Source organism: Siniperca chuatsi, linkage group LG23 (genome assembly GCF_020085105.1).
Source record: "Siniperca chuatsi isolate FFG_IHB_CAS linkage group LG23, ASM2008510v1, whole genome shotgun sequence".
Classification (NCBI taxonomy): Eukaryota; Metazoa; Chordata; class Actinopteri; order Centrarchiformes; family Sinipercidae; genus Siniperca; species Siniperca chuatsi.
Genome location: NC_058064.1, coordinates 15453106 through 15597284, shown reverse-complemented (window position 1 = coordinate 15597284; position 144179 = coordinate 15453106). Strand labels below are relative to the sequence as shown.

Below are 144179 nucleotides of genomic sequence, written 5' to 3'. Positions count from 1 at the left end.
AGTTTAAGGTCCTGAGAAATTACCTCATCTACGTCTGAGAGTGACAGGGCATCTGTGGCCGAACCTCACCATGACACTTTCACCCCTAAACCCCAACACACACACACTTGGAAACACACATATGACACACTCATGTGCTCAGGGTGGTGCAGCAAAGCTGTGCAATCCGACCCATCTCCCTGCTCCGCTTCAACAGTATTATCCCCCCTGCGAATTTCATCTGGCCTCACCACCTGTTGTCAGCTGTATTTCACCCAGCCCGTGCCCTCTGCAGCCTATAGCCTTCTGTTTCACTCCATAGGCACCAGAGCTTACAGTTGTGCCAGAAGTAGGTATGAGACCAGACCCAACCCTCCCCAGGGGCAGAAATCCTAGACTGATCCAATTACTCCCAGCCGGGGCTTGAATCAAACCGAATCTACTCCGACTGGCAACCGCTTAATTCAATCTAGCGGCAAAAGTGTAACAAAGTAAACAAGTCAAGCTGTTAAGCTGCAGCGTCGAGAGGGCAGAATAGATTGCATTGGGCCCAACCAATATGGGTTGAAGCTGTACATAGCAAATATTTACAGCACACATTCAGTGTTCACCCTCTGTAAAAATCCACTGCGTCATAACAGCGGTCCCAGATGCTACTAACTGCTATATTAGAGTCTAGGGTGAGGTTTCTTTCCTGCTCTGATGGATTTTGGGAAGTTTTCCTGAGCCAGAGTTTCAACTAATTAATGAAACTAGCTAGCTAGTTACAGCTAATAAAATCTGTAGCTAGCTAAAAAATGAAAGTCCTACCTTTGCATTCTTGTTGTTTAAAAATGTACCGCAAATTTCGAGTGGTAAATCTGCCATTGTATTATCTTGGTGCTTAATTTTATATATAATAAAATTTAATTTTAAATAAAATAATTCTTTGATTTTTAAAAACATTTAATATTAATATTTTCATACAATGCGGTCATAAAATATGGTATAAATATGTAATTCTGGAACAATATTTAGGCCAATGTGAGACACTTACACTGTCCACTGACGAATAGACAAGCTAATAATAGATATTTCATTTAAACCAAATACTTTCTCTACATTTGATAGATACAGAGAGAGAATGGCAGAGACAAGACAAACATGAATGGAGGAGACAGAGGCAGTTGTCCAGAGACATAAAGAGGGAGCAGTTTGGCATTTAATCAAGGGGCAGTCACATCTCTTCAAATCTAAGTGTAACATGATATTAGTCAGGAAATATGTGGGAGAAATATATGCACGCTATTACCGAAAGTATATCATTACTTCTATATTGTAGCGCAGGTCTGCAATTAGTTGTTTTCTACAGGAGGAGTTGCCTTTTATTTTGAAATGACACCAGATTTTGAAAGACATATCTGAACTCTGACACTTACCTGCCTCCTTGTAAACTTTGGAAACACCTTTGGCTTGCAAGTGTATTTTGTTGTTGTCTTAATGTGACCTTCCACTGCCTTGTTGATATGGACTGTTTCACAGAAAGCACTTACCTTGCTGAAACCTGGCCTCATGTCTAAGGATAAGCAGCCTGGTTTGGGTCCTTTGATCTTTGTCGGCAGTTTTACCTGTCTCTGCACTTTTATATTAGACGGGTTATCAGACGGGTTAGCTAAACCTTAGTGTGCTGTGTGCAGCTTACTGTGGTCAAGTTTAAATCTCCTTTTTAAGCCTGTTGCTTTGTTACCCTTAACATCCATTTGGAACTGCCGATGTGTAAAAGTGTATAAACAGTCAAATACCTGCTCTCTCTTTCTTCCAGATGGTATCCATCGCGTTGTGGCCCTCTGCACGCTGCGTGTCACCATCATCACTGATGACATGTTGACCAATAGCATCACTGTGCGTCTGGAGAACATGTCCCAGGAGCGCTTCCTCTCTCCGCTGCTCAGCCTCTTCCTTGAGGGCGTGGCAGCGGTGCTGTCCACCACACGGGAAGCAGTATTCGTGTTCAACATCCAAAACGACACTGACGTGCAAGGCTCCATCCTCAACGTAACCTTTTCGGCGATGCAGCCTGGAGGCGTCCCGGGTAAAGGGACATTCTTCCCTTCTGAGGAGCTGCAGGAGCAGATCTACCTCAACAGGACTCTGCTCAGGCTCATATCCTCTCAGGAGGTAACATACACAGTATGCAATTTGTTAATTTTTAGCAGAAGGGACGGAGGGTTTCCCGGTTCGTTTCGTTCACCCACGACTAGCGAACCGACTCATGAACCCCCACCCCCCAGTAGTTTAGAAAATATTTTATATCGAAGATGAAACTGACAGAAGGGCGGGACTCAGAGAAAAAGTTGCAATTACAAATCTGTCTGCTACTTCAGCACCACAGACAGCGCCATGGATTTATCAATACACAGCACAGTTAGGCTACTGATATTTCTGAGCCATGGTCGGTTCCATAGATTCTAACTTGCACAAACCTCAGTCAGATAAAGGATCATTGAGTCAAGCAGACTAGACTAACATATTCAACTAAACAACCCTTCTGCCCCTGCACTCTCTGCTACTAGGGGATAGAGAGGGGGGATGGCAGGTTAACAAGGGGGATGCGTTTTGGTCATTTTGCTAACAAGGGGGATGGCATCCCCCCTCATATATCCCCTACTAAACATACATATGTAAATGGACACACAAATGCACATAAACACATTCACACAAGTGCAAAATAATAAAATTCTCCAAAAACTGAACCAGGCTCAGGATTTTAATAAAAAAAACCCAGAAGGGTTACTAGAATACATTCTGTTAACAAATCTATTAATGTGAGTGAGATGTCTTCTTCTCTGCAGGTACTGCCGTTTGACGACAACATCTGCTTGCGGGAGCCCTGTGAGAACTACATGAAGTGTGTGTCGGTGCTGAAGTTTGACAGCTCCCCTCCCTTCATTGCCTCCGACACGGTTCTTTTTCGGCCCATCCACCCAATCAACGGGCTGCGCTGCCGCTGTCCCCTTGGTTTCACCGGGGACTACTGCGAGACCGAGATCGATCTCTGCTACTCAGGACCCTGCAAGAACAACGGGAGATGCCGCAGCCGAGAGGGAGGGTACACCTGCGAGTGCCTGGAAGACTTCACGGGTGAGTTTTCTACATGGAAAAAAAAAATGTATTCAATAAATCATTGTAATTCAACTTGTTGAACAAATATTAATACTTATTTTTCTTTGAAAACAAGTCTGTCAAAATAAATTATCTTAGTATTCAGTTTTCCTATGCAGACCCAATTACAGACTAACTGACTTGTTATGATGGACATTTTTTTGCATTTTATGGCATGCAGATCCTGGTTGTAGCCCTCCATTGCACCAACACTGGCAGGATTTGCCATGCAATTGCAAAAATATTTTTTATTAAAGGCCTGCATTTTCAAAATAATCTTCCTCAAAACCTACACGGTGTTGGTGCCAACTTTTAGGACCTTTTGGCACAGTTAACTTATTGGACTTGTAGCTTGCATCTCATTGGAGAGATGTGGGAAGACTATCAAAGTACTAGACAGGATTACTTTTGATACCTCTTTATTTTTATTATTTTGAAAGTATTATTAGAAAAAATATCTTACAGTGTCTTTTGCCTAAACTAAGCTATATTGTGCTTAATACCAATTACGCATATGTGGTAATTAGTCTGTGTATTAAAGCAACCACAGACGATTTTATTCCAAAGAAAACTCCAAAAGTCTTTTATAAGCATTTGCAAAGGCTCATATTCTTTCTGACAAAGGCTTTAATGACTTGTACAAAACTGCCAAACCGCACTGACAGGTTGTAAAAGCTCTCACCACCTATTGTTGTAGCTTGAGGTCGACCCCAGTTCAGTAAGGGAAAACATGCTTTGTAATACTGTAGGTATAGCCACCTGCCACACACACATACATATATAGATTTATTGCTGTATAGAGGTGTACGGAATGCAGACTAGACTGGTCAAACCAGGTCCGTCTCAAATATCACTTAACCCATTCACCAAAACCACATTAGCTTCTTTAACATTATTGCTTTAAAAATTTTGAATAATCGTAATGTTGTGAAATATGAGCACAATGTGAAAGCAATACGGGAAAAAGAGGTAGATCTTACTCTCTAGTATAACCTGTCCTAAAACACTGTCCCCCTATAATCCACATTCTGTGCTACTTGAAAGTAATAGTACCCATGCCTATTGCTTCAAAGTGTTGTCCCTCTGTCATTGTTTTTAGATGGGAAATATGTTCTTGAGATCAGTAAAGATTATTGAAAAGTAAACAAATTCTCTCATACACGAGTGAGCCAAAGTGCAGACACATTGTCAAGACTCAACAGATCAGTGACTACTATAACTTAAAGCTGCTCTTATCAATATTTTTATATTAACAATGGACAAAATGTGTAATGTGAAAGGGATCGCTTGTGGTGACAAATTCAGATCATTATAGTCTGACTCTGTAGTCCTCCTCAGCTCTATGGAGCGTATTAGCATCTTTTAGCTCATCTTTATTTTAGTTTTAAGGCCCACAGCTTTACTGTTTTGGTTCACTCTCACCGCTATAATCAGCGTTGTTTCAGGAGTTAGTGGAGACCAAAACGAACCTAAAAGGAGAGTGAATATAAATTAGTGGGGTGGCCAGAAACACAACTCAGAATAAATGCTAATGTTGCAACATGTATGCTTGATGTGTAAATAGGCTACTTTATAAGGTGATGATATGTCACGGTTGTGTTTACAGCTTGTGCTGCCCCTAATTAGCCAAAACATCTGTTATTTTTTCAAATTTCAAAAGGACACATGTACATGCATGAGCATACACAAAAACACACACCCTTGTGGTAATGTGCCAAGAAATTTAGCAAAGCGCTAGCAAAAGGGAGGGAAGAAGAAGCCTGCTAACTAGCAAACATGGATGTAAACAATGCAAGTTTGAAAATATTCCAAAAATTGGCATTACAAATGTTTTATGTGGAATGAAATGCATTCAACACTTGGTTAGACCTCAAAGATCCCCACAGTGTGATTTGGCGAGAAACACTAAATGTGAACATAACTGTGTTTGTTTACATAAAAACTCGATAGGGTACCTCACTGATTTCGAGAAAAGGACAAAGAACCCTAAACTCTGCCTGGAAGCTGGCAGTTACAGTCATCCTGCACAACATTCACATGGTTGATGAGTTATGGGAAGCCTCGGAAGCTTTCATCATTCTCATTGAAATCACTTTCCGAAATATTTCCCGATGTCAGTGATCTTCCTCCCATACTTCCCCCTCGTACATCTGATACCTGACTGACTGGCTCTGCTACTCTGTCTCTCCCTAATAGAGCCTGGAGGGCCTCTGACAGCCTTCATACCTCCTCTCCCTCTGTTTCTCCCAACACTCTACCTCTCTTCTCCTTCTCTTCCTCTATCTTATCTGATGTAATTACCTGATCATACCTGCCTTTGTCACTCACTGGCCCTGTCTCGCCTTCTTCTCCTGCTCCCCATGTCCATTCTCTCCACTCACCCATCATATTTCCCTTACCTATATCTCAGTGTCCCCCCTTTGAAGGTCACAGTTCAACTCCAGATAGTCAGGGCCCATCAGGGGCCATTATGGGGCTGATGACAGGGGGCCCGCTCTGTCCTCCTTGAGTTTCCTATATTAGAGGGAAACAGATCCTTATAATTCGCCCTCGGAAAAAAGGATTATGCTGAAGAGAGAAGGGCCATTAGCTGGTTCCAGGCTGTGGTGTTAGGGGTCTGTTTGTGTCCTGGGTGGAGAGATCTTGTCTGGACAGCAAGTTGACACACAACACTGCATGGGACACAGAAGCACCTATCACAAATAATATTACTGTCAGAAAGCAGTCTGCTGGTGTATTAGTGGAGGAATTTATATGAGCCGAGCCAGAAAACCAGGCCCAACTCGCTGATTGGCCCAACTGGCCCTCCAAAGCTAGAGCCACATGGTAATTTAGGAGGAATTTCTTCAATGGCGAGAGATAACTAAATTAGATAATATAATATACTAAATCTGATATCAACATGCAGCCTTCAAGTTATGCAGTGAAGGACAGACTCCAAACAGGAGTCACAAGACCTCAATGAGCCAATCGAAAGTCTCCTTGTTAGCCTGGTTAGTTTGGTTGGTCTCCTGGAGGATTTGACCATGCCTAGACCAACTCCCAATAGGAAACCAGGCAAAACGCCATATAGATTTGTTTAGAGCCAAGCTGGTAGGTCCAGGTTAATCACTAGAAAACAGGCTTCTGGCTGCATGCGTTACTCACCTCAATTGAGGCTGCTGGTCAGTTACTGGATCAACCTGTTTGGTATATTTTTTATATTCCTGTGGATACTTGGCACAGTTGATGTGATGTTTCCTTCCATCCTCTGCACATCTCCATTCCAATATCAGTTCAAATACAACAGTTGCACATCAGTAAATGTCATATAGACCTACGTAGTAGATGCCTATATCCAATTTTGATTGTAAACAGAAAGTTCCTTTAATTAATTCTGGTAAATGTTGGACATGTCTAGTTAAAGTAGATGTAGAAATGGTTGTGGGAAAGTGGGTACACAAAAAGGCAATTCCTACATGCAGTCTGAAATAATTGTAGGAATGTCGTGTGATCATTCAAGAGTGAATGTTTTCTGTAACTTCAGAAAAGCCAAGCTAGAGTGACGTTAAGATGGATTTAGCTGGTCAGCTATTATCTGACCTTAAAATGGTTTAAAAGTATCAACATGAGTTCAGCCACAGATTTAACTTAATGGAAGAATGTCTCATCCCTGGCTTCAACTTCTTCCCTCTTTCTTTCTTTCACCCACTCAAGTTTTTTCCCTTGTCACTCCCTCTCCTTGCTCTTTACTCCTTTTTATCTCCCATCCTCTCTCTTCTCTCCAAATATGGCCAAATTGTTGGCTAAGATTGTGGCTAAGACCTGCGCTTCTCAGAAAAGGCCTATAAACAGGACTTTGTCATTGTTGCTAATGTTTAGATGGAGATAGGGTTTTCTTAAACTGGTGTTTTATAGGGGGCCTTAACAACATAATGTTACCGCTGTTGTAGAAGTGTGCTTGACTTATAATCAAAGGCATCTTGTTAAAACAACTGGATTCCAAACAGATGATACATCTGATAAGTCTGTATATCAGTCAAGGGTGGATAACATGCTTCACAGAAAAGATGATAATAAATTGATGATGTGATGATGTGATGAGGTAATTTATCATTCACATTGCATTGCACTGCAATTGCAATACATACCTCATAGCTACTGACAACTCAATGTCTTACAGTATACAGACAGGGTTTGAAAATGTCACCTGTTGAAAATAAGGCAGGTAAAGGTGTCAACCCCAGTAAAAAAATTATTAAAGAATGAACTAACAACCAACAAAACAACCAACATGGGACATACAACAGATGCAACACAGCTCAGAAACTGTAAGCTTAAACTGAAGCACCTTCTTTTTTCCACATAGGCGAGCACTGTGAGCTGAATGCATCGTCAGGACGGTGTATACCCGGTGTGTGTAAGAACGGTGGCAAGTGTGTCAACCGGCTTGCAGGTGGTTTCATGTGCCAGTGTCCACTGGGGGAGTACGAGAAGCCCTACTGTGAGATGACCACCCGCAGCTTCCCTGGGCAGTCCTTCATCACCTTTAGAGGCCTGAGGCAGAGGTTCCACTTCACTGTCTCCTTCACGTGAGTTTCACCTTTGTTCCTTCTTTCCCTGTTGTTTTCTTTACCAATGAACACAAAGTGCCATCCATTCTTTTCAAATCACTATGTGAGGATGCCAGTTCAAGATATAGGTAACTGACCGTTTATTAGGCCTCATCCCCCTTAGTCATTGTTGTCTGTCAAGCATTCAATTCTCGTATGGCACATGTTTACAATGAGGGTGGCAGATTTAACACTTGACATTCTTAGTTTTAATTTTTGAAAACAATTGGTCCTTCATTTCAGTAAGAGGTAGACTCATTTCTAGCCGGTGAATTAGCTGGCGGATTTTAATCTTGCTTTATGTCCACAACATCTGTTATGCACATATATGCCTTTATGCTTGTATGTGCATATATGCATGTCTGTCTTTGTGAAGCACTTTGGTGCAAAACCTGTTTGCTTTTTAAAGTGCTTTATTAAAAAAAACTGGAAACCGGATGTGGTCGACGCAAAATGCTCCATTCCTTGTTCTCTAAAGCAAGAAGTCATTTGCCAATCCGTGCGCATGGTTTACAAATCCGTGGGTTCTGTGCCCATGGTTTTATAATAATGTGTTCATTGGCCTTGGAATTAACGCTAATAACATTTAATCCGTTACTTACACTTTTGCTGTTGTGTATATAGAAAGGTTAACAAAAAAGACATCACTCTTCAAACTCTTAAAATGAGTATTGCTCTTAAAAATTGGAATAGCCTGTGAGAATGCATTGCTTATACAAAGTATGTGGTATTTGCCACCAAATTCAAGTAGCACATTTCCTTTTAAAGAGTATTCTAAAGATGTACGAAAATTTGGATTTACAAAATCTTGACCATTAAACTCACCATATAATATATATATTTTTTTCTTACTCATGCATCACCTTTTCACAGCAAAGCAACAGCGGTACATGTCTGTGATACTTGTAGCAGTGTGGGTAGTAAATGGTAATTTAGGGAGTACTGAGGAGCTGCACAAATAAACACAGTTGAGTTCAGTGAGCTAGTGTGTGTCAGCTGGGGCGTGCCGAGACTTGTACACACTTTTCCATTGTGTCTCCGTTCGTTCCCTCCTCTCAATATACACATGCACACACACACATATAGCAGTAAAGACGACACACACTCCACCTGAATGTGCAACTTTATGAGCTGTGCTTGTGAAACTGCTGGAGGAAACTAACTCTGGTTCAGCTTGTTTGCGACACACAGTAAATATTACGCAGAGAAAAGCTTTTTTCGCATGTTTCCTTACCAGTAATAGGTAAGATGTGTTTGAAAATGCGAGTTCGTAGACACCATGACGGTGAGAAAGGTTCGCAGTACGGTGAAAACAGGAAAGGCTGTGTGATGAGTTCCCTTATCAGTGTTTGGCTACAGCCATCCTGACTTCCTGCCCTGCTGGCCTCACTGGCATCTGTCGGCTGACTCCTCTGCCCTCACCTTACACTCCTAACACACACAAACAGCTACACACCACAGTACTACTAATCACGAATAGGTACTGCACTCATTTAGCCCTCTCTCACACGTGGATACACTCATGCATCATCTAAGGCAGGGGAACTGTTTCCTCTCTGCGGCCCACCGGCTTTACACATCCTGCCTTTCCTTTCCAAGTGACTTTTCCTCAAGAGCTCCTCGGCCCTTTCATCATAAAGCTATCTGCAAGGCCTTCAACTGTTCAGTCCCGGTCTGTTTTATGGGTGCTTAGAAATGTGACAGGAAACATGAGCCGAAAGAAACAGTTGGAATCCACACAAACCTTACTGTGTGACAAATCTGAACATCCATCGTTTTATTTTAAGTCACTTTGGAATTTAAATTAGATAAATGAATCCTTTATACAGCAAAAAGCAAAGCTATTTTGTAGGGTTTCTGCCAAACTGAGACACACATAAACTGTTTAAGAAGATACCACATACTGTATCTCCAGTTTTGGGTTGATTTCACCACCATAGAATCTAAAAGACGCCCTGAAACCCCTTCTGTTTCTGCAGGTTTGCTACCAGAGAGAGAAACGCTCTGCTTCTCTACAACGGCAGATTCAATGAAAAACACGACTTCATCGCTCTGGAGATCATCGACGAGCAGATTCAGCTCACCTTCTCTGGAGGTTAGGCCCCATAATGTGTGTGTGTGTGTGTGTGTGTATGTGTGTGTGTGTGTGTGTGTGTGTGTGCGCCAGTGTATGTGTAACCACTTGTAAGTAGATTAACACAGGTGTAAGTACACTTTATCTATAGTGACTTTTACAAAGAGCCCGCTAAATAACTCTTATCAACATGCGCTTTCTTTTGGCAAGGGTGTATGTTTTTGTGTATGTGTGTGTTAGTACATGCATGTATCCAAATGTAGGAGAGTTTGAACATGTTCATTTGTGTGTGTGTGTGTGTGTGTGTGTGCGTGCGCGCGTATGTTTCTGTGTGTGTAGGTAAGAGAGATGGGTGTGTTTTACTGTTTTGAGAGCAGCTGCTTCCTCAGAAAGGGAGCTGCTAGACTGATTAATGATAGCACAGACACTTAACTGGCCAAAAAACACCTACTTAATACACACAAACACACACACACACACACACACACACACACACAGACGCTAAGACCCACAAGTAGAAGATCACTCAAAATTCTTTTGCAAACAATGCAAGGTTTTAAAGCATGCATACACACACAAATATGCAAATACACACGCATACTCACAAACACACATACAGTTCATGTGCAATCAACACACACACACCCACAATCATTGTTAAAACTGGTAGCTGTTGGATTGCAGATCAAACACATGTTCTTTGGAGTGGTGACTGTTGTTTTCAGAGTCTGTCTACTTTCCCATGGTACCATACAGAGAGGAATCCAGTTCAATATGATTATGTTGGGTGAAGCCCGTTTGGCAGCCAAGCCAAGTCCTTGTGCCCCACTTCAAATCTGAAATATGACTAAATGTTGAATGCATGACTCGTCAAATTAAATACTATAATACAGAATTATGACTCATGGTTAATGAGAGGAGTGGGAGGAAAGTCTTTGATTTGTTTGCAGTGTTTCTCTTTCAATGCTTTTCTATCTTTATGTAGTGTAGTAAATACATGGGCGAAGTAGAACATACAATCACTTGCTTACACATACTTCGCCCTCTCTCTGTTTCTCATGTGCACAGCCAGAAAACTGAGACATCACTTATTAACTCTCTCATGCGCTCACACACAAAGACACGCACACATTACTTGTCAGTGCTGCTGTACTGTTTACTGATTTCCAGAGTAGTGGATTCCTGCCCAGGCTGCTCCTGCCCTTGACAAACAAGAGTAAACCCCCAGTAAATCTGGTGCCATTGTGCTCTACAGTCTTCTCACTGAGAGCCATTGATGCTACGGACTAATAGTAGCTTTCAGCTAACAGTTGATTTATGATCATAGTGTGTGTGTGTGTGTGTGTGTGTGTGTATCTGTGTGTATGGGTCTGTGTATGTCATGTAAGGCTACAAAGTTTTCCTTTAATGGTAACTTATCAATAATTTGCGGAATATGTTGAATGAAGTAGAAATTTCTGTGAGCATTCCTTCTCTCCTTCAGTTACTTTAAAGCAAGACTATTTAACTTTTGAATCATCTTCTTATAAATGAAAAGTTGAACTCATAAGAAATATAATTCAATACACTCAGGGGTTTAGCTGCTACTGCTTTACTTTGTCTGGTATGACCGGTTAACATTAACTAATGTTAGCAAGCTTTTGATAGATATTGAGTCTTTTGACGCTTCTCTTCTTGTGCTAATTTTACAACATATTAAAGCATGTCACAGCAAAAGCTTAAAGTAGAATTAATTAATGATTAATTAAACACATTGTACCTCACGAGAAAACATGTTTGTTGTTTCCTGCTTGTGGTCCCATTCCACTCACAGAAAAAGTTACTTGTTCTCGTTTTAAATGAATAATGTCAAGATGTTAAACTGAAACTATGCAGTAGAGGAAAACAGCAGCTGTGCTTAACCATTTAAAGTACATATTCATCATTCACTTATGCTATGTTTTCTCCCTTTTCCCCCACTCAATTCTTCTCCTCTACCCTGCATCCTTCCTTCCCTCATCACTGTCACTGTTGTTACTGCCCCGTGTCCAACCTCCGTCCATTCACTCTCTTTCTCTTTCTCCCCTCCTTCTCTTGTCATCCAGGGGAGACGAAGACCACAGTGTCTCCCTACATCCCAGGCGGGGTCAGTGACGGTCAGTGGCACTCTGTCCAGCTGCATTACTACAACAAGGTAAGGAACTTAATCAACCAGCCAGCTGTTGCTGCTCCTCCTGCAGGATACTGATTAAGCCTGAAGACTTTGTATTATAGAAACACTAGAGGTGAATATTGCATTATTTCCCATATTTTTGTAGCCCATATTGAAGGTCGAGATCATAATTAACTAGTTTTCAGGGTGAGCAAGCTCAGCAGTGATAAAGCGGGAGTTAAGTGTATGAAATGTGGATTTCTTTGAGGCTACCAAGGCAGTTGACCTTGACTGCTGAGTCGGGAGATTATCCTAACAGTGCAAGTTTGTTTAGTGACGTTAACTCTGACACGGTGCTCACCCCTGTGCCTTAGCCTTTGACACTGAATTATGGTATAGCTTTCTTGCAAGAAACGCAGGGGCCTAGCTTCAGCATCAAGGGTCAAAAGTTCAACAACTGTATTTTCCCACTAGACAGCTTAAGCATATATGTGGTTTTCATTTAAGCATGGATTGTCTTTATATGTAGCCTAGAGATACTTTCATAATGGTACGATCTCAATCGAATCTTAATCTTTTTTTCGTAGGATTTCTTTTTTTACTGCATGACATCTTAGTTTGTTTCATTCACAGTGTCTAAAATTATTCAAGATGTTCCCACGATGGTATTCTTGCTTCTTTAGTAAGTCCAATCTCAGAAAATAGACAGCGATTATTTCACAACGTAGCTCATGTATCCACTTCAGTTGTAATATTATATTAGAAGAGCTTATATTGCAGTCAATTGCTAGTGTTAATTTCCAACAAACTTCCAGAGCCTGCGGGTATTGTTCTTATAACATTAAACCAGACAGGAAATAAGATAACACTGGCCTACCTGAACATGTAGATCCTATAGTTTGTGTCTGGTTATTAAGTGTATAATTTATCAGAGCTTAAAATCATAGAGATTTTCTTTCAAATTGTGCTCATGTGCTAGCTTATTTCATATCCTTTCAAAGCTAATATGGTGACTGGTATGCATGTGCTATGCTATGTTCCGACAAAAGACATCAATCCCTCTTTTCATACACTTTTTTCCCTATCTTGTTCCTTTTCTTTCTGGCTCTTCCTTCATGTATCCGACACTGAAAGCTGTAGCATCACTGGCCTGACCTAAGACTTCCAGGATCGTATTTCAGCAGCAACTTGTTAAAGAGAGTAACCTGCTTCTTGGCCTAACGCTAGCCTACAATGCATACCTTCTCACATTTCACAGGTTGTTGGCCTCTTTCTTACCAGCTATAGAGCCCATAGCATACTTGGTAGCCTTGACAAAAAAAGGTGATAAATCAGGCTAGCATACTGTCCCGTGTTAGCTGCAGGGTCACATCTGTATCTATTGTTTGAGGTGTATTTAGGCTGTATGTCTGCCTGTTCAACAGCACTGCCTTTATGATGCTAGAGACAATAGCTCAAACCTTGTAGTGCTTTGTTAACGTTGCTGCAAGGCTCCTAACTGCCACAGGTATTATTTGCAGGGCACCGTCTTTTGGCACTGAAGACATCTTTGTTTTGTTTGTCTGTTGGGTTGTCTAGTGTTTGTAGGGATGTCTCCATGGAAACAAGAGATTCATTTCCACGTCCGAACAGATTTCCTGCTTTGTGCAGTTTACTTTTCTTTTTTATTCAGCTTTACTGATCATATAGGCTTCCTCTTTGCTACTGTGACATGCAGATATAAGTAGTATGCACACAAACTAGTGTTGTTAGCGTGTAAAAGCAGGGGATGTGTGGGACCAACGTCAGTCTTAATACAGACCAGTGATTTGCAAAGCAGGTTACACATTCCGTTGAATTAGCCTGAGGTCGACTGTAGCGCTGATACAGGGTCAGCTTTTCTTGTGTTGAATGATCAGAAGTCGGATTGACTGATGGTAATTTAATCCTGCATCGGTTGCTGGAGGGATTAGTGGAAATGTATATGGGAGAAAGCAGTAATGTTCTCACGATAGATTAGACGTGTTGACATGTGAATGTATAGACGTGAATGAAGGCGCACACATATGTCTGCTGCACATGAAAAAGCGCTCACTTTTAGACTCACACACACATTTGTCTGTAGATGGGATTGCTTGCATAGCCCAGAGAGACTAGAGAGAAGATCAGAGTCCAATTCTGAAACTTTGATGTAATCCAGATTCATGTCAGGCAAATACGCACACACACATGAATAATGTTCTCCCTCTGTCCATATGTTATCTTTCTTGGAGCTTTCGAGGGATTTTTGCTATCATAAATGGAGAGAATGAAGATGGCTTTTTGTGATTCATATATTGTTTAGAGATCAGTAGCCAGTTGTACCAGCTAACTTCAAACGTTGCCTAGTAATAATATAAGTGTATACTAAGTGGACATTTACACATCTCTAAAACAAGATCTTACATAGAGGTTAGATACTTAATATTTCCACCCAGTAACTGCTATAACTGTATAACTGTTGCGTTGCTAACTGAGCTAACTGACAAAACTTATTTTATCTTGCTAATTTAAGTGATGACCCGTTTAGTTTGAAAAGCAAAAGAGGTGATATTAAATATAGTCAACATATCTGACCTGACACGTGATCAAAAAGCAAGATGAAAAAACTATGATGAATAAACTAAGATTTTAAATTGCATTTCACAGAAATACCACAATATACCTTAAATTACAAAATATTATGCCCATAACATTAGCCGAAATGACCAAATTCTGTCGGTTAGGTTAGCATAATCTGAAATTACCCTCTCATTCTAAACTGCATGAATACTACTAACTCTAAAACTTATATTTCTCCATGTATGCATATCTAAATATAACAAAATATTGTATATTGTTTAGCCCCCTAAAACTGTTGTTTTTGGCAGTTATGTTACAACTTGTGATGCTTGTGACTTTCTGTTCACAGTTATTCTTTATTGAACAGTGCTACAGATGTTTACAAGCCAACCAATTTAGACATTACTTAAGTTTTTACTACCTAAGATGTTTTTTAATGGTGTAACCTGATTTAGTAAATCACTAGTTTGGAAGTAGCTAGTAGTTAGAAAGAACTTATGAATCACTTTACACACAAACCTAGTAGCAATATTGGTTCACCAATAGCTGGTGCAACCCAATCCAGGTTTGTTCTTCTCACATGAGCCCCAGTTGGTTTTTAACGGTCCTAACGGCACACTCACACAATACACACATGCACGCACAGACGGTGATTTATTGGGTCAGATGATGAGGCGGTTGAAGTTGTGCAGGGTTTTACGGGTGCCCCCTTATAAAGCCGCTGCTACTCTCTTCAGAAGAACCAGGGTGCCTCTGCTCAAAAACAGAGGTCAAAGGTCAGGGGAGGGTTGGCATGACAACAGACATGGACTTGCCATTGTTGCAATGATCTGGGTCTATTGGAAAGCTGTGTGTGCGTGCGTTTGCATCTATGGGGGGCAAAGACAAATAGAAAGCTACTCTGAATGACTGTGTGTGTGTGTGCGTGTGTGTGTGTGTGTGTGTGTGTGTGTGTGTGTGTGTGTGTTTGAATGTGTGCATATGTCCGTACTGTTATTAGAGATGCTACACAATAGAAGTGGAAGGATAAAGACATATTTTAAATTCCATAGTGCGAAGTCTCAAGGACAGTTGATTGTGTCAGCAAGACAAATCTAAACAGGAACCACATTCAACCACACACACACACACACAATCACAGATAAAGTGCTTAGATGGGTATTCTTGGAGCAGCAGGAGGTTTTGTCTTGGGTTTTGATGTGTACTACTAACTACAGGAAATGATGTCTCTTGTTGCAGGAAATTATGTTATTTAGCTGGACACTGGGCAGGATGTCAGTTGTATCATAATTATATCTGCCAGGCCACCTGCATGGATTGTATCAGGATAAAACAGATGCCGAATAGACAAGGAATGCTTGATTTATTTGATTTCCATTGAATTTTACCATAAACACAACCGTAATCTCACCATTGTTCTATTTCAAAAAATGGTTTTGGCTTGAAAGAAACATTCTAAATGAAGATGAAAGTTTATTCTTGACCTTAAAAATAGTAGTTTGACAGAAAAATCTTAACTCAAGGGCCATGTACTACCTTTTTAAGTAGCTTTCAAAGGAACAACCAACTCACAAACTAAAGTAAATGAACCTTGAGTTAGTATGATTTCACTTTGGAAGCCTGAAAGCAATAAACAAGAAGGAATTTGCAAGAATTTTAATTATATTTGCGATCATGTTTCACCAGCTATCTTAAAACAAGAATAAAGTATGAAAAAATGCTTATGAGTGAAACACCAATTAACAGTAAACCACAGCTAGGAATAAACTATAATTAAGTTCCATGTGATCCATCCACATGGTGCCAAATTCAGTGAAGCAGATCATGACTGCAGATGTGACATGCCTGTGTGTTTGCAGTATTCTTATAATGCTGCTTTATGCTGCTCGCAGACTTGATGTTAGACATGTTAATACACTGTTACACTGGCTAATATGGGCTATGATATTTACAGCAAGAGTGTATAGACAGCATTCCCAGACAGGCTTAGCTGGCTCTTATCACCAGCGAGTACCAAAAGTTCACTCTTTCTGCTTCTGCTGTTCCTCCCTCGCTCTCTCACTCTGGTGTTGTTTGCATGGCAGGACTTTAATCATCAGAACATAAGTGCAAATTACTTCACAGCATAGCATGAAATACTTTTTAAATATACTGCGTGTGTATTTTTGCATTCCACCACTGCTGGGCTGAAACACTTGATGTGACTCAACCATTCAGCTGTGTTTAGAAACTCCTATTTTTATATTTTTATCTATTTTATCATTAAACTCTTGCGATTAATTTAGACTTAAAGTTTTCAAGGATTTACAAGACTTTATATAGACTGCAAGAGTGATTTGAAGATAGGGAGACGTCATATTTTTACAGCTGCTATATTCAATATTTTAACAATGGGTCACATGACAAGGTGTATGTGAAAAGGGTCAGTCGTAGTGACGAACCCACAGAGAATTATCACGCGAATCTGCAGTTCCCCTCAGCTCTACAGAGCGTTTTAGCGTCTTTCAGCTCATTGTTTTGGTTTTACGGCCCACAATTTTACTGTTTTAGTTCACTCTCACCGCTCTCATTAGTATCATTTAAGTGAAAAAGCTCTGATAAATCCACTTCACACTACTTTCCCAGCATCAAACGACAGACAGACAAAGTTAGTGGCTAGCTGGTGAACATAGTGGAGCATTTAATAGCTGAAGAGCCAGATATTTCCAGTCAGATCAGAAACAGAGCTAAAAGAACAGGATATTTGTCTTGCATCCATCAGCTGGACATAAACATGACTCCAAATGAATGATGATGTTGCTCTGTGTGCTCTATGTGTAAATATGCAACTGTTGGCTAACGCATTCGCCATATTGACTTAAATGTCAAAATGTAAAGCTGTAAAGCTTGTTTCCGCTGCCCCCAAGAGTCCAAAAAAGCAGTTAATGCAGGTTTAAGGTTTTAGTTGCAGTTTCTGTTTTCTGTATTGTCACCTTTACTATTTTTACGATAGGGCGTTCTTTTTGAAAAGGACTAATAGTCTAATATATCGATACATAATAGATAATAATATTACATGTTTATATTCATGTAACTTTTCATAGTACTAGAAGTCAACAAAAGTCACATGGGTGGAACAGTGGTTGGTAAAAGGAGTAATTATATAATATCAAAATAATATTTCTATTTGTTGTAGATTGAGCAGCAGGTAACAGATAAAGGACCGAAGTGGACCAGTAAGATGGAATCAGAACCCAAATTATCCAAGACATTGTCACTCATCACAACTGTCAGATGCTTTTATTTCGCATTAATATCAGTATGTTACAAATGTTGTTTTTCTCACTGGTCTTCATCAGGGGACTTGCTCTGAACAGTTATCTCGATCTGTACTATAAAATAAATAGCTGCTACCCTCCTCTCTGTATTTTCTCTCTGTCTCTTTGTTGATGCTTCAAGATTTATTGGATTTCCAGGACAAGCTGATATGCAGTCAAACACACACACATGCACGCTCTGGATAATTGCTCTTAAAATAAATACACCGCCTGTAAGTGGTTTTGGAGTTATCATCCATCTCCTTGTGTTGTAGTTTTATTGCTAATAGTCGAGGCCACATGTGGCTGTCCTGGGTGGCTGCAATGATTTAGAGGGACATGCCTTGTTTGACAACGTAATGGTGACGCACACACACACACACACACACACACACACACACACACACACACACACACACACACTTCATCAGCTGTGCATAGGGATGAACAATGTGCCTACATGTGTGTTATGATGACTTTCTGCTCAGACACGGGTGCAGGTTTGTGTATTTTCTCTGCTAAGTGCTTTTTAGAAAGGTTAAGTAGTTATTTTTTGAGGTGAAGCCCCAGACTGCATTCCCCGGCAGGGTGTGCTTTTTAGAGGAAGAAGCCATGTTATTCTTTGTTCTTCTTGACGCAGGTTTCCCCAGACCTCAAAGAGTTAAGGTTATCATCACATATAAACACACACACTGCATTTAAATACCAGGAACTGCTATTTTACTAATTATAATGCATCATACAGTATTTGTGACTATTTAAACAAAGCAGATACACACTCCCTATCAGAGGAGACATGTTGTTTAGTGCTTTTGATCACTCATTATCATTATTATAACACATAGTAATCTAGTACTGCAGCATGTAAATATGCCTCCAAACCCATGTTTTGTGTCAGTGTGGTGTAACTACGTTTGTTGACATGTGGAAGCAGGTTTTGGGCTTTCATATGCTTGTGCCAAAAGGAATATTCCCTGTGCTTTTCCTGCTGTAAATTTCACCTGCTCTTCACATAGCATAGTATTTCACCGTCTGATATAAATCTGCCAGAGACATCTTTGTCCGAAGGCGGCAGTGCATGAGTTGTAGCCTTTTGTGTGAGGTGGTGGGAGAGGTGTTTTTGAAGTGGGCATGAAGGAAGTAGTTTGGATGTTGTTATTGTTGGCAAATTGGCTTGTAGCAACACTTCAGCATATATGCCTCTGTACTCACACATACAGTACATTATAAATGTATACATGTTTTTTTTTTAAGTGCATTGAATACATTTTTTGCTGCACATGCAAATAAAGCAAATTAAGTAAAATGCAAAAATCCCCCAAAGTGGAGTGATGAGACTTTCACATGACAGCATAAATATACACAAACATCCAACACACACTTGGTTGTGGGCTGCAGGTCTAACGCGGTGTCTCTCTCTCACGGTGTCTCTCTCCCAGGAAGGGGGGAGTCTGATGGACTCCAGCGGGGCTCTGCGGCTCCCGCTCTATACTGCCTGGCTGGAGCTCAATCAGAAGGAGGTAACCTCTGACCTCTAGCCTAGTCCCCACTGGTGCTTTTTCCCCCCCGGGGTCTCGTCCCTGCTCTGCTTCTAGTACAGTCTACTGGACTAACTCTACTGAACATGCTAACCTCAGATATACAGAGGTAACATGGACTCTAACGCTAAGGTGTTAGCTCTAGTTTAGTCTGGCTGTGCTCTTGTCTGGACTATAGAAGAGGCTGGTTGTAGATTTTGGTGTGGTTTTCTGATTTTGGTTTGGCCGTAGAAGGTGTGTGGACTTCGCAGTCCAATGTGACCTGGCTTTCTTCACTTTCTCCTGTTTTCGACTTCTCGTCATAAATAAAACAGGGACCCCATTCGTCAAAACCTTGCTCTAAAGCGCTACTACTGGTCAAACACTCCACAGGGTACCTTTAATAAATGTACAAAACATTCTTTTTCTGCCTGGTGTTGCATGTTCAGGTGCTCGTACATTCTTCTTTTGAAACAACATTTAGCACAGAGGGTGGCATGAAATTTACAGAATAAGTCATTTTAAGTTCATGGAGCTTGATTAGGAGTTTTTAACATGTGCAGATCTGTGTATGTGGAGTGCGGATAAAGAGTTTCAAATGCTGGTGCTTTGTAGTTTGGGATTATTTCCCCCGGTCACCATGTTAATGTTAGTGTGATTAGTACTTTTTACTTACATCAACATACCCCAGTGTGAGTTGTGCAAAAATGTCTTGCTGTTACTCTAAAGGAGTCAGAGGTTAGGGTCTGTATTCGTGAGGTAGGGACGGTTTTGGACAGTAAATGCGATATATATCCAGCCTTGTGCTCTCCCAGTTGCAGAACATCTCTTGCTTCTTGCTTGTGTCATTGCATCACTGCTGCATCTTTCTGACTCCTATTTGTTTTGCATGTGCACATACATTCTCATTATCTGACTATGTATCACTGTCCTGCCTTACAGTATTGTCTCTGTTTCTCCATCTACCTGGAGAAGCTACTCATATCCAAAAATGGACTAGTGGTGTATAAACAGACATGACACAGTAACAGCCGTCTTGCTCATCTGTCAACTCTCACTGACTTCCTCCATTGAGGTTTATTCAGGTGAAATAAACATGTCTGAGCGTTGGCAGGCAGGTAGGTAGACTCCCAGGGAGCAGTGATTGTGTTTTCCTTGGCAGCAGAGTGGCAGGCCAAAGCACCGATTCTGTCAGGGAGGATTAACAATGCTCAGAAATCATTGAAGATGACTCTTGTAATGAGCATGGACAGCAAATGTCTCTGGGCTCACACACTTCTGTTTAGACTGTAATTTAGTTTGAGGGATTATATTTTAGATCAAATCCTTAATCTTCTCTTGTGTTACACTAAGATCCCTACAATTCCTTAGTGGTTGGTATTAATTGGAGAATTAACTATATAATAGTCTGATATCATTTGAATAGAGCAAACGTCTGCACTGGCTGTTGTAGCCACTTTCTTCTACAATTTATTGCGGTGTGTGTATGACGACACATGTGACAGGGTTAAAATTATCTTTAAAATGGTTTAGTCTGATAAAGTAAATACAAACAGTAGAAATAATAAAACATATTATATTACTAATAAGAATTTAATTATTTTGCTAGCAATGAAGCCGCTCTGTAAAATTTAATTAAAACATTTTTTTTTAGACATGTTATTTATTTACACCACACATTGTGTATGTAATGTGTGTGTGTAATGAATCATCACATAATTTGGGCTTTCATAATTGATAATTGGATATAGCATGTTAAAAATATATATTTTTTTGTCAGAATGAGTCAATTTATTGTATGAAAAATGCAACAGAATTTTTGGGGGTGCCTGGCAATGGTCAGCGTGGAAGATAATGGACATTGATGAGTAAAATCTTTAGGTTATTTGTGTAACCCTGGTTCTCTGAATAGCATTAGTGATGTGTCTTACTATGGGATATGCCCCTCGCATATTCACAGACTCACTTATTTCGTTATGCCAGCCCTGCGCAGAGACCATCTGCTTTCAAATATGGCTGACACAGCATCGTTTGTCATTCGGTTACCTCTTCTTGCTTCAAAAGCCAAGCTATTCTCTACCTACAGTATATCTTAAGACTAACTAGCTAACTGTCCTCAAATTGCCAGCCGCTAATTGCCTAGGATACTGGTCCAACTGCCTTTATCATAGCTGGTTTTTGACCTGTTTCCAAACAGTATTGTGGCTTCTCTACTTGCTAGCGTACGTTGGTTTAGCTACACCTAGCAAGCTAACAGCACCTAGTGCCCATGGAGATGTCTGTTCCAGTCTAATGAAAGTTTAGTGCAGAGGTGATTGAAACCAAATACTGTATAAAGACGGAGGGTCCCGACGCAGATGTTATGACTGCTAGCCACTCAGTCTTAAAACACCCACATCGGTTGAATCTTTGTATGCAGACATATATGAGTGAGTTACCAGTCAGTAGGAACAGCAGATGTGTTCAGTATTGTGTCATTCAGGAATGAAGATAAATCTGATAAATCTGTCACTACAGACCGCCCTCATACATGACTGCCTAACTCACTACATCTCTTTCTCTCTCTCTCTTTCATGTCTATTTCTATTTCTTCTCTCATTTTTACATTCCTACCTTGCGCTCCTGTGATGTGAGGGAGTGTGTGTGTCACTGAAAGGAGGAAATTTCACACACCTCACCTAGCATGACCTAAACCTCTTATTAACGTTGAGAGAGGCAGACAGACAGTGGAATTTGGCAGGGAAGAGAAAATGAGAGATAAAAGTGCTGTAGATGTGAAGTTGAGAGAGAGAAAACATCCATATAGTTTATAAGAGTCCTGGCACTAATGCATCTTCCTCCTCCTACTCTTGCAGCTCTCTGTCTCCTCATCTTTCTCTCTTATCTCTTTCCACTTATGTACATCTCTTATCTCTTATATGATCCCAATCAAGGTCAGTTTCATTGTGCCTCTGCTTTTACTGCTAAACATTAGCATCACTCCGGGTGATCCTTAATTGCTTTATGTTGTTCTCTCTAAAAGGCTGTTAAGATAATGGTTAGATGGTCACTGTACAGCAGCTGCTGTCTCAGAGGACAGATTTAGATACATGTTATACATGTTAGTAGAAATGAAGTTAAGAAAAAGTTAAGAAATTAAACTTTTTTTCTCCCAGGAATATTTTGCAGCCACAGAAGGGTTCTTTGACTGTCAGATTCATACCATTATTGCTTGCTAGATTTAAGATAGTTTGTACAGTATTATGAGTATTTTCAAAAATGTTAAACTATTTCTTTAAGGAGAAACTATCACTATTCTAGAATTTTGAAAGACTACAAGAAAAACATGTGTCCATCATCTTTGCATTTTCTTTGATAATGACACATGCAGCACATTTGTACAATTGTATTGCATGATATGAGCTTTGGCAATTAAATGTTAGTGCAACATAGCAGTGTTAAAAGATGAAAACACAAAAATTCACACATTGCCCACATTATGTTAGTGAGCTAAAAAGTGGTAGCAAAATGGCATTCCTGTTTGATTATCAAGAAAATTTGAGTTCTCCTCAAATCATTAAGACTGAACTTATCCAAGGTACCTGATCTAAAAGAAGGAAGAACAAAGCTAAAGATTAATCATGCAGAATAAGTAAAAGAGACAAAACCTGCCTGTAAAATATGCTTTAACAAGTGTTTGAAAAAACATCCATTAGAAGGTAATCCCGTTGATGTCAGTATACAGGCAGGTGGCCGTGTTTGTCGAGTTGTAAAAGGAATTTTTCTCAAGCTGTTTCAAATAGGATACAGTTACCTTTACCTCAGTTTTTGTGTCGTCCACACATTTGTTGCTGCTTGAAAGCTACAAGCCAACAATGGCCGCTGTCCATCTGTTACACTGATAGATAGAAGTGTGATGAGACGATGAAGACAGAAGTAACATATAGGCTTGAACACGGGACATCATAGCCCTGTGTAAAGCCTCTGGGAAGTGTGTGTGTGTTTGAATAATTCATACTTCTTGGTTTACATAGCCAGAGGGCAGGTGAGGTAATGTGGACATGACCAAGTCTGTTGCTGCCAGAGGGAAGGTGGGACACGCTAGCCTGTGCATGACAGGGCCAAAAACAGGGCCAACTTTACACACACACACACACACACACACACACACACACACACACACACACACACACACACACACACACACACACACACACACACACACACACACACAGATATTGGTTTTGGTTCAATGCCCATCTTTATTTTGGCTCCAGTTTATGTTGCAGCGCTAAAAAAGTTCTTTTATGGCTACTTTATGATAATAAAAACATCTCTTTTCTTGTGGTTACCTCAATTAAACTCAGGCAAACACAGCATGTACACACACACACACACACACACCTTAAAGCATCAGGAGATCACATTTTCAAATATCCATCCAGTGTAATTTTCAACGAAGAGTCAGAGAAACAATAACATTTCCTCTGGCGAGCCCATATAAATTACTGTGCGCCCCTTTTTCCTTTATTATCAAAATGAACCATGTGGCCGTCTGCAACTCCGCTAGCCACTTCCTGCCTCACACACACACACACACACACACAAGCTTGCTGCTTGTTCACTCAACACACACGCTTAAACACATTTTGCAGACATCCTTCCCATAGTCCCCAAACACACGCACAAACACATAATCACTGCCGGGTATTACCTCTATCCCACCCTCTACACACACACACACACACACACACACACACACACACAAACATATTTCCTGGTCATTAGTTGCTCATTTTGACAGTGTTTAAGGTGTTTTCCGACTAAGCTGTCAAAATGTGTTTTGCATGTAACTCAATCTCTTTCAGCAAGGCTCTTTATCCCGACCGCGGGGCTGGTTGAGTTGTCATGTCAGCTTTGACAGGCAGCCCAATGGTAGTAGAGTTGTCAGTGTGTGTGTTGGTGGGAGGGAGAGGGTGTGTGTGCGCTTGGATGGGTCTTTGTCCTGTGTCTGTGTGTAGACGGGTTGTTGCTGCGGAGAGAAAAGTGTGTGTGTGTTTCGATTGCATGTGGCTGCATTTGGTGTGTTTTGGTGTACGTTGGAGTTTTTGTGCATGCATCTGTGTGTGTGTGTTTGTGTGTGTGTGTGTGTGTGTGTGCTCCTCCATTCGCTCGTGTCCCCTGCCCTCCTCGTCTTTGTGGCTAGGTGTGTGGATCAAGTGCGTTCCCATGGCTGCAGCAAGCCTATTGCCCCTGGAGACGACACCTTACAGAGAGGGAATCTTTAACAGCCCCGAGTCGGGCGGAGGGTAAATAAGAGTCTCTCATGGGGCCCGCTCAAAGTGAGGGCCAAGTGCACTTTAAAACCAGGGGTCAGAAAGAAGCGTGAAACCATATACAGTTCTACCGGCTGTGGTTACACAGCTAACAGACACACTCAGCTAACTGAACACCAATGTTCAATTTAGGACAAGATTTAAGAGTCGTTTATAAGGAAATTCATAAACACCCTCTGTCCCCCAAGAAATTCTATTTTGGGGGGGTTGAAGTAACCCATAGCTTGAGTATATTTGTATTAAACAACACCTCTTTTATCTATGTGAATTCTGAAACCAGTCCTTATTTGTTAAAGCTCTATTAAAGGGGTACGCCAGTGTTTTACTATTTCCATGGTCAAAATCGAAGCAACAGAGGCAGAGATATCCTGACTTTTAGTTCAAATGGATTAAACTCCAAAAACACTGGATCTTATGTTTCCTATAATGCAACCATCAATTTAGTTTGACGCCCTCTGCCTGTTATATGCCCACGTCTTTCAAACTCCATGCCCCAGATTTGTCCTTCTAGCACTCCTAATGACTTGTAAACTGGTGTGTAAAATCTGTGGAGTGCCCCTTTAAGAGAGGCTTTGTAAAGTAGTTTTGTTGCCATTGGTTACATTATCACGCTTCAGAAATGTGGTTTTGATATTGTTTTGAATCAAAGCGTGTGTGATTGACATGGTGTGATTGACAGTGTGCACTGGTGTGATTCATCCGTGCAGTAACGTGTGTGTAAAAGTAAAAGTGTGGGAAGTGTACGTATGAGCCCGGAACAGTTATGTACTAACAGCTGCGTTAATGCCCCTATATCCTCTACATATTACATACACATTACACAGATATCATAAATACATGTTGTTTAGCACTTACACAGTGTGTACATACACGTGTATGTGTCAGTCTATGAATTATCAGCACATGTAACAGCTGTACCCCCTGAGAGTTTTGGGCTGCGGGTCCATTTTGTACGACATCTGGGTCTCTTTCCCTCCCTTCCTCCCATGTTTGGCTTCCTGTCATTATCTCATCCCTTCCTCGCTTGACTGAACTCAAAAGAGATAAGATTGTAATCCACCTAACTACAGATTCCTCTGTTAGAAGAGTCACTGAGTGAGTGATTTTCTCTATCAGACAAATTACCTTTTGTTGCTTTGAAAAGCTTGTATACAGTTATCACACTTTCCCTCTCGTTTTCATTTACACACTAGTTTGAAAAGTAATTTCAGTCATTGTTTGACTTAAACCATCCATCCATTTTCTACCGCTTAAAGGGGTCCACATCTGGGCCTTAGGCAGGGTACACCCTGAAAAAACTAAAACCATTTTATTCTATCAACCTCATGTCTCACACACAGACATGAGGTTGGTATCCATCTTGTCGTCTCACTCTCAGGGAAAAAAGCAAAGTGTATTTCCCAAATTGTTGCACTATTCCTTTAAATGTATGCTTCATTATAGTGTTTACTGGCTCCTTGAAAGTAGTTGTTATGGGAGGCATGAAGCATTTCTTCTTCACATTTGCAACTTCATTTCAGTTTTTTTCCCCCCATAATCATATTTTTAGAGGAATTTGTTCCGTTTAAGGAGCCGTTTTAACAAACTACAGTACATAGTTACATAGCATAATGTCCAGTCACTAGTAGTTTTTAAACTTCTGTTCTCTGCTGTGAATTTGGGCACATAGAAGAGGACGATAGCTGTTATTTCCTACTCTTTTGCCCCTTTATTCTTCTTTCCTTTTCCACAGTTGAGCTTCTTTGAACATTGTGGTTGTTTGTGTTCGGGTCTTCATTGATCTCCTGCTGCTGGCTGCATGGTGCCAACCTTCAGGTTGCAGGCTTTGCTGCTTTCTGAGCAGAACCAGATCTTTTATGTGCACTGGAGCAAGTCCCTTAATCACAGGCTGCCCAAAGGGGACATCCATGCATATTTCACATCAGGGTAATGCATTAAAGGTACTCCTAATTATCAGGGACATTTGGCCACAAGTCTGAATTATTTTCTCACACACTGCTATGGCATACTTCCTCACCTCTGCGCAGCGTTTCACCACAGGCTGCTGTCGTGTCAGTTCAAGTAGTAGAATCAAGGTAGAACTAGGGCCCGTCCTACTTTTCTGATTTAAATAATGCTACTTCAGCCAACAGTGGGAGGCCCCAACAAGAGTTTACTGGTTCACGCAATGGCTGCCTGGAAAGACGGATGTCTGTGGTGATGTTAGGAGGTGAGGGTGGGAGGGTGGAACACAAGTAGGCACCTGTAGATACAGTGCAGAGGGGACGATTGGCTGGTTGCCAGTGACAGGGGTGTGGTTTCCTACCAGCATGATTGCTATACATGCTTCACATACAAGGTGATTATAGGTTACTGACACACACAGACACATGCAAAACAGCCTGTGAGAGGTTAGTGGGGCTAAATGTTACACTAAGACATTAGCAATTGTAAAGTTCCTTTTTTTTTTTCAAGCAAAACACTCCAAACATTTTCTGGTATATTCTAGTAAATTAAATATTTTGGGGTTTCTGACTTTTGGTTGGAGAAAACACCTTGGACCAGGGGAGATTGTTTTGTGGTGTTTCAAAGACTCAACAATTAAGAATTAATTAAAAATAATTGTCAGATTTATCTATGAAGATAATCATTAGTTGCAGCCCCAATTAACATAAAGTAATTTATTATTTTACTTTTGCTCATTTGTTGTTATTATACCTCTTATTAGTATGAAGTTGTGAATAACAAAATCCAATAAATTATGTAAAACGGTAAATATAATTTTTTGTGTTGATGTTTGCATTTTGGATTGCATCTAAGTTAATGTATATTAATTGTATGCATCCTAGAGATACATTTTTATGCTACAGATGCTATGTTCTAAGTTTATAGGAGAAATGATATGAGCACACCCATGATGCCTTGCTCCTCGACCACGCCTGATATGGTTCCTGCGGGCCGCGCTATCTATTGTCACACTTCTTCCCACAGCTTGTTCACACACTCTCTTTTTCTGTGCTCACCTGTGTGTGTGTGTGTGTGTGCATTAATATGTTTGTGACATGATTTTGCGCGTGAGACGGCCTATGGGTGAGTGAAAAATAAAAGGCAGTCCAAATGAGATTAGAAATGAAAGAGAAAGAAAACAGCAGTGGCGTCAGAGGTGTACTGCTGTTCAGTTGGCGTTCCTGTTCGTCTTTATGGAAAGTGTTTTTGGTGTTTTTGGTGGAATCAGTGGAAACAGGGCATGTTGAAGGGAGTGGCAACGACAAACTCCCTGTGGGTTGGAAAATATGCCCGGACCGGAGCCCACCTGAGCCAAAATAGAAGACACTGCACCCCTCTGTTGCTCATTCTCTACCCGTCTGCCAGTTTCTCTATTGTCTGCCTCTTTCAGTCTCTTATTTCTGGTCAGTCCACCTCCCTATTTTTGTCCGTTGCGCTTTCTTTTCTATTTGTCGCCCTCTTTTTTCCCCTCTTCCTTTGTTTGCAGTGTCTCTGCCCCACCAGTATCTCATTACTCTAATCCTATTTATGAAGGAGACAAGCACATGCACACACATTGTTTTTCTATCCATGCCTCTCCTTTTCTTTCTCCATCTCTTCCCTGTCTTTTGTCAACGTTTCTCTCAAAGTCATACGAAAAAAGACAAAATGTCTGAAATGAACTATTGTAAACAATTTATTCAAGAACAATCTGAATTTTTTTTTTAAAGATTCATTTTGTCACATTGAGCTGTATAAATGCACCACCATAGCGGTTTGAAAGTCTCTCATGCTATCGCTCAAACTGTCAACCTCTAAACAGCCGGAGTGCCTTATGTAAACACTACACTGTGATCAGATCTGGGATTTGTAGTCCCATTGTTGTGTGTTGTTGTAGTCATGATTTACCATTCTCCCAGGAGAGATAGCAGAGAGAGGTAACTCATCATTTTGATCTATTGTAAGCCACTCACAGAAAGAAAATGAAATGTAAACACACTCATTTCACTGTAAATATGTTGGAAAAAAGTTTCTATGTCAACTTTTTGTGTCTAAAGAATGTTGATGCCTCAAAATGGCTCACATCTTTAGCAACATCCTGTCTTGTACTTCACTTTTAAGAAAGCAATAAAAAGAGGTGTTATTTAATTGGTGGAAACATTTCTTTTTATTGAACTCCTCAAATTCCTTCTGCTTCCTGTTCCAAGGCCACTATTGTTTAGGAAATGCGCCATTGAACTTCGGTCTCAGGTTAGATATTACAAAAACTAAAGCGATTTGGTGGCCTGATTTTCTAAGCTTTCTAAGCATTTTCTCAGATCAACAATTGTCGGCCACAGGCCTTGATGGAGGAATTAGCCTACTTTGTAATGATTAGGTGTGAGCTAATGCACAATGGGCTTTTTGTCATTTTAAGCCAAGAGAGGCCTGTGTACTTCTACTCCAAGTTGGCTAAAGTCAGCTAGACATTGTTTGTGCAGCGCTGATTTGCACTGATCGAGAACCAAAGCTTTTGTCCCAGCCAAGTTTCTCACATTGAATAAAAAGAAATAAAGAAATAAATCAAGCATTAAATATTTTAACTAAATTCACTCAGTTGAGGTAATTTACCATGACAATACACTGTAAAAAGTGTCCTTGGTATTCAGGTAGGCAAAGGTAGGACACATAAATATGATTCCTTGTAGTGTAGAGCAGTGTTCTTTTTTTGTCAAACGAACCCCCACAGCCCTGTCACATTAGGTCAAGTCAATGTTACTCAAGTCTATCAATTCCAACCATTTATCCATGACTTTTAGCTAACTATTTCAACTATTCCTTCAGCTCCTTCGTCTAGCTCCATTCCTTTTAGCTATAGCAACCATTTATCCATTAGCTAACTATCTCAACAGTGTATCCATCACTTTTAGCTATATATTTTAATCATTTATCTATTGCCTTTAGCGTTTTGCTATCTATTTTAACCATTCATCCATTACTTTTAGCTAACTGTTTCTCTTTGCTTCTCTGCTTGCTTGCTTACTATTTTTCACGCAGCTGATTCAATATTTACAATTTATTGATATTGTTGTTTCCATATATACAATACAATCCAATCATTCCAAGTACCCCCCCCCCCCGGCAACTGCAGAATTACCCCCTGGGCTAAAAGTGGAATCGCTGGTGTAGAGAGTCCTTAAAATGTTTGATCCTTAGAGATTTATCAATTTTTACACTATCATTTGTACATGTTGATGAATAACTGGATGCAATCTTTATTTTATTTTGCAGCCTAACATTGGGCGCCTAGGCATCCCTCATGGACCCTCTGGAGAAAAGGTGGCTGTGGTTGCCATAGATGAATGTGACATCTCCATGGCGATTCGCTTTGGGAAGCAGATCGGCAACTACTCTTGCGCTGCCCAAGGCACCCAGACTGGACAGAAGAAGTAAGCTGGAGTCTGTCTTTCTCTTTCACTCATCTTTTTCTTTCTCTCTTTATGTCTTTACACTCATTATCTCCAATCCATCCCACGCACACTCCGCACACAAACTAGTCAGACTAATAAGTAAATATGTTGTACCTTGGGGGCTATGTCAAATTGCCTTCATTACAACAGATTACACAACTCTCATTCTACCATCCTCTCCTTCTTTTGTCTCTTAATCTCCGTGTTCATCCTCAAGGCCTTTCTGCTGTCAGACATGGCCTTAGACAACCAAAAGCTCATCTCAACGCAGGCTTAATCTGACTTACCGAGTGTTTACCATACACTGATTTATTTTTATTCTTATAGCGTCAGAGTTGTTTTGGGGGGAGTTAGCATGCTGAGACACATTTAGTATGTAGAGGGTGCGGACAGAGAGAGAGAGAGAGGGAGAGAGAGAGAGAAAGCTTCAAAGAGGAGTTAATGAGGGTACATTCCTTCAGGAACTCGTTGCACAGGTCACAGAAGCTGAGAGGCGTTTAGAGGATACTTTAATTGCATCAAGCTGGAATATTCAGATATTCAGTACACCGGTGTGTGCAAACACCTGAAGTTTTGTTGTGGAAAATGTCTTGACGCGATCCAGAGTGTGACTGAGAGACAGAGCAGGAACCAGTTGGCTTTAAGTTTCACTTTATTTTAAGCTTTCTTTAACCATAACTAGCAACACGTCAATGCGGATGGTCAAATTAGACTAAGCCAAAGGTACAAGATTAGATAGCATAGACCAACAAGATGTTTAATTGTAAGTTTGAGGAGTACTTCAATATATGGACTACAAGTTCAGTTTTCGACCAGTGCAGTTTAGAGGGAGGGTGAACCTGTAAAATGTCACTGAAACAGAAACAATCAGTTAGTTTTTAAGACCAGAACATCTTTCTTAATTGCGTTCAGTCCCCTGCAAAGCTGTATTTGAAGAGCTTTTGTTAGAATCCATTCAGGTTGACCTATCACATGTTTCTCTTACACTGTACTCTGACACTGTTTGCAAGGCTCTGCTGTTCTTGTTACAAGTCTGTACATCTTCACTCTGGAGACTCCTGACTGTCTCTGCACAAATGTCCGTAAGACATTTTTCTCATACTTGGAAATAGAGTACATTTTGGATTCACTTCTCATACACACACTTTGTCATTTGAATTCTTTTGATACATTTTCATGTTGCTAAACTATTGTTAAACTAGATATTTTATGCTTGTCTCGACAAAAACAATGAAAAGCTTTTCCTGTCGCAAAATATCTTAAGTTCATAAAGTGGTGTATATGGAATTGAAATGCTTCACCTTAAACTCAGAAACAAATATCAGATATAGTAGTCATCCATCCATCAGGTTGCGTTATTCATAATCACACAAACAAAATCCTTGATTTTGAAGCAATACAGAAGTGTTTCTGTACAACTACTGTTGCAGTTTATGGCTCTAAAACTGGGTCTAAGATGCAACAGATTCCCATTTGATTTATGCAGGGATTTCCCTCAAGACTCTTTGAATAAGCTCTACATGCTCCTGGCCAGACAGTGTTTATGCTGAATGCACACAACTTATACATTCAGTGGTTTAGTTGGGGGGTTTGTTGTGCAGCATTGCATTACATGAAATCTCTTAAAGCTCTGTGGTGTTTGATGTTGAGTGTTTCAGAGGCTAGGGATGTAAGCTGCTTCCTACGTGACCTAGCATGTGGAACCTGACTCGGTCATGGTAGCAGCTAGCCTTGTGACAGATTAAAGCTTTGGACACAATAACCTTATTTCAGAAATGTCAATCATGCTAAGGGCTGATGCCTTCACCCTCTCTGGTGTCACTGATTTGATGGTCACAGATTCAGATACAGTAGAGTCCAGAAGGTTTTATTTATTCACAGACTATGGATTTATTCATTGTAGAGCTGAATCAGTGTGTGTTTGTGTCTAAACCTGACTCTAATTTTGTGGTTTACATTAACACACAGTTATATGAAAGTAGAGTTTTTTACATTTTGGATTTTGCTCTGATCCATTCTCTGTCTGTGTCGTTTGCAGGTCACTGGACTTGACAGGACCGCTGTTGCTGGGCGGAGTTCCCAACCTACCTGAGGACTTCCCGGTCAGGAATAGAGACTTTGTGGGCTGCATGAGAAACCTCAGCATCGACAGCAAACCCATCGACATGGCCAGCTACATCGCTAACAACGGCACCGCAGCAGGTTAGACATGCTACATGGTAAACCAAAGCCGTTAAACGGAGGTAGAGACGTTGCTCATTTCTAGGACCAAAACTCTTGCTGATTGAAATAGACAGGAAAAACTATTATTATATAGTTATTTACTAACTTTGCAGGATTTTCAAGGGCCCAAAGGTCATGATGGTCCTAATTTAATGCTCAAAAAGAAAAGTATTCAAGATGAATAGTGCGACGCTTCAGTTTTGGTCCTTTTAAATAAAATGTTTTATTTAAATCTGTACCATGAGCAGTGAGCAATTCTGCATGCGGCTAAAGTTAGCACATTTAAAGCTGACGCATTTTGAATTTTTCTGTGCTTTAGCAGCCCATAAACAGATACATACATCGTAACAGTACTTACATATTAATTCTTTTTTTATGTGTTTGATGTCAAGGTTGCCCAGCAAAGAAAAACTTTTGCACGACTGACGTGTGTCAGAATGGAGGAGTGTGTGTCAGCAGGTGGAACACCTACAGCTGCGACTGCCCAACCGGTTACGGTGGCAAGAACTGTGAACAAGGTAAGAAGCGTGTGCGTGAGAGACAGATAGATTCAAAAATGTCTGTATTTAGGTATGTGTGTTTGCATTTACATGTGCTTTCATATGCAGGTGTGTGTCTGGCCGAATGTGCCTGTATCTACATGCTCCTCTGTGAGCTTCTTAGCGTACACATGCATGTGTTTACCTACTGTGTGTGTGTGTGTGTGTGTGTGTGTGTCTTGAGGACTTCCAGGAAGTAGTGTTTGTTTGGGAGATCAAATGGGATAAGGAGCACCTCCCCTGACTCAGTCTGACTCACGCAGCAGTCACAATGGAAAGTCACAGTGAAGCCTCTGCTCACTACTGTACAGACACTAAACATGGCCTCGGGTTTGGCGTTTAAGGACAAGAACAAACTGTGACTCACTTATCAAAACCCAGGCTCAAAGGATGAAACAAAAGACGCGCACACACTCACACACTGACCCCATAGCTGTCCTCTTTGTGTCACCTCAGCAGACATGTGAGGCACAGCTCATGTTAGTGCAGAGTGCAGACCTATATACAGTACTTGTAGATAGATAGGTAGGTAGATAGACAGATGGTGAGGTTATACATTTGTCAGTGTTTCCTTATTAACCAAGCAAACATAAAAGCATCACCACTTGCCAACAGTGTTGTTACACTCAATAACCCATCTCATGTTCTTGTATGGTAAGGAGAGAACTTTGATTTCCTCCTTCGGGGCGAGCTTCCAAACAACGTGTGAAAGTGTGAATACCTCTCCTTGCCCTCTCGTCTATGAGGTAGCCGCCCAGCCATGCCAGGCCCCAGTATCCAGTATCTGAACTGGGCCGGGATCACAGAATGCTGGGAAGAGGTTTTGGCTGCTCTGTTGCTTGTTGGCACATTTGGTTTGAGGCTTCACACACCTAGCTGCCACATGAGAAACAAGAGATTTGTCATTGTGTATTTTTACGCTGCTAAAATCAAATAGACCATTTTTTAAAGGCAAGGAATGAGTTCTGTCACGCTAACTTAAAGCAGATTACAGTCAGGCCTAATATAAGCATGCAGTATACTGGAAAACACTTCTACATGCTCATGGGTGGCGTTAGCTTGTTATGACAAGTAGATGTCAAGTTTTAATCTCTGGTGTCCAACAAGCGGTTGCAGTAATTAAGTATGTGCTTCGAGCCAACATACCTGGTTAATAAGTTGATATATTTGAGGAGTGTTCACAAAAGAAAGTGAGAAAGTTGTTCAGGTGAGACAAAGTGAGACTCAGTTTGGATTCCAGTTGGACTTGGCTGCAGACTTGTTAATGTCTGGTTAGGCTAAAGTCCTCAGACCTGGTCAAAGCTCTACTGTAGGCCTACCTGCTCTCCCATCCGCAAATTGTAGCTTTTACAGAGCTGTGTGAACCTCACTCTGATCCAGCTGAATTTAAGGACTGAGATTAGCACCAGATTTGTGCTCAAATCTCTTAAAATGAATGTTAACAAAGGATGTGAGGTTTAGAGTGGCTAAATAAGGAATTGGCAAACTCAAAAAAAAAAAAGAAGTTGAATGGAGATGGCCTACTGTGATTTAGTGGCCGTTGCATCGCCCGTGTTTTGTGTGCTTGGTGTTTTAGCTCTGCTGCTAGCAACATGGCTCTAAGGGTGACATTGGTGGTTCACAGTAAAATATCTTGACAACTCTTGGACGTATTGCTGTGAAATTTGCTACATATTCAATGTCGCTAAGGGATACATTCTGTTGACTTGGTGATGCCCTGACTTTTCGTCTATCACCATCATCAGTTCAAAATTTCAATTAGCCCTGCAAAAATAGTTATATTTGTCTCACAGAGCTACTAGCAAGGCTGTAGACGCTTTCTGTCTTGTTCTTTAGAGCTGAGTCTCGATAAAGTTAATGAGAACTGAGGAGGGTGTTTTTAACTTTATGGAGGACTAAGCCATGGCAAAGTAGTCAGACTAAAACCACTGTAGCTACCTGTTACCATGAACAAATATGTGCTTTGTCTCATAATTACAGCTTGTGTATGTGTATGAATGCTTCAGTTGAAATATATGCCCTGGGGACCTGAGTATATACAGAGTTTATGTGTGTATTAACACTTCCTGTATGTTGTGCTGAAAGATGGACCCTTGCTGTGTGTTTACGTTGAGGAGTGGGTGTGTGTCGGTGTGTGTGTTTCTTGATCTCTCTCTCAACATGTACAGGACCTTACACGGTATGTCTCTAGGATTTTCAGTGGATTTTCAGAATGTCTCTAGACATTGAATGTTTGTCTAAGAATTACTGTGCAGTAATCCTAAAACATAAAGTAGCAATTATATCACATGAAATGAAAAAAACAAAACTGATCATAACCATAAACCCCACTATCAAACTGGGACTGCAGAATATCACATTTCAGCACAGTGACCAAACAGTTAATTCTGAAGCCACTCAATACAAATTTCTATTGCTTTTATTTGAAAGCGATATACATTCAAATGTAATGCTTTAGTATAATTCCAGTAAATAAATGTAAAAAAATGGTAGAGGCAACTGGTAGCCTCTATCTCATAAGTGTGGTATTGTTACTGCTTGTGTTCCTCAAAAGAAAGACCACTTTTCCTATAAATCCCCTTGCTTCATGTCACAAAGACACGGATGCTACTTGTTGTCTCTCCTCATTATTTTACTTTCACTTTTCACTTAAGAGGGTAATTATGCTTGACACAATTGCTCAATTGGCTGTTCACTCTGAAACCTTTAGCTTCATATGCCGCAGAAGAACAGCTCATTTTCCTGTTTTTGTGCCGTAAAGCAATCCAGCAGATCTCTGTGAAGTCTGACCTGTTACTTTTCAGCAGTGGTCTGATATGTTTATTGAAATGACACTAATGTTTCGATATATATATATGGCTCAGATTTACCCTTCAAAAGCTACACATAGCACCTCTAAACATATTAATTAATTATTATTATTATTATTATTATTAATTATTAATTTAATACCCAACACTTGTCATGTTTTGCCCACAACCTGTTTCGTACTCTGCCCTGCTGTCTTGTCCCTGTCTAGTGATGCCGTCTCCTCAGTTCTTTGACGGCCAGGCTCTGGTCTCCTGGAGCGAGCCAGACATTACCGTCGCTGTTCCCTGGTACGTGGGCCTCATGTTCCGCACCAGGCAGCCTGCTGGCACCCTGATGCAGGCCAATGCCGGACCCTCCTCCACCATCAACCTCATGGTGAGATATAGTATAAAGTACATTGTCAACAAATTGTTGTCGACAAAAATGTCATCAGCAGCAGCATATAGTGCAAACTGTTTTACTGAGTACAGTAGTCAGCAGATTCAGATAATTGCCAGGCATTTTGAATTTTGACTTTGAATTTTACTTTTTTGCAGCTGACATAAAAAAAAAAATTTTGTCCATCTTTCCCACCATCCAGGTGAGTGAGCAACAGGTACGTATGGAGGTGCTGCTGAGACAGCAGCTGGTGGCGTCTCTGGGCTTCCCCCAAGTTCGGGTCAATGACGGGGAGTGGCACCACCTGCTGGTAGAGCTGAGGAGCGTTAAAGACGACAAGGACATCAAATACATGGCGGCTGTGTCCCTGGACTACGGCATGTATCAGGTACAGGCAAATTGCATCACAAACAGACAAGGAGGTACGCACAAGTTTTCAAGAATTTTTTTTCTCATTTTCAAGTGTGTGTTTTTAAGCAGAAGTCAGTGGAGATCGGTACTGACCTCCCAGGACTGAAGCTGCAGACTCTTCATGTAGGAGGTTTACCTGGAGTTGGCAACCATGTCAGCAAGGGATTTGTTGGCTGCATACAGGTAAGTGTATGTGTTCAAATTTTTTCACATTTTGGAAAGGAACTTAACAGAAGTTTCCTCTTTATTCTTCGACGACTTTTTCTCCTTCTTTCTTGTTCTTCTCCGTTTCTTCTTCATCATCAATGTTTGCTCTCCATCAGGGTGTGCGCATGGGTGAGACGTCCACCAACGTGGCCAATGTGAACATGGCTCAGGGCCTAAAGATCCGCGTGGAAGACGGCTGCGACCTGGCTGACCCCTGCGACTCCAACATCTGCCCTGAGAACAGCCACTGCAGTGATGACTGGAGCACACACACCTGTGTCTGTGACCCAGGTAATAATACGCTTGCACAAACACATGCACGCAAATGACCCGTTTAAACTCTCTCTATATATATCGCTCAGTAAGGTCTGAGTGTCACTCCTTGCTCTTTTCTCTGTGTCCTGCAGGTTATTTTGGGAAGGAGTGTGTGGATGCCTGCCAGCTCAACCCTTGTGAGCACGTTTCCACCTGCGTTCGCAAACCAAGTTCCTCCCACGGCTACACCTGTGAATGTGGACAGAACAACTACGGCCAGTACTGTGAAAACAAGTAAGGTCCCTCCCTCTTTGTGTGTGCGTGTGTGTGTGTGTGTTTGAGTGTTTAGAGGAAGAGCAGGGAGAGGTTTTTTGTAGTACTCACTATCGATATTAAAAAACTTTATCCCCCGAGGTAAGTTCACTTGTGCATGTTCTTTTATCTTAGATGTTTGATTTTCTTAAAAATAAAATAACCATAAGTTTTTTTCAGTTAATATCTCAAAAACATTCAGCACTGTTCAGTCTGTAGAACTATCTGTAAAATCTGTTTTTTGAGAAAGCACTTTTACTGTACAGTTCTTAGGAAAAGCACCCATTTTTGTTTGATGCTGTCAATCATCTTGTAAGTAAAGGAGTGTCTTAAAGTGTCAGAGACTTCATATTGAAAATGCCTGTTTGTTCCACTCTCCGCCAGTTGCAGAAACTCTGATTACACTTCAGCGTGCCATAAAGCAGCAGAGATTCTGCAAACGCTGACCCAGTCGCACGCAGTGTAATACTCAGTTTAGAAGCGCAGTCTTCTCGCCATGATGTTCTTTGTAGTAAAGATAAAGAGTTAGTGAAGTTAAACGTTGCACGTTTGGATCTTTACTTTTAGAGACGCTTTGCATGCCTACAGTAATGCTCCCTCCGAGACATGCAGAAAGTCCTTTGTATCCAGATGTTAAAAATGAAGCGGACTAAAAATGGACTTTGCTTCCCACAGAGACAAAGCACACTAATCTTCTTTAGTTATGTTAGGCTCTTGCTCTTTTTGTAATGTTGCCAGCGTCCTGAGTCTTTCAGAGCAGCTTTATTAGTCAGTAATCTGATCTGGATAGTGTGTGTGTGCCTGTGTGTGTGAGGGAGAGACAGAGGAAAGATCACACATCAAAAAGAAATAATCAAACTATTAGGTGAAAGTCCATATATACACGCAGAAAGTGGTGTGTTGGTTTGCACTGTCAGCATTGTCTAAGCTCTCACGTGAATTAGCCAGCCCTGATTGAGAACCAGTCATTTCCCCCTGAACCCTGACCCTTATGACAGGCATCACTTCCTGTCTTAAGCGGGATGTGGGATTCCCCCTCCACGCCTGACTGATCCTCCATAGGTGCTTAGACCCTACTGCCCTCATACTGCTGCTCGTCCCCTATCAGATCACATCACTCAGTCAGAGATCGCATCTCTTGAGAGAGAAAGAGAGTCTGTATTTGTTTGTATGAATGAATCACACCTGAGTCACTGACTCAAAAGTGTAAAGGAAGTTTATTCTAGATTCAGGGCGACACAGAGCGTTTAGTTGGAGATAAACTTAACAGATAGTCGACTATCAGATTTTGAGTATTTTGTTCAAGCTGATGCCAAGTCAGTAACATGTCGAAACCTGATCAACCATCACTTTGCTTGTCTGACACTATAATAGGTGCACTGGTTCTTTTTTTCCCCCAAACAGTTTTGTCCACTTATTCGCCTTACAGTAAAATTTATTCATAGAAATTAAACACCACCATTATGTTATTATAATGTAATTTCACTACGAGTTTCAAGATAGCAGAGTCATTGCTAGTTGTTAAATCATTTCTGTGATTTAGTCATTTGAAGAAAAATTAATTTTTGAGGTCGCATGCAAGGGTTTTTTAGGGTGGATTTTGTGTCTAAAATCGGTTGCTTACTTATTTTTGGTCATTTGGAAATTGCAGGTTAGATTGTTTTTCACTTGTATGGTGAAAAAGTACATTGTACGTTTTTTCGCTGACTGTGTCTGTCTGCCATTTGGTGCAGAGCAGGTAGTGTACGGTGGGTTTTTAAAGTTTTTTCAGTGAAAACAGCTGCCTGCTGTGGCTGAAAATACACTATGAGAGCGGTGAGAGGGAACCAAAACAGTAAAGCTGTGGGCCGGACAGCTAAACAACGAGCTGAAACTCACTATAAAGCTCCTTTAAGCTGAGCGGAGCTTTCAGGTGATAATTCTCTGTAGGTTCATCACAAGGAGCGACCCCTTTCACATTGTCATATTGTCATTTGATACATTGTTATTATAAAAAGATCAATTATAGCCGCTTTAATTAATACGTCATTGTCTTTGATGACAGAGTGGAGAAGCCGTGTCCTCAAGGTTGGTGGGGCAATCCCATGTGTGGACCCTGTAACTGTGATACTAACAGGGGATTTCATAAAGATTGCAACAAGACCACTGGAGAGTGTCGCTGCAAGGTAAAAACATACATAACTTGACATTTCCCAGATAGAAAGGGCATACAAGAGTGTTTCCTTTTATGATTAACCAGATCCTTTTTGTTTACAGCAAAGGTTGCTCAGGACAGGAGAAAAATTAGGCTAAAGTTAAAGCACTCCTGTTTTCTGTGCAATATTTAAAGCGAGACAATGTAACTTTTGAAAGAAGAAATAACACAATAATAAATGAAAAGTTGAATTCATAATATATAAAACAAACCATGACTCAATACACTCAGGGGTGATACAACCTTACCTGGTCTGGTATGATTAGTAGCTTATGGTGGCTAATGTTAGCAAACTTTAGATACATACTGCTCTCTACTTCTGTTACACTATGTTTTAGCATTTAGTGTCATCCTGTAGTTGTTGCTCGTGGCCACTGTTCAGTAAAAACTACTTAGACTTGATTTAAAGATGGCCTTAAAGATGCACTAATAGCACCCCTAAATATCTAAATTTCCTCCTTGCTCACTTTTGATGATCTAAATATAATATCAGTCATCTATGTCTTCTCCTCTTCCTGCAGGAAAACCACTATCAGCCAGAAGGTGACGACACTTGCTACCCCTGCGAGTGTTTCTCTATTGGCTCTGAGTCTCGAACCTGCGACCCCATCACCGGGCAGTGCCCCTGTAAAGGAGGAGTCATTGGTCGTCAGTGTAACCGCTGTGATAACCCCTTCGCTGAAGTCACTCCCACTGGATGCGAGGGTATGTGAATTCATTTATTTTGTAATTACATGTACTTAAATTATGATCTTTTCTCATTTCCTTTTTTTCCTTCTAGTGACAAACTGTAATTTCAAGGTAAAAATATAGTAAGATGAATGTTAAACCTGAACAGGAAATAAAGTGACTAAAATCTTAAACCACAGCTCTGAAGGTTGCAAAAAATTTAGTAAAAAATGAACATACATTTTATGCAAACGTACCAATATCAGTAACAAATTAGCCATGCAAAAGAGCTAATTAAATAGACTAACTCGTATAATAATAGGGATTAACTTCATCAAATACTAACATGAAAGTAAAACATAACAAGTCCGATAGCTATTGCAAAATACTGTCAAAGCACATGGATAATATGCTGCTTGTGAAACCATGAATTCAGATAAATTTGTCTAAATGAAAAAATTGTGTGTTCATGACAAGGACAGTAATGAAAAAATGATTCCAGAAACCGGGTGTTTTGTTCCTTTAAATGTTTGGGTTCACAAAGTGAGACCGGATGAATCGATGAAGTGTCAAAAGGAGACAAATAGTGTCGCTCACATCTGCTGGTGCTGCAGTTGAGCTAACTTCACGTCTTTGTTGCCAACCAGTCAAGCAGAAGAGGCAAGTCTGGCTAGTGGGCTAACTTGGCAGTGGGACTGCACACACACAATACAGTAAAGATGAATAGAAGACAAAGTCCCCTAACAGAAAATGAATGTCAATGTGCTGACTGTTTGAATCAATATGACGCTCTTGAAAGTCTCAGAACGTGTTTGGACTTTTAATGGACAAAAATCCCTAAGGTCTTTGTGACAATATGGTTCTTTTTGTAAAAAAAAATAAAAAAAGATGCCTCAAATCTTGCTTTCATTTCATTTTTGATCAAGTGGATTTAAGACATTTTTCAGATCTAAAGGGTTGAATAAATTCTGATGCAGGGAAGGACTGAGGGAGGGAGTGAAGATAGAAGCATGAAACAAGCGAGAGGTTTCTTTGGTCATGTCCCATGGGTCACTGAGATGTGACCATCCATGGCAGGCCTCATACCGATCTGTCAGCTCTGCACCAAACACAGCCGAGCCGACAGCGAGACATACAACAAAGCTGCGGTTAATGTCACCACGGCCTTTAATAATGACAATGTTTTGTGTTTAGCTAAAGTATGATCAAAAAAGTGAAAATAGTAGGTACATGAAGACTAGAACGTGTAGATAATGAGCTTATTTTATCAAAAGTAATTTATTTAGTTTATTCAGGTTATGAAGTTATATGTCATAGCAGCGAAGTAGCACTTAAGAGTTAATGAAACACTGAAGGATTACAGGCCTGCAGGTCCCAGCTTGGTTTGTCCTGGAGATTTATTAACCCAGATATGCTGAAATAATTTATGTATCACAGTTTTTGTAATGGCTCTGCAGGTTGAATTTGGTTGAATGTCACTGTGTTGGTCTATCTGGCTGGTTCATAAGGTGGAGTGGATTGGCTAGGCGGCATCCTGAGGTGGAACCAAAGCAGGATTTTACCTTTTAAGGGGACATTTTGTGATAAAAGTTCAGGTGGTCCAGCTTCAGTTTATGATGCACTTCTTGTAGGGCCAGTTTAAGTATCACGTGATGCTCTCAAACCAATTTTTAGCTTCCAACACCTGCCTGATGTATCAGTGTGATGGTAGCTGAATGTGTCGAGAATGGTGTGTCTTTACTATTGGCCCAGAATTAATGTCAGCCTCATGTTTAAACCTTCTATTTTTTGTTTGTCCTTTCCTCCACAGTGGTGTACGAGGGCTGTCCCAAGGCGTTTGATGCAGGCATCTGGTGGCCCAAGACCAAATTTGGACGCCCAGCCGCCATGAACTGTCCCAAAGGATCCATCGGTGAGTACTTTATGATCCCTCTGATGACAAGAGCAACATATGGAGTAATTATTTAGCTCTGGATGTAGTCAAAACAGTGTTGTCCACTTCAAATGAATGGAGATCAGAAGATTTGGTAAAGTTTATATCCAGGTCAATTGAGGTAAAGTTATCATTCCATTTCAGGGAAATGTATGTGTTACAGGAACAGTTTGGTATTTTGTTACCTTTAGACTGAGCCAAGCTAGCTCTTTCCACTTTTTCCAGTCTTTATGCTAAGCAAAACTAACCGGCAGTGTAATGGTCATATATTACAATGTTATCGATCTTCTCTTCTAACCTCCGCCGTTTTTTCCAAAATGTTAAACTATTGGTTTAAAGCAAGCCTACAGTACAACTTTTTCTGAACAGCAGCCCGGTAGCCACCAGTGACAATTACAGGATAATGCAATATGCTAAATCATTGTATATACCAACACAAGTAGAAAACAGCCATAAAGTAAGCTAACTGACTCAATAATGTTAATAACAAAACAATATCTACCTTAAGTTAGCTAACATTAGCTACCAAAAGCTATTGGCCATACCAGACCACGCAACGCTTGGTTAAATGCTGAAACATAGTGTAACAGAAGCAAAAGAGGAGAAGAGTCATAAATGACTTTCAAAATGGCTCAGAACAATATCTAGCCAAAGTTAGCTAACATTAGCTACCAAAAGCTATTGGTCACACCAAACTAAGTAATGCTGTAGCGGTATTTCATTAAACAGGGATGCATTTTATTGCTTAAAATTCAACTTTAAATTTCCAAACCTAAGACTGTGTTATTATTATTATTTCATTTCTCAAAAGTAACATAGTCTTGCTTTAAAAAAGAAAAAGTGGAGGTCTCTGTACCAAAATATTCAGTTATTGAGTAACAGCAGTTGGATTAAGCTGCATGGGTGGTTGTGTATTTATGAGTTAATGTATTTTAAGGCATATAAGCGTGTTCTCTCTCTGTGAAGCTTAACAACACAGTAATAAGGCTCTCTGATTGGTCCGTTAATCCGACAGAGCTTTCTCATCGGCCAATCATGTACAAGTCTGTCTGTAGAGACTCTTGGAAAAACACTGGGTACATTAAGAGCTGACAGTAATACCCCTCCTCCTCCAGCTGTGTGTGAGTCTTTGTGTGTGTGTGTGTGTGTGAGGGAGAAAGACAGTCGAGGTGAACTCAAGATTCAAGTTCACTGACCTGTTCCCAGTAAGGCACTGTCACTTTCCTGGTTACCCCCTTAGTTACTGCCGTCACCATGGTGACCCCTTTGTTGTCTCCCCAGACTCATTGGGGGAATTTATTTGCTAACATTGCCCGTCGCCTTCTCTTAGCTCCAACTGGCAAGTCCTTCAGCCATTTCTTCCTTTGCAACAATAGCATTTGAAGAGGCTTTGCATTTGGATGAAGTCTGTTCTCAAACTGAATCACACTGGAACAAGTCAGTATGGTTTCAGATATTTAAACCACTAAAACAGGAAGTGTCTCAGGTATTTATTTAATAGCTTTACTGTCTTATTTTTGACTAATGTTCAATTCTGGCACCTTTATAGGACAATATTATCTGTAAATAAAAATATACATTGAATTACTTTTTTAAACATGAAAAATGTAGTTGGCAGTACCTTTTTTTAGCCCTGAGTAGTGTCTGAAGATATTGCCTTCTGGCTGCATACAGCCCCAACAACCTGTACCAATAAGGGAGAGCAGCTTTGTATGTAGCCTTAGAGGAAAAAGAAAAAAAAAAATCTGTTCTAAACAGTTCACAAAGGTGTATTCTTATGTTGTTTTAATGTGTCTTAATATCATTTTGTGAACATATTGTGCTCACATGACTACATGTTTAACTTGGCTGCCCCCTGTTTGTCTGCGAAACACTTGCCACAAACTTAATTAAAATGTCCTTTCTGTTTTTGTATTTCTCAAGGTACTGCCATCCGCCACTGTAGCGATGAGAAGGGCTGGCTGTCGCCAGAGCTCTTCAACTGCACCACTGTCACCTTCTCCCATCTGATGAAACTGGTGAGTACTAGACAAAATAAAACATTAATACTGTCACTTTCACCAAAAATCACTTAATCAGTTATGACAATTTTCAAGGTTTAACTTTTAAAGGAGTAAATGTGTGAGTTGAGATATTCCTACAACACTTTGGTGTATGAAACCCTTTCCAAACCAAATTGAATAAACTGAAAAATGTTTTATCCCTAAACTAAAAAAGTTGACATTTAGAAAGGCAGACATTTATTTTTTAAATTCCTAACAGTAACATTTTTAATATGAAGTTTTCATCAGACTGTTGTTGCCTCTGTAATGGGAGTACACTACATTAGTCTTCTTAATAATGATCATAATGATTACTGGTAGTTATTTAAAAAACTATGCATTGTAAGGGAGCTGATGTGTTATTTCACAGGATGAAGTCTTGAGATTTACACAAAGTATTGCACCTATTGTGTTTAAACTTGAACCTAGTACTCGAGGCGTGAGCTTCTCAAAGTCTCACTAATCCTGGGATTGACCAATTTCTATTACGTTTCATCGCACCCACTCAGCTTCCCTTTGCCTTGACCTGCTCATTCTTGTTCTCTTTCCATCCCTCAACCCTCCATTCTTCCAGAATGAGGACCTGCGTCGCAACAGTTCAAGGATGGACAGTGAACGCTCCAAGACCATTGTGCGTTTGCTTCACAGCGCCACCAATAACACCCAGCATTACTACGGCAACGATGTGAAGACGGCCGCCCAGCTGCTGAATCACGTGCTGCAGTACGAGAGCCAGCAGGCAGGATTCGACCTCACTGCCATGAGGGATGCAGAGTTCAATGAGGTAGAAAAGAAAACAGGATGTACAGATGATTTTTTACTCTCCAGGATGGATTTCAACTTGTCCTAAAGCTTTAATTTTGTGAAACCCAGTCTGTAGCACTGGGAGCACTGGTGGCACACTGCCCTCCACTGGCTGAGTCTCACTGGGACAGCAACTCGATCCATTACTATAGTAATCTTATACCTCCGCCATTGCTTTATTACTAGTCGCTTTGATATTTATGTGGTAAATTTACTTTCAGTACTCTACAGTTATATGCCATAAAATGCTTCATTCGTGTCATTTAAAATAAAAATTTGGATGTTTTCCAGAACTTGGTGCGGGCAGGTAGCGCCTTACTGGATCCTGACACCAAGGAACACTGGGAGCAGATCCAGAGGACTGAAGGGGGCACCGCCCATCTGCTCCGCAACTTCGAGGACTACGCCAACACCCTAGCACAGAACGTCAGGAAAACCTACCTGAAACCCTTCACCATCGTCACTGACAACATGAGTGAGTGGAAGAGCTGTAATCGCACTGTGTGTAACTGGGACACATAATCACACCTGGCATGTCCTCATCCTTTGCCTCTGTCTCCTCTTCCTCCCGCCACTTCTGTTGGGCTGTTATCTAGTTCTAACCGTGGACTACCTGGATGTGTCGGACCCGGAGAGGGCGACGTTGCCTCGGTTCCAGGACATCCAGGAGGTCTACCCCAAAGAGCTCGGGTCCTCTGTCCACTTTCCACAGTTCAACCACCGCACCCAGGGCCACAGAGGTAGGAATGCTGGCGGAATCAGACCATAATGGCTCTGTTTCTTTAATGATGAGTTTAAAATGTGTAAAAATGCACAACTCCAGTCTTAGTCTGTCACTTTTATCTATCGTTTTTATCACAGCAGAGCCCACTCCTGCCCCTCCAACTCAGACTGATCCCCCACAGGAGGAGGAGCACACAGTGTCCGATAGAAGACGGCGCCATCTTGAGCCAGCTACCCCTCTGCCGGTTGCCGTGGTGATAGTGTACAAATCACTGGGGAAGCTCCTCCCGGAAAGATACGACCCTGACCGCAGGAGTCTGAGGTAGATAGTTAAAGTTTAGGCCTACTAATGACTTCATCGTCATTACCTTCAAATGCCACTGCTATTTGTGACATATCAAATTTTTTGGCGTGTTTTTGTCAGACACAGAACACAAGGGAGTGCAGACCAACTATCTCACGCACTTTGCTGGGATTAAATTATGAGGTGTAATCCCGTCAAACAGTTGCAAACAAGGCCTAAAAGAATGGAGAATTATATTTAACAGAGGGAAAAGAGAGAGCCCACACCCTATCTGAACTCTAAAAACTCTCTACTGTACTTAGTGGTGTGTATAAAATTCATCATATTCTGTAAACTTTTGAAGTAACCCTACGTCACATGAAAATATTTCATCTTTAATGTTAATACATGCCATAATATTTACTGTAGGTGTGTTTGAAGGAACCACCTTATCAGTGCCTGCATAAGTTAAGTTATTCCGAAAAACTGAACATGGAGTCAGGGAGTGTTATGTATTCTTGATGTGTGTGGAAAGAGAGAAAGTTACTAAAAATATGTTTCCAAGAAAAGAATAAGAAGTTAACAAAAGGATAAGAGAGAATATGACCAAATGTAAACAAGCTTTGGTTCTGTTATGGTATGGTCTACTGGACGTGATGATAAAAACAAGTGTGGCTATGTGTGAATGCGTGTGCGTGTTTGATTTCAATATGATCCACTTCAATTTGATTCATAAAAAGCAAATGAAAACTTGCTGTAGGTCAGTGGTTTAAAAACTTGAAATTAATCTTTCCAGGCTCCCCAACCGTCCAGTGATCAACACAGCCATAGTGAGCACCACAGTGCACAGTGAGGGCGCGCCTCTTCCTCCCATCCTGGAGCCCCCCATCACCGTGGAGTACACCTTGCTGGAGACGGAGGAGAGAACCAAACCTGTTTGTGTCTTCTGGAACCACTCCATCGCGTGAGTTGGACTTGTGTACACACACACACACACACACACACACATACATGTCCTAGGACCTCAGAGATTTTTGCAAATAAAGCAGCATTCATAATATTTTTTTTTGTTTGCATTTTGTTGTAAATTTGTCACTTTCATCTGTTGTGTGTGTGTGTGTATGTGTGTGTGTGTGTGTGTTGGTGTGTTTAGGATCGGAGGTACAGGCGGCTGGTCCTCTAAAGGCTGTGAGGTGCTCAACAGGAACAACAGCCACATTAGCTGTCAGTGTAACCACATGACCAGCTTCGCTGTACTCATGGACATTTCCAAGAGAGAGGTATTTCCGAAAAGATTTGTCTGAGAAAGATTTCAGCTTTCTATTAAACATTCAGCAAAGCTATTTTCTGCTTTTTGCCTTGTTATTGACTTCTGATTTGATGTCTTGGCGCTGCTCTCCACAGCACGGTGATGTTCTCCCCCTGAAGATTGTCACCTACACCACGGTGTCGGCCTCCCTGTTCCTCCTCCTCCTCACCTTCATCTTGTTGTGCCTCTTGCGCCGGCTCCACTCAAACCTCCACGTCATCCACAGGAATCTGGTAGCAGCACTCTTCTTCTCTGAGCTCGTCTTCCTGCTCGGCATCAATCAGACTGACAACCCGGTGAGTGTACTTTTAGCCCACAGCAAATAGAGTGCATGTACACAGAGACACTTTGCTGTATATCTGCAACATATTCTTATTGTTTAAGGCAGTGGTTCCCAACATTTTTTGTCAGACGTACTCCACAGCCCTGTCACATGAACTCAAGTACCCCATGATTGACAACACCCATCATGTTACAAATGTGTTCATTTGAATTGATTTTGAACTAGATATTATTCAACACTATTAATTATATCAAAGTGGAAGTTGTTACGATAATGTTTTCTTACAGTTGAAGTGAAACTTTTTTCATTACTTTTAGCTAACTATTTCAGCTGTTTATATATTACTTTGAGCTAACGATTTTAACCATTTACTTAGCTATATATTTGAAATATTTTTCATTACTTTTAGTTAACTATTTCAACTCTTTATCTATAACTTTTAAGTGACCATTACTTTAAAGGAGCTGTATGCAGCATTCACTGCCACTAAATGTCGCACTAGAGCACCAGCATCTCAGACCAAAACAAGTGAGCTATACGGCCCACCAGACTCCATTGAGAAAAACAGTAATAGTTCACGTTAGATGAGAAAAGAAATGTTATATCGCTCTCCTCACAGACGTCGGTTTCACAGGGAGGGATCACATGCACTAACATGCACACATGGCCTGACCGGCCACCAAAACAAAGAACAGACAAGCTCGGGTGACAACACATAAAGAGTGGAGTGTGACGTCATTCTCTGCCCATTACTCCACTATATCTTTTCATAGCAAATAGTTGTTTGCTGCTATATTAATGTTCTAAATGTCGAATACAGAACCTTTAAGTTAACTGTTTAACCTCTCTGCTCGCTTGTTAACATGTAGCATTCAGGTGTTACAGCTGACTTAATATATTTATAAACAAATCACAATTTCTTTTTTTTTTCAAATTAGTTGAGCTACTACTACACAATTGATTGGGTATCACTGGTTTAAGGGATTTTACAGCAGTTAGAGGTGTTGTTTGGTGATGCGTAAGAAGAATGATATCCTGGGCATGTAGATGGAAAACAACACAGACTGGAAATGCATATGACACAGGAACACAGTGACACAGTTATTACTTTTCCCATGGTTGTTGCATGGTGGAACTTGAGACAGGATAAAGATGTCTTTCTCTGGTGTTTACTGTATAAAAAATTGCCAGGCATCCTACGATATTTGTTTGGCCTACGGGCAGCCATCTAACACATTGTTGACAGGAGCTTTACCAGGCTTAATGGGCCTTAAAAGGCCTACCTGAGAGTCTGTCTTTATTTGAGAGATCATGTGTTTTGATGCTTGGCTAATGACTAATAGGTAGGAACATGCTGGTTGCCAAAGCCCTCTCCAAATATAACTTCCTATAAATTGATTTTATTGAACTGACAGTCCCGGCTGGATGTAATTTGTTAATGTAAACCTCTCTAATTAAAAACGTGTAGGATATGGGCTCAGATAGTATAGAGTCAGAAATCAAATGAGCTAATTATGTTAAATTCATAATATAGTTTGGATTTCGGTAGATCACAGTAATGGCCAGAAACACATATAGACATACAGGAAAGGATCAAAAGGTGTATGAATTCTTTGAAGTCTTCTGACACAGACATTTGGACTCACACCTCCGCTACTGGCACACCTCCGTGTGCCAGTAGCGGAGACACGCTGTGACTGGTACCTGTATCCAGAAGCAGGCCTCAGGCCAATAGGCCCTGACAAAGTTTTCCCAAAACAGCCTCTTAGTTTTCACTTGATAAATCTTGTGCATGTCTACATGGTACAGAAAACATAATTAAGCTGTTAACTGACGTGTGATCCTAAGAAGTGAGATTTGGAAAGCTGAGACAGTACTACGTAGGTCTTGGGGAGACACAAGGACAGATTTAAACAGTGGACAAAAAACAAGATGAGTTTAGTTCTAAACTTAAAAATTTTGAACATGTGACAAGCAGCTTTGTAAATCTGATAGTGACGTGAATGCCACATTAGCTAGTAGAACATCATTGTTGTCATTCAACATTGTCTTTTTAATTCAGCACATTTTCTGTTTTGCAAGCACTTCACTTGATGCATTCTCAGGTCCTTAGTTATCTGTCCAGGTTCATGTCTTCAAAATAAAACATGTTTAAAGCAGCCACTGTGGCCACAAGTGACAATTACTGGATAAGCGTACTGTAAATGCTAAAACATATTGCAACAGTTTCAAAAGTGGACAAGAGTCATAAAGTCAGCAAACTGGCTCAGTAATAGAACAATATCTAGCTAAGGTTTGCTAACATTAGCTAACATTTAGCAACCAAAATCTACTGGTCATACCAGACCAAGTAAGGCTGTAGCAGCAAAACTCCTGTGTGTACTGAATTGAGCGGGTGGGTGTTTTATTGCTTATGAGTTCAACTTTTCATTTGTAAAAGGAAGAACGTGTTTTTTCATCCTTCAAAAGGTATATAGCGTCGCTTTAAAATGAATCTGTCAGCTCTGACTAGTCTGGCTAAACCAGATGTCTAGATGTCTACAGTCTTACACAAGACATCACAAGATCATCAGGTCTGATCAACTGTCACTCCTGTGAGTGGGTGGGTAGTAACTGCCAACCCCCAGCTGTCAACCAGATGCACGTTTTGGCTCTGACCATGGAAAATAATCAGAGATTAAAGTCAAGTCAATTCAGGTTGCATAGCCCCATATCACATACAATCTTTCAGTGAGTCTTACATGCTACTATAGCAGTGCCCAAATGCCCCCTAAAAAAAAACTGAATTGAGAGAACCTGAACCGACTCATGTACCCTAGAACAAAATCTGCCTTACAATTCAGCAACCCCTCCACGTTTGGATAAATCAGAAGTCCTCCTCACTGAAAATGTTCCAAATATGAAAGCAAAGGGGCCCAAAAATCTTCGGAAATGTACCCACAGTTGCCTCTGTAGACTTAATTTCAACGGTTTCTGACCAATCAGATGTCCTCCACTGATCTAACAGTCAGATTTGACTGACAGAACTGGCTTTTGGAATTCATCACTAACTGTGACCGTTGGGTGAACTTGTTTTAGTGGTACCAACCATAACGATTCGCGACCAACTCAGATCAACAAACCAGGATAAAAGATTAGGAGCATGTAAGTTTACAGGTCCCAGATAAGATGTGGGAGTCTTGTCTTTTTTCTTTTAGAAATGTTCTGACTGGGATGAGATGGAGTCGAGCAGTAACTTACAACATACTGTGATAGCTGCACCTGTAGAGAGATTTAAAAAAAGAGAAAGAGTTCAATCAGTTCTTCCATCTCTCTGAATTCATAAGTGCATGTTTGTGTGCGTGCGTGCCCTCCATCTAGTGTTTAGGTGTGTGTGTGTGTCAGAACTGTGGAATGCTGTCAGTGTGTGCCCAGGGCCATCTGCAGGATGATTTATAACCCTGTCAAAGTAGTCTCTCTTTCTCTCTCTCTGATCTCCACAGCAATACACAGCATTGCTAAAGTACAGTATCTCAACTGCTGGGACATTGCCTGCCACACTGCATTCCTCCAATACAGCAACAGAGATAAAAGAATGTGGGGATACATTGAAGCATTACTGTCTTATATAAATTGGTAAAGCTTGCCATTAAAAAATGCTGAGGTATACAACCGTTAGAGCTGCAAATCATTATTATTTTCATTGTCAATGAATCTGTCAATTACTTTTTTGACAGCTTGACTAATTGTTTTGTCTATAAAATGACCATTGAGACATTTTCAAATTGCTTGTTTTGTCCAACCAACAGTTCAATATCCAAACATATTTCATTTACAATGATATAAAACAGAAAAACAGCAAACACTTACATTTCAGAGGCTGGAACCTGGCTTTTTGGGGGCATTCTTTTGTAATAAATGACCTAAATGATTAAATGGTTATCGAAATATTGTCCATTCATTTTCTGTCGATCGACTAATCGTGCATCAACAGCACTAGGCTGTAAAATGTTGTTAAATGACAGATGGATGATGGACTGGGTGTTTTCATTTGATCGACTGATAGAAAGGGAGAAGCACAGCAGAGTGATAGCAGGGAGGACAAAAGTCAAAACAAAGCTGCTTTTTGTGGATCGCTTATCTGGATTCCCTGAAAATGTAGACTCATACTTTTTCTTTTTTTTCCTCTCTCTCCCTTTTCTCTTCCTCCTCCCTTTCTCTCTTTCTTATCTCGCTCCAGTTTGTGTGTACGGTGATAGCCATCCTCCTCCATTACTTCTACATGTGCACCTTTGCCTGGATGTTCGTGGAGGGGCTGCACATCTACCGCATGCTGACAGAGCTGCGGAACATCAACCACGGTCACATGAGGTTCTACTACGCCATGGGCTGGGGCATACCGGCTATTATCACCGGTGAGACACACACACACGCACACACACACACACACACAAAACCAAAAAATACACACACATACAAGCTCTGAGCAACGGAAGATGGCAGATTGTCAGGGTGCATTCATGCTGTGACTCGTCTCTTCTGAAGAGGCCGTCATCCTCATGGGAAAATTATTGAACAAGAGGCGGACACACACACACACACACACATACACAATGAGAGAATGTCCACAATTTGTCAAATTAAAACAAAAAACAGTTGCGTTAATCTCATGTATAAAAAAACATCCAGTTAAAACCATCCAGTTTTAACTGTTTAACTAGTTTTCCAATTAGTACCACTTTTTCAAGCATGCCATTTACAGCACATTTTACTTTACAACCCTTTGATGTACAATAAGATGTCTGTAATATATTAAATGCTTTGCGATGTATTGACATGCATTGGCAGTACTTACTTGATTGCAATTTGGATTTAGCCATAGTGTGAGAGAGATATAGAGTTACAGAGTAAAACATACAGAGATCCAAAAAGGACAAACAGATAAGGAACGAGAATGACAAATGACAGTAATGAGTGACTAAGATGACAGTGTGAAAACTGAAATACAGGAGGAGGGAAATTTTGGGTGTCTGCTTGCTCTGTGGCACTCGGAGGGAGGAAGTAGTGAGGAGGGAAAGAAAGAAACAAGGCTTAGAAACTGGTTGTGCCAATAGTCATGGCAACCATGAATTCTTTAATTAAAACAATTGTAACCCTCTTTACTCATAAGTTGTTTCTTCTCTGTGTGTGTGTGTGTGTGTGTGTGTGTGTGTGTGTGTGTGTGTGTGTATAGGTTTGGCAGTAGGTCTTGACCCTCAGGGTTATGGGAACCCAGATTTCTGCTGGCTTTCTGTCCATGACACACTCATCTGGAGCTTCGCAGGACCCATCTTTGTAGTCGTCCTGGTATGTACATGAATTAAATGAGTCCACGGACACCCGCGTCTTGTTGTCTGTCGAGACCCTGAATGTATTCAGACCATTAATGTGTGAACATGCTACAGTATCAGTATAAATAATGTAAATTATGTGGAATATCAAAATAAAACACCCAAAATAGTCCTGTTAAATATCAAATATACAAAAGTGAATTAAGTATTCTGTTCACAAACCCTCTTCCTCCCTCTTGCTCTCTCTAAAGGTGAACATAGTGATCTTTATTCTGGCTGCGAAGGCTTCATGTGGGCGCAGGCAGAAGGCTGTGGAGAAGTCAGGAGCAATGTAAGTTTTATGTGACACATTAATAGTTGAATATATAGCACAACATCCAAAAGTTAATATACAGTTTAACATTTTGGCACTGGGGGAAACTGATCTGTGTGCGTTTCCCCTCCTCAGTCCTGCACTTCGGATGGCCTTCCTCCTACTGCTGCTCATCAGTGCTACCTGGCTGCTCGGTCTAATGGCGGTCAACAGCGACGTAATGACCTTCCACTACCTGTTCGCTATCTTCAGCTGCCTGCAGGTAACACAGCGTTTATGTTTATGTTTGCATGTTTAATCTCTGTCTTTCTTGCTCCCCTGTTTATAATACATCTCTTTTGCTTTCTTCACAGGGAGTTATCATCTTCTTCTTCCATGTGATCCTAAATAAAGAGGTGAGGAAGAACCTCAAGAACGTCCTCACAGGAAAGAAGAGCGCACCAGATGAATCCAGCACCACAAGGGCCTCTTTGCTCACAGTGAGTGAACAGACATACACTAATATGGCATGCCGTTTCTACATTATTTTATCACATTTCTCTACGGTGTATCTTATTTGTTTGGGTTTTTTGCCTCGCACTGGAGTTCTTTTTCATTTGTCATTTTATGTGTAATCTTTCATTGTCATTGCATTTTTGTCGTCACTGTTTCCTTAAAAAGCCTGGAAACACAAAGTCATGTTTTTTTTGTTTTCTGTCCTGCTTTCCATTGTTCCCTCTTCCTCCCGTTCCTCCATCCTGTCATCCCTCTATCCTCAGCGCTCTCTCAACTGCAACAACACGTACACAGAAGATGGCCAGCTGTACCGCTCGGGGATCGGCGAGTCCACCGTCTCCCTGAACAGCACGCTCAGGTCAGCCAAGAGCCGCAGCAGCTACCTGGCTTACACACTCAGGTACAACACACTTACTGACTGCATGGCTGCTTCTAGTACACTGCTGCACGCTAAGTGTGTGTATGTCTACACGTGTGTCTCTTTGTCCACTGCAGGTTCTTTGGACTTTTCCTTACGTTGTCTTTCTTTGTTCTCCTCCCCGCATGTCTGCTGATGCATCAAATGTCTAACACATACTAACACACCCGTGCTTTTATATATATATATATATATATATATATATATATAGACACACACACACACACACACACATACTTTACAGTTACACACACACCGTCACCCTGTCCTTATTCTCTGCCTTATCCAAAGCGGGGATAAGTGAAGTTGCTTAATTTCTCTACATTTTTTGGCTATTTCTTGCTTTTCTTTCACGCATGCATGCTGCCAGAATGGGACATTGTACAGTAATTGTGCTTGCATGCAAGACCATGCTGAGATTTGCCAGTGCATGGCGCATGGCTTTGTTGCAAAACCAAACACACACATACAGGAAAAAAATATCAACTCTCATTGATACCCACCAAGGCAAAAGAACACAGTACTTACTGTAGATCCATCCGCACTAGCTACCCATACTGTTATGTTGTTCTGTGTTGTATATACTGACAGATTAAACTGCTAACTTTGTTCATGTGAAATCTGATACGTTGTTTTGTAGAACTGTACATTTCATGATCAAAGAAATGTGTGCAAGAATGGTAAAATGAGATCAAACTTTCAGAGTAATGTTACAGTAAAACACTGTGAATACATTTTTAGAATTGAATATTAATGTGATATAGCTGGAACAGACAGATAACAAGAACACTCTTCAAACAGTTTCAACAAAAATTTTACATTAGAACCTTCATGGCGGTACTGTAAGATCTATTGCAGGGCTGTTGTATTAAACTGCATTACTTTAAGCTAGGTACACCAACTCAAAACAAATCTTAGCTAATGCACGTTTAGCTGTGTTCCTTTTTTATAACTTGTTTTTTACTTACACGGAAATGATCAAAGTTTGAGAGCGTAGGTGAACATACTACAGACACTAAAATCTTGTATGTATACCTGGTATATGTATAAGTCTGGCAGTGTTATATAGGATATTGGAAATGATTTGTAACAGTTTTTAGGGAAATATGTGTTATAAGTGATGTTAGACAGCCTTTCTTGCATCTTTACTAACATTGTGCGTGTTGCAGAATTAGCAACCTTGAGGACAATTCCTGATTAATCTCTGAAAAGTTGACATTTTGAGATATACTGTATCTCTTCCAGGATTTAGATGTTTTTCATCTCAGGCTAATCTCACCCACGTATCTTGTACAGCTGTGTGTTTGCGTGTATCACAGACATGTTTTCATCGCAGAGGAGTAGTGTTACCTATACCTGGTATTTTAAAAGAGTTTTACAGAATCAAGGTTATGTCTGACTGTACGCCTCGGCTTGTAAAGCTGTCATCAGGGTAACGCGAGCTGACACTGGGGTCAATGAGAGCAAAAACGCCAGCGGGGGGAAGCAGGATGGCGTGCTGCCTGTGCGAGAAGCAAAGGGAAAAAGTAGGGGGAGAACTAGAATGAGAGGAGACAGAGAGAAGATGGGGAAAGAGAAGGACAGGAGACTTGGAAAATAAGGGAGCTGGGACTCTACCTGTTTAAGTGGGAATGTAATACAGACACACACTTCCCTGCAGCTGTTGGCACGTCTTCAGACAGGTCAGAGTCTCCAGTAGCGTTTGTACCCTCCAGCCAATGTATCAATCCAACCTGGAGTAAACAGCTACAGGTGGAGCGGAGAGGGGAGAGAAGATCAAGCAACTGGGCTTTCATATACTTATCATTTTGTAATTTATGATACATTAGGCCATCCATTAGGGAACTGAATATAAATGGCAAAAGCTGCTTTAATATTCTTACTTTCAGCTTTTTGAATGTTGGAATGAAGTGAAAATAATATTCATAACATAAATAGAAAAGATAATGATGCACGTTTAACAATAAGTCTTGAATTACCCATCCATCAATGGTAGATGTTTTTTTCTGTTGATAATCAAGCAGCCAGTTTATTGAACCTGATGCAAGCGCACCTACATAAATCACATTTTAATATTTGTTTTAGTCTTTGTTGAAGCCATCAACAGAGGCAAATGTTTTGTAATGAGAGATGAGTGGTGTTTCAGCTGTTGAACATTAGTTATCTCAAACCACGAGTTTGGGCTTGAAGTAGCTTCCAGCGACGCTGTACTTCCCCTCTCTGTCTCCTCTTAATCTCCTCCTCTACTTTTCCACTCCCATTTCTCTCTCCCTTCCCCGTCCTCCTCTCCCTTCCTCCTTTCTGTGTCCGTCTTATCTACCTAGGGAGGAGTCTGGTCAGAAGCCCAGTGTGTCTTCAGGAACAGCTAAAGGACACACAGATCTGGATGGACCTCTGTTCCACAGGAACGGCACCAAAGGAGACGGTGAGTTTTTTATATATCATTATGTATTTACAGAATGAAGTAGAAACCTCTCAAACATTTTAGTAATAGAGGTTCATCTTTCTGCCTTCCTCCTTGTCCTCCTTGTTCTTGTCAGACTCTGACTCAGACAGCGAGCTGTCAGTGGATGAACACAGCTCCTCCTACGCCTCCTCCCACTCCTCCGACAGCGAGGACGATGACATCGATGTCAAGCCGAAGTGGAACAATGAGAGGCAGCCCGTTCACAGCACGCCTAAAGGTATATGGGTGGGCCTATTGAGTACATTTACTCAAGCACTTTATTTAAGTATAAATAGAGACACTTGTACTTAAGTTTTTCAAAGGAAAATACTGTACGTTTTACTCCACTACATGTTTATGACAGCTATATGTACTTTTCAGATTAATATTTCATGTACAAAATATATGATGAATTTATAAAATATGATGTATTGTTATAGATCAAACTACCCAACAGTATATACAGTAGTTAAAATTAGCTCCACTTTGACTAACTACAACAGTAAAAAAAAAAATCATATAATATATTTATACATAAATATGTTCCTATTGTATTTATGTATGTTTACTTATGTAAGATTTTCAATGCAGAACTTTGCTTGTAATGAGCCATTTTTGCACTGTGGTATTCCTACTTTTACTTAAGTAACGTATCTGAATACCACCACTGGGCATAATGCACCAGCACTGCCAGGATTAGATGTAAAGGTGCCAGTAAAATGTCCACCCAATGGAACTTGTGCATTAATTTCAAATATAGAAGTTTTATGAAATGAGAAAATTTAAAACTACAATGTTGAGGCAGTTTGAGTGAAACAATACAAAATTGGACTACAAGATATACTATACACCACAGTATCTGACTGGAATTTTGTTGTAACATTGCTGCTTCCAATATGTCTCCTCTTTCCCTACTAGTGGATTCAGTATCCAATCACGTAAAGCCTTACTGGCCAACAGAGGCCACTACAGCCAGTGACAGCGAGGATCCCGGCGGGGCAGAGAGGCTGAGGGTGGAGACCAAGGTGAATGTGGAGCTCCATCCGGAAAATAAGCTCAACCACATTGGCGAAAGAGAGAGGGAGAGTCTCCAAGAGAGAGACAAACAAATGCCTGGTAATGCTAAAGACACAGCGCCCCCTAGCCAATCAAACAGCAACCACCAACCAGAGCAGAGAAAAGGTAAGAGAAGAGAATTATTTTGGATAAAAATGGATGAATGAATTGATTTTTATCTAAATTACATTGGAATGAACTCTTTGTCCGTCTCAGGTATCTTAAAGAACAAGATCAGCTACCCTCCTCCACTGAGCGACAAGAACATGAAGAACCGTCTGAGAGAGAAGCTGAGCGACTACAACCCCACCATCACCTCCCCTCCCCCCAACAACAACAACACCTCCTCCCCGCCTCTCCCCTCCGTCAACATCATGACCCCTTCGTCCCGGCCGCCCTCGCTGGCCTCCAATGACGGAGGTCGCCCTGGCAACCACGACAACAGCTCCCTTGTCAAGCCCCCTGTCGCCCCGCGGCCACAGATTCCTGTCGGGGCCCCGCCAGCGGGCATCTACCGGGAGACCAACGGGGGAGTGGCAATGCACTTGAAGTCAGGGACGGTCAACGGAGGCAACGAGTCTGACTCAGAGTGAGTAGTTCTCTAGGGAGTGTTGGCATGTAACGATGATGATGTTTTTTTTTTTAATTTTGCATCATTCTTTGTGCTAATAAAGTTAAACTGTTAGAGCAAACAAATGAATGCTGCTTCAAAAGTGAGTCCTTGTCATTTAATCATGAATCACTTTAAAAAGGATTCAAAATCAATTTGATACTGATTTTAAGAGTTTGAAAAAACTTTTAAGCAACCATATGGCTAAATAACATGTATTGGTTGACCATTATGTCAACTGATGCAATAATGCATGTATCATAATGGAATCCATAGTTAAAGGAATAGTTTGACATTTTGGGAAATACGCTTATTCACTTTCTTGGCGAGAGTTAGATGAGAAGATTGATACCACTTTCATATCTGTTTGGTAAATATTTAACTACAGCCAGCAGTTGGTTAGCTTAGCTTAGCTCAGAAACTGGGAACAAGGGGAAACGGCTAGCAGTTTTTACAGTTCGGTCTTGTATGGATCAAACAAACAATACATTTCACTAAACAAAAGAGATATAACGTGTTAATTAGTGAGCTTTAGAGGTGCTGGTAGGCGGATTTTGTTACCTTTGGACAGAGCCAGGCTAGCTGTCTTTGTGCTTACCTAAGCTAGCCTATTCATATTTAGCGTACAGAAAACATGAAAGTGGTTTTGATCTTCTCATCTAACTCCCAACAATAATTGTATTCCCCAGAATGTCGGAACTATTCTTCTATAACTATAGCATGAATAATTTGACCATCCTGCTTAAATGCTGCATGATGACTTCCTGCATCCCTGCATTCATTTTGACAACGCATGTTCTCGTCTTCCTTTCTTTCTCCTTGCACCCTTCGTCCCTGCATCACCCCTCCCATATCCCTCTTCTTCCCCCCCTCCATTTCTACTGTTAACAGTGGCAGTAACGAGACTTCGATCTGACCTGTTAGGAAAACCCAGACCAGCCTGCCCTTGTGAGAGGAGGAGCGAAGAACCTGCTGGGAGAGGGCAGGAAAGGAGGAGAGTCAAGAGGATGGGAATAAATGAAAGAAAATTGAAGACAGACGGATGCTGCAGATTGGGTGAGGGGGGGGGGGTGGTGTTCTCCATGCCTGATCTGTCCATCCATCCCTCCTCTCATGTTCCCTCTCTCTGGAGAGCAGTATTAATTGCAGACTTTAAGACTGCCTGTGACAAGAAAATAAGCAGAGATTATGAAAAGATGTGAGAAATAAAAAGGGAATGCTGTATTGGACTGTACCAATAGAGGATGCAATGGAGCCACGTGTGCCAAAACCACTATAGGAAATGGGGTCGGAGAGTCAGAAGATGAAGAATTCCCCCAAGATGCATTGCAAGCCCCAAAATGATGTTCCTCTATGGTGGTTATGAAGTGTCTGTGAGGGCTCATTACGTCGTGTGTAAAGTTTGGAAAGCTGGACAATACTTTTGGACAGCTTCTTTCTCATGAAGAAAGGCAGATGTATAATCACTGTGCATGAACCCAGACTCGACTGTACATGCTGGTACATTTGTAGTCCAAAAGGATTTCAAGGACTTCAAGTTCCATAAAACGTGAGACATAAACCTGACACAACCTGTTCTCACTGACTTTTGGACACATCCGACGGCGCTATCACACACCAAGTGCTCTCTTTTTTTTTTTTTTTTTTTTTTTTTACTCAAAGAAAGGCTTCCCCAGCCTCTCAATGCAGTGCATTTACAGTGTAATTAATGTGTAGATATTGTTAAAGGTGAAGAAGAAATGATCTATTTTGTATTTCAGCTGTAGCAAGGACGAAGACAAGATTAAACAAAAAATAATTTGCCTGTGTTAAGTTGGAAAAGCTTAAAATCACATGATATGCTGGTTTAATCGGCTGAGAACAATAGTCTGTGTGCCTTCATCCTGAATTGACGCACACACAAACAAACACATACTGTATTAGCCTGTAGTGGGCTTGCAGGTGATGTACCACACTCTCTTGCAGCATATTCTCCTATACAGACACATACACACACGTAATGGATGCAAGACTGTTGTGTTTGTGTGTGTGAGTGACCTAGAATGTCCCAAGTACATGCACATACAGAACAGTAGGCCCTAAATGAACATTAATTGTGTGGAATGGAGAGGAATTCCCCCTCTGTTGAAAACTCAGTTTTTCAGTTCAAGCACTATGAACCTGAAGCCTTCTTTTCCAGTATCTATCCTGCCTGTGTGTCCAATGCAACACACTCCTGGTTACCAAAGTGTTGAAATGAAATACAGTAAATGTGCACATTAGGGTTGGAGTCAAATCACTTTTAACTCTTTAACACTTTATTCCAAAATAGTTGAGAAAAAAACAAATATTTGTTGGTCTTTGGTGGTATAAAGGTGCGGCACAGGATTAGTTATCTTAAAGGGAAAGTTCACCCCAAAATCAAAAATACATATTTTCTCTCTTACCTGTAGTGCTATTTATTGATCTAGATTGTTTTGGTGTGAGTTGCTGAGTTTTGGAGATATAGCACTACAGGTAAGAGGAAAAATATGTATTTTTGATTTGGGGTGAACTGTCCCTTTAAGTCAAGCACTCACTGATGGATTTCATGTTTTTAGTATTTTTTAAATCCAAAATTGACATCCCTTCAGTATAAATAAAAACGTCTGTCTTCATTGCTAAATTTCTGAATCAGAGTTCAAAGTGAAAATTATGCCAACTCCAATGCATTTTGCAGCTAGTAAAAGGCAACTTAAAGTCTCATTTACCACTCACTGAATGCCTTTGTACCATACGTCCAACCCCAGTGTTTTGCCCTCCTGTAATCAATGCTGTTGATAAATGTCCTTGTTTTTTTATTGATCCGAGACACTGGAAATGTTTTGTAACATAATGTATATTTATTTTTTATGGTTTTATGACACTGGAAAGAAAAGATGATTGTGACTGTAAAATTAAAGGTGACATGATGAATTTTTAACCCTCTTGTGCAGCCTATTGTCTGCTGCCCGAAAGGAAGCATGGCTAATCGAAACATGTACACTACTCAAGGAAAATTAAGTAACATCAACTGTTTTGGATCCAACAAGTAATGATTAACAGAAATTGTGACTCATCTGCTTAACAGTTTTATACACCCACACACTCCTGATGAAGCAAATTATTGAGCTTTTGAGCGTTAAACTCTAAATATACAATCCATAAGAGTTTTTTTTCCCCAAAACAGCTTTGACTGTTGCTTTTTTACTCCTGGATATTGTATATTCTCGAAAAAAAAAACTTAATACTTGAAACCAAGTTTTTAGGGGCTTTAATGCTGTATATTTTACATGATAAATTAGTCCTATTTTCATAGCAGGGAAACAGTAATACTGTGGATAAGAAAGACGGACGGAGGGACAGATGAATAGAAAGAAGTTTGGAATGAATTCAACGATGACGACAGATTTTAAACAGAGGTGCAACCTGAAGGGCTGTGTATGCTGTATGCTATGGAGATGTTGTCCATACAAGGTAATGTATGGGGAGAGCAGTGTTAGTGTCTCAGTCTGTCCTGTGCCCAGCGATCAGAGCCCCGCTGACTATCAGTGTGAGGCAGATTAGACTGCAAACTTAGTGTACACAGTATAAATCAGTTTCCCGTGGGTGTGTGAGAAAGTAAGGTTAATGGCTGACTGCTCTACTGTGAAGTTGAACCTAAAATACAAGAAGCATGTGTGTGCATCAAAGTGGGTGGGTGGCTAAAGGTATGGGTGTATCCGTCCGAATGACTGCATTAATCTGCATAGAACAATGGTGGCAGCCGGTCTTAATAAATCCCCGCACTTTGATCCAAACCTTTGCTGGGCACACACATGCACACATTTACACACAGTCTCTGGAAGCAAATAATTAAATTACACACACACACACACACACACACACCATTGTTCCAGAGTAACAGTAGTTTTAAAAACACCACAAACTCTTTCACACATTTTTCAGTTGAGGGTGGACTGAACTCATTTTTTGGCAATCACTAAAGGACGCTTATTCACTTTCTTAGCTGGCTTATCTTAGCATAAAGACTGGAAACAAGGGGGAACAGATGCAAGCAGAGGAGACTCAAGGAAGTTACTGCTCCTGGCCAAGAAATATCACACATGACCCCCCAATAAAATGGTGAATTGTCGTTTTTACGCTTTGATTTTTGTACAGATTGAACAAACTAGATACAATGTGCAGTGTGCTTTAGAAGTGCAGGTAGGCAGATTTTGTTACCTTTGGACAGAGTCAGTCTGCTGTAGCTGTTTCCCCCTGTTTCCAGTCTTTGTGCTAAGCTAAGCTAACCACTTGTTAGCTTCAAGAAAGCGAACAAGCACATTTCCCAAAATGTCAAACTACTCCTTTAATGTTGCATTAAAAATCTCAAATTGTTACAGGAGCAACCTAAGTTTGCTTAAGCAAATGTATTCATTTCTGAAAGAAGCTGCTCATTAAATGTTCAAAATACATTGTGCTACACAAATCTTCCTTAAACCACTGAAGATGCTTTGTTGTTTTTAATAATTGACTGTTCACTGCAAAGGCCTGCCCTAACCTTTCCTCCCACAATATTTACATTTTTTTCCACAGCTCAGCCAACTTTAAGACCCGGCACTTTGCTCTGGCATTCCAAGGTAAGCCGGCTATACGCAGCCCCTCACTGTAATGTTTGTCTGTGGGAATTTGTCTTCGCCCATATGTACCAGATTAGGGGAGATACACTTAGGTGGTGGTGGATCAAAGAGCTGGGGAGAGGTAACAGGCTGCCAGGGTTGGATAGGACCATGAATGCTCCTTTTGCTTAAACTGGGGGGCGATGTAAGATAATTATATCACTACAAGGAGTGGAATCCCTCTCTTTTCCCTCTATGTCTTAGCATAGATAAGCTAGGTGTACTCATGTCATTGATGTACTGGGTTTTTTGGAGGGTTAGATGCCATGTCAGGGCCTGGAAATGGCAACTGTGCCAAGTCCGTCACATGAACCCATACACATTCAGCCTTCTGCCACTGGGTATTTCCAAGTAAATTATTGTGAGCAGGCAGAGTGAAATGTTAGACGAGAGGGTCAGGTTTCACAAGCGGTTAGTTGTTATGGCAAGTGAAGCTAGTCCTCCCCTCAGGTGACATAAGGTACAAAGATGAAGTAAGAAGCTGGAACAGAGGTGGCATGTCAAAATATGATTAGTGGTGGGATTAGACCTCACAATTATGACATATGTACGTAGTAAGATTACAGTAACTATGATCTGTCTGCTTTCCATATCTCCTACATTAAATTACGCTAACTTCCATACCAGCAATAACAGGTATCATTTTGTCAGGTGGTCCATATTTCACTTTGAAATATAACCTTCGACTTGAAACCTGAGGAGTAGGCACTAGTAACTAGTCTCATAGCTCTCTCAGAGTGACCCTCTGCCCTCCTCTCTATCTCTGTTCCATCACAGCCAGGCAAACTAAATAATTCAGACTCATGAGAGCCACGGTTGGCACCCTAAAGAAACTACTGTGCTGAACAAGATCAGGCAGGAGGGAAGAGGATGAGTGATCCAATTGTGCCATCTACTGGTGAAGAATGCAAAGCCACACGTGGACCCGGAGTGTGAGCGAGAGCGTGTTCTTGTACCTCTGTACTTGTGAGGACAGTTAATTGAAAGGATCAAAGGACGAGAGAAATCCCTTAAAGTGAGACTATGTCACTTTTAAAAAGAAGGAAGACTGTATTCTTCCTCTTACAAACAAGAAGAATTCATAAGCAATAAAACACACCTTTGCTTAAGTCAGTGCACTCAGGGGTTTTTGCTGCTACAGCCTTGCTTGGTCTGGTGTGACCAGTAGCTTATGGTGGCTGATGTTAGCGAACGTTAGCTAACTTTAGGTAGATATTGTTGTGTGACTGACTTTACTGAGTCAGCTGACTCTTCTCTTCTTCAGCGCCCTCCGTTCATCAAAGTTACGTGGTCGCACTTTAAGGTCCCTGAAAATGGTTTCAAGATGTATACCTCCATAACATTACACAACATTATACTGTATATTCATGGCTAAATAAGCAACAAGCACAGTAAAAGTTCAGGGAAAACCCATCTTTTGATATTATTTATCAAGAGTTTAACTGTCAAAAACTCATCGGGACAGTGGGGGTGTGGTTTGATCAGATTTGATTGACAGTGGCCTGGCAACATCAGCAAACAACCCCGCAACTGTCATCACATTTTGATTTGAATGTTGCTAAACTCTGATTGGAGCGCGGAAATATGTGACATCACCTTTCTCCAGCTGAGCCCTGCTGCTTCAAACGAGTGAGAAAAGCAAACACAAAAACAGAAGTCTCCCACTGGAACAACCCAAACTGGTCTAACTTTAGCAGAAAATGTTGTGTTCAAGTCAAAAGCCCATCGCTCACATAAAGAATCTTTGTGAGAAAATAGGTTTTAAGGGGCTTTAAATTGACTCCTATATTTACCCAGTAGCTGTTTTGTTTTAGAAGCTAGTTTAGGGTTTAAAATGAAGGTTAAATAGAAAAATCTGTCCTGCTTTATGTAGCTGTAAAAATAGTTATATGGTAATGTGTAGTAAAAATGTAAAAAAGCACTTATTTATATAAAAAATCTAGTTTTTGAAGAAGCTTTAACTACTGTCACCTGAACTAGCTCACTGTCGCTCTCTGTATGGGTTGACACAGGTATTTTTGCCTTGTAAAGTGTCAAATACATCAGAAAGTAATTACCACCTCTAACTTGATATGGCCGATCCTTTATCATAGACACACACATTCAAAACAATTATGCACTGTAGGTGGCTAAAACCATGTTTACTGTTATTACAATTAGGCATGGGTTTTGGTTAGGGTAAGGGTTAAATTTTAGGTTAGGGGATAGATTTGGGGTTAATGTTATAGTTGGGATTAGTTGAGAGAACAAGCAGCACTGACATAATGCTACATACACAATGGCCCAGGTAGTGTAAAGGTTCATTTAAAATTAGAGGTAGGATTAGGGCTTGAGTGTCGTCAATGGAGGGTCCTCAGAAATATAGCAATCCAAACAGTATTTAAATTGACAGCAACACAAATTAGCACTTTTTCTTTAAAAATACACTAAAAAATACTTTCCTCTGAAATCATATTTAATTGTTTGCTGAAATGAAACCAAAATGATGACATGCTAGTATTTAATCAACCATCTTATCCAAATGCATTTTGCATCAGCAGCCTCGTCATCCATCCTCCCCATCCTCCCAACTGTTCTGTAATTGACTCTGAATGCTCTGCCAGTTGCATAAAACACGCATGGTTGCGCAACCCTCTAGAAAATGCTGGTTTGGGATTAAGAGGTTTTTTACAGGGTTTCTAAATGAGCGCAGAGGGAGGATTCGGGAAATCTCAGCAGCAGTCCATTTGACATCTGAAGAGGATCACAGGCCAGAAACCTACTGAGAGTGTGTGTACAGTGTGTGGACCTGTGTGTGTTAAACATGAGTAAGGGGAATCCCGTCCAAAACCATCAGTACTATGAGAGGCCGTTTAGGGTGAAAACACTGTAATACAGCACACACCCATTGGCAATGTGCACATGCGCACTTACAATGTACACATACGCATTGGCAACGTGCACAGCGTGATATAGGCTACTTGTGTGTATGGGTGAGTGTGTGCGTGTAAAATAATTTCAGTGTGCCTGGAAGTTGTTGTAGTGTAACAGGAAGGCAGTTAAATCCCTTATTTTTATCAATTATTATTTTAATGGTTCAACTTTCTCTACTTGTATATTCCTTTTATGTTATTTTGTGATTTTTTTTCAACAATAACTATTTTGTTACTATTTCCTATAACTAACTGACCAATCCTACAATATAAGCAAATGTTTGGCATTTTTGCTTGAAAATGGACTCAAATAATTAATTATCAAAATAGTTTTGTTTTAGATTTGTTTTCTGTCATGTGATTATTCAATTAATCAACAAACAGGTTTAGCCCTAGCTGTGATTGGTACATTGAGGGAAAGGGGCGGTGCTTAGGATTGGTCAATTGATGTTCACTTGTACCCTATTCATACATTTAAAGCATCCTCTTTAGGAGGTGTGATTCTGTTTTGGACAGGAAACCTTACTTGAATTGAGTTTGTCACTGTACTTATCTTCTATACTTTATGATTAAAGTTGGTTTAAAATAGAATTTAAAAAGCACAGTGCGCCATCATGGCGCCATCGGTGTGCCTTCCTGTTACATTGAAACCACAACTACATCCCACTGTGTGTGAAGGTGGTGGCGCATGAACATTTTCAGTGTGTATGTGCACGTTTTCCATGCGTGTGTGTCCATATTTCAATGTTTTCACCCTTGAAATCACAAGTGAATATTTTAACAAAAGACATTCATATGAAGTCATTCTCAATATACTTTCAACATATCATGACATTAAAATGTCCCGGGGAACCCTGAAAGCACGCTTGACAGAATTAGGACTGAGGAGACAGAGCAGGAAATTGACTTGTCAAGGTGTAGCTTTTTCAATAAAGCCAAAGGCCTAAACGATTGGCCATCTAAGGGACTTCTGTGTAGCTGACAATTCTAGTTAACTTTAACACATGCCCAGAGCACCATCAGTTGCTGAGTTTAGAGCGTCCCTCTGGCTGATCCAATCTGGCACCAACCCACCTTAAAGGGTAACTTCAGTATATTTCAACCTGGACTCTATTTTCCCATGTTTTTGAGTCTAAGTGACTAATTGGGACAACAATTTATGAAATTGGTCCAGTATTGAGTGAGAGGGCTGCAGCTGGCAGCCGTGAAACTGGCTGTAATGTAATAATTTGGGGCAATTGCGCGCCGTCTATTTACATCCACTAAAAGTGCTTGTTTTTGCCACTGACAGGCTCAGATTGTTATTATAAGTGTCTGACAACATTGTGGAAAGGATCCCTACAGAGATAGACATTTGTGAGAGTAAGATCCTTTTTGTTTAACCGGAAACAGCCGTATATCGCTATATAGTAATTTTACCTCGCCACTTGGGGGCAGCAGAAACAAGCTGTGAACACGACACTGACATATTGTCACCTTTTAAATTGATATGGCAAACCTGCCAGCAAAAAGAAGCCTATTTACACGTCCGACAGACACAGAACAATGCTAGCATTCATTTGAAGTCGTGTTTCTGTCCACCTGGCAAATGTAAGTCCAATATTCACTCTCCTTTTAGCTCTATATCTGGCTCTTTAGCTGCTGAATGCTCAGCAATGTTCACCAGCTAGTCGCTAACTTTGTCTGTCTGCTATTTGGTGCTGGACAGGTAACATAAAGTAAGACCAAGACAATGAGCTGAAAGACGCTACAAAGGTCCGTAGAGCTTAGCGGAACTGTTGTGTGATAATTCTCTGCGGGTTCATCACTACAAGCGACCCCTTTCACATAAAAGTAGTCATGTGCCCCATCGTTAATATAAAAACATTGATTTTAGCTGCTTTCATGAACAGTTAATGTCTGATGTTGCCTGAAAAAAAAGAGCCTACAATAGTGCAGGAAGTCAAGAGTGCTTTAAAGACATAATGGCACAGCGTCTACCAGCCAGTGTACAGTAATTCAGTCAAGTGGTGCACAGCAGTTCTTCAGATAGCAGGCTGCATTAATGATAGCTAAGTATTCTAATGAGTGGTAATAAAGGATTGCCTATATTTTTGCATGAGTCACGCTCTTCAGTTGCCTTGCTGCTTTTCATATCATCTGATCAGTAATGCAAAGTGCTATAGGAAATTTCTCTTGTAATCAAGGACTCTAAATATCCCTTTTCTGATCTCTCAAGGTCTGCAGATAGTACTCATGGGCCTGACATGGAAAATCCTCTCTGTCAGTGCCTCAGACATTTGCCTAGACAAATGTGAAGGTAAGCAAAATGTGCACTGCCTCTCCAGTGTTCTTCAGTAGCAGCTAAAGCCACACAAATATGGACTTCTCGTCAACAGAAGCTGCACCTTGGAGATGGTAAGACACAGCTTTTACTTTTTCTTTCTTACTTTTGTTTTAAAATGCAGAAAGCAACCAAGAATAATGTGGAAAAAAATGATGAAAGTCTGATCCACTTTCATGCTAACATGTTGAATTCTTATGCAGGCTGCTCACAGACAGTATGTTTGTGGTGAGGAGGTGGTGGCAACACGGCAGCCGCAGGACAACCAGGCCAAAGCTGTAGTGAGGACGAGACTGCACTGATCCTCATCGGCCTCATTGGTAGTCTGACTGCAGACATAGAAAGTACTTGTGATTACTTCCCTGTAATCTATGGTCTCATCTCAGAGGTCAGGAGTCAGTTGACTCCTGTTTCTCTCTCACTTTCTATCCATTTCACTCTTCGGTCCTTCAAACCCATCTTCTTCTTTGTCCATTTGAGCCCAAATTCCTTCACGGTGTAAGTGCAGCGACAAGAGGAATCTGTTAACTCAAGACCACTTCATCAAGGCAAGTAGAATTTCACAGATGAAACGAACATGCAAAGGTTGGTCCTTCAAAAACTGTCAGTGTTTTTTGGTTCTGAGTTTTATTTTTAGGAGGTGTCTTCAAGTCTTCATTCATCTATTCAGACCTGTGGCAATGCTGGAGGAACCCACATTAAAACTTGACTAAAACTATTAAATACATTTTATCCCTTTGTTTAGCTTAACATAAATTGTTATTTATGATTAGGTTAGGGTCAGGTTTTCTGGGAATTTGGGGGGTTTAGCAACCTGTAAAAATGTACATATTTTTAGGCTAATTTCAGTATTTATTGACCCAGTATTTTTCCCACCAGGATTTGGTATTTTTCCACCAGAATTTTATTCCTGGCAGAGTGGAGAATGCAGCATTCAGACCTTGGCAAAAGAAACAGTAACACTGTAATTTCCTTATAATTTCCTAGGAAATTTCCTGGAAAGACTGAATGAAAGAATGTCATTTGGTTGTGTTAATTTTAAGAAGAATTTCTGCAAAAGAACTGCTCAACTTGAATTCATACTTGCAGAAACTAAACAAACTATAAATAATCCAAATAATCGGACCTTTTATTAATGGCTTTGACTGGTGACCTCAAGATCACAGCAAAACATTTAGGAAATATTTCAGAATCTGCATTCAAAACTAATGAGAAATTACACTCATGGGGCGTTTTCACATATGCATTCAAGCATTTTCATACAATATATGCTTGAATAGAGGCGATAGACTCATTGCACCACAATAAGAGTCAGTAAGAACAGTACATTACGTCTTTGGGATTGATTTACAGTAATGCTTAATTACATTATAATGAGGCCATTGTTTACCCACCTGTGTTTGTACTTTAACACTACATGATAGTTGCAGCCACGGGGCGGTGGTGAGGAGAGGTGGCTGTGTTTCCGCTCTGCTCCTGTCTCTGAAGCATCATTCACCCTAACGGCCCCTTTAAGAAAGCAGCGCCGAACACTGACGAAATTTCCTCGGCCCTGCTCCCGTCCCTGCCCGTTTCTGCAAAATCAACAAGAGACGAAGGCAAGCTAGTATCTGCGAGCTACGGGCCAACGTCGCTGACCAGGGAAACTCTCTCCAGACAGGAGGGAGACGCAACTGGTATTTTTTCCCCCAGTGTCTACCTGCCTAACTGCTTAACACTCGGCAGGAGACGACATTTAGTCTCCTCACAGACACAAGCGCATATTGTTGGGATGGATGGACCAAGTGAGCAGTTTTCGCCTTGAGGCTGGCGCTAATTTGGACGTCCTGAGCAGCAGGTGTACTGAAGGATAAAGCAGACTAAAGGCAATCTCAGTGTTCATGAAACTTTGCTACAAATTACGTGCTGGGTAAGAAGATTCGTTTTTCTCTTTATAACGTTCTTCAAGTGTCTATTGTTAAAAGAAAAGGAAGGGTATTGTTTTATGTCAGCCGCCTGTCACACTGTCTCTTCGGGGTCATTCAAATTGCGGATTATTTGGTTTTCATGTTCTCCTGATATTACAGATAAAAAAACAAAAAACAAAGATGTCCGACCGTTTGAGGGTTTATTGAAACCGTTAACTCGAGGCCTAACGTCCAACTCCAGCGTTTAATTCAGCCGCTGACTCAGTTGTTAAAACATAACGGACACATTTGTATTCAACAATGCAGTTTGGCTTAACGTTAGCTAACGTTAAACTGTAACGTTACCACCGTTGGATGGAATCGTGAACATCAAAGTCTTACTAACGGTCGTCAACTGTCAATACAGTTTTTTTTGTTTTTTTCAAATAAGGTATATTGCTGCTTCTTAAAAGACCGTTTGTGGTTTTCTGTTTTATCCCTCAAACACCCCCAATAACCCTATAACTGAATAATGATACAGCCTAGCTACTTTGTGTTAATATTTTTTAATGAATTTTGGGCAGCCACTGTTCATACATGTTCGTACACTATGAAAATGAACTTGAAGACTTGAAACTTGACCTGAAATCTATCACAGACATTAAACATTATACCCTTTTTAAAAAAAATGTTTTTTCAAAGTAGCATAATGTACCTGAAAGTGCATAATGATTTGGAAAGTGTTGGTATGTTTACTGACAGTAGGAAGCTCCTACATCTAAGATTTGAGAGTAACGTTAGTGTTCTAAAAGGTGCTGTCAAACCAAGATTAATTTCCCATTCCTATGAGTGGGGAAGTGGCTACAAGCCTAAGTTTCCTGCCCTGGAGTGACCCCGCCTTGTTTGCCTCACTCAAGAGTTCAAAGTTGGTTACACTTTGACCTGAGTCAACACTGTCCATCCAATTTGAGAGACAGATTGACCTGTTAAGGAAGTATTGATTGTTTGTATCCCTGTTTATATAACTGCATGGTGAAATAATAGCAGCAGAGTAGGAGGGATGCTGCATTAAAGGCAGTGAGTGCAAGGGCAGGGTTAGAGGTAACAAAGTATTTTCATGTATTCTCTTAAGTTGCAATTTATGCCTAATTTTTGTCACTGCGTGGGAGTAAATCCCACCTCGCCAATTCTGGTCTGACTGTGCCCTAATGCAGGAGTTCCCCTGAATTCATATTATCGTTTTCAAAAACACTCATGTTTGCTAATATCTGTGAACTCATCTCAGTCCAGCCTCTAATGCACTACAAGGGCATACATTGTTGCTGTCTTCACATGATCATTATGAGTAGTGCTGTACGTTGACACTTTTGTGTTAAAAACACAAACAGACACGTACCATTCAAAAGCTGCACGCAAAAAATACATGGACATGATGTTGGCTTTGAAAAATGCACGTCATAACTGACTTTTATTTTTGTTCAGCCAACTACACGTTGCCCAGAGGGTTGCATTAGTGGGCTATATAAAAGCTAGTGCATTCTTCTAGTTTCTTTATCATTCTTATGTCCAAATTTGTTGACTGAGACTCTTCTGAGACCCTTGTTTAGCCTCCAACTACAGACAGAGCAGAATGTGTCTAATAGGTCTAATTAAAGTTCATCAAATCTGCACTTTCCTCCCTTCCTCCCGCTTTATCCCCAGGGTGGACATCAAATGAAAATAAGAGGCTCGATGAAAACATTTACAATAACAATGTGTATCCAGATTGGGACTGTGTTCCAATTTAATAAGACTCAGTAACTACTTCTATTAGGCATTATTGTTTTGTCCTCCTAAGTTAGAATGGCACTTGGCAGCATACTTTGTTTCATTACATGCAGTTATTATTCAGCGTGGCAGTAGCCTGGTGTTTTTTTTTGTTCTGACCATCTGTTGCCTGTCACTTCATTATGAATGCAGGAAAGTGAGCAAAACAAACGCTGAAGCTACTCCTTGGAACATTCTGGTCAATGCTGGCAGATGAGATTTTTAAGGTCATGTTAATCCCTCTCTCTGTCTCACAGCGTCTTATGAAACGTGTGGAAGTTTAGCTTAGCTCTACAGGTGAGTCTCTTGCTATACTTAGCCTTGTTTCTACCAAGCACCGTGGATAATGACAGGATGGCCTAATGTGGTTTTATGCAGCACATTCGAGTGAGATCGCCTGTAAAAGGAAACGAGGTTTGCATCAGTCACCACAGCGGAAACACTACACTGTAGCATTTCAGTCTAACAAGCGGTTATTGTCAAACTTTCTATTATTCTAAAACAAAACCTGACTGCCTAATTTCCCAGAAAATACACTTGCACAGAAAGTGGCCTACTTGTGCGAGTGCTCTAGCCTGTATTGTACTCAACAGTATGCAGTTGTTTCCACTGCCCCCCTCCCTTTCGTGCATGGTTGATAGGCAACGGTTATATAGGATGTAATAGTAGAAAGAGCTACTCAGATCTCATGTGGCTGTACTGTGCCAGTATCATCTTATAGCTGTAGATAGCCATGGGTGATAGTAAGGCCATGCACCTGAATAGTTATCAAAGTAAGATGAGTGTGTTGGTGTTTATCTGAGAACTTAGGTTTATTAGCCAACCATTGTACATTATAAGCCAAACTAATTGATACTCAGATGAAAGTAGCCATGCCCTGATACTAATACATAAAAGAACGTGATGACTGTAATAGCACTCATAAAAAATGCATTATTGTGGTTACCAGCAAGGATCTATCAAAACATTGCATGCTATACTTGCAATCTTGGCTTGTGATTAGTGTATTGTGGTGAATACATAGGGCTGCTCAGCTAGAATGAGAATTACAAGATACTATAGCAAAAACAATTAGTCAATTAATTGATAAGTCAACCGACAGAAATTTAAACAACAATTTTTTTAAGCAAAATTTGCAAAAACACAAATAAAATAAACATTTTTTCTTAGTCTTTTATGATAGTAAACTGAATAGTTTTGTATCAAGTATTAATTTTAGAGATTAGGGCTGCAACTAACAAAAATTAGACTGCCTCTTACAGCTCGATATCCATGAATGACTGTGATTGGCTGTTGCAGTGAGTGTGACCCTTGTGACCAAGAGTAACCCTGAGCTACTACGGGTCATTAGCAGAAGATTACTCAGACAGACATAAACGTACACACACAGATACAGTATTAGGCTTGTACAGCCGATACACACCGGGCTTGTAAAGCTACTCACCCTTAACTAATGTATGCAGTAACAAACAAACACTATCCACCTGTGTGTGTGTGTGTGTGTGTGTGTGTGTGTTGCTACATTGTCAATTTGTTTAGGTGCATGTGTTTGTGCGTATCTTTGCCTCTGTTTTATGTTTTATGACTGCACCAACCTCTCCCCTAGCAGTTGTGTTAGCAATGACTTATGATTAGGTACAGGTGGATGGAGGTGTCTTTGTGTTTGTACATAACCGAGCAAAAAAATTTACGAGGCCTGTCTGTGTGTATTCCCTTCAGTAACATTCACATAGTGATCAGACCTTGAGCTAAAGCCCTTTCCTCCTCCTCCTCCTGTCCTCTCTTTTCATCTTTTCATTCTCCTATTTAAGACGGTGTTGTGGTTGAAACTGCCTCTGTACTGGAGAGAGAAATCCTTAAAAAAGGAAATAAATAAAGGAGAGTTAGCCTGAAGAACAGCACGGTGTAAAGTGGTGAGGAATAGCATGGGAACAAGTAATGTACTCGAACATACGAACATAGTTTATAAAAATTATGGCTGTTTCATAAATATTAGCACTTACTTAAAGATTGAATGGAGTGTGATTTATTTGTTGCATTTTTCAATTGAATTCTCAATGAAAATGTCCATTTCTGGGGTGTTTTTTAGATTTGTAAATGCAAATTTGTAAGTGCAACTGATGCTTTTTATTAGTCACTATTGTTATGGCCTGATTTTCATGGTAGGTAACTGCAGTTAGTTAGAGCTGACCAGCGGCTCACTGAGCTGTAGCACCGAGCAGGCTGTAGGTGGATTCAGGTGGTTGTAGTGAGAACTGATTTCATTGTGACAGATGTCTTGACAGCTTGGAGAGAAGTGTTTATTAATTTACCACTCACCATGTTTCCACTCACCCGTCAGCTAAGAAAGATCAGCCCACCAGTGACCTCTGTATTTTCCGCTTACATGTGCCCATGTGGGTGAGTTGTCTAGGAAATAAAATATTTTTTTCTAAAATATAAGTTCATGCACAAAAACCCTTCGCTGCCTTAATGCCTGTCTATCTGTCTGCATGTCTATGGGTACATCTCCCTTAATTGCATCCACGTTACCCTCACTTGGGCCCTTTTCTCGCGTCTTAGTCCCTCCTACTAAAGACGTGAGGAAAGAGGAATCAAGGAAACAGTTTTAGATCAAATGAGACCTTTTCTTTCAGGCGTCATCTCAAGCGACGTCAGTCTCTGATGGCAGCAGAGCCGGATCACCTGTCAGTTGGCTTCCACAGCTCTGTAGCATCTTGATACATTGGAGTTAGTATTTTGCACAGATAATGTATTGTTCTGTTCAGTTAATAATAAGAGCAAACATGTTACCACTGCCACCTTTTTTTTCACATTATTGATATCCTCCTCCCACATGGCAAAACAGAATGTGAAATATTAGTCTATTTGTCTTTTCCCTCAAAATTGTTATTTGTGTCTGCATTTATTGCTATTCTGTTTGTAAATGCATTATCTAGTAATCCAGGACATGATCAGAATAATGTGTAAAATTAATTTAGTAGCTTAAATGTTTTAGTGTAAAGGGAATTATGTAAATACAGTATATCTCATATCAAAATACAGTTGCAGTCAAAGCTTTACATACACTTGGAAGGGACATGTACTGTAATGAGTGTTGGGTTCATAATTATTTCTGTAGCGGTTATTTTTTCTGTTACAGAATGACGAAACCGCGCTTCCTTTTTCACCAAAAAACATTCACAAATTTGGTTTCTTTAACAAAGTCATTGTATGTCTTCTGAAAATCTAACAAAATCGAATGGGTGAAAAATAAACATACCGCACAGCTAGTAGTTGGTTGTCACTTCACCTCGATCAGCCACATTTGGTTGGCTATCCATCAACAAGTTTCCAGAAGACTTCTGGTTGGATCTTTAACTGCTCTTCTTGGCAGAATTGGTAGAGTTCAAACTGGTTTTCTTGCATGGACATGGTCTTTTCAGGGCTGTCAACACATTTTCAATGGGGTTGAGGTGAGGACTTTGCAAAGGCCATTCCAAAAGCCTAATTTCAGCTTGATTTAAAACATCCCAAAACCACTTTCGATGTTAGTTTAGGGTCATTGTCCTATTGGAACACCCGGCTGCATTCAAGATGCACCTGAAGTCACAAGATCACCAGTGAGATGGCACTTTTTCAGATCTGTACTGAGCTCTTTGGACTGTCCCATTGTGATGTTTGTGGCTAAATCTAAAGTGTGTAGTCAAAGAAGCCCAACTGTAGTAAATCATAATCACTAACAGGAAGTTAAGAGGCAGAATAAGAGCATTGGAGTGTCCTTCATGATGGCGGACCAGATTGATTTCTGGGTCCCGCGAAGATCAAGGAGTGAGGATTGATCAAATAAGGGATTTGGGATGTACCCTTTGTCTACATTTGCATTAAAAGAAAGTATTGGGTTGATGACTTTCTGTTCATTCATTCATTCAGCCTAAACACCTAAATGAATGCATAGCCATTGAGAAAACCAGGCTGGTAGGTCTAAGCATTTAGACAGCCAGGTTGCCAGTCAACAGTCTTCTGAGTTTTCAGAAATAGTGTGTTAGACTAGCAGTAAGTCCAACAACAAGCCAGTCATTGTATCAGTTAGGCATTCACAAAAAACAGTCAGACAGCTCATCAGTCAGATAACCATTTTTACAGTGTGACAGCTAGTCATCCAATCAAGCAGATTAAGTAATCTCTAAGGATTACATCAAGAAGAACTACACTTAATCCCTTCCCAAATGACAAATCACAGTAGTCAAAAAGCAACACAGTCATGTTGGCAACACATTCAGTTGTTCCGTGCATGGTCAGCTGCTGGAAATGATGACGGATTATTGTGACATTTTTTTGACACACTGCATTCGGTCAAATCAGGAATTGCCTCCACGTAGAGTAGTACTACAAGGGAAGGTCACTGTTGTTTCATTCCGTCAGCATTTCTCATTCAAAGACAGGACTTAACGGAGGTGGTGGTTAGAAAGGTAACACTTTGGGTGCAGTCAGAATTTAATAGGCTGGGAACGTTTGTGAACTAGTAGCTATGAGGAGATTATCATTAGTTTTTGCTTGCAGATGCTTTGCCAATAACAGTTTAGCACCTGTTGTGGTTTCAAACTGGCTTCCATTTCGATGCTAATCATGATTCGTAGCACATTTGTACTGCAGTTGGCTTACCTTTGTTGAGCATTAAGGAGGTCATTAATCCTGTCTGTATTTTGTTTCTATCAGTGGGATTAATTTTACTGCAGTGTCAGACTACTGCTGCTGAATGCAGAGGAAATGCTGCAGTAGCTTGACTCCTGTGACTCTGTATGATGACACAAACAGCCCCCCTGTTCTATCTGTCATCATTACACCCGGGCCCCTGATACTAAAACACAACCATTAAGCCTTTCACAACCTCTCACATCTACTGCCATTGCTCCCGCTATGGAGCAGCAGATCTGCCGCTGCTGACAACGATTTGCCAGAGTGAAAGGATGTCATTGTCATGGCTCTTAACAGGGTTACTGGTTCATCTTCCTGTATAGGCCGGAGGGGAGAGCAAATCACAAACACTGACAAGGTTAGAGCTTCAATAGCATTAAAGGTTAGAGGTTGGCGTGTGTTACGTCATATGTCACCTTGGGGATAATTTGGGGGGCAAAAAGGGAATTTAAAATGGGTGTTGGTGTTGGGTAATTTCAGCGGGATGAATACAGAGTTTGCAGTGCACAAAGTGCAAGCTTTGAGATACATTCCAAAATACAATACCAAAAAGTTGTAACATCTACTTTCATAAAATAATTGGTGTCATCACAGTAAAAGTCAGTTAAAAAAAATTTTAAGTAATTGTCTATATTGAACTTTTCGCAAGACTCATTTTTGGAGTTGGAAATTAGAAGAGTTGATACTGAGCAACAAACAACACAAGATAACAGTTATTTTTAGCCGTTCTAGAGGCATGGCTGTAGGAATGGCGATGTCGGTCTGTGGGTTGGTTGGTCTGTCCACCACTTCAGACTGAAATACTCAACAACTAGTGGGTGGATTGCCATGAAATGTTGTATAGACATTCACTTTCCCCGGAGGATGAATTGTAATGACTTCAATCAGAGCTCAATCATCAGGTCAAAATCTAATTAGTCAGTACTTTTTGACCAAAGTACCTGCAAAACTAATGATATTCCTGTCAGCTTTGTGTTTACTGCTAATTAGCAAGTATTAGCTTGCTAACATACTAACTAAGATGATGAACATAGCAAACATTATACCTGCTTAACATCAGCATGTTAGTATTTACACTGTGAGCATGTTAGCATGCTAGTGTTAGCATTTAGCTCAAAGCACCTCTGTGTCTTAAGTACATCCTCTTAGAGCTGCTAGCATGGCTGCAGACTCAGCCTTGCTAGCTCAGACTGTAGTCTCAGTATTCAAAGGAGATTTTATGTTTTTGTTTTTGATAATCCTAAAACTGTGTTAACCCCATAACCCTAATGTTCTTTTTGGACCTGGGCCTCTCTTTAATAGCTCAAAAACATAGTTAACATTGTTTTATCAGCTTGTTATTGCCTGACTTTTCCTAATTTTATGTGAATTACTTATAAACGTGATTTTGAACTGATGACATGTTTCAGGAATCCACTACAGAAAATGACACATTAATTCAGTTTGGGGTCTCAGAGACCCCAGCTGTAAAACATTTTTCATTTTTCATATACTCTATATGTGTAATTGATGTTGACAGTACTTTTTACACAACACTACCCCTCCAAAATCTTCTGTATTATTTTCTATATATTAGGTTTTAATATGGTCAGAAGAACGGTTTTCCACATAGCCATACCAACAATAGCCTCTGTGTTTTGTGTCCCCACAGGGTTGCCGTCCACCATGTTAAGGTAAAGCCCAGGTGCGCGGTGTTGACCATGCTAAAGCGCCTGGACAAGATCCGCTTTCGAGGCCCCAGGACGAGAGACGACTTCCCGGATCTGGCCGAGTCGCCACCCGCCTCCGACAACGAATGTAGCGAAGACATGCAGCTGAAGCCCAGAGCAGCTCTGCGAGACACAGAGGACCTCCTGCGAGACCCTGTGAGTGCTCACCGTGCATATATTGTATATGTGTGTGTGTTTGAGCTGGGCTTTTGACTTATGGCTGTGATTGCAGTTGATCATGTTTCATGGAGGAAGCAGAAAGTGATTTTTAAAAATTCCCTGTTGTTCCTTTTTCATCCTTTTTTTTTTTTTATTTTACCTAGGTTTATATATTCTTCCCTTTTTCATTCTCTTTTTTTTCAAGTGTCTTAAATTCTGTCATTGTATTTATCATCATTATCATACTGAGTAAATGGTTATCTTGCTTTTGTCTTAATACACATTTAGCCTTGTCTGGCTAGGACGAACACACGTGGTGCTGTTTTTTTTTTTTTTTTTATGTACTCATGAATTATTCCATCTGAAAGGGATGCTCAGAGGGAGAGAGATGTGCAGTAGCTGCTGTTTCACCTTTCTGATGTTGTTTTAGTATCCTTAGCTAGCTTAATAAATGTTTAGGGCTAAAAAATGAAACTATGTTGTTTTATTTAATCCCGCTTGTTTTGGTTATACTCCGAAGAGAAATGGAGAATGATGGAATAGAGATGGCAATCGGCAGCAGACAAGCGCAGAAATAATGAAAGCAGTGGTGAGATGAACAGATATTGGATAGCAGGACAGGGATGAAAAATGGAAGGAGAGAAAAGATTAAATCAGGGAAAGTGATGAAGGAGCCTAGAGGACAGGAATTGAGCCTCAGAAGATTGGACTCTGAGATGTCTAGAGGGGAGAAGATGGACAGGATGAAGAGAACTCGCCAGCCGTGATAAAAAAATCTAGATCATGTTTGCTGATGATTCTTCCTCCCACGCTAGATACTGTTCATATTTCATGAAATCTGCAGCTCTCTCTCACTCTTGTGGTTGACTAAAACACCAGTATTGTCGTCATCATCATGCACATGCATTGATAGGAAGATACCGGCATTCAAAACACTGGATTAGTCATTGGATTGTATCATTTCCTGAATGAAGGCCTCTGGGATCTTGTTTCATTTTCTCCCTTTGTTTCTCCTCAAATAGACGGCTGATATGACATCCCATTGAAAGTTGCACAAGGCCTGGTGGTAAATGTGTGGTACTTTGAGATAAAATACATCATTAGACCATAACAGTGCCTCATTGTACCAACATAAGAATAAAACAATATTAAACTGTGGCTTTTTGTTAATTGGTTCAGGAGCAATATATTTTTATTCAGTGATCTAGCTGACTATGGCCCCTTTTAGCATACTCTGTGGGCATGTGCAACATGTGTGTGTATTTGCATGTATGTGCTTGTGCCCTCCTATGTGCACAAGTGTGCCTGTGAGCTGGTGTTTGTATTTCTGTCTGTGCACTGGTGTTTGCCTGCCCGAGTACCAGCCCACTGGGAAGGCATCGCCCACATCACATCACAGCACTGATGAGTCACACTCTGAAGCCCCAAAATAGACCAAGCTAGCTCTTATCCCTGCTGGGACACACACACACACATGCTTACACGCACACATGAAGCTTGCACTTTCTGCCACAAAGCATGCAGTTGCATTCAGTATCTAAAGGATGCCACTGCTTGGTCGAAATCTCATCTTCCCTGCATAGTGCCCTTCATAGGTCCCTACTGGCACACTGGAGCCCACCTAGACGGCAATGATATCTGTCTGTCCACTCTCCAGGATTAGATCACATGACCTGGGTCTAAACCTTACCTTCATTGCCTCATCTGTTAAAAAGAGGACAGATTGTGTCCTTTGGCTGCAAAATACATGCACTGAGACTTTTTTGACAAACTAGCCTGTGTCATCCATACTAAACAGGTAGAATGTCGCTGGGCAGATGGTGTTCAGTTATCGCACAGATGACTGCATACGACCTCACTGGCCTATGCTTACTTTTCCTGCTAGATCAGGTGACTTCCTCACTGCGTTTGTCATACTTTGTGTCATTGTATCATTTATCTAAAGCACATGTAGAAAATGCAGACAAGTAAAATGATGTGATGCAGCCCAGCACAATGCACAAAATAATACAGAAATAATTGCTAAAATGTATTAAAAAGTGATGATAAATGCATCATATATAACAATGTTAAAATCTACATGTAAATAACAAACACAAAACAGGAATAACCTACACCCTGGTATGTAGGCCTGACTTTCACATCAATGCACATTGTCTTTTTTTTCCAGACTTAAATAGTGTTAGTTGGATAAATAAAATGAAAATTCATTCACTATTGCCTCATTACACCTTCTGCCTTAAGCATCTTCATATACATCTCTTTTCCTTCATATACAACATGGCCTACTGTATAAGTTTACATTTAGATTAGTTGCATTTGATTTTCAAATGAAAAGCCCTTCAAAGCCACACTGCCATGTAGAATGAAATTATACGTAGATCCACGTAACCAACTATCAGTGCTAAACAGCTCTTCGACATGCCACTCCATGCTGAAATCTCATTGGGTCATGAGTACTTTAGCCTGTAATCTTACCCTTTAGAATTTAAAAGTCTCTTACCTTTTTCAGTTTCATAGTAAGGGCTAAAGATCAATTCTCTAATGGCAGAAAAATCCAAAAGCAGTTCACCACTGTAATTGTTTTGGATTACAGTTCTGAACAGTAATCTCCCCATGGAAATATAAACTAAAGTCACACCGGCAGTTAGTTTTTATGGTTTTGACATAGGTTTAAATTGACCAACTAACTGTATCAGAGCTGTGTATTGCACCTTTGCTCGTGATGCTGCTCTAGAGGATTGTGGTTGTCTTTACCAAGAAGACTGCAGATTGCTTAAATCACTGTGGTGGTTCAGATTTTTGTTGTGGTGAGAATTTCAGTCTTGACTGAGCATAGCTCTCAGCTGAATTATTATTATTATTATTATTATTATTATTATTATTATTATATTTTTTTAAAGCTGTTTCATTTTTATTTACAGTGACTTTCATTTTTTTAAATGTGTGCAAATATGGCAAAATTGTACTCCTGGTCCACTGTTGGCAACAAATTTGATTTCTTCTCAGGCAGTTTTGGTATGCGTACCATTTTACGAGTCAGGAAATCACAGGGTTAACAGGAAATCAGGTTGGGTAGGGAGGAGGGTGTGTGGTTTCACTGGGTGAAGAATAAAAGTGAAAGTAGAACAGGCATTTCAGATAATATGTCTGTCAAGTAGGGAATAACCACATTATCCATTCAACTGTCAGCATTTTCCACCATGAGCAGAGGATTTATAATCTCATTTTAGATTTTTCTCTTTCAGTGAAACTGTTAATAATTTGACAGCATAGTAATGTAGCATGGTGTGCCATAAATGCCTGATATTGACAGATTATAGTCACTGTTCCACTGACTTTTTTATTTTGCAAATGGACTCAGCTGATCCTTTTTGAAGCAGTTACCATGTGCTATTTGTCTGGCTGTCTTTATAGCCACACATTGTATAAAACATGCATTAACAAGTACTGGTACACTTAAATGGTCTGTCAGTGTTAATTGTGTAAGAACATTTTCTGTGACAGGCCAGGTATCTTTATTAATTGTTCAAACGTGCTACCATCAGCCTGCTGGACTAACAATCTGCCAAACATGGAGCAGGTCTCTTGTGTTATGTGTGTTTTATGAGCAAAACAAGGTCTTGAAATCACACCTTCTGTATTTCCCTTCCTACTGTGAGGCTCACATTGAGCCTCATGAGCAAGTTGCAGGCTTAAAAAGCACACTCGATTTCACAACATAGAAGAAAGAGTATGGAAAAAAGCATTTGAGATCCCTGGAGCTGTTCTCTAGGAGAAACCAGACATTTCTGTGTCAGTTCTGTACTGAGGCAACCATACAACCCCGTGGACAATGTCCCTCTAGAGGCTGAGCACAGAGAGATGAAGAATGGAATCAGGAGGAAAAAAAGGATCAAATGGAGAAGTACAGCGGATGACAGAGGAGCGTGAGCAGGAGGTTAGGGAGATCAGTCAGTAGAAATCTCTAAATGAGGCAAAGAAAGAGGTGGCAGATAGCACTGAGAGCCTCACTGTCTCCATACAGAAAAGCCAGGCTGTGTTCATCAAGCTCATTGAAGTGAAGCAGGACAGAATAGAGGCAGGATGAAAGCTTTAAAAAACAAACAAACTCTGGAGCAGGAAATTGCTGACCTGAAGAAGAGAGGTGCAACGCTCAGTCCACAGTGGTCCAAGTGTGGAAATATTGCCTAGAGTTGTGGCTAACTAGAAAAGGCACTTGATGGAGGGTTGGAAACGCTGTGTAATTATTATTGGAAGTACTTATAGTATCTATAAATGAATAATTGGATGCCATCTGGAAGTGTTTTCAGTATTAACAATAGTTGGTGCATGTTTTGAAAGTTTTTAAATGACTATGTAAAAAGTATGAGGGAGTTCATACAAACTGATCATTGGCGAAACATTCCAGAATACTTTTTTTTTGTTTCATTTGTGGTGGGCGATCATCTATTAAATATCCCAGAAAGAGTTGTGGATCGGGGCTCAATACAATGCAGAAAATGTGTGTTGGCAACATCTGCTCACCTCTTTTCTCTACCAGACAGAGAAGATTAGTCTTACATTTAGATTCCATTGTGCTCAGTGACCTTATGTGCACCTTCAGCAGAACTAACAGCTAAATGATAGAAAGGCTGAGAGTGGGTGTGAAGCAAATTACAGTAGCTATGACTATCACAACACTGATGCTTTCAGAATTTCACGAGATGATTTTCATTTGTTTGCATACATTTTATGCTAAGTATCAGTAATAAAATGTCTTGCAAAAGACAATGGCGTTTTGCAGCAGGACAGTGAGATTCCTATGCTCACATCAGCCACAGTCATGAAAGAGGGAGAGGAGGAGGATCACAATAATTAATCAGCCGATAATCGTCCAGGGTGACGTCAGGGCTGACCTACTTTTGATAACCAGGAGGTTCTGACTGAGAGTTGACAACAGCATTAAACAACATGAAGGTGTGCTTACGTTATGTATTGTCCTTGGACCAAACCATTAGCGATTTGACATAATCCAAGCCAAAGAGCATTGTAGCTGAGCGCTCGTAATGCAGCAACACTTCTTTTCACTCCCACCGTCTACTCCTTTCATTCCCTTTATGTCCTCCTTGTCCTTGTCTTTCTGCCTCTTTCGCTTTCTTTCTCTTTTATCCCCCTGTCTCCATTTAATTCTCATACACTCCTTCTCTTTCTATTTCTCCCTCATCCCTTTTCTTCTCCGTGACACACTTCTAGAAGAGGCTCTCATTTGTTTTCTTTGAAGTGCTTCTTTATTCAGAAACACTCTCTCCATGTCTGTGTCTCTATGTCTCTCCACCCGCCTGTCTTGTTGGGCTTTGGCTCGCTCCGTCAGTTTTGTGCTATCTATCTCTCCTTCTCTCTATATCTCTCTTGCACTCTCTTTTGCAGAGAGCACATCAGCTAAAGACATTGCAGTGTGTTTACGCAGGCACACACAAACCATGCAGGTTGCTGTCGGGGAGAAGCTGCTGCAGTGTGTGTGTGTGTGTATGGCAGGAGTCTTTTAAAGGACCCTTGCTGTAGTCATGCAGCGATGCTCAACCTGCAGTGCTCATCATCCGTTAGCACAGCCATCTCTCCTCTTCTCTCGCTTCTTCCTTTCCTTTCCTCTCCCTCCATCACTCACTCACCCATTTTTTTCTCACACTTTGTCCCGCATTCCTCTCCTCTCTCCCACAGTCGTCACCTCTCAATCATTGGCATTCTCTCTGTCCACCTACTCACATGTTGTGTTGCTAGTTGTGTGTGTCAGGGTTAAAGCCCTTAGTCAGAAGTGTGTGAGTCATCAGTGTTGCTGTAGTCAGAAGAGGGGGATTCTCCTCTCTTTCGCCTTCCTCCTCCTATCTCGCTTCAGCTGGACTTAAACCAGGACAGGAAACGTTAGCGTGAGTCATGGCGCCATGCTACTCTGTGTGTATGTGTGTTTGTATGTGTTAGATCATATGGGATATCCCTGCTTGTGCTCTCTTGTATGTATTTTGTTGTCAAGTACTTGTAATTCTAAAGCCAAACCTCATCTTCTTTTGTTTTCTGTGTGTCTGAATGTTGGTGTGTGTGCATTGATACTTGTATGTTCACCTGTGTTTGTACTGTATGCATACATTTGTGTGTGTGTGTGTGTGTGTGTGTGTGTGTGTGCGTGTGTGTATGTGTGTGTGTGTGCACGTGCACAGGCAGGTTCGGGGTCTCCCACCATGGCTGCGGCCATCCAGGACTTCCAGAGGTCGGAGTCAGACCGACTCAATGAAGTCAAAGGTCACCTGGAAATTGCCTTATTGGAGAAACATTTCCTACGTGAGTATGCACACACACACCTACACACAAACACAGACTTCAAATATACAAACACTCATTGAGATAAAAAATGTAAAAAATTTGTCTTCAATCATCACACATGAGGTGCTTTAGTCGCTCTGTGGTTGGGTGTATAGACCAAATGTATGCTGGCAGTTAATTGATTCATGTTGTGCCTGTTGAAATGAAAAGTTATCATAAGTCTCTGTGTTGTTCAGTGTTCAAACAGTTGTGTTTTACTGGTTTGGGTTTCCTATACCCAGAATCCGTCTTGTCAGTACTCAGAGAAGAGCCCTGAACTTGTGGCATTCAGCTCTTTGTTATACAGTACATGTAGGTGGTGAGATTGTTTGCAGCACAAACAACAATGAGGAAAAAGTGTAAGTTCAATTCAGTGGTGACTGTGTTGTGGTTGTGGAGATACTGCCTCTTTCTACAATTTCTTATCTACAGTCCTACAGTTTCTGATTTGAATACAAAATGGTGAATGTAGCAGGAGCTTTTAATGACATCTAGCTCTTGTTCCTACGGAGGTTGAAAGCATTTACTGTAGGTCGCCTTGGAAAAAAGCATCTGGCTAATGAATGTAATGTATCTCTTAAAGTAGATCTCAATGTGTGTGTTAGCTTTAAACTGTAAGCATCCTGTGATATCTGTCTGCTTTGAGGTTTCACAGTCTCGCAGGATGGTTTTGTGCATTGCTCGTGGTTGCAACTTTTTTTTTTTTTCAACAGACTGGCAGTCCAACATAAACCTGATTTGTTATGGTTATTAAATGAAGCAGTAATGTGTTGCTCAACTTAAAAGCTGTAATAATACCCAATTGTATCTGTAAGCAGTATTTGGTTCCATTGCTTGCTATTGTTGATATCTAAAATTTGAGAGTTTTATCCTGTCTTACCTTTTCAAATTTAGGATAGCTCAGCTACCGGCCCTATGTGAAAGAAAACTTTTCTCCAGTTTCACAGAAGCAAGTCAACTCTAAATGATGAGGGGAAACAAATAAACACACAAAGTTGAATTATGTAATCAGATATTTTGAATGGGCAATAACAGTGACATCCTGTTTTGCTAACTGTATGTTAGCAACCCTGAAATTACACTGGAAGCATAATGGAAGCAAGCATCTGCTGAGCTAATGTTAATCAATTTACCATGCTACATCTGAGAGGCCCACTGTGATGTGAAGCATCCATGAATTAGCAGTGCATCCTCCATTACCCTACAAACCTTTCTATTTTTTTTATTATTATTTATTCATTTGTTGTTTCTACAGTAGAGTGTCTACAGGGATTTAACAAGAAGTGATATTGTCAAGTTGCTGGCCACATCATAAAACAGCAAACACATGCTTTTCTGAAAAAAATATATCTAGGAAGGTTAGTTTTTTGCTCTAAATTAAATTAAATCTGTTATAATCAGTTTTGTGATAGTAACAGTGGATCAAAAGGGGTCGCGCAAAGTGATGAACCCACTGAGAAATATCGCCTGACTCTGCATTTCCCCTGCAGTTCTGTGTTTGGTTTTACGGCCCGCAACTTAACTGTTTTTGTTCATTCTCATTCAAGCAGCAGCTGTTTTAGCAAAAAAAATCCTAAAACCCGAGTGTACATTACCTGCCCAGCACCAAACAACACCAATTAACAACTAGCTGGTGAACATAGTGGAGCATTCAACAGTTAAAGAGCCAGATATTTCTATCAGAACTTGGTGGAGACTAAAACAGAGCTAAAAGAAGAGTGATTATTGGGCTCAAACACAACTCTAAATGAATCCTGACAATATGTACTGAGCCTATCCTAAAATTAGTTGTAGATGTGGTTACACAGGATCTGAATTCATGAAAACATGGACCAGAATCATGACTCCCCCTCGTGGTGCAGCATCCCCTAGTGAAACTCTGATGGACCTGAAATGTTCTTCTTCTGTTACTATTACAGTGTAGTTTTAGGATGAGATGAAAAAAGCCATTCTCTGCTATTTATAGCAGTTTGCAGTTATGGATTTACTGTTTATCGACTAAAGATTTTCCTAGTCGACTAGTAGTCATTAGTTCAAGCCATTAGTCGACTAGTCGTCAAATGTTTATTATATTAGTTATTTAAATTTATGTTTTTGGGGCACCAGAAAATGGTTTGAGTTCCATGGCTGAGAAAGAATGTTACAAGTAACATCTCCATCCCTTATCTATCTGGACTGTCTGAAAAACTACAAAGGATCTTTAGACAGCACGATGTTCCTGTTTTCTTTAAAACAGGCAACACTTTAAGACAGAAACTCGTTCATCCTAAGGACAAGATGCCCATACAAAAACAGAGCAATTTAGTTTATTCAATTCAATGCAGTGAGGAAAACTGCAAAGAACGGTACATAGGTGAGACTAAACAGCCACTTCAGAAAAGACTATCAGCATAGACGACACACTAACTCGGGATTGCAGAGCACCGTGCATTCGCCTCTAAAAGCTACAAACCACACATTTGAAGACAGTGAGGTGAAGATTTTAAGTGGAGAGAAGAGTTGGTTTGAAAGCTGCCCTGCAGCATCCCCCACCCGGGGCGGGCCTGAAAACTCCCTCCTCCTGGCTGTCCAAAGCTCCTGTGCTAGTGTTGTAACAAACACCAAGACTCCAGAGGGCAGAGTCAGCTAATAGGACTGCTAAGTTAGCTAACTAGCTAATGGCAGCTACTACAATTAGCAGCAGTGCGCCAGTAAGTGACTTCCTGTGTTACAAGAGAAAATGTCGGTGTTGCAACAATCCCCTGATATGTTTGTGTCAGTGACGAGGCGCAGCTCCCAAGTGCAGTTTGGGGGGGTTCAGGGACTATCTGACTAATGAAAACTTGGTCGACGAAGACTCTTCTCACTGACTTCAACGGTTTAGTCGACTGTTAGGGGGCAGCCCTAGTATACTGTACTCTTTGTCAGAACAGCGTTACGATACGCTGCCCGCTTCCTTTCGGTGCCCATGTTAACCAGTTAGGCTGTTCTGACAAAGCGCACCACGGTGCAGAGCTCCGACGTCGGCTCGCGCTCAGAAGCGATAATTTCGCCGTCTGGCCTGTTTTTTCCACATACCGTGAACGAAACTGGCAAGAAAACACAGATAATCTATTATATACAATATAAATTGATATTATATATGCTATAAATGATCTGCTTCTGATAAATAATATCCCATGCTTGCCAACCCTTTTGATCTCTCTGCCCCTCTCCCTCCTGTTCTGATCCCCCCTACATGATAAAATATCAAGATCTGCCCACTATATTTATTAGAAATAGTATCAGTGTTTGTTATGGTGTAATTTAAATGACTTATTCCACATATTTGTCAGTTGTCTCTAAACAGAGAGACTAGTAGACAGACACACAGGCTTGTGTCTGTCTGCTCATCTGTGTGTGTGTGTGTGTGTGTGTGTGTGCCCCTCCCCGCAGATCACACAAGGCAATCCTTTTAACTTCATTGTTGCAGAAGAAGCGACGCTCTGCAGAAAGGCATAAAAAGCTTTAAGTTATAAATTCATGAGGTTATTATAAAGATCTTTATTGTGATTAGAAAAGAGCAGAGGAGCAGAATCGCTTGTTGACCGGCACGGAGAAATGCGCTTCTGGTCTGAACAGCCAGGCTACTGCTTGCAGGAGAAATGACCTAGTGTGGCGCTTCTGCCTCCTGTGTCCCTGGCAGCCTGATCCATTGACACAAAACAAAAAAAAACAAACTCTGATGCTTATCCTGAGTCCACCCACTCAGCTCATACACATTTACAAGCTTGTCTAACCTGGTATCCAGTGAGGGTACTGGTTGTCCTGTACCATACAGCACATTGACAATTCCGTGGTGTGTAATGGACTGTGAAGTGTGCCCCCCCCCCTCGACTGTGTGTCTATTAGAGAGAGAGACAGGGAGAGAGAGTGCGAAAGAGAATACCTCAGGCTGTGTCCTCCGTGAGCTAAAAGGGCTGGATTCATTGTCACACAGGATGCTAACTAGATGAGCTCTCCTTTCATGGACCTTTCTTCCTTCCTGTTTGCCCTTTCCTTACTTCCTCCTTTTTTCCCTTCCCCCCCTTTCTTTAAAAAATATCTAGAGCTCCCTTTGCCTTTTTCTCTCCATCCCGCTGAGCTGCTCTTTCAGATTCTGCCCGCCATTCCCCGCTCTTCATTTCTGAAACAGTCTCAGCTCTCTCTTTGCTCATTTATCCCCTTCTCTTCTTTTAGCGCACCTTTGATTTCCCTTTGCCTTTATGCTTTCTTTCTGTCAAACACGGCAGTATGTTCTGAGATCTGACACACACACGTGCTTGCACATAAACTCTCAAGCAGGTAAAGCAGTTGTGACAGTTTCATTAGCTCAAAGAGTTAAGAACAGAAATGTAATCAGTGCTCTACCTAAGATGGCAGACACTTGGCATTTTGTAAGGGGACTCTGAAGGGGAGGAACCTTCATACATGTTGCCTTCTCTTGTTGATTGGAAAAGGGTAGTAGTACCTCTGGGTAATGTTGTTTTTTCTTCTAGCATTACCTCAAGTGCTTTGTGTTTTTATTCCCTCTGCTTTCTTGTAGCAGTCTGCTGCTTCTCCCTTCCCCTCTAACTCTCTGGTTATCCATTTCTCTCATGCTTGTCAATCTCTCATCCTATCTCTGGCCGTTGTAATCGTACTTCGGGGAACACTGAAACGTGACAATCTATTAGCACCTAATGGAGTTCTGAGCTCTCTGCCCTGCACTCTAGTTATTGTGTATTCTATTTCTACTATTTTCCTATGCACTCTACTCTGCTTTCCTGTGCTTTATGTAGAATCGTACAATAAATAACGGACTGTGGAGGGTGGGTGATTCCTTGCACAGTATAGGCTGCTATAGAAAGACCTACATTTCATCATATTCTCAGTTATGTGTTGAGATAAATACAGACTTATATGCTTATATACAGTTAGTCGTTAGTTAAAACTAATGAGATTAGTGGGAAACAAAAGAATCCTTGTAGCAAGACATTATGGGTTTATGTGTTGTGTAATGGCTTTTCTGGAGCATAGGTAATATGGGAAAACAACATACTGTGAGAAGACTAGCCATAGTTTGTGTGGTTTGATACTACAGGTCCCAGAATTCTGGGGGCAGCAGACACTCCTTGCTACTCAGAAATACAACCAGCAACTGGTGTATCTGTTTGCAAGACAGACAAACAAACTCAGTTCAATTAATTTATTTATATAGCACCAATTCATGACAGAAGTTATCTCATTGCACTTGTCCTATAGAGCAGGTCTAGACCAGACATGGGCAAACTACGGCCCGCGGGCCACACACGGCCCGTTGGGTTTATTAATCCGGCCTGCCGAACGTGACCAAATTATATTAAAATCGGTACTGGTAAACCTTGTTCCAATTACCTTTCCCCTGTAATGCCCACGTTTCCCCAAAAGATGGCGCACTTCAGCTGCATTGACCTTGTTCGCGCGTATTACTCTCTTCTTCACTTATGAGCCCTTTTGCAAAAATGAGCTTATCAAAGAAAAGAAAAGTGGATAGTGAGTGCCGAGTTTTTAATAAGGAGTGGACAACAAAATATTTTTTCATTGAAGTCCGATCAAAGGCTGTCTGCCTAATATGCCAAGAAACAGTCTTGGTTTTCAAAGAGTATAATATCAGCCGTCACTTTGCTACGTAGCATGCTAACTATGCTAGCAAGAAGTCAGCGCAGGAACGGGCGGCTACGGCTCAGAGGTTGGCAGCTAATTTACAGACTCAGCAACGTTTTTTTCACCAGCAAACTGCGATTCAAGAGTCAAGTACCAAGGCAAGTTTTTTGCTGGCATTCAAATTAGCCAAAAGCTAGCAAGCCTTTCTCCGAAGGCGAGTTTTTAAAAGAATGCATGGTAGAGACGGCAGGTGTCTTGTGTCCGGAGAGCCAAGGCAAGTTTGAAAAAATCAGTTTGTCACGCAGAACTGTGACTCGCCGTGTGGAACTGATTGACGAAGATATAGCCAGCCAAATAAACAAAAAAGCTGAGTCCTTCAAGTTATATTCACTAGCACTGGATGAAAGCAACGATTTAAAAGACACTGCTCAGCTCCTAATTTTCATCCGAGGGATTAATGATAGTTTTGAGATAACGGAAGAGTTTTTGAGCATGGAGTCCCTGAAGGGAACAACTCGGGGAGAGGATTTATATAACACGGTGTCTACTGTCATCGAGACCTACCTTGAAGTAAACTTGCCAATGTCACGATGGATGGATCACCAAATTTAACTGGAAAAAACGTTGGGCTGCTGAAAAGAATCCAGGATAAAGTGAAAGAGGAAAACCCAGAGCAGGATGTTATTTTCCTTCTCTGCATCATCCATCAGGAATCGCTTTGTAAGTCTATATTGCAGCTTAATCATGTCGTGAATCCAGTCGTTAAACTTGTCAACTGTATACGCGCACGGGGACTTCAGCATCATCAGTTCATCAAGTTCCTAGAGGAAACTGATGCGGATCATCAGGAGTTGCTGTACCACTCTCGTGTCCGCTGGTTGAGTTTGGGCAAAGTGCTTCAACGAGTGTGGGACCTGAAAAAGGAGATTGGCGCATTTTTGGAGTCGGTGGGGAAATCTGACGAATTTCCTGAGCTAAGCAACAAGAACTGGTTTTGTGATTTTGCGTTTTCTGTGGACATATTTTCACACTTGAATGAGTTGAATGTAAAACTACAGGGGAAAGATCAGTTTGTGCACGACATGTACAAACATGTTACAGCCTTCAAATCTAAGCTAACTTTATTCTCCAGACAAATGGCAAACACATCTTTCACTCATTTCGCCACACTTGGCACGCAGAAAGAGGCGACGTGAAACGCAAAGAAATACAGCAAATTACTGGATGATCTGCACGGAGAATTCAGCCGTCGCTTCTCTGACTTTGAAAACATTGAAAAGTCACTTCAACTGGTGTCCTGTCCCCTGTCGCAAGACCCTGAAACCGCACCACAAGAAGTGCAATTGGAACTGATCGATCTTCAGTCTGACTCAGTCTTAAAGGAGAAGTTCAACTCTCTTAATCTGAATGACTTTTATGCTTCACTTAACGAAGCCATGTTTCCAAACCTCCGGAAGACGGCACAGAAGATGCTGACTTTGTTTGGTTCGACCTACGTATGTGAGCAGACATTCAGCATCATGAACATCAACAAAGCCCCTCACAGATCCAGGTTAACTGACCAACACCTCGGATCTATCCTGAGAATTGCCACAACAAAACTTACTCCAGATTTTGATGAACTGGCAAAACAAGGAGTTCAACAACACTGTTCCCACTGAAACTGAACTTGAGTTTTTCTGCTGTTTATTGATGCACTGGCAAAAAAGAAATAAATCAACAAGTTGTTGATCTTTTGGCACTTGATGAAACTGAATTTGTGTTTTTCTGCTGTGTTTATTCAACTGAAATTTAATACATTAATTATTAATTTAATTAATGCATTTGGAAAACAATTTGTACAATGAGCCTTGCATATTCATGCTTTGCTACTTGTTACAGGCCAAATCTCTAATGTAATATATACACACATATATATCCTGGCCCGGCCCCTCTGTCAAATTTTAGAACCCATTGTGGCCCGTGAGTCATAAAGTTTGCCCATCCCTCTAGACCGTACTCTTAATATTATAATATTATATTATTTACAGAGACCCAACAATTCTCACCATGAGCAAGCACTTGGCAACAGTGGCAAGGAAAAACTCACATTATTTTAAATAGAAAAAACTATTAATCATGATTATGTGACATTTGTTGGTGGCTGTACCAAACAAACATGTTTTCTTATATCTGCAGAGCAACATTTGTAGGCCAGGGCATCTCTGCAGCACTACAGTACTTCATTATAATGTTGTTTTGTCACACATTTGACCTTTTTATCAAAAGATTTCAGCTTCTGCGATCAGCGTTTAATGTGAAGTAGCAGCAGTAAGAAAACTTGGGTTTGCATTTATTTGTATATTAACATAGCTCTGACACAGCTGGAGGTGAGTGAACAGTTAACAGTGAGGTTGAAATGAATGAGACAGAATTACAAACAGTAAAGCAGAAATACATGCATGCCTCATTTTCTGTGAATCCCTCGTGTGTAGGTAGGCAAGTTGAATCCAGCGCAGGAATGCCGGACCCCATCACTGACAATGAAACCTATCATATAGAAAGGTATTTACTGAATGTAAATTGACTGAATGGCTAAAATAGTGAAAATCTGAAATAAAATAATAAAATCCTTAGGCTTATATAACATACATACTGTGAGTAGGGGTGGCTTACACAGCAAGAACAGGAAGTTGCTGGTCAGACAAAACAAGCCAAAGGCTGTAAAGACATCTACAGCCAGATCAACTCTAAGAGATTTTTTTATACTGGGATCTGGTAAATTGTGACCTGTATGTGACATTTTCCACTCTTTTCACACATTTTATGGGCTATAAAACAATTATTTAATTAATTAATCAATAATGAAAATAATTATTTGCAGCTCTAAATCACTCATAGTTCATATAGAAGACAATTTCATAATTGAAAGGTCACCGTTTTCACCAGCCAACACGTTTCTTGTTAATTTTAAGTTGCTCTAGATGAGAACGTCAGCTCAACACCTAAAATATGAAAGTTCCTCTTTCGCCGCTAGCTGCTAGTTAACTCTTCTTGTCTCCCCAGGGCTAATTTCAGTTTACAGTTTAGCTTCAAGTTCACGGTGTAGTTTTTTCACTTGAGAAGTTAAGAAAATGTCTTGGCCTCTTACAGTTTTAAAAACAGGCTTTCTTAGAGGAAAAGGACAATAATGGCGTGTTGATAAATAGGAGAAAAAGTAACAGACTCATCCTTCCAAACCTTGAAGTGTGCGTTGGTTTTGTGCTTATCCCTCTAATGGTGCATCAGCATTTAACCCAAGTTTGGGCTTCTTGGATCTCTTTCACACTCAGAGTGAACTGAGTGTAGGCGTATTCTCTCTCTCTCTCTCTCTCTTTCTCTTTCTCTCTCTTTCTCGCTGACGACTTTCTCACTGCTGCCTAAAATAAAGCCGGGGCCCACACTGTATGCCAAAACAAACACACTGATTAAGTATATTGTCTCCTGCCTTCACAGGAGGCATGAGTTTCCATTCCTGATGGATGGTGTGTGTGTGGATACAATGACCCATGCCTTTTCCCTTGGCATTTGTTATGATTGACCAGTGCTATTCTGAGGGCACTCAATTGGTTAATTTGTAACCATGTTTCCGGACGTGAGATCACATACAAGGGACTAACACACATACACATATGTAGCGGAGGTCATGATGGCCTTCTGTTGTATTAAGGTTGTGTTTCCTTCAGTTTTCTTCTTTTTGTCTCTTTCTCTCACTCCTCTCCATGTCCTTATTTATTCCCTTCCTCTCATCTATTCCCCTCTGTCATTTCTCTCTTCTCATTATGTTTGTGTGTATGCACATACACCCTACAACAGGCTAATCAGATTTGTTTAAAGGGCTAGCAATATGCTCTCATCGTGTCTTTTTTATGTTTTCATCATTGAATAAATGTGTTTATTCACCTCATTCTGACTAAGTGAAGTGCTGCAGTAGTCCTAGGGTTGGGCGATGTCTACCAAATTTGCATATGACCATGTCCACAGTGAAACATCGCGAGGACGACCCGGTCTTTCATTACTTTTCCTCCCTATTTGTTATAAGAGTAGCGTGGCTCCTTTTTAAGGAACAGATCAGTCTGTAGTGAGTGTGTGAGTGAGCATGAAAGAGTGACTGTGACTGCGCTCAGAGCAGACAGGTGTGTTGGCGATCGGAGCAGATTGAAAGCCTAGCAGTGAAGTTGTCATGTGGCAGTAAATGTACAGTGTAGGTTACAGTTTGCCTATGAATAAACGCTGTTGCTCCTCAATACCAAAGACGTTCCCGTGTCTTGCTTCCCAGCTGCTGGGTAAAAGGGAAGGTGGTTACCCCCGAAGTTAGCATCAACTTCAGCCCTGTAGGAAAACAAAGTCTTCCCTGTGCTTCCCGACCATGGTCTGAAAGCTGCAGCAGGAACAGTTAACACTATGCTTAAGTTACCTCATTAAGCAGATCATATGATTATAAAAAATATTTGAAATACTAGTCATAGTGATAAACTACTCCTTATTAGCTGTGTGTGTGTGTGTGTGTGTGTCTAAAATGACCAATGTAGTAATATATGGATGTGTGTGTTTGAGTGTGTTTCTGTGTGAATTTTTGTGCGTTTCTAAAGTCCTCACCCCAAGATACGATAAGCAGAACACAGATTCCTTGAGTGATAACCCTGTGGTAGTTCTATGATTATTATAGTAATGGATGTAAAAGCAGAGGGATATATCAACTAGAATATGTCCCCTGGGTGACAGAGCTGAGCTGTACTGACCCTCCTACTGGTGCTAGAATAACAAAGGATTGTGCCAGAAGAAATCACCTCATGTTGTTATATGAGCAGGCCTAATATGCTAAGCTTTTATTGCTTCACTTCTCTGTCTCTCCTTAGTTCTCTCTTGCTTTTATTTTTTTCCCCATTCACTCCTACCTCCTAAATGTCTTTCTTTCTTTGCCCTTGTGTCCTCTTTTTGCTTTTCTCTTTTGCCTACTTTATAGTCTTGGCTCGTTGATATCTCTAGCTTTGTCTATCTCTGTTTTTGCGTTACAAAAGACCTAATTTTACTCTTATCTGATTTTTGCAAGCTAAAAAAAACACAAACTCATGTAGCTATGGAGTACACAAGCCAAATGCATAATTACACAGAAGCACAGATGTACTGGACATTTGTTCTGTTGATGTCCATCCTAGAACTAGCAGGCTAAAGTGTGCACATGTTTGTAGTGCCTCTATATTCTCACATTGCACTATATAATAGACATGTCCTGCCTTAATTGGGTTTATTGGTTTTGCCCCTACTAGTTCCGTACCATTTGAGAGAACTAGATGTGTGAGGGTGTGTTTGTGTGTGTGTGTGTGTGAGAGAGAGAGAGGCTATCCTGTTTGAGGTCGTGTATTGAAGGTCACTGCGGGGGAACAGGACAGGCTTTGTGCACTACAGTGACTGGCTGATCAATACAGTGTCCTAGCTGCTGCCCTACTTCACGCTGGGCAGAGGAACACACACATAAAGGCTACACTCAAACATACACAATGCAGCAACAGCACAACTGAAAGCTAATGGAATCAGAGATGAATTGCAGTAGGGCTGTAATGCAATGCGTTCTTCACAATACTATCTGGTACTCAGTAAACCCACCGGTACTGGGAAACCACCCGGAATAACAAGTACATCCCAGTTGCGTATATCAAACAGCCATTAGGAAGTGTCTTATTCTCCACTGACAGATATTAAAAAAATAATGGATATTAAGAGTGCAGAGATATAGTGTCAATTTTAAACACCCATAGTCCACCCACACAGGGGTTTTCACTTCTGTTCTCTGATTAGACCTCAAAACTGTGGGTGTGTACAGACTGTCCCTGATTGATAGCTCCATCACTCTTCTTTTAGTTTTGTTGCACCTGTTAGGGCCGGACAATGTACACGTCATAATTGTTATTAGTTCATTGAGTTTGGTAATGCCACGTAATTCCCTGCATAGCTCATATCCCATTTTGACTTATCATAGCAGGAAAAGCACGGGTGTCACTAATAACATTAACAATGGCTCAGTTCTATTCAAGTGTCCCAGCAAGCCAAGACAGTGAACTGAAACAGCTAAATGGAATTCACGTTAACGAATTCATCGTTAATTGTATTATTTACGACTGTGCTTGTCCTGTGTGACTTGTCAAAATATCTTCTGTGAAACAGAGCAATTAGCCAGAGTAATTGAAAACACCTGTGTGGGTGTGCAGGGCCTTTTAGCTACTGGAATGAACTACCTTAGCTGTTACTGTATTTGTTGCTCAACAAATGTCTTGTTGAAGTAACTCTAGTTTAAAATGTGAGCTTGAAAGTTCATTCTTGACCTCGGAAACAGTAATTAAATAAACAAACAAGCAAACAAAAAAGCTTACTCAAGGTGCACTTACATTACATATTTAAATATTTTAGAGTGCAAAAATGTTTTCTGCTTTCAAACTGAATTGTAGCAGCCCTGGAAATATCTTGCTATGATACAACATTGTCTGCAATAAGACATATATACCAAACCACAAAAATGGCCTAGAAAGTGGAAGTTGCATTGCTAATAGCTGTGCTTTTTGAGTCCTCACATAAAATAGATTAGGATGACAGTCCAGTGTAGTGCTGTATTTTGTCTAAGGACAAAATGGAACAAGCATACTTGTTGAAAGCTTATTAACGTATTCATTTAGAAGTAAAATATTTAAGAAATAGATTTCAGTAATTGATGGTCATATTGTGCACCTTTAGTATCTGGAGAGTTTATACACAGCAGAAAAATGGAAATAATTGAGAAGTCTTAGTTTTGTATTCTTGGAGATAATTATGCAAGTGAGTGTTCTACGGGACTCGGCCTCATTACTGATGACTGGTACTCTGATGATGATTCATTCTTCTAAGACAGCTACAGGACATGCTGCATGATAATGAATAAACCTTAGCTCTGTATAACAGGAAATCAAGTCATTGAGGCAGAATGGGTCTTGACAGCTTTCTGTAATTGGGATGTTTGAGTTTGGGAAGAAGAATGTCACGTTAAATAGAATATTATATGTGACAACTCATATAACCTCTGTGTCTACACACAGGTGGTGCAGATTTTACATTAGTTACTCTCACTATACTCTAGTAAATGTCCCAGTTCTTAGATTTTAATTTAGTTGTACCCTCATGAGTTTAGATACAGTAGTGTGTAGTCATCATTCAGTTGCTGTAGCCGAGCGTGTGAGAATGCAACAGGTGGCCGTATGGGTAGTTCAGTCTGTTTTTTGACCAGGCAGCATGTCCACGACATACTGTATGTGTTCTGTCAAATTGCGTTTTAAGCAAAACATTGAACCTGTGTGTGTGTGTGTATATTTCACTGGATAAAAGCAATGACTGACATGATCTATAACAGAGATTGTATGTAATTCTAATATCAAGTCAATTGCTTGTATTTTCTAGCAAATTAGCAGTGTTGAACTGTGTAAATTTGATTTGTTTTCCTTACTGTTTCCTTGAAAGCACTTGGTTCCCAGTTCTGAGAGGAGACTGCAGTCTTGACCAGATATCTATGATGTAATCAGAAATACTTTAATGACATCTATTATGTGATTACTGTTCTCCAAACAAGCAGATGCTGTCCTCCCTGCTGACACAACATTGGATTATGGAACATTGTTTATCTAGATTATTTATTGCATATTTCTTTCCCACATAAATATTTGAGCATTCACAAAGACCACGCACAGTAACATAGACCTCCACAGAGAGAAAAGACAGTCAAACTTCACATTTCCTGTCAAGGAGTCTGGATCTGTGCCACGTGAACAAGTGGTCAGCAAAGAAAGAGTAGTGTTGTTTTGATATTGCAGGGAGAACTGTGAAGTTTGAGATTCAGCCATGAAGTCAACATAATGTTGTGGAGGGGGGAAAAGTGAAACAAGTGAGTGAAATCTAGGTCACCCAGAGATATCAGGGCCAGAGTAGAAGGAGGCCACAGAGAGAAAAAATTATTTTTAAAAAGATACAAGACAAAAAGACAAAATACAGTACTTGCTATTTGTTCACTCCAAGTACAACCTAAACTACAGTATAATAATTATAAAATACAAACTAAAATGCAAAATCTGAAAGGAAAAAAAGAACTCTTGACTCTTAACTCTTGAACTTATTGCTTGCAGAGTGAGGGCAATATGAACAGTTTAGTGTGATCAGCTGTCTGTGTAGATTTGCAACAGGTTTAATTTCTAAAGTAAAACTGAAAGAACATGATGTCTCACAATTGAAAAGATGTTGCAGTTTGTATTATACAGAAACAATTTGGGGTAGATAAATCATTTATTCTTATTGCCAATGACATTTTGGCTTTTCTCAACCTGTCCACTTTTCCTTGGTCAGTGTCTTGAATGGTGTATTAACATCTGCAGATTAGCTGGAGGCCACAAAGCTCAACCTCCCTTTCTGCTCAAGTCATCCAGTGTTGGGGAAAACACTGTAGAGAATGGCGAACAATGAGAGACCAATGTGAAGCAGCTGATTCTCTCTCTCTGTTGCTCTCTCTCTGTTGCACTCTCTGTCTCTCTCTCTGAATCCCCCATGCCCCCACCTTCATTTTAATGAAAGGAGCCATTGTCTCTGACCTGGATTGAAAAACTCACACAGTACTTTTCCTTTGAGGTCTTAAACGTTGCCTGCTTAGATGAAAAGCGATTTGTTTTGCTTACGTATTTACAGTACTCATGCACTCGCTATCCTCGCACACATGCTCCTGCACACAAATATGAACATGTACAAACCAAAACACAACAAACATAACACATGGTCACACATATGTACACAAGCGCTCAAATAATCCCATACAGGCACATGAACATATATAATGTGTTTGTGTCAGAAATCTCAGATTCCAGGCCCTCTTAGTCTGCTGGCCACCCAGCAAAGCCCCACCTCTCTCTACCTCCGCTGCCCTCCTTCTCTTTTTACCGAGTGCCTAACACACTCAGACCAGCTCCTATCACTGACCATCACTCTCTGTGTGTGGAGGCCTAGCAGAACAGTCTCCTGTGTTGCTGGTGACAGATTAGCACCAAAAACCCTGTCCTTGACCTCTTTGTCTCTGGATGGTACATGTGAACGTGGAGGATATACCTGAAGGGCTTTAAAGAGGTTTGTGGTCATTAGATAGCAGAGGGTGCTAAACAAGCTGGAACGAACCAGGAGAACCTGTAGCTGTGGCTCGATTTCAAGAAATAACCAAGGCGGCCACTCTTCCGTCCCGTTCCTGCATGAGTATCCCAGGGACTGACCTACTGCAGAGACGGATGGGTTTGTGCAAGATGGAGGACTGTACCTTTGACAGCTTTGAGCTGCTTTACAGTGGAACTGTCGATAAGATCAAAAGCCACAAAAGCAACCTCAACCTCAGTAAGTTTGTCAGCTTCAAAATCAAGAATTTCTGGGCAAGTTTAACCTAATTACAGTGTACTGTAAACTTAAGATAACTAAAACCTTTGTACATTAGCCAGCCTTGTTTGGCAACCACACTGCACTGTATACTACAGAGTATACAGAAGTGGTACTGTAAACTTCTGTTTTTATTTGATCAGTCCCAGGGAGATATAACAATAAAGATTAGGCTATCTTTGTATTAATTTTGTACAACAGTCAACATAAACATACAGTATGTCAGCTCATAAACCTCAGGATGTCAGTCAGTTTTAGTCTTCACCACTAGATAACCTCTATCCTAGTGAGATAAATATTAGTAACACAAATATGATCAACCTCTGTGCGTTCAACCAAGTCAACCTCTGCAAGTTGTTAACCCAAACTCATCTCTGTCCAAGTAAAAATAGCAACTCCCTCAGTGGTGAATCATGACAATAGAAACTGCAGTCCCCTCAGCTTCATGTTCACTAATATTACTTCCTCTATTCTGTGTCATGGTGTCGATTTTGAAAATGATTGTGCCATGTAGTGGATATAAAGGAAGTCTCATATAACACTCAGCTGCTGGCTCATGCCACCTCAGCTCCACCAAGGCTCAACAACATTTCCCCAATTTTTTAAGATATTGGCAAAAGATAATTAGTGTCATCAACTTTGCACAAAATTTTAAAGTTTTCGAAACATCTGAATAAAACCATCCATTTGATGGTAATCAACTTCTACTTTTGCGAGATAGTCCAGCAGAGGCTCAGTAATCTTTGTTATTCAATTTTGTCCAGTTGTATTCAGACAAACTTGACTTCAACCCATGGCAATGTTAAAATTATGTCGAAAAAATATTTTATTCAACTGAAAAACCTGAGCAGAGTGTCTAACTACAACTTGACCATCTTCTGTCTTTAACCTTATCTGGTACTGAGTGTACTGTATTACCCAAACTAAACAAGACCACATTAGCTCCCCTTGGTCTCCGTGGCATCCTCATATCACAATTAACTGTCCTCAATATGACTAATATTTTCTGCTCCTTTCCAGCCTTTATTAGCAAATAATATAATGTGTGTAACTCTTATTCAAATTGCTGTCAGCTTTTTTTTTTCTCAGAGATTAGAGCTCCATGGAAATCCTGCATGGGAGAGAAGGTCAGCGCTATTAAAAGTGACATCTCCTGGCATGGCATTTAGCTAATCCCCTGTATGTTTTACAGATAAATGGTCTAGTTACTAGCCTTCATAATGGCCAAAGAGACCCTGTGATATGGTAACCCTGGGTGGAGATTTATATATAGAAGACAGCAATCCAATTTTAGAAGCTGAACGGGCGTGTTGACAGTATTATTAATATGCTATCTGATGTAGAGGGCCTCTGTGGAACAGGAAAACGATTGTATTCTATCTGTCCGTGTCTGACACACATAGCATACTGTATCATGCTGTGCTGTATCACACGCTTGCGGCCCCATATCTAACACAGTATTATGGACTCTTGGAATGAGGCATCTGTGTTTCTGGTGTTAGGAAGGAATTGGTCAGTGTGGAAGGAAGGAAACTATGGCGAGGAAAAGGGTGGAGAAAGGGTTAAGGAGTTGTAGAAGTATGTATACACGGAAATACTTGCACAAGGTGAAGGGAAGGAGTAACATACAGGATTGGGGTAGGAAATTGGGGGGAAAGGATTGACAGTGTGGTAAGATTAAAGAGGGTAAAAGGTGAACAGGATCAGGGACTTGAAGGTATGGACAACAGCAAATGAGTGACAGCGTCATATGAGTATAGTACATCTAGTATTCACTCTTTAGAGCAGCACCATAAATGGTTTTATGTAAAAAAATAAATAATAATAAATAAATAAATAAAAAATAAATATATATATATATATATATATATACCAGTTACATTACTGTAAATTGGGACTACAACAGAAGAGAATGTTGCATCCTCTTTCATTGTATCACATTCACACTGAAATTACATTATGCTATGTATGGTTTACCGACATCATGTGACATCCATTTAAGGTATTGGTTTTAAATTTCAAGCAATTATCTATTGCTGCATTTTGGAAACACCAACATTTAAAATGGACTATTAATCTTAAATTAGGGTGGTTAATCTTTGAAACTGCTGTGTTTTAGTCCATCAAAGACTGAATAACTTAAAGCTGCACTAATCAATATTTTTATATTAACAATGGAAGAAATGAGGACTTGTGAAAGTGGTCACTCATCGTGACAAACCCGCAGAGAATTATCAGCCAACTCTGCAGTTTGCTTCAGCTTTATGAAAAGTTTTAGCATCTTTCAGCTCATTGTTTTGGTCTTATGGCCCCAACTTTACTGTTTTGGTTCAGTCTTACCACTTTCGTCACCCTTGTTCCCACCTGTAGAGACAGCTGTTTCCAGCTAAATAAGCTTTGAAAGGCCCACTTTACGCAATCTGCCCACCACCAAATGAAAGTTAGCAGCTAGCTGGTAAAAATAGTGGAGCATTTAGCAACTAAAGAGCCAAATATTTCCCTCAGGAGTTGGTGGAGACCAAAACAGAACTAAAATTGCATGGAATTGCATACATCAGGTGGCAAGAACACAACTCCAAATTAATGCTTATGCTGCTCTTTGTCTACTGGATGTATAAACAGGCAATTGTTTGCCAATGTAAATTGTACCCTAGTGGCCAAAACTTTGTCTGAGTATCTCTGACATACTGTATTCCTATCACTCTTCACTTTCAATCTCAACCAGTATTAAGTCATTTTGTCTGTAACGTGAGATCGTCAAATGCCACTGCTATTGCTGTTAAGCTTTACGTTCTGTACAGCGTAAACCACTGATCTAGTTCTGCCTATACCACCTAGGGTGCATCGCTGCTGCTGTTAGCCGTTTGTCTAATAGGTTTACAATTGGCCGTGGATCTCCTGGCACAGGGTAATGTAGTCAGTGCTAAGCTGCTTAGCCCATAGCAACCTTTGGCTGGCCTCTGGCTTGTCTTACGCACACACAGACGCACACGCACTCAATCTCTCTGTGTTGTTTACATACACAAATACTGCAGCATAGACACATTCTTATGTAACAGATAAGGAGAGGGAGACAGGCAAACTGAGCCAGTGGAGGGGTGAAAGTGTATAAGAGTCATATTACATAGATGAATGAAGAGATGAAAGAATCATACTTTATGTTTTTGGTTTACCTCTTCAATGCCCCAATGTACAAGGATTTCAAAAGGAAGACCAAAATGTGCCTTACTGCTCTTACTAAACCAGAAATTTAAAAGAAAAGATTATTATACTAAGCAAGAGGATTGCTGTATACGGCTACATGTATGTATGTTCCCTCAGTAAAAGCACACAGTGTTGTTGCAGATGCTTCAGCTGCAGGAGGTGCTGGCAATGAATGTTTTATTAGCGTTAATGGGAAGAGATAAAGGGCGAGTGAGATGTGAGATATGAGATTAGGTGATGAGAAACTGGCAGTTAAATTCTTGTAATATGAATCCCATTCCGAAGAAGGGGGGACCAGGTGATATACACTTTCCTTTGCAGGGGGTGCGTAACCCTGCTTTTATCACTTTCTTCACTGTCAGTTTGGTCCCTTAGGAGAATGAGGGTACTGCTGGTTCAGGCAGTGTTTTCTTATGTTTTAGGTTGTAGAGATAATGATGTTAGTGCTGAGTGGCACAGCTTGTACTTCTGTTATCAATACCGTGTAGTGTTATGTTATGCAATTTCCTATGAATCCTCAGTATGATGGTGTTTACAATTAATGCGGTGCCACTTTATTAAGGACAGCCTTGCGGGCAATCAAAAAGTTTCATTTTCTACATATGTGGTTGTAATTTTGTGCGTTTTCTGAAGGATTTAATCTGTGCCTTTTGCATGTTCTTGTTTTGTGTGCCTCATTCTGCGGGTGCATAAATGTATGCAAGCATTCATTCATCTGTGCCTCTGCACGTGTACACACTTTTATTGACTCCTGTCCTCCAATATTCATGTGTCCCTTTAGTCAGGGACAATAGACAGAGAGGAAACACCGCTGAGGCTGCACCCCAGGCTTTGAAAGCCCTGATACCTGAAACCACTTAATGCTACGAGCTGATTGACAAGGAGGAAGAGTGAGGTGGAGGTGAAGGAGATAGCTGGAGGGAGGCTGTTTTTTTGAAAATCTCTTCATTTCTATGACTTCAAATTTGATTTGACTTTAAAAACAATATTTTTTCCACAATTGAATTATATTGTTTCTATTCAGTTTTAGTAAAATTGAAGTTGTTTTCCCCAAAATTAAAGGGTTGTGTATCTGAAATGCTGGATGAAATGTTTCTCATCAAGTATTATCCTCTTACATACTTATCAGATGCCTTTTTCATGACCCTGAATGTGTGTGTGTGGAGCTCTCGGGGTAGCATTGTTTTCATATGAAAATTTGAGATACTGATCTCCAGCGTTTGTGTTGTGTTTTCCAGAGGAGGAGCTGAGGAAGCTGCGGGAAGAGACCAATGTGGATTCTCTGCGGCAGGAGCTGGAGAGAGAGCGAAGCAAGAGGATAGACCTGGAGCAGAAGATGAACGAGGTGCTCAAGTCCAGGTAAGAGACGAAGACAGAGAGCGGAGTCAAGTGCATGACGTGGGTGAAGGAGATGAGGGCTAAATGTGCGAGATGGGGAGTAATAATGAGGGAACGACAGGAAATGGTGACACTGCACTTTGTAACATTTCAGCTCAGCAGAGTTTATCATAGGTCATGTTGGATGGGTATGTGTTTGAGTGTGTGCGTGTGTGTGTCAGTCTAAGTGCTACCCAAGGTTTCTTTTATAAATAGAGGCCTCAGCAGCTTGGTAGGCGGGGAATTCCATAAGGGGGTGTGTGTGTGTGTTTGTGTTTGGAGGGAGATGGAAAGAGAAAAAACAAACAAGTCATGCGCCGGTCTGTCGCAAAATGCACTCTCTGACATAGTAGCCATGCAGCTGTCAGGAAAAGCCTGCGTCTCTTGGCACAGAGTGAGCCACCCTTAAACCCAGGGTGTACTGCTCTGCGTGTGTGTGTGTGTGTGTGTGATCAGATGATGTTTCTGTGCCTGCCCAATGGGAAATTCCACTGGTGCTCTCCAAGTGATTATCAGCACAGAAAAATGGCCTCAAGAATGTCAGAGACAGTTCAGGATTTTGTAAGAGGTGAACTAATGTACCATGACCTAGGAGTTTTCTTCAGTTAATCCTTTGTCAGCAGTATCCAGCTGGAGAAATATAGGTGTTCTTTTTCTGTGGCTACTATCCAAGTGTTCTTGAGCAAGGCTAAATAATATCTTTTTAAAAATATTCTTTAAAAAAAGAATACATTCAGAAAAGTATTAGAATTTATGCACTGTGCTTGTGTAAACATAGCGCCGGTGGATCACACTGCGGACAGAGGAGATTAAAATATCGCTTTCTACATGTTCATGCTTGTTGACCATTGAGGTTTCTTATTTTATTTATATGATTTCAACACATATTTGTTGTTCACAACGTAGCATTGTCAGCAGGAAAATAGTCCCCTGGACGTGTCGATAGGAGTTGAGCTTATCTGGACACTTTATGGCTGACTGAAGTAACATAACTACCCCTTACACACCGGGAAAGAGTCACGTCCATAAAAGACGTGGTTTACCCAGGTTACCCACAAGGCCACCTTTCTTAAAGGGGAAAGCTCGGCCAGTATCACACAGGTGCAGTTAGACTGTGGGTGTGCTAACCAGAGGTGGAAGAAGTATTAAGGTCCATTTCTGGTCCAAGCACTAATACCAACTTTGAAAATACTCCACTACAAGTAAAGGTTCTGCATTCTAACCCTTACTAAGGTAAAAGTATATAAGTATTATAGCAACATTTACTTAAAGTACTCATTGCACAGTAAAATGAATGGTCCCTGTCAGTGTTTTACTATTATATATGCTGTTTTTGGATTAATATTACTGCTGCATTTACTGCTGTAGATGTTTAAGGTCATTTTAACTACTTTATAAACTGTTGAATCTACAGCAATGCATCATACTGTACATGATCATCATATGTTTGCACTATTTCAGAATTTACGGTATGTTATTCTAGAGAAAATGTGTATATCGAGATATATATATATATATGTGGCAATCATTGTTATATGGTCATTAGAGCTGCAACTATTAGTCGAATAATCGATTAGTTGATCACCAGAAAGTTAATCTGCAACAAGTTTGATAATTGATTCATCGTTTTGAAGAAAAACATACCAAATGTCACAGATTCCAGCTTCTCAACTGGGAATAGTTGCTATCCTTAGTCTTCTATGATTGTAAACTGAATATAATAGGAAAAAAAAGAAAATAATTGAGGTGCATTTCCACCACCAACTGTGGCTCTCATGTCTCACTCTCATGTGGTAAGCAGTCCAGCTGCCCAAATCACATTACCTTGTGAGGCAGCTGGATTTGCGAGATCACGCGAGAATCCAGCCCAGATTTTCAACATAGCCTGCCCCGAATATATAGCAGAGACATTCAGGCATAGCTCCTGCGGTGGAAACGGTATTGCCAAATCTCTACCAGTGGACACATTTCTACCGTTGCACGGTAGCCTATACATCGTCATATCGCCCAACCCTATCTTGAATTTGTTATTGTTGAAAGACATTTTATAGTTACTGGAGCCAAAAAATCCAAATTAGGGCACCACCTCTTTGTTTGGCCATGACACCTGTCAATCAAGACATCACTTTTTAATTACACTGAGGCAGGCTATACAAGAAATGTACTCACAAGTAATGCTTTATTTTTACAGGTCCATAATTTCTTAATAATTTCCAAGATATTTTCTGGAAAGAACATTGTAATTTGGTATTAATTATAGGGAAAATCCAAATCCAATAAACTCTTGGAATGCTGTTTAATCTTTTGATTGATTGATTTTCTGCATTTACACCTATTTATTTGTCAGTACAACTGATGGAGACACTATTCTGTTTCTTGCTCAATTTCACACGTTTGCGTAGAATTAGCTTGAATCAAATCATACAGTAGTAAAACTAATGTGTGAGGCTATAAGTGTATGCTCTTAGTCTCAGTGTATGTTCTTCTTTTCACTCTTTGTTTTTGATTGTCCAAGACATGTTCTGTTTTTGCTGGCAGCTGCTGTGAGACTGTAACAGTGACTTCACAAAGGCAGATTGAGACTGAAATTGCAGAATATAAACTGCCTGAGACGTGCCTGCTGAGGGACTACAGCAGCTCTCACAATAGCGAAGTAAGACTAACACTTGACAAATCTTTCCTTTTTTTCTGTCTCTCTCTCTCCCCCTCAGGCTGGAGGACTCTCCGCCACAGCCTCCCCGGAAACAGCAGTCACCCTCAAACAATGGAACAGGTAAGACCCTTGGAGGAAGACAGTGTGGGAGTCCACACAGATTAACAGGAAATGAGTAGGGATGGAAGACGTCTTCCAAGTGTGGGAGTAAATCGAGAGGACTGTGTGTGTGTGCGTGCGGGGGGGTGGATATGTAGGATGTGTGTGCGGTGGAGTGCTCGACAGGAACAGTGTGAGTGCTGACAGTGAGTCGGAAGTGTTCATGGGTTATTCTAGAGCATATAGCAATGTGGTGTGTGTGTGTGCAGCAACAGAAATTCACACATACATCGTGGTTTCTGGTGTGCAGCTAGTTGCATCAAGAGAAAACAAGCGACTGGTTAATTTCAGTCATTACTACAGATCTGCATGGCCAATATCAGTGCCATAAGAACGATTGTTTGTGTGTGTGTTTGAAAATACGTCAGTGAGGGAAGAGGGGAGCTCGTTAATGCAGTAATAGTCAGATGGTATTTCTGCAATGTGTGTGTTTGCGTGTGTATTTTTCCTATTTTTTGTCATGCTTTGACTTCCAGTGACGTGTGTGTGTGTGTGTGGGTTTAGAGAGAGAAAGGAAGGGAGAGACAGTGGCTAATTTTGGAAAATAGGTTATGATTGTAGATCACTTCATCTAGGGCAGACATGCCTGTGCTCTAACTAGTGTCAGAGGTGTGTATTTTTATAGGATGGATTAAGAGTGTGTGTGTTTGTGTTGGATAAAAGGTCAGAGAGAAAGTGAGTATTATCTGTTAGGTAAAGGGGAGAGGATGAACAGTCATTTGGACTGATCGGACTGTGGTAATTGTAAACTACAAATTAAAATGGCTTCTAACAGAATCTCATCAGCAGCACAAAAATACTTGTTGATAATAAAACTGCAGCAGAAAAAACAGCCCTGCTAGATCTTTCATTTTGCCATAATTACAAATTTCACGGAGGTTCCCACACCGTTTATAAAAAAAAAAAAGACAGAGTGCAAAGGCTGTTTTTTTTCAGGTTCACATACACACACACACGGTCACTCACCAAGGCTAGCTGCTCACTACAACCACAGTCAATTAGTGTCAATTAGTGTATACTTAGCAGTTACACGAGTGCAGCTGAGGGTAGTGTTCTTTGCTCAGGGGCACTTCAACATTAGTAATTGACCATTTGCTAAGCCGCCCGTACTGTTGCCACGCCTATCAAGCTTTCCGTCCTCACACAGCATATAATATAAGTCTCAATGATAACATATTCAATCATTATTGAAAATAACGGGTCATTGATTCCAGACAGTATTAGACAAAAACATACTTCTTATCTCTGGCTGACAGCCATGGATTTGAAAACACGTATAATATGCACATGGTGGCTACAAACATGATATAATGCTAAAAGGCTAAAGCTACATGTCCCAGGCAAAATTCCATTGACCTATGATCCATTTAGAAGACATGGAAATAAAGAAATGAAAATGTAATTCAAATGTTATTTGTTCTAACATAACCCTTGATGAGGGTGATTTATGATTTGAAAGCTTACTATGAAAAACATACTTGGACAAGCAACACAGTGGTTAGATTTATGCTTTAATGTTAATATTTTCACAGTATGCTTCACTTTAAAAGAGTAAAGAATGTGAGAATGACAAATAACCAATGATTTTGGCAAAACTAGCTTTAACTTGCATTAGATAAGATAGGCTTGGCTTGCCTAGTTACAGTTGCTAAGCTATGATTGGACAATCACTGTTCAGAGTTCAGGTTTAGCAAAAGATCAGATGTAAAAGGGAACTGTTTCGTAAGTTTTCCTTCCCAGGATTAAGTAGCCCAATGTGGGTTCCAAAACAAGCCATACTGATTACTAATGAGATAAATGTTGTTCATAGATCACATCATATCAAAACATGGCTGTCTTTTTATGTGAACAACAGATTATTGTTGGGAAAGGGAATCAGAAAATGTGTGCCTATGATGAAACAACAGTTGTAGGAAATTGATACATTTGGGTGAACTTACCAGACCTAGTCTAAGGTGCTGTTTACACACCCTTTTGTTCTCTTTAGCAGACAAACAGCAGAAGGAGGTCTGGAGTTCACGTCTCCAGAAGTGGCTGTACGAGCGCTTTGGGGTTTACATTGAAGACTTTCGCTTCCAGCCTGAGGAAAGCACCGTGGAGGCCGAGGAACCACTAAGTGCTAAAAGGTGGGTGAAAGCTGCTGTGGAATAGAACATGAAGTGTCTGTCCTCAGGTGTTGATTCTGCGGTTGTTCAAGGAGACGTGGAGACAGACAGCCAAACAGCAGTTGTCTTAGATTTTGTCACAGTTGTCAGGACTTTAGACCTTGAATGTCCACTTGTACACATAATAATCAAAATCATATACTGTACTGTATGTACCTTTGACATGTGCTACCAGTGCACTGTAGCTGACTCACTTTTTGTTTTTTTGACGTGTTAAGGTGCAGTATGTTGGTTGCTAGATGAGATGTATTCAGATCAGGATGTATTTTGCAGAGAGAGAGGACCGAGGAAGTTGAAAGCTATTTTTTCACTTATTTTCTCTGTTCCTCGTTTTTTTCCCTCCTTTTGTAAAGGCGAGTGAGTCATGCCAGGCTGACGAAGGCCAAAGTGTCACCACCTCCTCTAGCACATAAAGCAGCTTTTTTCTTGATGTGCACGTGTTTTATACGTGAGCATCTGCATGTGTTCTGACCTTCACTTTTTGTGTTTTCCATCCAGGTTAACAGAAAATATGAGGCGACTCAGTGAGTATTCAAAACACACACAAACGAATAGAAAACTATAATAGAAAACAGTTAAAATACTAACCTTGCTGTCAGTACAACATTTTTGGAGGATTTGTTTGCTGCTCAGTAGCCACTATAAATTGCTGTAATGCTAAAATGTTGACCATGACTATGGATATTGTACAAGTTCCAGTACCTCTGGCATCTGCATATGATTTTCAATTAAACGCTTACTTACATTTAATTTGAATGCACTGAATGTGACCAGCCATAACTGTTCTTTATTAAGAAATGTCCTTCATCTAATACACAAAAAAACCTCACTGTACGATACATTCCAGTGCCTTGAAATCCGTGTAGGCAGAAAATGGACAAAAACGGGCACAGTGCCATTATGTATTTGTCCTAAACCACACCGAGTATATCCCTCTACCCTTGTTTTTTAGAGCGAGGAGCCAGACCTGTCACAAACTTCTTAAGGAACCTCTCCGCCTTATCTAATTGGCACTCCGTCTACACCTCAGCTATTGCCTTCATTGTGAGTGTGCACTTTTCTTTTTCATAATTTCTAACACATTACTTTATAATGTTGAACTTTGTGCTGTCTCTTGGGGAAAAAAAAATGTCATCCATTAAAGTATACCTATGATAGATTTGACAGATTAGACAAAATATTACTTCTGAGTGACACCGAGCTATGTTGATTAAGTTCTAAGCTTAAATAGACAAAAAAGTGAGATCTATAAGTTGACTGATGAACCCATTTGGTTGTACATGACAGCGAAATGAAATGAATGGCAAAGTAATTTCTGCTTCACGGTGACAGATCGCAGTGATTGTGCCAAGGGCCGCAGAGGTCTAATCAGATCTTCATTAATGTCCACAGTTAGTGATTATGCTAAATCATCTTCAACCCATTGATTGTGGCCATTCCTGCCCAGGCCATCTCAGTATCTAGAGATGATCTTGCTCTAGTGTTGACAGGTGACTCTAATAGCATCTTCCACTGGCATAATATTGCCCAAACCTAAATGCTTCAAGTCAGTGCCATCATTAAAGGGGATCTTGTCATCTTTTCATCAATTTGTCTTTCTCTCATACAGAAAACCACACAGTTTTCTTTAGTAGCGGTCTGTCAAATAAAGCTTGGTAACTGTTTGTGGTTATGAAGGATATACCACTATGTTAGTGACAGAGTGACAGCTAAAGGAATACTTGTTGTAAAACTATAGAATTTACGAGTTTTCTGTCAGGGTGGACAGGCTGCTGTTACGAATGATTCATTGCATCAACTCATTGAATCAATCTGACTTCCGTCCTAGTATTGAATTGAATGCATATTTATGTATACTGTAGCTTTGTAAAGTGTGATCAACTCTGAAAAACAATCAATAAACCAAATATGTGAGTTTCCTTTTTCCTTTTGCCTGCAGATCTACATGAATGCTGCTTGGCATGGCTGGGCCATTCCCATGTTACTCTTCCTGGCTATCCTGCGCTTGTCCTTAAATTACCTCATCGCCAGGTAAAAACATTTCTGCTCAGTGGATAGTCAGATAGTAAAGAAGCATCAATTGTGCCAGTTTTTACTATGTGGTCATTATGCTGCTGCCATAGCTTATTTGAATATTTTTTTTCAGCTGTGTGCTTTGTGTAATAAAACCCGATTAAACTTAACCACTGAGGCCACAGCTGTGCTATTGGTGAAAAGATGCACACTGTGAACCTCTTATCACTGTGTGAGCCACATAAAAACATGAATCTACTACAGCAAATGCGTTGGTGATAATGGGCAGATTTTTAATACATGCACACATGCCTGTAATTATGATCACTATTATTGTTGACTAATACATAATAGCCAACGAGGTGAACTGTTTGTGCTCACAGCTGCAAACAAACAAATATTAAGGAAGTTATATAAACATCAACAAAATAATTTAAAGTGGGGCATTTTGGTGATCATTATGAAATGAGGGCACATTGGTATTTGTCAGACATCTGTCTGGACTCAAACTGGGGTGCCTTTAAAATGATGAAGTTTGTAAAGATGTTGGAGACACAAGCTTTAGAGGTTGAATAGTAGTTTGGTGGCCTAATTTTATCCAAACAAAACACCTCATAAATATGTACACTATTCACATCTTCCTATTTTTCAGAGGTTGGAGGATCCAGTGGAGCATTGTGCCTGAGGTCTCTGAACCCACGGTGAGACGACTTCCACTTCCTGTTCAACTGCTTCCTGTTTCTGTGTGTCAGGAGGAAAACATATGCCTCAGTGGATGTAAATATGTAGTCCTGTTAACTTATCTCTTTGTTTCATGCAGGAGCCTCCAAAGGAAGACTTGACTGTATCTGAGAAATTCCAGCTTGTACTTGATGTTGCACAAAAAGCCCAGGTACGACACAGCTCATGTTACTTCTCAAATCAGTGTACACAGATATTGAAACATTACTGTTTCTTAAAGTGCTTAAACTGTCCTTACAGAACCTGTTTGGTAAGATGGCGGATGTTTTGGAGAAAATAAAGAAGTAAGTTAAAAACATTGTCGTATTTTACTAAATGCTGGGGTCAAGTATGCAAATAGTGTACTTAAACAAAGACCTATTGACTTATATTTTATTTCTCTTCTCCCTTGTCTGTGTGTGTTTGCGTGCATTTATCTGTTAGCCTGTTTATGTGGGTGCAGCCGGAGAGCACCCGGAAACTTTACATCTGCCTGTGGGTGGCTTTCATCACCTCCTGCGTCCTGCCATACAAACTAATGGGCTTCATGATGGGTGAGAGAAACACACACACACACACACACAAAAGCTTCTTTATCCTTCTGACATACTGCATTGGCCCTTGAAAGAATGCAAATCGTTAAACTCAATCCAGCGCACACAAACAAATTCATTGATACACCACTTGTGTAACTGTTTTCCCTCTCTCTGTGAGGGGCAGCTGCAGGCTATTGGCATGCCTATCTGATAATATTGGTTACTGCTATTTCTTGTAAACAAAGGGTCTCCAAAGTGCTGTGGGCTCACATCCTTGGAGGACGCTTGAAGCTAAGATAATTGTTGACACAATTATCTGTATTGTCCCTATAAATAAACTAACAAAGTCAATAAAAAGCATACTATTCAACTGGCCCATCGTTACATCAAAGATCTGATTAGGATCAAAACAATTAAAATACGTTTGTGGTTTGGAGCCAGTGTGCAGGCATTACAGCAACAAAAGCATTCAAAGTCATTATTGATTACCACATTGAGTATTTTTGGTGTTTAGTAACTCTCACTGTTATTCGTATGTTGTTCTTGGCTATCGCAAGTTAGTTTAGAGAACTGACTCCATTTGTACACCCCTTTTCACTCTGCTCTGCTGCGATAATATTTTTGTGAGTAAAGACAGTAATGTCAGTCCCAAACACTGGCTGTATGAATAGCCATTGAAAGCTCTTTTTTCAATGTGTGGAACTAAAAAAAAATGCTGACATGTGAAGGATATTTGAAGGGAAATCATGTGAAAGAATTTAAATGATGTGAAGGATACATTTAAAATTATAAAAGGGTTTGACCTGAAAAATGGAAGGCCTTGAAAAGTAAGATTGCATTACCAGAACTTTTTTTTCCATATCAGTTTTTTCATCCTTTTCGTTACTGTGTTTGTTTTCTCCCTTCCTTGCCCTCTCTCCTCTCCAGGCCTTTACGCCGGTATCAAGTTCTTCATCATAGACTTCCTGTTTAAAAGCTGTCCGAAGCTGCGGGACAAGTATGACACACCCTACATCGTGTGGAACAGCCTTCCCACTGACCCTCAGCTCAAAGAGAGGACCAACGCTACTGTGTCCCGGCGGGTAAGGGGCCAGAAACATATACACACACATCTGTATCAGCTCTTTGCTGTCTCTCCTCCTTCATTGCCTCCTCTCTTAAATTAACTCTTAAATGACTTGCACATAAACACACACACACAGACCGTTCAACACAGCTAGTCTAAATCCTGTCTAAGACAAAACTGTTCAGAATGCATGATGATTATTTCTGCTAAACTGTTACAAATGCCAAGGAATTTGTGTAGAAAATCAGGTGTTACATCTACAAATAACATGTCATTTCTGTAAGGACCGCAGAACACTTAGTAGTAGTTGTAGATAGTTGGAGACCATCCTTCAGCTGTAGGTCATGTTGAATCTTTCATGTTCAAGAATCCACCTACTGAACTGTCAGTCTACCTCCCACCACTGACGCCCCTGTGGTCAGCAAAGAGATCAATAAAGTATCAAAATATCGCTCCTGTCAATAATACATTACAGCTCAGCCACTCAACTGTCATGACCTGCCCTCTCTGTGAGGACACCACAAAGTGTATGTGTCTCTTTCATATGTAGGACTGAGTGTGTGAGCATGCGTGCGTGCGTGCATGTGTTTGTTTGTGCGCCTTTGCTGTGGCATCAGTCACAGGTGTACTCTGTCGTTTCTCTCTCTCAGCTCTCTGGCACTGAGAAGGTAGGGACTCTGGTGTGTCTCCCTTTGGTTCCTCTACTGCGCCTGGGTGTGCCGCTAGCTCACCTCAAAGCGTGTGTGTGTGCGTGTGTGTGTGCGCGCAATGTGTGAGACACCTCGGGACTGGCCGTCAGTGTTTGTGGACAGAATGGATCAAAATGTCACAATAACTTTTAGTCTGTAATTTCATAATGGATTTTTAAATCATTATTATATATATTTTTTAACATTACATTGATTTATTTCATCCATATGTACCCAGATTGTTGACATTTTTGATCCATTGACATAGATGCTCTCAGAAGTAGTGTTAACTGAATAGTTAAAATGCACATAGAGTAGCCCCTTGACCACTGTAATTTCACAAGCTCATTAAATCCTTCCTGTTCTCCATTACATGTAAAGTAGAAAGTAACCCTAAAATGTAATTGCTCTTAGCTTTTTTTTTTTTTAATGTGAGTTAATTGCCTTCAACCCTATTACTGTAACTGCAACACTTAAGTAGAGATGACTGAACAATAAAAGGATCCCTCACACCTAAACATTTAATTAGGATATGTTTTTATTCTAATTATCTAATCCACAAACTAACAAGTATTTTTTGCCTATAAACTGTTGCTATGTATGTTGAGTGAATGATGGCCTCACTCTCTGCTTTGCACGTCACACCTGCAAAGCCTGCTGCAAAGAAGATGCACATGCAGAGAAGCACATAATGCAATACTGAAAGTTGAGCTGTTTCAATTTTGGCCACTTTTTTCAATAGCTCTGGTAACATGCAGTCCTATTGGATGGTACCACACAATGTGTAGATATACTTGATTTTAAATATTTCTCCCTGTCCTTCCTCCTTTCCCTCATCATCACACTGTCTTATTTCCCTCCTAAATGTCTTCCTCTTCTCCCACATGGCTGTTTTTTTTGTCTCCTTCATGGCGATTTTTCTTTGACTTCCCGTCACCCTGTCTGTTTTTTTCTCCCGTCTTGTTCTCTCCCCCCTCCTTTCCTGCCTCCTCCTCCTCCGTCTCTCTCCAGGTTCAGCCGGTGGTTTCTCGGGGCAGCCTCGCCACCATCCCATGCGGGGTGAGCAGAGAGGAGGAGACGGGTCGCTCCCACAACACCAAGAAGGGAGCCTTTCACGAGATCTTCAACCTACAGGAGTCAGAGCGCCCTCTGGCGGGTGAGGGGACTTACTGCAGCTTTAAAAAATACATCATGCACCTGTTTCCATTTGCACTGAGCGTACCCAATATCCACATTTCTGTCATTTAAAGTTTGAAATGCTTAATCCGCCTTTGTGGTTGGAAGTTTGAGAAGGCTACGAGCTGAAATTGTCAAGCACAAATCTGTTCTTCAGGTTGATTTTCTCACAGTGGTTTAAAACCAGGTTGTACACATGTTTAGTTTTTACCAGGATTTTTTCATTACTAGTACTGTAAACAAGGTTTTCACTGTTCTTTGTGTTTTCAGTGTGTGAGAACGGCTGGAGGTGCTGCCTAATTAACAGAGACAGGAAGATGCCCACAGATTACATCAGGAACGGAGTGCTCTACGTCACAGAGAAGTAAGTAGGACATCTTCTCTTTGGACAGCTTCTTTTTTCATTAAATCTCTGACTGCATGAGAGAAAAATAAGCTACTCTTAAAGGTGGAGCAGAGAGGAGGAGCAGGTAACAATTTATGCCAATGGGTTTGTGGTATTAAGTACCTTTTAAAAGCTTCTTAACTAAGAGCTACACCATCTCCTCCCTCTCTCCCTCCATGTCTCTGTGTCAGTCAGTCAGCAGTGGATCGAGTAGTACAGCCCTCTTCCTGAGAATATCTCTGATCTTTAAATCTCTGCACCTCTTTGGATATGTAACTGACAACAAGTCCATTCAGTTTGTCGTCTGTTTTGCTTGCCTGCTTGTTTTTTCTCAAGACCCCTTTCAGCAAGCTATTTCCTCTCTTGTTCTCTCCATCCAGTTACCTGTGCTTTGAGAGCTCCAGCTCCAGATCCAGCTCCTCCAAGAAGAATAAAGTTATCAAGCTGGTGGACATCACTGACATACAAAAGGTAATCACTCTCAAAGTAATCAAGTGGACACTTTGGGGGGCAGGAAAACACATTGTCCATTATGTAGGAATTATGGATTTGTATGTGATTTGGCATGAGGCTATATAACAGCTGATTTTTTTTATAATTATGTGCAATTAAAAATGTTAATAACCCTCTTGTTTTTCTGAACTCCTCTTTAGTACAAAGTGCTGTCAGTCCTACCAGGAAGTGGGATGGGCATCTCTATAGCCACTCCTTCCACTCAAAAGGTACAGAATTGAGATAATTTAATAATAATAATTAAATTTTTTTCCCTATTTAGATTCATATGGTTTTGGATTTGAATAGATTTTGTATATTCAGAAATGTTGCTTTATGTCAACTATAAAAAAGCTATAAAAAGGCTTAACCACATGTTAATGAATCTTTCAGATGGGTTGTACAAAACCTTTCCATTAAAGCATGTTATGCATTTATAAAGTTAAGCAATATCTTTCATTTGCAGCTACATAGATTTTAGATGTTTGTGGCCTTGCAAAAATCTCTTCAGCACTTTCCTACTGTTCCTTTACCTTAAAGATCCCCTCTAGACATGCTTTAAGACATACAAAAATACTCTGCTTTGAATAATAATTTCTGTCTGATATGGTTTTTCCAATTACCTAGATACATTTTCTTAATATTACATCTACTCTTTCTCCCTCATTGAGAAATCCAGAATCTATGAATATGTAAATACTGTTCATTTCAAAAGTTTTACTACTAGACACAAAATGCCTCCTACTTTACTAGAAGTCCATTCTCAGTGTATGTGCAATGGAGGTTTAGTTTAAGTTTCTCGTGTAAGTTGCATATTGGACCATGATTGGCTTCTGAACTAGTTGTCACAAAATCCTGCTCGTACAAAAAATGTACATTTGTGAATTAAATTTTGTCTTCTTCTTGGTGTCTAGTTGAGGTATTAAGTGTAGTGACTTTTGACATTGAGTGTTCTATGGTGTTTTAGGGAGATAAGATATTCCTCACTTTCATATCCTTTTTGCTTTGTGTTTAAGACTTATTGGTGCTTTATTGCATACAATCATGCAAGGTAGTACAGCTATTACATGTAAGATGTAGATATTAATGGCCAAGCATTTGTGTGTCCTCCAGCCATTGGTGTTTGGTGCCATGATCCACAGAGACGAGGCTTTCGAGGCCATCTTTACCCAATACATGAAGATCTTGACCACCACCAAACCACCGGCCAGTGCAGAGCTCTAGACAGCCTGCATCAGATCTCCATACTGGGGCAGAGAGCCTCGTCAGATTCAACTGGACTGGAAGATAATTTAAAAAAACCTCCACACTCCTCTGCTCTGTGTAAGCCTCCTCCTCCTCTTGTGATGGGCATCACCTTCCTCATCGACGGTCATCGGCCAGCTTTGATTGGTGGATTTCCCATTAAGGCCATGTTGGAGGGGATATGCGGGTGTGTCGGCTACATGTCCGTGTAGTTGGGATTTAGTTACATCACACACTTTATGTGGGCGTCGGATAATGAACAAAATCCGCTAACTGGTTCTGGGAGGAGTGAGGATCGCTGTGTTTTTTATCAATCAGCAGAAGGTTGGCAAGGGGGCTGGTTCTCCTCTCCTTCCTGACTGACCAACTGACTGGCTGACTGGTTTCCTGACTTACTTGTTTCTGTGTTTGCATGTGTGAGCGGGTGTGTGCAGAAATTAAGCTCTAAATTGCGTCACGTTGCCCTATTTTTCTTTTTATTCCTCAGACAGTGGAGTGACTTCTTCTAAATCATTAAACAACCAGAAGATAAACAAGAGGTTCTTTTAACTGCCAGACATCTGTAGGAACAAAGTGTTAGCTTAATAAATCAGTGCAAAAACAACCATTGATGTTGAAATATTTAGACATTTAACTGGCTGATTGGCGCCTCCTGGCATAGCCCAACAAAATTATAGGAGTGTTTGAGTGTTCAGTGATTGTTTTTTTTTTATTATTAGCTGTGAAAATGTCAGATCACCTGACGCAGAGCCTTTCTGTTAGTTTACACTGCTGCTGTCTAATTTCCTGATTTTTTTTTTTTTTCCTGTTCTTTCTAGACACACGTTTCAGCAGCGACAGTGTGTTGTAGTCGTCTTTGTCGATCTAACAAACAGAAAATGTACGCTGCGTTCAGCATCCGCTTCAATGTTTGTAAGTGTGCGTATGTGAAACGTGTAGTGAAGTGTTTTGTTTTTTTCCAAAAATGCCTTCTTTTTTTTCTTGTCTTTGTAACAAACAGCCTTTGGGATGAGGAACTGGTGGTCCTGGAGCTGCTGATTGTGTCCGAGACGAGAGCACGACCACTGTTAGATGGTTCAAACACTGACTGCCATTTAGAGCTGTGTCACAGTGGAGAACATAGCATCATGTGTCTAAGCTTCTCTTTTCAAGGCACAATCTGTACATATATAGAGAGATTTCCCTTTTTTTTCTCCATCAGTGGTATTCTCCCTGCACTTTATTAGGACGTTAACTGGAATTCCTGACATTTATGTTGCAGTGAATAGACTTTAAATGCTCACTCACTACTGCTGGAATCCATGGTCAGTGTTAGCATATTGTTTCCAAGCTACCAGCTATGTCCTGTGGTATTTCTCTTTTGTCTGACTACTTCAGCCAGCATAGGTCATATCCCGCTGGTCTCAGTGCAGCACAAATGCAGCCTGAGCACATTGTATTAATACCAGATTGATGTCTGCCGCAGCCAGCCAGACAACCTTCAAACTGACCATAAAAGAAGAAGGTACTTGACTTGAAAATGAAACCACTGACAGATTACTTTGTTGCGGTATTTCAGTCTTTGAATAAGAAATCTAAACCTGATTGTCCAAGACCAGTGCAGAAATATCCATTAAACATGTCTCATCCTGATTGGGTGATAAGAGGTTATATAACCAGTAATATAAATTCTGGATTCATTAGCACATTTTTTTAAAAGTCAGAAAACGAGGATTATGAGCTATAAAGACATGCCTAATTAGTTCCTTTTTTGTTTGTTTGCTTATTGTTTTTCTTATCTGTAAAGCCGCCGTGAGTAGAGACTGTCATCCGGGTGCTCTTCACTTGTTCCAGATCATCTAAACGCAGGCTTTTTTTAAAAAACAGTAGTCTATGAAGTATATGGATAAAGGTCTAGACTGAACAGAATATTTCAACATCGCTTTATTTTAAGACACCGTTCGCAAGAATAAAGCTGGTCTTTACCCTTGCAGAATGGTTTATGTAGAAATATAATGCCAAACTACTCCATTCATCTCCCTGCTTTGGGAGACGAATGGAGACAGGATATGGGACTGGAGGTCATGATTTCTCTTGAGATTTTAGTATGAGAGACGGTAGAGTAGCTATTCCACACTCCCAACTCCTATTTACTGTACGCCCAGCAGCACAAGCTTTAGTTTCCATGTAAATCTTATAAAACACTGTTAAAAGGGAGACCTTGGCGTTTGAATATTTACTTTAATTCTGGTCATTTGGGCACTTCTTTTTAGTTTAACAGTCCTTTATCACTCTTGTGTCACCTTTCCCTTAAGAAAACCAGAGGATTCTTTTCTGTTTTCTTCCCTTCAGAACTGCCCTCATTGTAAAAATGTCAAAGTTTCTCTTAAAGTCTATACAAGTCCTCTTATCATCATTACCAATTAGAATCAACTGAGCTGGATATGAAATTGCCAGAGAAGCAATGGACCAGTTCAAAGAACCATAATATTATTTTTTAGTTTAAACTAATTAAGAATGTATTTTTCTTTGTCATCCATTTGTATGATTTAGCCTGTTAATAATGCCATCCCAGACATGGATTTTCTATTTTTGTTTAGGAATAAATTGGATCCATGAACGGGGGAAACCTGTCGGATATTAGAGCAGGTGAAATCAGTAAAGTAATTAACGCTGTCTCACTGTGTGACTGGATGGCTCGTCGTAGTCTTAAAGCTTTTACCTGAAGCCTTTTGTAATCTGTTAACTCTGAAAATCAGCTCTCGGGGGGTCTGGGAGACCCTAACAGAGCTGCACTCAGATAAAGCACAGAATGTATCACGTTCTCTATGTCTAAGATTGTTTTTGTTTTTTTTTCTTTTGCCAAATCTTTAATTTTCTGTCTGCCATATTCTGCCTACGCTCATGTTTACAGAAAGTTGTAAAAATGAATTTGTTGGGGGGTTTTGTGTCTTTTTTTTCTTAACAACCCAGTTTGAATTCCTTTGACTCCGGAGTTATGAAGACTGGACTGCTGTTCTTGAATTAATGTCTCAGCTCTCATTGGCTCTGCACCACTCACATGACTATTTCTGCTCACCTTTAACCAATAGCAAACTCAAATCATAGTGACAAGAGCAGTATTTTAAACCTCATGCAGCATGTAAATTGTCATATCCAACATCACAGTACTTGGTTACAGTGTAGTGTAATTTGCAGTAAAACACAGGCTCCATACAGAGCAGAGATGGTCATGGTGGACTGAAATGGCAACATCAGTGTTTTTGACATTTAGTTTGGCCGTTGTGACTTGATGCAGCTTTTGAGGAGTGTAGAGAAAGGCAGAAATAAAACTGAAGTTTGATTCACGTTGTTTTTTTTTTTTAAATGAAATAAAATGTGTGTACTCATATTTTGTAGGGCACTTTGGAGAAAATCATCCAGCAAATGTTAAAGGAATAGTCTGATAGTTTAGGGGAATAATCTTTTTGGCTTTTTACAGAGAATTAGATGAGAAGTTTGATACCAATCTCATGTCTGTAGACTAAATATGAAACTAATGGAAGCAGCCGCTTTGCTTAGCTTAGTTTAGCACAGTTTTTTATTTATTTTTTTATTTTTATTTTTTTACATTTGGCCAGAGCCATGCTAGCAGTTTCCAGTTTTTATGTTGCTGGCTGTAGGTAGATATTTACATTTAGAGGTGGAAATTATGAATCACTTTGCTGATTTGAATCTTCTTTTACAGTTCAGTTCAAAGGTTTGTTGTCACTATGTAGTTCGTTCACTTTAAAAAAAAACAAAACAACAAATTAAGCAATAGCATCACCATTTAAATGCACTTGAGCACATACACAGAAGTCTTGACTGCAGCACTTTATTAGAAATTGAAACCGTCATAATTTCAACAACAATTACTATGTGAGCATACAAAAAACTCAAACTCCCAGACTTTTGTCATGGTAACTTGGTTTCAGCCATATCCATAATATTTACCAAAGTATTTTTTTTAACTTTTTAGCTGTAATCTCTACTATCTAAAAACTCCAGTCTTCTCTGTCCTGCTGTTATTACAGACCGCCGCCCATGGACTTGCCTCTTTGTTGGGCTATGAAATTCAACCTACGATAGGGCTTATGGGAAACTGAGTTTATTAAAGGCCACTAAAAACAGAAATATTCAATAAACAACAATATTAGATTGTTCTTTAAAATATTACCATCCTTATCAAATGTATCATGAAAGTGGTATCAATCTTCTCATCTAACTAATAAACATATTTCCCTAAATGTCAAATATTCCTTTAATGTTATGATCGGTAAGCTGCACTTAATAATGCCATACTTTGTATCTTGCTACTGGCAAATAATACAGGACAGTTTGAGGATTGAACTGCTGCTATAAGTGACAGGGGCCTTGTCAAAAATAGTGGTGTTGTCCTCTCAAGGTCCCCTCCATTTAAGCTGGTGTCCTTGCTGTTGTATTAAATATGTAGTTCCTCTAACTGTGTAAATGTTAATTAAGGGTTGTCCTAAGGCATTTCAGCATCCCAGTGATCCACCCTGAGTGTACAGTACGAACTGTACCAGGGCTCCTGTCTCATTTTGGACAATTTACAAATGAATTGTCTCAAGGCTGCAAACAGCCTTAATCTGACATTATGACTGAAGTGAAATTAAAAGGTTAAAATAAATTTAAAACATTCAGTCCTATTTTATGGACTGAGACAGTACTCATAAAACTTGGTACAGTCAGTGAATTGCAAATTAAAGCCCAAGTGTAACTGGGGAACACTGCAGTCATTACAATGAGTATTTAATTTGTCATCTGTGGCAGTAGCTATAATGACTTCCTCTTTTTCCCCCTTTTTTTGGTCAAAGAGGAATTTGTATACAAATGACTGAAATGTACAGTGAAGAAAACAAAAACCACTGAGTTTTTAAAAGACATGTCTATTGTAAAGGATGATGTGATGTACATTTTTTAATTTAAGTAAAAGAATTTAAGGTATTTTGCTGTTGCCTCTGTCTTTTGTTTATGGAAAGTTCCACTGCTAATTCAGATTATTTATTGGCTCCAAACTGCAGTGTTTCTACACGGCCACATGAGGTCACTATTGCACCTTGTGTCGAGACTAATCAGCTGGGAAAGAATTCTTCTTTTGCTTCCACTCTCCACAGGGAGGTCAGGGTTAGCAGCTCGAGGATATTTCACTATTTTATTCTCTGTGTAGGAATAAGAAAGTGGACGGTTTGACGTCTTACCCAGTCCTGTCCAATCCAACTCCATTTCTCTGGTGATCGGATGGCCAGAGAATCAATAAGGAGGTGGATGCAGAAGGGGGGGATATGATCATCTGTCACACCTCTTAAATAACAAATGCAACTGGCAAAATGCAGTTGAGGACTTGGTGTGGACACATGAAACAGTTTCCTTTTTAGAAAGTTCTACATCCAGCGCAATTTGGCCTGAAAAGCACAGCTTCAGCTCTAATTTCAGGTAGCGGCTGACAGGTTTCTCTTTGTGCCGCAGCAGAAATGAAGTCCATTTACGGGATTCAAGCTGTGAAAATGTGTGAGCCCTGATTGCAAGGTGACGACACGGTGGTATTTCTGTGCAGGTAGAGGATATGGCTGCATATGAAAAACGGGGGGCCTGAGAAATGTATAATGTAAGTACATTATGTCCACAGAAAAAGCATTTTAGAGTTTATAATAAAATGTTAAATGACTACTGCACAAGGAGTAATGCCAGTATTATTAATTGTAAGTAAAGTTTAAATGTGAGGAATGAATATTAGAAAGGCTATTTGAAAGTTAGGACTAAATCTTCAAAATTTTAGGATTCAAATGTTAAAGCAAATAACATAGAAACTGAGACCATTAACATTTTTTAACCCCATTTCAAATGTCATTCAGTGCTGTGGAGGGAGAGGCTCATGACTTCAGAGTTACATTTTGATTGAGGTGTGATTATTCCAGCTACACTTGCAAATACTAAAGCATTAAACTATTGCATCCAGTATCCATATGAAAGTATTTTTTCAGGCAGAGAAATACTTAAGTACAGCACACTAAAGGCTAAAATGACTGATGTTGCAGTGAGGTTTTTAAATGTACTGTTTATGTTAAACTGGATTTCATTCTTGGACTGACCTGAGAACTGACAACAACAAAAATCAAAAGCTTCAAAAGAACAAAAATCAATCTGGGCTCATATACAAGAAAAGCAACATTTCATCGTTCACAGATTTCCTGCAGAGGACCTGTCAGCTCAAACGCATACCGCTGAACCCAAAGTGATTTTTTTTTTCATGGACGTCCCATTCACTGATCTGTGTTGACTTGTGACTGTATTCCTTCTGAAACACACCGACTGGCTCGCTTTTTCTCTTTCTTCGTCAACGCTCTATTTCAAGACAGAGTGTCATAAACTTTTGTACAGTTAAAGGCAGTTTGAAGAGACGCTGTGTAAATGACACCCCAGAGTCACTCAGAGGTTCATTTATTCTGTCTACCCCACTGCTTTGCTTGATGGATTCGGTGTATTTTTAGTCAACCCAAAAGAGACATCGCCCAAACGTGGCTCCATTTACCATTTGTTTCTCCATGACAAAATGGTGACACGGTTTGACACGTCTGCTCTGTCTCCTTGTCCATGTTTAAGTATGTGTGTGTGTGCACATTCTGCATACATACATCAAAACCTCAGTTGTATAACTTTTACAATATCCTGTAAGTTCTTTTCCTATTGGCATGCTATCTGCACAGTGTTGAATAAGTCACTGAGCTTAAACTGCTTATCTTGACTAAGGACTATCATGCATTTATATGAGCAAATACCTAACCAAAATCAATTCATTTTAATGTAAGTTGCCATTCGCTTACAAAAGCAAAAAAAAATTGTGCTAAGTGTTCAACTTTGGTGAGAGATTTTGTGCAGCTGATCAATTGCAAACTGTCTCGACAGCGCTGACCTTAAAGAGAAGAACGGTTAGAAACGGGGAGTCCAAAATGGAGGAAGCTATCATATTAGCTATGTCCATCCACAGGTTTGTAACCCTGCTCCTGAGTACAAACTGAGCAGGGTTTGTACTCCACAACAGAGATACAACATGGTTTGCAGTCAGTAGTGAGGCACCTGGTACAAATACTTCTCCTAACTGTGTTAACTTATCATTCAGTCAAGCTAGCTAGCTAGCTGCGAAAATGTTCATCCGTCCTGTTCAAACTAGTCCCAAATACACTGTTTAAATACACCGCAGACAGTTCAACTAAAAAAATATATAAATAAATAAAATAAAATAACATTTTGTTGACAAAAGTTGGCAACCCGCTCTTATCAGTCTAAGCTGCACTTTGTTATGCTTATGTACTTAAGCTCAGCAGCAATTTGAGCTGAAAGCTAATGCTAGCGTGCTAATGGCGAATTTTTTACCCCATGTTTGCGCTACACGAAAAAGTCAGGGCATTATCAAAGTCATTAGGATTCATTCTGTGGTGACCAAGGAACTGTACCACATTTTATGTACAATTTAATGACATTATATTTTGGGGTAAATTTAACATGCCAAGTACATCTTACAATGTTACACAATGAGATATCCAAGAACAAGCTATTCAGTACCTGAAAACGCCTTTACTTCTGTTTCCCACCTGTCACGTCATTATTAAACACCCATGATGCACCTGCACAGGAGTTTCCACTTATATGGCCTAATTAGACCCCTTCTCAGGATTGTGAGGGAGTATACAGACTGTACTCTCCTGTTAGACAACCTAACACTTTTCTATTTCTTACATAAAAGTTAAGTATGTGGAGGTGACTTCACTTAATTCCCAACTTCACTGCACCCAACGTTTAACCTGAGCAGAGGTCTAATCAGACGCAAGATTGAAAACACCTGCGTCCTGTAGCTATGCAGGGCAGTTAAGTGCTTCAGCATAGAGAGGTTAGGGAGATACAGACGTTTCTTTATCTCAAGAAATGGGGGGAAAAAAACATTATTAACAAGCCTGCACTTGACAAATTGTAAGAATTAAAGTGCAACTTTTAAGTCAGCAACTTATTTTCCATATTTTTGATAGCACATACAGCAGGAGGTGTTTATAAACCATTTAAGCCGTATACTTACGTACACACACCTCAGGGCTGTGTGTATATGTGAGAGTGAAGTGGCCAGTTACTAGCTGTGGTGGGTTGAGGTGACCTCTGTGTGTGTGTGTGTGTGTGTGCTGGAGTGGAGAGGACAGGCATTTGGCTGCCCGGCCATCAGTCATTAGTTAAATGTTGAAATGATGCTTCCCCTGAAGGATAGCAGACCATTCTGGCCATAGCTCTCCCCTCTAGCAGCTGTCACCACCCAGCGTAATGACTCACACATACACACCCCTGCACAGTCTCTCTCTTAGCATGATACATCTGCCTGTCTTACCAAAGCACTCGTCAGGGATGTTAATGACGGTTATTCTAAAATGTACACAAATAAAAGCAAGTTCATACAGTGCATGCTTGTAATACAGATCTACCATTGCTGAAGAGCAATGAAAAAACAATAATATAAAATGATTTTCTTTTGGTCAACAGAATGCACAACATAAATATGCAGCAATATAAGCTGTCTGGTCTTCTCTTCCTAATGTAATTTTCATCTTTCATCCACACTCTCTCACACACACACCACTAGATATCGGCTGTTAAATTTGATCTGGATCAGAACGCCAATCAATGTTTAGTGGGCACACAGTTCAATAACGCTCCTGTAATTGGATTCTCGCCCAAAACAGCTCCAAGGAGTGGCAGCAACAACTCTTTGTCTTCACAGATGATATGTCTTTTATGCAGATCCGGTGTCAGCTTTACCCTCCCAGTGAACCTTTTGCTTGTTCCGCGATGAAGACTACAAAGCTGCGTCGAGAGGTACGCCCACGCTGAGAGGAAGCAGCTATTTCTGTCTGCAGGGCCACATTGTCTGCTAATTCACAAAACACACCACACACTGTTTTTACTGCAGCCAAATGAGGCCTTCCAGAGAGCATGAGAGACAAACACACCAGCCATAGAAGAACTATAAAAGCCTCTGGCTGGTGATAATGGCTGATGGAAGCATTGTCCATAACTATAGGTAATTAGAAGTTAGTCAACCTCTCTTTCTCAGGCACAGGGCTGTATCCAGAAATGTAGAAATACTGAAGTCATGAGTTAAAGTGCCCCCCTACCCCAACCCTCCCATAGTTACTGTTGCTACGCCTGTCTAGCTTTCAGTTCTCGCAATATGACCTAGACAAACAATCTATAATTCCTCAAAATGAAGATAATTAATAGATTTTTTTAAATTAATCTGTTAGAGAAATTGTCCTGCCAAACACCAAGGGACTGTACGAAGACACAACACAGGGTTGGAAATATTTATTTGTATCTTCCCCTTGACTTAGAAAAAAAACTGCAATACCCTACCCCCAAAATCTCAGTATAACAGTACTTGTACAATTCTATTTATCATTAATAATAAGAATTTAAGATATTGTACCATAACCCTAACATTAAACCTTAATATGTTCATTATTTCTGTTTGATCTTTTTTTTTTTTTTAACAATTTAATCTGCAAGGGAAAGAGTCTAGGGTGAGAAAAAATTAAAAGAACCTCCTCTGCTCTCCTAAAAAGTCAGACTACACTCCCTTCAGCAAAAAGAAAAAAATACACATGATCCTCCCCCTTTTCTGAGCCGTCTTCCTCCGTAATAATTTTCATACAGTCCCTAATAATAGAAACACTAACATTAGCCTGTGAAGATTAACCACAAGTGCAGAATATGTAGGATAAAACATCCTAAAAATGTGAAATAAATATCTTATACAGTAGAACATGTCATGAAATATTAAAATATGCAATATAGATTAGGTGGAACCATAATAAATGAGAGGCACTTGAGCTGCTTAATGTCCATAACCCATATCTCTGTGATATATTGAACATAAGTAGTTATGTTAATGAGGTCATTAATTAAGCTAATTCGCATTCATTAGCAAATAATTCTATGTCAGCATACTTGTCTCCACATAATGGCCAGTATTAATGGGCGCTCTGCATCTTAACTTATTAAGGAGTTATAGCAGTTTCAAGAAAATCGTTTATTCTCCTCATTAATATCTAAATTTAAACAGCGAGGTGTTTCAAAGTGTAATCAGATCATGGACTCTGTGGAACACATAGTGTAGGGACTGTAGGGAAGCTTTATCATATAGTATTGCTCCAGTAGAATTTGTATAAACATTGACACAGCATGGAGAGGCAGATATATATGCTTATATATATATGAAATGTAAGTAACAATGAGAGATAAATGTGGCTTCACCTTCACCAGAAAATCATCACTTTATTGGGATGTAGATGTTTGCCGACCTCCCAGCAGTCATTTTAGTTTATGTACCAGCCAGAGTATTTTTTGTATGTCCATTTTAATAAACTGATTTTATATCCCTCCAGCCCTCATTGCCTGCAGCGCTGGGATGCTAAAAGTCACTCAGGGGTCGGCAGACTTATTCGCATTCATGCGCCGCTCCATTTGTTGGGAACGAGGAGTTTTGACGTACAGGGGTGCCAGCTTGGTTCACGTGAACATTTGACATGCTGGTGCCAATTAGATCCAAAACCTTCCCTCAGGACACACACACACACACACACACACACACACACACACACACACACACACACACACACACACACACACACACAAACACTCACGACCTTCCCCGAGGCCTCCAGCTGTTTGCTGTATAATGAAGACTGTGAAAGTGGAGGAGGGAGAGTCTGTGTGCTGTGCTGCTACCTCTGCTGTTGCTACCTATAGCCCTGTGGTGGCTTAAAGTATTTGATCCAACAGTGGTAGGACTGTAGTTTATGCTGCAAAATACATTTAAAATGTATCTAGGATCAGTAAGTCAAGCTCATGCTGAAGTCTCACGCAATCAACCCCTAATATTTGAAAAGGTTATGCAGTGGCTTGTTTTGCACTTCTGAATTCTTGCTGCAACTCGTCTCTGAATTTGTTTTAACGAGGCCCTTTTTGTTTGCTCTGCTCAGCTGTTATGTTAAACTGTGTTTGGCTTTTGTCTGGTAAATCTTGTTTCACACTCATCTGGCTGCTGACACACTATATAACTATACTGCATATACTCTCCCTAATATTTTTTAATGTGTTGGATTTTTCTATTTTTAACTCCATTTTTGGCCGTTAGCCATGGTATTATTGCATGTAGGAGGATTTTTCTCACTTGACCTGACAACATTTTATTCATTCATTTAACGTAACTTATCAAAGAAGAAATAACGCAGTCTTCCTCTTACAAATGAAACATTGAATTCAAAACCAATAAAATGCTTCATTGCTATTAGCTTATGTTGTCAAACTTTATACAACTTTAGATATTGCTTTGGAACTGACACACCAAATGTGTATTAATACGCCGCTGAAAGTAGTCCTTGACAAATACACTTTTTACTCCTGTTTGTGTAGTGTTTGATAAAAATTACAGTGTCCAGCTCCATCCATCCATCCATCTTCTTCCGCTTATCCGGGGCCGGGTCGCGGGGGCAGCAGTCTAAGCAGGGACTCCCAGACTTCCTTCGCCCCAGACACTTCCTCCAGCTCCTCCGGGGGGATCCCGAGGCGTTCCCAGGCCAGCCGAGAGACATAGTCCCTCCAGCGTGTCCTGGGTCTTCCCCGGGGCCGCCTCCCGGTGGGACATGCCCAGAACACCTCCCGAGGGGCGTCCAGGAGGCATCCGGATCAGATGCCCTAGCCACCTCAGCTGGCTCCTCTCGGCGTGGAGGAGCAGCGGCTCTACTCGAGCTCCCCGTGTGACTGAGCTCCTCACCCTATCTCTAAGGGAGCGCCCAGCCACTCGGCGGAGGAAGCCCATTTCGGCCGCTTGTATCCGCGATCTTGTCCTTTCGGTCACTACCCAAAGCTCATGACCATAGGTGAGGGCAGGAGCGTGGATTGACCGATAAATCGAGAGCTTTGTCTTTCGACTCAGCTCCTTCTTTACCACAACGGTCCGATACAGCGCCCGCATCACTGCAGACGCTGCACCGATCCGCCTGTCAATCTCACGCTCCATCCGTCCCTCACTCGTGAACAAGACCCCGAGATACTTAAACTCCTCCACTTGGGGCAAGGACTCCCCACCCACGCGAAGAGAGCAAACCACCTTTTTCCGGTCAAGAACCATGGCCTCAGATTTGGAAGAGCTGATTCTCATCCCAGCTGCTTCACACTCGGCTGCAAACCGTCCCAGTGCATGCTGCAGGTCCTGGTTTGAAGAAGCCATCAGAACGACATCATCTGCAAACAGCAGAGATGAGATCCTGTGGTTCCCAAACCGGACACCCTCCGGCCCCTGACTGCGCCTAGAAATTCTGTCCATATAAATTATGAACAGAACCGGTGACAAAGGGCAGCCCTGGCGGAGTCCAACATGCACCGGGAACAGGTCTGACTTACTGCCGGCAATGCGAACACAGCTCCTGCTCCGGTTATACAGGGACCGGACAGCCCTTAGCAAAGGGCCCCGGACCCCATACTCCCAGAGCACTCCCCACAAAGCGCCCCGGGGCACACGGTCGAATGCCTTCTCCAGATCCACAAAGCACATGTGGACTGGTTGGGCAAACTCCCATGAACCCTCGAGCACCCGATGGAGAGTATAGAGCTGGTCCAGTGTTCCACGACCGGGACGAAAACCACTCTGCTCCTCCTGAATCCGAGGTTCGACTATCGGACGAATTCTCCTCTCCAGTACCCTGGAATAGACCGTGTCCAGCTGTTTTAGGAAATTACTGAGCCTTTTTATAAATGAAAGTATATATTTGTGACCTGTTCTTATTTATTTACATCGTCAATAGGAACGAATGGGCATGAAGCTGAGTGCTACAGTCAGGGTAGGGAAGTTGGAGAATATCAAAAGAAGGACACATTGTTGGGTTTGGTCTTTTAATTGGAGTTGTTGCCAACAAGAAAATGAATGAATAACACCATCCTTATTTTTAGATCTCTTTAGTGGCAAATTAAATATGCTCTACCAGACATATCCAAGGCTTTTAAGGCTTTTTGGAAGTTTTTTCAATCAAGCAAACCTTCAAATTTTAGTTCAAAATTTGCGTTACTGCTGCAAAGGTTTCAAACCACTGACCTCATCTAACCGCCACTCTCCAGAGCTCCTGCTCCCATTTTAGCTCAGTCTGCTGTTTAAATGAGCTCGACCTGACTCAACCTGCTGCACCCCACTGAGGAGGCCGCTCATGAATATTTGAACAGAAGTTTGCTTATTGCACAATGAACTGTTTTCCCCCATTGCTTGAAGCCACATACATGCAGGCGCTCATGCATGAAGTCGAGTGAGTATACACACACATATACACACACATGCACATATTTCTTCTTACTGTACCCCTACTCCTGCACTGTAAGTACAGGTACACATGCCTGCACACACACACACACACACACACACACACACACACACACACACACACACACTGTAATTTGATGACTTTGGATGCTAATGAGCTGTTGTGGTGTTTACTTGACACGCATGGTGGGTGTCGCATGGGGGCAACCACCGCCTGCTCTTAATGATGTTTATTTGGCACACATCTGAGGAGTGAACCGAGGGTATGGTGTGTGTGTGTGTGTGTGTGTGTGTGTGTGTGTGTGTGTGTGACTGGCAGATGTTTAAGATGAGGGAGGGAAAGCATCAAGCAGATAACTCCCGCTGATAACTGAACAGTGTCACGACCCAGCGTTCAACAAATGAAGGGACACGGCCGCCGCTTTGTATCTCTGCTGTTTGAGTTTTTAAATGGCATGTTCTAATTGTTATTCTCTTGTCTTGCTGACTGTTGAAGCATGTTTGCCTCTTTGAGGCAGATTTGTTAAGGCCATCAAAGGGTGGACTTCAACTTGCATTAATGTTTCGGTGAGCTGAGCGCTGGACAGAAAAACCAACCCCGAAGATAATTAGCAGCGCTGCCTGGATTTTTGAGACATAAATAAATCTGTTCAATGAATAAGAAAGGAGTTGCAAGAGACTGGCAGGTTGTTTGGAGAGTGGACTGTTCTGATCACTAATAACAAGTGTGTCCTTGGCAAAGATGAGGGCCACACACATAGCTTCAATATCTGCCAATAAACAGCAGTTGCTTTCACATCTCTAGTCTCTCTAAAGGAGCAGCAAATGCTTCGGAGAGAACAAGTGAAGAGAAGAGCATCTGTCTGCACATTACATCTAAGGTCATGGTTATCTGACAGGGAATCTGTCTGTGTGTGTGTGTCTGTGTGTGTGTGTGTGTGTGTGTGTGTGTATTTGAAATACAGTGTGCCACTGCTTGTCACCAGAAAAACATGGGAAAGGCTGATGTAAGCTGCCGGTTGTTGGCACCTTCATTTCAGCTGTCCTCCAGAGGGACGACACATGAGGGAGGATGTGCGTGTGTGTATGTGTATGTGTGTGTGTGTGTGTGTGTGTGTGTGTGTGTGTGACATGATGTAGATGGCTAGTGTCAACACGTGTAGTTGTAATGAATTTTCTTTCCCTCAATGTAACAAATGATGACCAGTCTCACCTGGGATGTTGAGAACTCACTGCTGGTCATATGTGTCATACATAGTTTTTTTAAAAAGTTGCGAGATGAGTCCCACCTTTTTTTTTCTAAATATCTTTTAGGAAGAACAAGCACATGGCAAATCTTTTTCAGAGCAGGAGAAGCACCACACCTGTTTCCTCTCATGAGCTAATTCAGTATCTTTGTTTCTATTGGCCAGTTTGAACTAACAAAGCCTGATGATGGCTATAAAAGAACACCTGTGCCAGGCGCTTGGTTTCCTTCTTTCTCTGACACAAGACAGCGGTGGTGTGCTGCTGCGCTGAGACTCACTATCGGTTTTTATTCTCTTTGTGAGACTGCCATTTGGTTTTACATCTACTTGTTGCTTATGAAGCTGTGAAATCTTTCTTGATTTGTGTTTTTGTTTGAGCTGATAAAAGCAAATTACTCCAGGCAATTTAATGTCTGGATTTGTTTTTTGTTCAAAGTTAATGACAGTGGTACTGTAGTGTAATTTGTATTTCAAGCAAATTATGTATTCTTTCATTGTATGTGTTCTGTTTGCCCATTTTTATGTCCCATTCAAGTTACAGAAGACATTTGTTGTGAGCAAATGGCAGTTTACACATCTAAATCACAAAGCTGCAACAAAGAACATCTCACTCCCACTAATTACGTCCTCTATTTGCCTTAATTCAGTTCCAGTGTTGGGTATAGCTACAGGCAGAAAATCCACTCTCTGCACAGCAGGTGATGCATCAAATTGAGAGTGAAATAGAAAATTTCAGGGAGGGGATCAAAAAAGGCAAAACTAGCACAGGTAACATGAATCCCCACATGTATTTAAATCCCTTTCAGTCAGGTAAGAGAAGTGTGTGGAGACTTGCATGGTACTGGGAATCAAAGTCCTAAATAGCAATAGAGGTTTTTGAAAGAAACTCAGCGAGTTGGTGAACATGAGCCAGCTCTGTGCGGTTTACTGACTGCATTACGTGGTTTTTGAGTATTAAAGTGCCAATTTGAAGTTATTTGTCACTGTTATTTGCTGTCATTTGGGATAAAAGGCACAGTGCATCTTTAAGTTTCCATCCCGCACTGTCCATCTTAGCTTTCTCTCTCTTCTTTCAAAGTGATCAAACCAGATCACAGAGGCTCCCCACACCCTGCCTCACTTCTTCTCCCATCTCATTTTCTTCCTTCCGTCCTGGCACTCCAAGTTATTTCCCGAGCTTTTTCGCTGTCTTGATTTTAATTACACAAAGTCTTTTGAGTGGACTTGCCTCACAGAGCTAGAGGTAATCATAATGTGGTTATTCATGTCACATCCAAAGGAAGGAAGGAAGGTGGAAGTAATTGAGTCCACGGCAGATTCATACTCCTCTGCTGAGGCCGGAGGGTAATGAGCAGAAGCGTTGCTTGTCTGGATGTTTATCAGTCTGTCTATCCACATGTTTGCCTGTGTACTTGTCTATCACTGTGAGGGGGGATATGGGCAGTGTGTTGGAAGTTCTGTGAATCTTTGACAAATTAATTTCGATAGCTTGGAAAAGACAAGATCCAACAGAACATGAAGTGTGTAACATGGAACTTGTTCTGAGCTCTAGTAGGAGACAGAAATGGTAGAGTCCATTCGCTAATTAAATTTCCCACTACATATCAACTATTATCAGTAACAGACCTAACTCATATCTCATTAACATCAATAAGAACCCTCTTCCACCAACAATAGCTTCTCCTGAGCCACATGAGATCAATGTGACTTTTCCGGCTTTGTATCCTCTGTGCTGCATTATTCATCGTTGCTAACTCTCAATATCCTATCACTAGCTACTGTTAGCAGCTATGCTATCCTTTCCTATAATGAATCTCAAGTTTAATACATCAACAAATTGATGCTGAGTAAATTCCGACACTGACTTAACCATGGACAGTCCAAATAAAGTTAAAGATCCCCTCCAGACAAGATTCAAGACCTAAAAATATTCTGCTTTTAATAATTTGTCTAAGGTAAAATGATTAAAATCACATCTGCTTCTCATTAAAAATCGAGAATCTATGAATATGCAAATATTGTTCATTTCAAAAGTTTAACTGCTTCTCCTACTTCACTAAAAGTCCATTTTCAGTGTACGTGCACTGGAGGTTTCAAGTTTCTACTTCACAATGGTGTAAATTGCATATTGGACGGTGATTGGCTTCCACACTAGTTGTGATGTCTCAAAATCCTGCTCATACATACACGTCTTAACTCAGATTTAAGGTAAGCACAGAGAAACTTAAAACAGCCTGCTAATCTCAAAATCTGCACATTTTTGAGTGGAGGTGGAACTTTTAATCATAATTACTGTAAAATAATCTCGCAGCAACAACAACAACTTAATACCACTGACCAATTCCAGTCTTGCTCCCTGTGGTGTCCATGTTGTCAAAAGCTGAAGAAAATGCTTTACATATGGAGTAAATAGTCAGGTCAGGAATTTCGTTGTCTACGTCCTGAAATATCTGTGATCACTGCCCACATTCTCCAGAAGACTTTACTGTATTTTGTTGTATTGGTACTGTGTGCAATGACAATAAAGTTTAATCTAATTTCTTAGTAGCTTTGAATCAATTTAGACCTTTCTCCCTCAAGAATTTTATATGAGACATATTCACAAGAGATAATCTCTCAACCTGTTATTTTCACACCCACTTAATTTCTCTGAACAGTTTCAACATCTCTGTCTTCTCAGTATGTCCCTGGATCTTTTAACAGAGCCTGTGTTCAAGCCTTGCAACGAAAAACTGTTGACAGTGTTGATAATATTACTTTCTACTCTAGTTACATGTACATGCTTCCCCCTGAGTCATGGCATAACAAAACATGACATGTCCTTTAGATGTCTGTGCAAGTGATGTGAAGTGTTTTTCCATTCAGTTCAACCTGCCCTTTGTGTGCTCCATAAACATATTAGTTCTGTCCTTTTGGACAAAAGACTTGATTGTCATCATCATAACAAATAACTTTTTTAGTCATGCTTCTCCACTTTATAGAAAGGCTTTTACCCAAACTAAGAGACAGAGCCATATGTGTCTACTATTTTAGCATCTCTTGACTGCTTTTTCCCCCATTTGTAAAATCTATTTTTTTTAATTCTTAATGTGGCCCTGAACTATCTTGCATTTCATTTCAGATGACCCTATGTGAAACTTCATATCCTCATACAGGGCCGTCATTTTAATTTCTATTTTCTTTCCCCGCTCTGCATGTGCTCTTTTTTTTTCCCTGTGACAAATTCTTTACCTTACAGATCATTCTGTTTCATTCATTCTATTTAAATCTCACCTTTGTCATTCTTTCACCCTCCTTGAATGTGAATCACTTTGTAGCTTTCATTTTAAAAGTGCCTGTAATGTCTCAAATTATAGCGATGATGATTTATTGATGTTAAAACTGCTACATCCAGCTTTTTTAAGCAGGGTTTTTGCTCTTGTGTGTCTTACGAAGCCTTAGTCAGGAATAGATTGCACACTGCGGTCAGCTATTTTCACATCTCTCTGCAGCAGTGTAATACACACTGCACTGATGATAGTGATAAATGATCTAATCCAGTGAAGACCAACATTTCACTACTCCCTCTGGGCAGCAGATGAAACAATCAACTCCTCATATTTATGTCTATTGTGATTTAGTGAAGAGTAGGCTGCTCACTTAGAACTGCTTACCTTTGTCATTATGGCTGTGTTAGGTAGTCAGCATTTGTCTGTGCCAATGTAAATATGTATATTAGGAAGTCACTGCTAGCGTTTGAGCTTTAGATTATTTTTCTTAACTTTCCAGTGCTTTATCACCTGTTTTTCTCCTGCTAAATCCATCCTTCTCTCCCACTCATTCCTCCTCCTACTCTCACATCACCTCAGATTATGCAGAGCTAAAGCAGGACTGTGCATTCTGACATGAAAATAAGTCTTAACTTGTACAGTATCATTTTCATTATCTTAAATTAAAATCTTCTTGAAATTCAAAAATCAGTGCAGAAATGAGGAAAGTTGCATCACCATTACCTCATCTCACCACTTGGTGACAGTCTTAGAACATAGCAGGGCTTTTTCAGTTTATGATCATGTGCAGCCATGTGTGTGTGCATGTACAATCCTTACAATTGCATGTAGTGGCAGTGATGTATGAGATCTGCCGACTGGTTCATGGATTTATACATTTATCTGAATAAAAGTGGGAATTATAAACTCATGCATGCTGCAGCTTGCAGTTAGTTTCTTGTTTAAAAATCTCCAGATCTTTCAAATGCAGCACAGAGTGGTTTTAAAATGTATTTGGATCTAAATATTAAACCTGACATCATCGTAACAGCTGTAAACAAGTCTGGACGTTTCTACTGTCAAAATTATTCAGCTTGGCCTGACCACCTTCAGAAAATTAAGTTTAACTAGAAAAGGCAACGTTTTTTAAAGCTAATTCATGTGTGCTCACTGCTGAAAAATTGCAGTAGAAACATCTGAAATGGAATACTGAAAGGAGGTGAAGTGTTAATTTAAGTGTGAAGTTGACGTAACAGTGCTGAAAGCAGCTGAAGATTCAGCTGAAGTTCAAGCACTGAGTGTAAGTGATAAATGAGCTGAAAGGGTCAGTGCAAGTATTAAGAAAATAATGCCAGTTCAAGTGTCTAAACTGAAAAATTCAGACTCCCAAGTCTCGGTTTTCTTCATCGGTCTCCATCTGTCTTTCATTTGTTTCTCTCTAAATGGAAGTTTCCTTGTGAGGACAGGATTCTACATAATACTGAAAGAAGCTGAAGTGTCAAGTGGAAGTGTTGAGTGAAATTGAAATCACTTGAAGTGTAAATTGTGTCGAAAGGGTCAGTTGAAGTGGATGTCCTAAAAGAAATGAATGCCACTTCAAGTGTATAAACTCAAACAAGATGTCAGTTGAAGTGTCTGCCGAAGTGTAAGCACTGAAAGCAGTGCAGGAGTAAATTGTGTATTAACATTAAAAGTTCAAAAGAGTTCAGGTGTCACTTGAAATGTGACCACTGAAAGCAGATCAACTCTGTAAAAGTAAAAAGAGTTAAAAGAATCAGTAAAGAATAAAAGATGAAAGCAATGAAACGGTCAGTTGTGTAAATACTAAAAACTATCCAATCCCATGGTTGTCTCATAGTTGTCGCAAGTGAGACAACTAAGTGATTGGATAGTCACTGGCTCTTCTTTTGGGAATTGTTTATGGTTTAGACTAGTGACGTGTCTCCACAGTGATCCAATCAAAACTTTGATGACTATGACTTTCCTCTCTGTCTCTGTTCCTCCTTCTGTATTGATCTGTTTTTAATTTTTTTCTCTCTAAATGAAAGTTTACTTGTGCTGAGGACAGGATTCTACATAAACACACCTTCAGCAGGTGTCCATCTCTGCCATGGCCATCAGGTCCTTCCGGGCACTTGGCTTCTTTACCAGGTTTCAGGTTACCATAGCGACATGACGTGGGTGAAAGAGCGAGTGAACCAGCGAGTGTTGAAGATGAAGATGAAAGGAGGTAGAAGGCTGTAATCAGATTGTCTCCTTCGGTCACGCCTCGGATCCATCTTCTCCCCTCCACCGGCCCATGTCCCACACACCCGAACCCACCACCACATAAATCACAATCGGCCACAAGTCACCTCTCATTGTTGCACCCAACCACAGATCCACAGAAGGGAGAGAGAGGGTGAAAGAGAGAGGTTGCCTTCACTCTTGGCCATGCCCAGACTCGAGCTTGTGGGTGGGGGATGTTTAGTGGTCCTAGGCCTCGCTCCACCCCATTTCCACAGTCAACTTCAAGAAGCTCCATGGCTTCTTTACTGATAGTTTCTTACAGCACGGTCAAATGAAGATAGATCGGGGGTTAAGGGTGTAATGATTCTGTTTTACAGGCAGCTCACTGACACTTTTCTCAGTGGAAAAACCTGCTGGGAAGACTGCAGCTGAGGGACGGCTGGTTCTGTCTCTTACTGTCTTTTGCTAACTCTTTACTCTGCCCACGGTTTGTACTTTTTCTTTCTTTTTTCTTTTCTTTCTCTCATTTCTGAACCTAGGAGTAGTAGTCCCCCCCCCACCAATTTTCTCTCCTTTCCCATCATCCTTAGTTTTTGTCATTGGTACTGCAGGCTATAAAAAAAAAATTAAAAAATAAGATGAAAGTTTCAGTGGTCGAGGCAGAACCACCGAAGTGCTTCATAATTAGAAAACGGCTCATAATTACAGCGTGGTCACAGGCTGTTAGCTCGCTCACTCAGCTACCCTGCGTGGGATGGCGGCCTCCTGCGATGTGTGTGTTTTTGTGTGTGTGTGTGTGTGTGTGTGTCAGCTTCCCTCAGAGAGGTCAGGCTGAAGTTGAGAAGGATAGCAGATGTGCTACCCCATACTGCCTATACACCAGCTGGGTGCTCTGTCAAAATACTATTAGTCACAATCAAGGAAGCGAGAATATGTGCATTTCATAGCAGAAAACAATGCTGATGATACTCTGAATTCTTCTGTTTGTTATTCTTTTTCTGTTATTCTGTTTAGTCTCATTACAATGAGAAGTCTTGGCCCTTTGTAAGCCATCCAATAATTAGGATTTCACCATCTTAATGTCTGGAGTTGTATTTGTTGCTGGGCAACGTTATTTCACTATCATTATTTTAATAAACATAGTGCGTGGGAGTTTCTATAATTTTCTGGTACTAAAAGAAGACAATTAGGGCTTCTAAGAAATCAGTTACAGTATGATGATAACCATATTTGAATAATCCACTACTGACCCTCATTTATCAGGAGACTAGCTTTTCAACAACAAATCACTGACCTATTTGCTGCATCTTTACAGATTGTAAAACCTAACCCTAAGATTAAAGCAATAGTTCGGCATCTTGGGAGATATTATTCGCTTTGTTGCCGATAGATGAGAAGATCAATACCACTCATATCTGTACAGTAAATATGAAGCAAGCAATTGAGTTTGACTCCTGTTTGGCCTTCTCAAATGTTGTGAAATATTTCGGGGTTGCTGCGATGTGAGGTGTTTACCTGGGTCACTTGCCAGGCGGATGCAGCCGGCCCCCTCTCAGTCTCCACGGCCAGCCCCAGACACACTAGTTTCTGTGTCTGCCATTTGGCCTCCATCCCCTCCCGTGATACCGGAGCATGTTAGTGACAATGGCCACAAGAGTGGAAAGTGGACATCTGGCGTACCTGCCCAACACCACACACACTCATTCACACTCTACAATGTTCGCATCTCCCTTTTCAGAGAGTGTTCGTTCAGGTTGAGAGTGTGATGATTTGGCGGTCATGCGTGGTGAAGCTCGGGATCACTGAGACCTGACTATTGGACCACCAACCAACTGGCTGACCATATGGATGGAAACCTACACTCTGCTTTGCAATCCTTGTCTTCACCCCCCCACCCCCCCCCCACCTGCCCCCCCAACCTGCCCAAGTATCCCTCCTCGCCTTAGTACTCCTGCTGACTTGCTCGTTCTTTTTAATGAATCGTTGGGTTCACCTGCACCGGAGTGGAAATTCCACCCTCGTCATCCCCCATGTGTCACACTGGGTTTTATTTCCTGCTCCTGGTGGAGATTCAGAGGGACAGGCAGGCGCATGATGCATGGAAACTATAAGATGAGATTTTAATCATCCCCTGGCTGAAAAGGAGCTGTTGCATTAACAGAGTAATAGAGGGGGGGAAAAAAAGAGTTTAAAAAAAACCAAAACCGTCACATACGAAAGAGAGCTGTATGGAGAGCCAAAGTCCTAGCATCACTACCTTGCTGGCAACTGTTACATTAGCTTCTCTAACAAAGTGCATCTCTCATTGAGGGTTTCTTTCATCTGTCTTTCTGAAAAAATGACACTTGTTCCTTGAGTTTAATGTCTATATTCTAAGAAACAGCTATCTACTGTAGCACTTGCTATTAGAATTTAAACCTTTCATGATTTTAGCAGAGTTAAACAACAATTGATTTGGTAGCATTTAAAAAGCTACAGCTCCAACATAACTTTTCCCGCGGTGTGCACTTGTACATAACATCGTAACATTTTTTTTACCTATAACAACCACTCCAGCCCACCTCGACTGGCATCAAGCTGGTGACATTTAGCCACTGACGGTCTTGGGCTAAAAAGGTGTTCATTAAAGGCAGCTAAAAATAACTACAATATTACATTGTTTAAAAAAAATTAAAAATAATAATCACCCTCCCAGTTCAGACTACGAAGCACCCTGAAGGTCACAGCGAGAATATTTTTGAGGACTACTTTTGTGTGACCTCGCAATACTTTTCTTCTTCCATTCCTTCGGAGCCATATGTCTATTTCCGCTCAGCTGCTCCCAGCTCCCAGTATGGATCAGCTCATTGAATTTTACTTTGAACTGGGCATTAAGTATGCTGAGATAGTACTACTGCTCAATAGGCATGCATGGTTATGTAATTAGTGAAAGTAAACTTAAATGAATTCTTAGATCAAGAGGTCTCTCCAGAAGAAAGCAGTGCGGTAATCAGCAGGATCCTGTCGGTTTCACTCGTGAACAGTTACTGTGCTCTGTACTGTATTGGACCCCAGAGGGTTTCACTGTTGAAGAGGAGACGTCTCCAGAGGCGGAATGTGCAGTTGAATCTACCTCATAAAGCTAATGTGCTGTATTTGTATGAGTCAAAAAAAGCAACAAACAAGAAGGAGTCTGAAATTCAATTCAGTTCAATTTTATGTATATAGCACCAATTCATAACAATTCAATATCTCATTGCACTTTTCCTATAGAGCAGGTCTAGACCGTACTCTTTATAATATTAATTACAGTGACCCAACAAATCCAACCATGAGCAAGCATTTGGCGACAGTGGCAAGAAAAAAACTTCCTTTTAACAGGCAGAAACCTTGGACAGAACCAGACTCAATGGTGGGCGGCCATCTGCCAGTGCCGTGTTAGGTTTTGAGAGAGAAAGAGAGGTTTGAAGAGATAGAGCGAGAGAGAGAGAGAGAGAGAGAGAGGGTTTGGGGGAGGGGAGTGTGGGGGGTGGGAGAGAGGGGAGCACAATGCAAATACCACCTAGAATTTTTTAAATAGTAATAATGTAATGGTAGTGGTAACATTAATATTAATAATAATAGGAATGACAGCTATAGGAAAAATAATGTCAGTATTAGTAACAGAGCCAGTAACAACAACTGTAGTAGCAGTTGTCGAGCAGGAACAGGGGGCAGCAAGTGGCCCACAACCACAGATCCAGACTCTGCAGCTCCGAAGGCAGAAATACCTGCTGAAAGCGACAGAAGGAGAGAGGAGAGAAACGAGAAAGCACAAAACTACAGGAGAGAGAAGATGTCGAGTTAGTAACATGCAGTAATGGGATAAAAATGCATACAGATGGAGAGGGAGAGGAGGAGAGAGAGAGCCTGTGGTTCTGTCATAGAAAGAGCAGACAACAGTGAACCACAGAGATACAGCAGGAATGCTGTAGAAGAAGAAAAGTATTGCGAGGTAACGTAAAACATATTGAGAGGGAATGCAAAAGTATTCCTCAAAAAAATGTCTTGCTGTGACCTTTAGGGGGCTCTGTATCAGACAGAATAGAGTCAACAACACAACATATTGTTGAGCAAAGTAATGCTGCAGATTGTAATATCTAAGCAGTATTAACTAATTTTTTTGTCCACTTGGGGACAGCGGAACCTCATAAAGCTGGTATGGCATACGTGCTAGCAAACAGTTGCCTATTTACACATTCAGCAGACACAGAGCAACATTAACATTCATTTTGGAGTCATGTTTCTGGCCACCTGATGAATAAAAGTCCAATATTAACTCTCCTTTTTAGCTCTGTTGGTTACCACCATTTCTTGAGAGAAATATCTGGCTCTACAGCTACTAAATGCTCCACTACGTTCACCAGCTAGCTGCTAACTTTGTCTGCTGTTTGGGCCGGGTAGGTAGTGTACAGTGGGTTTATCAGAGCCTTTTCTTTGAAAACAGCTGCCTCAGAGCGGTGAAATGGAACCAAAACAGTCAAGTTTGTGGGCTGTCTAACCAAAACAATGAGCTAGAAGATGCTAACGCTCCAAAGAGCTAAGAGGAACTGCAGAATCTGTGCTAATTCTCACTGAGATTTGTCACTGAGACATCTTTTTTTCACATACATAGTCATTTTGACCCATTCTTAATATAGAAATATTGATTAGTGCAGCTTTAATTTAGTAATTTTCATTATTACAAATGTCAAATGATTATGCTCAGGTTGCAGTAGTAGTTGGTCCAGACTGTGAACAGCTAGCTTAGCTAGTTAACAGCTAAGTTAACTTTATGAGTGATGATGTGGGAGACCTCCGGTTCTAGGCCATTTTAACTTTGTGACTTTAGCCTTATTCAAAGCTGCTAAGTAGCTAGCTGTTCACAGTCTGGGCCAACTCTGCTGTATACAGCACAAGACGACGCCATAGCACCGTTACATAAACAGGGAACACAGCAAACACAACACACAGCCGTCCTGTAACTATTGCACTGCAACCTAAGCTACACACTTTATGGCTGACTAAAGTAACGTAAGGGAAAGGCTCACTTTCACAACAACACCGCTTGGCCGGTAACGCACATGTGCAGTTAGGCTGTGGGTGTGCTAACCAGAGGTGGAAAAAGTATTCAGATCCATTATTTAAGCAAAAGTACTAATACCAACCCCACTGTGAAAATACTCCACTACAAGTTCTGCAAGTACTCATTGTGCAGTAAAATGGTCCCTGTCAGTGTTTTATTATTAGGCTATATGTGATGTTTCTGGATTTATATTACTGCTACATTAATGTGTATGTTGCATTTTACTGCTGTAGATGTTTAAGGCTGAGCTACTTTAAAACGCTTTATATACTGTTTGGTAGTTTAATCTACAGCAACACATCATATTCTACAAGATCATCATATGTTTGCACTATTTGAGAATTTAGGTATGTTAATTTTTGGTATTTTAGAGAAAATGGGTATATCGAGATATATATTGTACATCGGCATAGCCTAAAAATACAGATATTATTGACAAGCCGTATCGCCCAGCCCTATCACAAAGTGATTTTTCAAACCAAAGAAAAACAAACTGCATGAGTAATCGCACCTTTTTTTCTCATCTGCCTGTACCTAAACTCCCCTGACATTGTAAGTGTCTCCACAACACCTCTCCCAGAGATTCTTCTGCCCTCTTTATGACAAAAGTAACAATTAGTGTGAGTCCCATAGCAGTGCTGGCTTCATACTTTACTATCACATCACCCTGAACCTATTCCCAGGCTACACAGAGGCGGCTTTGGCACAATGCTATTATCCAGACCAGCCCATAGGAAATAGACTGAGAAGAGAGCTTATTGATTGTCTCAGTGTGAGAGCTGGTTGATTTTCTATCACCTGTATCACCTCTCCCTCCCCCCTCTCTTCACGTCCTTGTTGCTTTCTCTTCTCTGCCTGCCCATTGCATTGCAATCCAAGGCTGCATCTGAAAAGAGAACCACACGATCATGCAGAAATGCACAAAAACCATACTTTGTGTCCATCTTTTCCGTTTCCTGCCTGTTTCTGCTGCCCCTCTGCAGTGAATGTCAAACCATCGACACACACACCCAAACTCAAGTGCACTCAAGTGTGCGTACTCTTTTACAGCGTGTAACCACATGCCAGCAGAGTGCAATGTTGAGAATTAATGTGTGTGTGTGTGTGTGTGTGAAAGGATGAGATCAAACCAGCACTATAACTCTCCTTATTATCATTATTACCCCTTATTGACAGTGTGTGTTCGTTTGTATGTGTGTGTACACGTATATGTGTAGGAGGAGACAAAGGAGAAAAATCGAAGCCATTAGGCCTCGCCAACACTTTACCATGTTGTACTCTTGCTGTATCTTTTCGCGTGGGAAGAAGCTTTTCGTCATCTGCCGTGAAAATAGAGTCAATTTATTATCTGCCCTTTCCCACCTAATTCTGTTTCAGTGCTCACTAACACACCACTGTTTGATTTACAAGAGGGCATTTAATATTCATGCGTGCCTGGGAGACATCAGCCAAACTCTCCAGAGACAGCCGGAGATTTATTGGCTTTGTGTGCTTTTCTGGTTTCTATTTGCGATTGAAAAGCGATA

The 144179-nt window shown here is 40.6% G+C and overlaps 2 protein-coding genes across 10 annotated transcripts in view; both read left to right on the top strand.

Annotated features, from left to right (window-relative positions):
• The window catches only part of celsr1a (cadherin EGF LAG seven-pass G-type receptor 1a), a 98538-nt gene extending 37535 nt beyond the window's left edge, over positions 1-61003 (top strand). The window contains exons 2-37 of one of the 8 annotated variants that reach the window (XM_044185346.1): positions 1781-2136; positions 2811-3099; positions 7469-7691; positions 9692-9807; positions 11871-11959; positions 19233-19313; positions 29861-30018; positions 32078-32241; positions 32655-32780; positions 35821-35987; positions 36193-36378; positions 36468-36584; positions 36725-36899; positions 37016-37157; positions 39220-39340; positions 39891-40074; positions 41849-41950; positions 43895-43989; positions 44588-44797; positions 45109-45292; positions 45414-45557; positions 45682-45862; positions 46620-46787; positions 46977-47103; positions 47228-47428; positions 51635-51809; positions 52628-52740; positions 52976-53055; positions 53173-53299; positions 53391-53516; positions 53796-53932; positions 56275-56375; positions 56491-56634; positions 57315-57578; positions 57669-58041; positions 58987-61003. In XM_044185346.1, the coding sequence (XP_044041281.1) occupies positions 1781-2136; positions 2811-3099; positions 7469-7691; positions 9692-9807; positions 11871-11959; positions 19233-19313; positions 29861-30018; positions 32078-32241; positions 32655-32780; positions 35821-35987; positions 36193-36378; positions 36468-36584; positions 36725-36899; positions 37016-37157; positions 39220-39340; positions 39891-40074; positions 41849-41950; positions 43895-43989; positions 44588-44797; positions 45109-45292; positions 45414-45557; positions 45682-45862; positions 46620-46787; positions 46977-47103; positions 47228-47428; positions 51635-51809; positions 52628-52740; positions 52976-53055; positions 53173-53299; positions 53391-53516; positions 53796-53932; positions 56275-56375; positions 56491-56634; positions 57315-57578; positions 57669-58041; positions 58987-59014 (5774 nt within the window). In that variant the 3' untranslated portion in view covers positions 59015-61003. Of the gene's footprint in view, positions 1-1780; positions 2137-2810; positions 3100-7468; positions 7692-9691; positions 9808-11870; positions 11960-19232; positions 19314-29860; positions 30019-32077; positions 32242-32654; positions 32781-35820; positions 35988-36192; positions 36379-36467; positions 36585-36724; positions 36900-37015; positions 37158-39219; positions 39341-39890; positions 40075-41848; positions 41951-43894; positions 43990-44587; positions 44798-45108; positions 45293-45413; positions 45558-45678; positions 45863-46619; positions 46788-46976; positions 47104-47227; positions 47429-51634; positions 51810-52627; positions 52741-52975; positions 53056-53172; positions 53300-53390; positions 53517-53795; positions 53933-56274; positions 56376-56490; positions 56635-57314; positions 57579-57668; positions 58042-58953 lie in introns of all 8 variants that reach the window. The other 7 variants (XM_044185347.1, XM_044185342.1, XM_044185343.1 and 4 more) reach the window with 7 other exon arrangements.
• Positions 61004-69491: 8488 nt separating this feature from the next.
• On the top strand, positions 69492-122442 carry gramd4a (GRAM domain containing 4a). Of its 2 annotated transcripts, none has more exons than XM_044186385.1 (19): positions 69492-69864; positions 77976-78189; positions 84387-84507; positions 104037-104157; positions 106887-106948; positions 108978-109113; positions 109651-109676; positions 110105-110196; positions 111092-111183; positions 111818-111866; positions 111986-112057; positions 112147-112190; positions 112330-112439; positions 113349-113503; positions 115188-115332; positions 115623-115716; positions 116118-116208; positions 116391-116459; positions 117343-122442. In XM_044186385.1, the coding sequence occupies exons 1-19, from the start codon at positions 69836-69838 to the stop codon at positions 117451-117453; spliced, it is 1833 nt and encodes a 610-aa protein (XP_044042320.1). In that variant the 5' UTR covers positions 69492-69835; the 3' UTR covers positions 117454-122442. The 2 variants fall into 2 exon arrangements, with proteins under 2 accessions (XP_044042320.1, XP_044042319.1); XM_044186384.1 differs by having other exon boundaries at positions 69494-69864; positions 108975-109113.
• Positions 122443-144179: the final 21737 nt, after the last annotated feature.

What these genes read in the sequence shown, in the direction of transcription:
- gramd4a (XM_044186384.1), top strand. Translation starts at nt 69,836, where the DNA reads ATGAAACTTTGCTACAAATTACGTGCTGG. An exon ending in GAACCACTAAGTGCTAAAAG is followed by an intron (nt 109,114 to 109,650) that starts GTGGGTGAAAGC and finishes TTTTCCATCCAG; the next exon opens with GTTAACAGAAAATATGAGGC. An exon ending in GTCAGAGCGCCCTCTGGCGG is followed by an intron (nt 115,333 to 115,622) that starts GTGAGGGGACTT and finishes TTGTGTTTTCAG; the next exon opens with TGTGTGAGAACGGCTGGAGG.